A 143,667-nucleotide genomic window follows, 5' to 3' on the forward strand; every position below is an offset into this window, starting at 1 on the left:
TAATAAACCTGAATAGGATATCTTCAGAGAGCACATTCACTCATGGCAGATATTTTTAGCCCCTTTTCCCACATTTGATTCCAGCATCTGTGAAGCACATGAAAGTGCCTCTGAACTCAAAGAACACTTTAATGTTGAGAGAATGACAGATTCACTCTAACCCTTTGGAGAACAGATGAGGCAGATTGATAGCGTTCACTATACAGTTGATTATCACCTCTGACTGTAAGGCGTCGCAGTCAGAGGTAAGTCCTTGTTAAAGTGCAACAGCAGAATGTGTTTTTCTGCCTCACATAAAAAAAACCTGACATCTAAATATCCAGACAGAAGTGGAACACAGGGCGGCACTGCCACCTAGTGTTAGAATATTAAATACATTCGTCCCTCACATTGAATCCAACCTTGACATGTAATGAATGTGCAGCTGCAATATGTTCATGCAGTCAACACACTGCAAAAAGAGGCAGGTAGGAAAAGAACACTGTTTTTTTTTTTAATCTAGAAAGTGGTAAATTTATCTGTTCAAACAGCAAGTCAATTTTACTTCATAAAAGATCTTGGAATAAAGTATCCTAATTTAAAACAAAGGAGTCCCACACAAGCTTTCAAAAAGGGAAAATTATGTAAGTGTTAGGCAGAATAACTTCAAATTGAATGTTGCCCAATAATAAGAATTCTTGCTGGTTCTAAGCAAATGGTTTGCATTTTTTGAGTTTTTGTGAACCTAATTGTTGTTCATTTTGATGACAGTGACAAAAACTAATACAATAAGAAATACATGCCTCATTTTAAAACAAAATGTGAACAAAAGGAACTACAAGCTTTTGTTTCAATAAATCCTTATAAAATCTAAAACTAGCTCTTAATGTTAGGACATAAATCTAAATTTCTGCTTACAAAATAATGAGAATGAATGCCATTCTAACTTGTCAGCATCTATTGAACTTTAAAATAATATACTTAAAATTGAACTGAAAAGTACAGAGCAAAAATTATAGTTTCTTTGAGTCTTCAATCAAGTTTTTCTATTGTCAAGATTTTGAAACAAAAGGATTTGAACTCATTTTAACATCCATCCATGCATCCATTCATCCATTTATTTCCCAACCCTTGTAATCCCTTATAGGGTTTTGGGTTGCTGGAGCCTATCCCAGCTACTGTTGGATTAAGGCGGGGTGCATCCTGGACAGGTCACCAGTCCAACAAAGGGCTACATAGATACCTTAAAATCAAAGCAGATGTTTTATTAACAAAATGGTAGTGAAGTCAAAAGTACAATATTTATCTTACATTTTACTTAAGTAGGGTTCTTCTGACAGGTAAAGAAAACTCTCCTCTTTTTAGCAGATTTATTTTCTACTTTTGTGGAAGTCGTCTGCTGATTATGAACTCATTAAGAGCTACTATTTTAAATTCTTGGCAGGTTTATATTCTCCTCATTCTCAGAGCTTTAAAGACCAAAGGATTTATTCTTTGTGGAGCTGTCCATTATGTCGTAATCTCACAATCATTTTAAAAAGCTTGTCTCTCTCTTTCCAGTCTGCTTTCTCTGACTTGTGTAGGTGTGACAAAACAACCTCAGCTCCAGCACACGTCCTTGCTGTGTTTCTATGGTTGCCACGGTCACAGGACCAATGCTGCTGTAATTAATGGCAGCTACAAAAGTCGTGGTTGCATCCAGCAGCACCTCTCCAAACCGCCACCGCCGCTCCTGCTGCCAAATATGGCAGCATTCATGTTTACCCCGCAGGGCTGTAAATAATGGAGCTGCTTTGTGTCTGAATTCTACCTGACTTTGTATTCTGATTTTTAGAGCAAAACTATGTTGTTTAGAAGAAGTTCAAAGAACAAATCCAAAGGTTGAAGGAAGGAGTGAAGACTGATAGTTTAAAACTCCAAAAACACATTTACTTCAGTGGGAAAAAAAACAAATTCGTTATTTAACTGAGCCTGAAGTTTCAGCACTATACAGGCTTTTTCCCTTTGAACATCTCCCGCTACGAACACACCTGCGACACGCATTCAGTAACAAGAGTAAAGTCCATGGTGTTCACACTGAACAAACAGGGAGGGGCTTCTTTTTTTTCTACTGTTTAGTAGCGCATGCCCTCCACCAGTTAGAAGAGGTTTGGTGCTCAATTTCAAAGCAGTGCAAATCTGGTGAATCTTGCTCCAGGCTTCATCTTTCCCAGCTCTATTTTTATATATGAAAGACTTGGTGTCATAGAATTCCAGCCAGGCACAAACCGCATTATTCATTTCTCCTTCATGATCAATTTTTCAACAATCAGTAATTCTGTGAATTGAAAAGGACCCTATCCATATATCACCATGCGCATATAATGGTTTTGTACGTAGAGCCCAAAAATGGTCTTAAAATGTTATTTATTATTTATAGCTCGTGCTGGTTTGCGGCACCTTCTGTCCATGAAACCAGGGTTTGAATCCGGGCTGCTCCCTATTCCCTTCTCTACTTCTGTGCTGGTCCCAAGCCCGGATAAATTGAGAGGGTTGCGTCAGGAAGGGCATCCGGCTTAAAACATTGCCAAGGTAACCCTTGTGCTATCCTAGGCACTTTAACATTGGGAGTGGGGTCCTCTAGACCAGTGGTTCTCAAATGGGGGTACGTGTACCCCTGGGGGTACGTGGAGGTACTGCAGGGGGTACGTGACGCTTTTCAATATATCTATCTAAATCAGTAGGCTACGGTGGCCCTGAAGTGCAAACCATTCAACAAATCACTCGATACAAAAACATTTTTAAGATCACAGCAACAATTTAAAAAGCAGTATTACATTTTAGAAAACAAAACAAAATTTCAGAAACCAAAACATAAAAAAGAAAAAAAGATTTCAGAAAACAAAACTAATTTCCAGGAAAAAAAAAGAAATATTACAAAATGAAAACATTTCAGAAAAAAAATAATTTCCAGAAAACAAAATGAAATACAAAAAAATGAAAACATTTCAGAAAAACAAAATGAAATATTAAAAAATGAAAAACATTTCAGAAAAAATGAAATATTAAAAAATGAAAAACATTTCAGAAAAAATGAAATATTAAAAAATGAAAAACATTTCATAAAAAAAATGAAATATTAAAAATGAAAAACATTTCAGAACACAGAATGAATTTCCAGAAAACAAAACGAAATCTTCAAAAATGAAAAACATTTCCAAACCGGAAGAAGCAGGTACTATGGGACAACGCTGATTGGATGATGATGTTTGTCAATCATTTGAACTGAAAAGTATTTTAAATGAAGCGATGCCGGATTTTATCGTCCAAACAACAATGTACCATAATAATCCACGTATTTCCCATTTACATATTAAATCAAAAATGCAGCAAACAGATAATGAAGGTTTAAATTATTTTTTGAATATTTCGTCTGAAGCAGAACGGTCACCCGGAAGTAGTTTGTGTGGATGACGTCCGTTCTGCAGGTAAACAAAGAAAGGGACGGTAAAACGTTAACATAAACGTTAATCTTTGAATATTTAGCGGATGTGATGACAGAACGCACGCAGAAATATCAACACCAACCAGGTTTACAAATGTTTCGAAATGTCGTGAGAGGATTCTGTCTAAAGCAGCAGCTGCGAAGAAACGGGTGTTAAAGACGGCGCACATCAGGAAATGCAGTCCCGCCATCCACAGATAAGGTATGGAGGCACATTTGTTTGATCTAATAAATGTAGCGTTAAACGTGATTTCTAGGTGGGTGTTTACAGACAGATCCAAGATCCTTCAGTCATACGTTAATGACAGGTTACCTCATCAGCTGGAGAGGGGGGTCACGTGGGCAGGATTCTCAGACAGGTGTACCAGCCGCATAAATCAGCAAAGCTGTCAGGTAAACTGCAGCAGTTTGTGTCTCAGAATAACATTTATGAATGCTTCTTATTCACACTATTAAGATCTGTGACTTTAGAGTGTGTCAGTGCACAGAAACATGACAGTAAATGACTGGATGTGCACATCAGACACGTCCAGGTGTGTAACTAAAGGTGGCAAAGTCTGTATGGTAAAAAAAATCTTTAAAAAAAAAGTTTTAGTCTTTCAGGCAGAGGAGGAATACCAAATTGTTTTAGAATGTATTTTTTATAAGACTGAAATAATGTATTTTATTCTGAGTTTGGTGTTTTGACCCCTCCCTAATGAATTTCGGGTTTAACCCATTGTCTCCTCATTTTGATGAACTCAACTTTTTCCTGAATGAAAGATGAACGGCAGCTAATGTTTTTCTGTCAGGGATTTTTAATTTATTTCTGTCAGGGATTTCAATGGAGCTGGAGTCCAGTGCAGAGGAAGCTGCAAGCATGTACGAGCAGGAACTGGGGTCCCTTACCTGTGCATCTTCCTCTGGATGTGATGCTGAGCAGCAATGTGGACAAAACTTCCCTGACATGACTCTTTGATATAGTTGTTAAGCACAAACAGACTTTTCCCAGATGCATTTTTTCCTCTAATAAATGTGACTGACAGGTACGCTGAGTAAATGCTGATTGTAAGCGCAACATTTGATTGACTGCATGAAGAAGCCCATAAAGGAAAATCCACAACCGTTTCTTTGTTTCTGTTACTGAGTAACGTTTTCATGTTAAGTTTTCAATAAATAAACTGCATTGCTATTAAACAAATTTGTTTATTTTCATATCCATTATTACAATCCTCACGTCAGCATTCAGTTTTTTCATTGACAAAAAAAACATTTCTAAACAACAGCTTTGAAAATCAAACATCATCTTTGTTAATAAAGCTTTAAAACCTAAAATGGTAAACATGGAAAAACTCCTAAATGAAGCAAGCCTAATATGAACATTTTAAACTGGAGTTTTGCTTAAAGGAACATTAAGTTGTTCGGAGTTGTACAAGTGTTTGATGTGATTCCTCATAGATGTGATTTCCAGATCATCAGCCCGACGCTAAAGCCAGGAATTGTGCTTCGTTTTTCACTCCCCACTGCATCATTTACAACTAATCAGGCTTATGCAGCAGGTTAAAGACTTTTTTTTAAAGGACCTGCAATTTAAAAAAAAAATTAGATATTAAGGTTAAATAATATTTATTGATTACATTGCACATAAATCATGGTGACTTGCCTTTACACTGCACAATGATATGAATGACTTTAGTCTTTTTGTATTCCCATGTAGAGCTGCCATCTGTTCTTCTGCAGCACAAACCTTTCTGGAACTTCGCTTTGAGAAACTTCACCTGCAGAAATATCACATGTTAATTCAATTAAGTATTTTATAAACTTTTAAAGTTCATTTTTAAGTTTCAGTATATGTGTATATGCATGGTTCAAAAATATACAATGCACTTAAATATTATTTCCCATAAGAACTTGTTTACTGATTTCAGTCTTAAAGTCGATTTTTAGCAACACTGATGCCATATAATTACTGTAATTACTGTATAAATCCCAGAATCAGGCTGGCTCGGAGCTTTTTCTCTCATGTCACCGAAAACGGGAACGGCTATCATGTGAAGACGGTTCGTCTCCATCGGGTTCCTTTTGCGCATGCGCAAGATAAAAAGAAATTATCTTTTCAAAGCAGCACTTTAATTAACATCCTAAAATTAACATCCTTAGAGACATGTGACTGACAAAAGAAAAGATCACAGAATTGATTCTTACCTGAAGATGATTGACAGCGTGAACCTCGCAGCCGTAGACATTAGCGCACAGCGTTCAAAGTAAAAGTGCTCACAAACTACTTCCGGGTGACCGTGTGTCAGGCGAAATGTTAAAAAAATAATTTTAAAGTTCATTAACAGTTTAATGCATTTTTTATTTGATATATAAATGGGAAATACGTGGATTATTATGGTACATTGTTGTTTGTACGATAAAATCCGGCATCGCTTCATTTAAAATACTTTTCAGTTCAAATGATTGACAAACATCATCATCCAATCAGCGTTGTCCCATAGTACCTGCTTCTTCCGGTTTGGAAATGTTTTTCATTTTTGAAGATTTCGTTTTGTTTTCTGGAAATTCATTCTGTGTTCTGAAATGTTTTTCATTTTTTAATATTTCATTTTTTTTCTGAAATGTTTTTCATTTTTTAATATTTCATTTTTTCTGAAATGTTTTTCATTTTTTAATATTTCATTTTGTTTTTCTGAAATGTTTTCATTTTTTTGTATTTCATTTTGTTTTCTGGAAATTATTTTTTTTCTGAAATGTTTTCATTTTGTAATATTTCTTTTTTTTCTGGAAATTAGTTTTGTTTTCTGAAATCTTTTTTTCTTTTTTCTGTTTTGGTTTCTGAAATTTTGTTTTGTTTTCTAAAATGTAATACTGCTTTTTAAATTGTTGCTGTGATCTTAAAAATGTTTTTGTATCGAGTGATTTGTTGAATGGTTTGCACTTCAGGGCCACCGTAGTAGGCTCATCCTAATAATAAATCTTGAGAAAAATTATTTTGTAAAAAGTTCGATAAAATATAAATATGCGTTCATGCACTGAATTTTATATTCAGTCATTAGTTTCAATATCCTTTGAAATAAAACTGCGCCCCCCCCCCCAACACACACACACACCAAGTTAGTTTGACCCACTGACGGCACGCACTCATCAACGACCTGTCGTGACCATAACGCTGTAACTATGGAGGCGTGGTTAAAGTGCAGCAGCCATGCTGCTGAAAGTACAGATGGACAAGTGAAAAAGAAAACAAAACAAGAGGCGACGAAGTCTAGAAAGTACAATGAAGATTATGTTTTAATGGGATTTACGTCCACGAGCTCTGACCCACCCCAGGCACTGTGTTTTTTTGAGGGGAAAAGTCAGCAAACGCTAGCATGAAGCCGGCACACCTCCAGCGGCATCTCACCACAAAACATGGATGTCACGTTGGTAAGGCACCAGAGTTCTTCAGGAGAAAACTTTCTGAGTTCAAGTCATCCCAAGCCACAATGCGAAAAGTCTCCACTACATCAGCCAAAGCCCTGGAGGCTTCTTACGCGGTGTCTTTGCTTGTTGCTAAAGCCAAAAAACCCTTCACCATAGCAGAAGACCTACTGCTCCCCGCCGCTGTGGTATTGGCCGAAACTATGCTGGACAAAAAATCAGCGGATACATTAAAAACGTTGCCTCTGTCCAATGACACCGTTTGCCGCAGAATAGATACCATGGGCACAGACATTATCGGACAAGTTGTGGGGAAACTTGGAGACTCATTTTCACTGCAGCTGGATGAATCCACCGATGTGAGTGGACATGCGCAACTTGTTGCATTTGTGAGATACATCGACACGGACGACATCTGTGAACACATTCTATTCTGCAAAGAAATGGAGGGGCGAACAACCGGAGAGGACATTTTTAATGTCGTTAACATGTTTTTCACCAGAAACGCTATCAGCTGGAAATCCTGCAGCAGCGTCTGCACAGATGCGGCTGCATCAATGACGGGCAGCGCGAAAGGCCTCATAGCACGGATTAAAAAAGAAAATCCCGACATCAAGTGGACGCACTGTGTGATACACAGGGCAGCGCTAGCGTCCAAGAAAATGAGCCCTGTATTGCACGATGTTTTGAACGACAGCATTAAAGTTATAAACTTTATCAGGTCAAGGCCACTCAATGTACGTTTGTTCCGCAGCCTCTATGAAAATACGGGAGCTGAACACACAGAACTGCTCCTGCATACTGAAGTTCGCTGGCTGTCCCGTGGAAGAGTACTGAGCAGGCTGTTTGAGTTGCGAGCTGAAGTTCACACCTTCCTGACAGAGCACGGATCTCCCCATGCCACCATGTTTGAGAACACGGACTGGCTTGCAAAGCTTTGCTATCTGGCAGATATATTCAGGAAACTGAATGAACTGAACATGTCCCTGCAGGGCAAGGACACCAGCATCCTGAACCTGTATGACAAGGTGGGTGGTTTCCTGAAGAAAGCAGAGATGTGGAAAAGGGCGTGTGATCAGGAGGATTTCACCTGCTTTCCTCAGTTGGATGTGTTTCTCTCTAATGAGGATGTGGCGACAGCTCCGGTGAAGTTAGTCATAGTGGGACATTTGGCTAACTTGATCAGTGGTTTTCACTCCTACTTTCCTGACATGGATGAGAAATCTGTGCAGCTGGATTGAGTGAGAAACCCATTTCTCTTGTCTGAAGCAAACAGAAGCAAGCTTCCTGTCACTCATCAGGAAAAACTGATGGAAGTATCATCTGACCGTGGCCTGCAGATGAAGTTTGGTGCATCCATTCTCACACAGTTTTGGCTGTGTGTGAGGCAGGAGCACCCTGAGCTGGGACAGAAAGCTTTGGAGCAGCTGCTACCGTTTGCATCCACATATTTATGTGAGGCCTCCTTCTCAGCAATGATGCTGATCAAAACGAAGCAAAGAAACAGACTGTGACTGGAGAAGAGCTTGATCACTGCAGTTGCCTCCTTGCCACCAAGAATGACAAAGATCCTCAGTGAGGTGCAAGCTCATATTTGTCATTGAATTGTATTGAGTACATTTTTTTCCTGTTCATAAATCAATGCCTGTTACATGTGGTTCAATTCAAGTCAAATGTTCAATGCAAAGTGATTCAAATGCAATCTTCTTTTTTTTATCCTTAAAGAGTTAACATTAATTATTATTTGTGAGCAAATCTTTATTTATTAAGTTAATTTATTTTGTAAACTAAATATTGTTTATTTATTATTAAGTTATAGATTTATTTCTGTGAACAGATTTTTGTTATTCATGTATATTTTTTATTTTATTTATTATTAGCAGCATTTTGCACATTTGAGTTTTAACTGGTTTTATGCCTTCTGGTGGTCAACGTCTTCTGTTTTTCTTTTTTGTTTGTACATGCAATGTTTGCCATATGAATGTTTTTGTCAGGTTCACTGTTGTTTGGCTTGAATAAATCTGACTTTACAGCACTGTACCTCTTTTTTCTTCCAAAAATGTTTTGCCCGTGTCAGGGGGTGCTTGACTAAAAATATATTTCTAAGGGGGTACATCACTGAAGAAAGTTTGAGAACCACTGATCTAAGATAGCACAAGGGTTAACCATGCGACTAATCCTCGCTGTGGCGACCCCTGATGGGTAAAGCCGAAAGTGAAAGAAAATGTACATTGTTTATGTTGCGTACATTTAATGAATTTTATGTACATTCAGTGCCTTTTACGTGATTTAACTCTGATGACAACAAATGCATAAGTGCCTTGTTATGAATTTTGGAGGACAGGGGGGTATTCCAGAAAGCAGGATATGCTGGTTACCCCGGTAAATTTGAGGCTAAGGAAGCGGGTAACCTCAGCTTTCGGTTCCAGAAATGGAGGTATGTTTCAGGGTATGTCAAGTTGCCATAGCAACTCATGCTCTGAACATAATTTGGTCTGGAGCAGGTTTAGTTGAAGGTTAGTTTGGTTTCAGAGAGGTGAAGCAGCATGGCATGTCCATTTGAAGATGATTTAGTGGATGAAGAAGCTCAGATAATATTTTTTTCCACCATGAGAGGGTGATAAGACCACGTATGGATGTTGGAAGGATGAACTTTTTTTACATTGATCTAACTTAATTATTTGCTTTAGTTAAGATAAATCATTTTTTTTTAGTTTGGTCAGCTTAAAAATAACATGTAGTTACCAGACAGTTATTTTACTTTCATTCAAATTAATTCAATTAAGTGGGTGTAACTTTGGTGCTGCTGTTAGATCGGCACCGCAAGGAATTGTGGGATACCATTCCCTTTGTCTGTCTGGACGGATTTGGGCTTAAGTGTGGGTTTTTGACCAAAGGTTTTTAGTTGTTTAGCTGTTTTACTGCGTTTTGCCTAGTTATTTGTCCTGTTATGTTTAATTCTTTCTGCACCATGAGTGAGAGGGAGGGAGAGGATAATGAGTTTATTCAGCACCCCTACTGCTTAATAGTGTAGGGGTGCTGAATAAGGGAGATGGTAAATGATACTATGCTTCATGTAGACAATGCAATTTAAGTACAATAAATTAAAATGGAAAAACATTTAATTGAATTGGAGTAATATGACATTTGGTTGGATAAACATGTAAATTTATTGAATTGGATAGACATAAGAAATTAGATTGAATAAATTTAACTTAATTACTTGTTACCAACTGAATCAATTCATTTAAGTTTTATAAGTTGTATCTATATATACATCACAATGTAACTGGAAATAAGATCAAAAACTTGTGTGTTTACTTTGTCAGTTATTTTTCTCCAAACAGAAACCCTTTCTTTTGCTGATGCAGCCGTATTACTTTTTTCGATTGGCGGATAATCTTTATACGCCGTCATAAAAATCTTAAACTCCGTCTCATTGAAATATAGCGCTCTTTTTTTCTCCACGCGTTTCCATGGTGACTCCAGAAATCGGCGTTCCATTGAGGATGTATTTATGTACTAGGTCTTTTGGAACCGACATACCCAGTGTAAGCAAGTACAGGCGGATTTCAGCCAGAGTTCAGGGTTAAAGTCAGGGTAGTTTAACTCTTGTGCTTTCCTAGGCACTTAGACATTGGCAGTTGGGTCATCTAGACCCACTAGAGAGTGCACTGAACCTTTTTTCTTCGAAGATGAGTGATCTTCACTGGTTTACATGGATTACATGAAATCCTCTCCAATTTTATCCATCTTTGTCATGGTAGGGACCATGAACACGTCAGTGATCATCTTGACCCCATAGGATAGCACAAGGGTTAAACATGCTTTCTGGACTTTTTGAAGTCATAAAACCGATGGGGGGGGGGGGGGGGGGGGCACTATTGGTACGGGACATGGGGAGTTGACGGGTCGGGGTCTCCGCTGAGGGGCGGGCGACGCTTTCTGGCTCCTCTCTCTCTGTGTGGGGTGGGCGGTGCTGCGCCTGGGGTGGACCTGGCCCCTATGCTTGGGGGGGGGGGGGGGGGGGGGGGGCTGGGGGACAGCTGTTTGACCAACGGGGGACAGTCTACTAGCTGTCCCCAACTTACCCCCTTCCTCATATAACCTCATATTAGGGTGAGGGGGTGGGGGTTTAGCCTGCGATGCGCCTTGGGGGGGGGGGGGGGGGGTACTTGGCAGTGGCCCCCCTCCTATGGTTGCTGTATGGAGTGGGCCCCCCCCTCTTTCGGTTTTATTTGCACCTTAGACATGTAGGGGCATCACTGCCAGCAAGCATCAGATGTTCTCCTTACACCCTACCCGCCAATTTTAACCGCACTTTAGACATTTAGGGTCCCTTGGTGGGGAGGGTGAGGGGACATCACTGTGAGTAATCAGGAGATGTCCCCTTAGTGCCCTACCCGCCAATTTTAACTGCACCCCCCATAGTACACACACCCCTCCCCCCTTAATATATACATTCCAACATAAACACACACACATGCACACACACACCCTCTCAAACACACATACACGCACACACATTTTGCAAGGAAGGTAGGACCTAGGACCATCTGTCCTATAACCATTCCCTGGTGGGGGGTACGGGGCCCTTAGCAACGGCGGCCGTGTCCCCTGGGTGCCGGCTTCCTGGGCCCGGCGGTGCTCTCTCCACGCGGGGAGGGGGTTCATATTACACCTGAGCCAGGGGTTTTCGTGTCCCTGGGGCGTGGGTTTTGGTCCTTGCCACTGAGCGCTGGGCCCCGCCAAATTTCCAACTGTGGCCGAGCCTTGTGGGCCCCCCTTTTTCCCCGGGGTGCCCCCCTCCTGGGCGGGGGCGGCAGGCCCCTGCCTTGCTCCTCCCTGGACCAACCGTTGGCCGGGTGGGTGGCTGCCTGGAGTGCGGAGCGGGTCTCCCTTGGGGGTCCTGGCTCGTACCTGGGGTTGGGGCGGGGGGATGCCCGGAACTCCTGGGTGGTGATGGGGTGCTCGTCTGGGGCTGTGGGCGTCCTTCTCCGGTGGGGCCCTGCGTTGGGCTCTCCCGGCACGGCGGGGGGGCTGCTCTCCTGGTTGGGCTGGGGCGGTGCTCTCTTTCCCCCTGTGCCTCCCTGCTCTCTGGCTCTGGGGGCCTCGCGGCGGTCCTGCTGGCCCTGGCCTGGGTGGCGGATTTGGTTGCCCGGGGGGCGGTTGTTCCCTGCCTGCTCCCGTGTGGCGTTGGGGGGGCTCCGGCTGCGGCGGGGGTCTTGGTGTGGGGATGGCTGGGCACTCTCCCTCCTTCTTTTCACATTCAACCATCCATTTTAGAAGAACATAAACACTCACCTGAGCACAGGTGTTAGTTCACCTTTGCACTAATAGTTTGCGTCATAGAATGAATGAAATATTTCACACTAGTTGGTTTTAAGGCATAAGCATGCGTGTGAACACTATCTGTTTTGTGTACATGTTGACTTGTTGACATGTGGACATTTTTGCAGCTAGCAGGTGTGTTGATAACATTTTAGTGTGTGTGTGGACAGGCCCCACCTTTTTTGTACTACATTTGAACCTTACCGCAATGATAAACAACCAGTAAACTTGTTGCTTTATGCTGCTTCATGGTCTTATCCCCCCTCCCCTCCTATTATCACCCTCCTACCCCCCCCCCCCCCCCCCTCTAACATCCCTCTCTCTTCTTCCCTTCTTTCCTTTTCCATCCGGTCCAACACCAAAGATTTTCAAACATGGTTGAAATTAATAAAGTTTGGCCTCAATTACAAAAGGGGTTTATTCAGACATACCTTTGGTTTGTCTGAAGATTAATAGCCCCTATTGTTAAAGTAAAATATGTCCAACACAAGAGGCCCTCAGTTCTCATCTGCCTGCCCAGCTGTTGGACAGGACAAGTTAAAAAATAAATAAATAAAAAAAATAAAAAAAACGATGTTGCTATGTATTGTCTGAGCACTGGAGGCTATGTGCTAATGTAGAGGACCATCGACTATTCATGATGTCATTAAGTGGCAGTAACGTCCAGATTTAAAGACACTGTTTTTCCATAAATCTCTGCTTGGATGGCTAAATGACTTTGAATTTGGCCCTTGTCTAGGTATCTTTCCACTGTGCAGCAGGGTGACCTCGTTTGGCCTCATAACAGGAGCCAGGAGGAGAGAGCAGACATCATTGATTGGACAACACACCAGTTATAACATGAGCCACACCTCTATGACTAAGCCATAAAGTGATCGGCATACTCCTCCTCTCCTGACATGGGGCTGGGCTGGGAATCAGTTGTTCACTCCTTTTACTACTTGTGTGAATGCAGACAGGGAATGCCCCTGCTGTCATATAATTTGCCTATTTTTACTGCTCATCAGTTGATGACCAATGCATGCTGATTGACACCTGGAGCTCTGTACAACTTGATCTAACATGTAATAGCTTCAGAATAAATGGATTAATTTTCTAACCAAGTTTTTGTCAATTCCTTATCAACCAACTCAGGGAGGCTAGCAGTGATGGCAATCTCAAGCGGCGAGTGTTTTGAAAGTGAAAGCCCAAAAACACGTGTTTACATAGACTTTTCATTGGAAGGGGCCTCTTCAGCGCTCATTGCAGAGCGCTGTGTGAACGTAGCAAGAAAACGAGGAATAACTTTCTTTCTTTTTAATTTTTTATTCATTATTTCATTTCTGCATTGTTGTTTTTTCTTACATCACCATCCATGGGATTTGACACTTTTTCCATAACAAGCAAACATCCCAGGAACCCCACAGCCACCGAGACAAACACCGTCACACAGTTTCACTTTCACAAAAAGGGAAAGACTCATAGAGGGGCGACTAAAGAAGGTGTTCAACAGCATCGACTACCTCAGTCGGCAGCAGATTGTGTACATACATTTCACTCATATATCATTAGCATATTATGGGATAAGGAAAGCACTCAAGCAGACAGAGCATCAGGAGTATAGGTCTGTGCGCGCGTATGTCGGATGAGGAGGCATGGGACTCGGCAGGGATGCCAGCGAGTGCTGACAGGTGGCTTTTTAGTCAGTTCTTTCCACGTATGTGTGTGTGTGTGTGTGTGTGATCCGCCACTGCAACAGTTGTAATGTGCACAACAAATTCAGCTCTAGTGGATTCTTGTTGAGTCTTACGGAGTAGCATGATGCTGACAGAATAATTTGAAAAATATGGGGCCAGAGCTGCAATAACAGCACCAGGTCTGGATGGGTTGCTAGTGGCAACCTGTGATCCGTCAAACGTTGCCACGACAAACAGAAAATAAAAGGAATTACTCTGAGAGAGGAGGGATTGGTCACCATGGCAACAGGCAGAAACAATCAAAGATGCCTGGTGGGGAGGGGTAGTGGAGAAAAGGGGAGAGGATGAAGCGGTTATTGCCAAACTGTCCTAGTGTTGGTGACAATGTGCCACACTGCCCCTTAAAAAACACAGTAAGGAAAACTGGAAAATATTAAACAACTTCTAAAACTAAAAACCTTGTGCCGAGCAGTTTGATTCACAGTTGAGGTGGAGTTCTGATCTCCGCTGGCCACTTCTCAGTACATCTGCAGATTCATTATTCATCATTGCGCTACATTCACTTTGCCTGGGATTCTTTGAAGATATGTCCCTTTTATAACACTGACAGGCTTCGCCATCTACAGATTTCCAGTTAACTTTAAGAGAAGGGGGGCCTGAGGTTTACAGCAGAAGCATAGGTCTTGCATGTCACCACAGCTACTTTACTGTATTTGTGTATACATGTGAATGAGTCATGGACCAAACTCACAAAGAAACTCCCGCTTTGACACTGAAAGCAGAGCTGCGACTTTGGTCTCTTCAAACCGATGTACCGCTGAAATCTAGCCAGAACTCCATAAAGGAGACACTGGTGGTCAGCACCATGTTCGCATCAACAGGAATGCAGGAAGTTGGTTTGATGACTAATCAAAACTAAGAGGTGTAATCTGAGATCCAACACTGTTCAAAGTGTTGTGCAGGAGCTTGCTGTCCCATCCCTCACACATCAACACTGCACACGAGTCAAAAAGTACAATAGCTCATGAATGTCTACTTTCAAGCATAAATGAATAGTGCGCAGCCCTTAGGCATCTAATTACAGAATGACACTAAAAAGCAGTTTGACATCAAGGTAAAAACTCAAATATTAGAACATTTCAAGATACTGAGCATTTTTCGTCTTTACACGGGCTTTAACTGCAGTGCAGGCCCTACGAAAGCACAACATCTGGCACCTTTGAATCGGTTAATCCTGGCTATTTTACAACTTTTTATCTTACAACCTTCACTTACCCTTAAAAGAATAACAAAGTTAGAATAACAGCTGCATACAGCTCCTGTAGGTTCAGGCACATTAAATAGTAGAAAGCAAAGGCGGACGTTGATGAGCATAAAAGTCACATTAATGTAAAATTAAAAAAAAAACAAGGTTGTGTTTCTAAATGCACTGTGTGGTGATGGACTGCCATCCCGTGGCTTTGGAAATGTAAAGTCTGCTCTACAGAAGGAAAAAGTGAAGTTTAAAAAAAAAATGCAAAAAGGATGTTATGATATTTATATGGTATAAAATATTTACCTCACAGTAATAACACACAATGTTGATGCTGCAGCATTTCAAATATTCGCGGTTTAAGCAGTTTATGTTTAGCAAAGATGAATTAGGGAAAATTAGGATGGTTTACCATAATTTGCCAGATTCAATCAGAAGTGCTGGAAGTTTCTAGAAGCAGCGGTTAACTTGTAGAGATAGCAGAAAAATGCTAACGTTACAGGATTTTCCATCTATAAGGATAAGAAAGAAAGAATGTTTGCCAATACATGCTAATTTACAGTTTTAATAAAATTGTTTAAAATGTTTTATCTCTGTATTAAGTTTAGTCAGATTCTACGTCTGTTGTTAGCTTTTGTTTACCACACGTGCTATTCTTGTTTAAATTATCATTGTCTTGCACTAAGGCTAGCATACATAGCTAATTTAATAAATAGAAAGAACTGAATTTTTTAACTCTGAAAAATAAAAAAGTTAATTATGCAAATCAACACGTACAGTGAAGTTTTAGAAATGTTCTATTTGTCCTGTTAACTCTTTTTAAACCCTGCTGCTAAGCTACTTTATTTATCAAAGCAAAGGGCAAGGGCTAAAGTTTATTCATCACCTTATGTCAGCAACATCTCAGTTTTATGTTTTTTTCATAAAACAGAGTAACTGAAATTGCTTTTTGACCTTTGAAAGGCTTTTACAATGAAGATGTGCAAAGCTAAAACGTGTCTTGTTTTTGTCTTGTAATTTTCCTTAATGGATTTGAATTCATCGTAAAATAAAGCTAACAAATTGAAGTATTCATTTACCAAAATATTACAAATATTATGCTCATTACCCTAAACTTAAAACTGAGAAATTAAACATTGAGTTCTCTTTAAGAATACTTAATCCATAACCAACATGAAGGAGTTTTAATAGCAAATAAATGATCTTTCATTTGTTAAACCTTAAGGCAGTCCTGACAGCAAATTACTGTAAAAGAGAGCAGATAAAATCAAGTGTTGGCTACTTTTACTAGCTTTCACTCAAATGCAAAACTGTTGGTGTTTTCTAAGCTATCACATCAGTCCTGGTTTTGTACCTAAGCTAAGTTTAGTTTCTTGCACAATAAAAAGGAATGGAAATACAATGGAACTCCTGCAGCCTTTTTTCAGTGTCAATTCTGCTTAATGCAAAGAGCAACATCAAAAGGAGGTGTGATAGGAGGAGAGTAAAATAAAAACAGTTTATAAAGTAATAGTGTCAAAAGTGCAGACATATTTTCACTTTTTACCAACAGACAAGGCAGGCATTTTTTTTCTTCAGTTTTTTTATGTGTGCATTTAACTGTGTCCCTTAGCATTAGGTTGTGTTTGGACAGAGATTGTGAATATGTGCAGGGGAAAAAACGCAAAGGAAGAATGTCAGAGTTGTTGAGGCTGAAGGATGACTCGCTCAGAAGCCGTGAAGGGTTTAGTGTTGAGACTTCCAAGCCCCCTTCACAGCCGCTGAAGGCCACTCTTCCACAAATCTGCTCCTTCTCTTCCTCTGCAGCCTGGGCGGAGCACTAACCCAAGCTGGTGATGTTAGCCCTGCCGCCCGGAGGCGCCACGATGCGCTGAGTGTTCCGGCGAGGGATGTTATCATCAACCTGAGCACCTGGAAGACAAAAATTCTTTAAAGACCCAGTTAAATAAAAATTGTGTCTTTGGTATTTTTAACATGTTCTTGTGGCATTTTTCTCATGATAGTTGTGGTTGTCAGAGCCTGTAAGCTAACGGGAGAGCATGTTAACAGATGGGTGACGGTGTAGGTTCCGTAACCATTCGGCGTGCAATAACCGTTCGGGGTCCTTTCGACTGAGGATAACGTCACACTACGGTAACCCCACTTGGACAAACTACGTAGCGTGGAAATCTGCTTGGCCTCTACATATTTTCATTTCACGTTTCCTTTTGTAACCCAAAGTTCTTTTCCCTCATAAGTTGTGACTGACATTATTCTTGGTAATGTTTATAGAGAGATTTTGCCACAACCCACTTTGTAAAAAGATCTGTGGCTGTTAGAATGAACCTGCTGCTCCACACAAGCGAACCGTGTCTCTAAGCAGAGCAGCTGGAGTCTCGTAGCTTCGTGTTCACAGGCAGGGGAGGGTGCTTTGTTATAGTGTGCAGTCTGGAGAAGGGTTTGGACCGCAAATGCACTTAATAATAATCCTAACAATAATAAAAGCACGTTTAGAAGATAATCTCGCTCCATGTCGGAGCTCTGTTTGTTTACAACGGGCCGCATATCTTCTTCCATGGTAGTATCATAATTTGTCCAGACCAATCCCTATGTGATACGTCATCGGACCAACGGACAGCCAATCACATAATGTGATGTCAGCACTTGTCCAAGGAACCCGAATGGTTGTTGCAGGCCGTATGGTTATGGTACCTACAACGGGAGGTGGGGCGGAGTTGCCCTACACCAATAGTCCGACCCACAACTAAAATACTGCAGCTCCGCAAAAATTATGTTCTAAAAAATGACATAGGTTTTATGATTTTTGGCTAAAATCTGCATGATCACATAGTTGAAAGACCACTAGGAACGCTTTGAAAATAGATCAAAAGATGATCAGAGTGGGATTTTAAAAAGGTTGTAATATAAGGAATAAATCCATTATTTTGTTACAAAAAGGAAGATGTGTTTTTTTTATTGAGAGGACACAAGGTTTCCGTGAAAGTTTTTGCATGGAGAAACCTTCAAAAGTAGAAATTCTTTGATTTTACTTTGATGCCAGAGACCTTGAATCATATGAACCAAGGGACGTTTTGTCTGAAGTAAAAGGTAAAAATAATAAAAAGCAGTCAACTGGAGTTTTCTATTTTGGAGTGGAGGTGAAATGTTTTCAATAAATGACAAACAAAATTTATCCATTACTTTCATGTTGCTCAAAACTGTAACGAATAAGAAAAGAACACCAAAAGGCCACACTTGAGTCAACCTCTAAAGCCTAAATGATTTCATTTTTATTTCATTTGTTTTACTGCTGGATTAGTGAAACCTATCACAGTTGCACCAGATGACAAAAGTAAAGCAATAGAAGCTCTTATCTTACCAGATAAACTGAAGCCAGACTGGTGCAGGTTACGGACTGGCTGGCTGGGCTGCTTGGCAGGTGAGGTTTTGGCAGAGGAAACAGGAGTCATTGTTTTGGGAGTGACTGACACCTCACAGACTGGACCATCGTAGAGTCCTCGAGGTACACCTCTCAGCTCAGCCAGCTGTTTATGGGAAACGATAAATCGGTCAGCAAAAGCAAAGAGTCATTATCGCCCCTAAAGCTGCTGTAAACAACGAGGTCATGTACCCTGCTGCGAGCCTTTATCCTCTTGTAGACGTAGTCAGGAAACGGTTTGCGGGCCACAAAACGTCCGGAACCTTCGGTGACATGAAGGTTCCCTTCCTCCAAGATGATCTTTCCCTGGCTGATGACCACCAGAGGCCCGCCGCGCACCTCTGTGCCCTCAAAGATGTTGTACTCCACAGTCTGGGAGGAGAAAGAGAGGTCATACCAGATTATTATTTAACAAAAAACTCTAAAGACTCACATGAAATTGCTTTCATTTGCAGCTAAGTGTTATAGCTCTACAGAAGAACTAAATTCTTAATTTCACAATGCAAAAACTGCATCTAGAGTACTTAAAGACTTATTTCTAGGGCCCTGTTTTTGCAATGCCGAAGGTAAATAAGTGCTGTTAACTCAGACATTTTGGGGATAAGTAAAACTAAGATTGAATCCACACTTCAGATGAACTCCAGTTTTACTGGGAGGTTTCCTGTATTGACTTGAGTGAAGGAGTCCTGGATTAACTGGTATGTTGCATATTAGCAATATAAAATGCAAAAGGGTTAAACAACGAGTTCTACAATGACAATACTTCTTCAGACTACATTGAGACATTTTAAATTTACCATACACATAGTATATGAATAAAGTAAACTTCATGTATACTGCCTCACTTTTCTCATAGACCAAGTATAGTTGTAGTCCACTTAAATAGACTACTTTTTGCAAAGGGAGGTAGCTCCAACTCTGACGGCTCAAAAAATAACTAAAAAGAAGAAAAATGTTTTTCAAATATTGTTGAATCCATCAGTTAAGTATGGAGGGCTAAATGATTGTCACTTTTCTTAAGAAGTGTAAAAAAAAAACGACATTTCCTCGTGGGAGCAACATGTTGTGCTTTTACTGATTGTACTGAGTTTGGGCTTCAAGTTGCTGAGCATTAAACGACCTGTAATGGTTTAACTTTGGCAGAACCCAAGTGAACCTTCCGGCTCCAACTTATCAGCACTGCTTGTATTGATCACTTCGAAAGATTAACTGCTGTGGAACCAAAGCGATTTTCTCAGTACCGCTCTGTCAATATCTGAGCGGCCTGACCAGAATGAACCCAGCCTGTGGAGAAAAGCCAGAACATTGGGATTCCAAGAACAGCGTGTTTCCATGCATGTTTGAGAGCACACAGCTCATTGCTTCTGTCGCATGTTCAAAGATGCATTTAATGTTTATGAGTCCTTCAAAATAAAACTAGGATTACACTGTGCACACAAGGAGTCACGCTCCTTCTTATATTTAGACTTGTTACTCTGATCATTTTAAATTTTGATCATATTACCTCCTATAATGAAAATGTTTTTAGTGTTAATATTGACATAAAATGTATGAGCACAAAGGCGTTCAGCTGAAACCCCCAAAGATCTTAAAAACCTTTTCTGCAGCGTGTTGACAGATGAATGCAGCTCAGCAGTTTATTGTGCTGCACTTGTGCACTTTTCCTCCACCCCAGATGGCATGCGTGGATCTGGGTAAAATCTGCAGACTAAGCACATCTTCTAGCTGTCAAAGGAGCAATGGCGCCCTGTAATTGGGACATGACATCTGACTGTGCACTAGCTTTGATCGGGGTGGGGATACTGTGGTAGCGTCTTCTGTGAATGTGAGGGGGGGGGGGGGGGGGGGGGGTCGCTGGTGTGGACAGGTCCCCAAAATATCATTTCCCTCACCTTAGCCAGATTTCTGATTCACAGGGAGATTGTGGTAAAAGTTCCATGTACTCATGACGTACAGGTGATGCTGTCGTATGTTGACCTAACGCCACACTCTAGCCCAGTGGTGTCAAAGTCCAGGCCTTGAGGACCGGCCTCCTGATGAATTCCACAAACCCTGCCTTATCTGCTGTTGATTACCTAAATCAGGTATCCAATAAGAAAATGGCAGGTTGGTTAGAAAACATTTAGGCCTTCAAAGCCTGGAGTTTGACACCCCTGTACAATCTTGTTATGGTCACCTGTGTGCCCCGTACAGATTTGCCCATTTTCACCGACAGACAGCCCATATCCACCCATAAGGGCAGTTGGGACTAACACCCTTGTGTTACATAATTTGATTTGATTTAATTTGAATGACCAAAACAGGCTGGCTTTATCCTGGCTTTATTTTGGTGCGTATCCATGTGTTTACTTATTGATCATTATCTCAAAGATTCCATGTTACTGTGATCCTAGTCATCTCTGTTTTTTTAAAACATCTCTGGTTTTCTGCAGAAATCTGGTTATAAATCTTTCTTTTAGTTTCCTAAATCAAGTTTTGAACTCATGTTTTACACTTTTTAAACGTTCCCACTGATTTCAGCAAATAACACATTTTAGTTTGAACTCAATCTAAGTGTGATGATGAAAAATATCAAAAAATGGATAATAACATTCACCTTTCTTAATAGTTTTTTCCTTATATATATGGTTGACCTAAGTTTTGATCTCAGCAGAATAATGAAAGAAGCTAACCTTCATTCATCTAATGTTGATTTTAAATGGGGGGGGGGATAAGGAAGGTGGAAAGAAGGTGAGCTGATGTTGCTAAGAGAAATCTGTTTTAATGGCTGAATTAGGAAAGAAAGCTGGTTGGTTGCAGAGATCTGTGTGGTTTAGAGGTTCCTCTGTTACCGCAACCAAAGCTGAGCTCATGGCAATGTGGCAAACTCTGAAATCCCAAAATGAGATCACTAGGGCTATCTCCTAGCACACACACACACACACACACACCTAAAGTGCGCCATTCCTCCCTTGGTGTGTCCTCTGCATTGGGAGGGAAGGATGTGATGGGTTAAAGGAACTGAGTTCAGGAGCAAACAGAGCTTAATGCAGATGTGTGTTTCTGTTTTCTGGCAGAGTTTTAGGATGACATCAGTCCCTCGACAGTGAGAGGCCCACACCCTGTTCGGTGCTCACACAGCAGAAAGTGGGTCCAAGCGGGTTAACCAACCTCATGCTAGTCAGAGAACATGTACTATGGTTCAACTGACCGCCCTCTGTGGACGTGCAGAAAAAGAACTACACGGTGAGAGGAAGACGTACCGAGTTGTGGCTCTTGGCAGAGATTATCTTTGTGACGTCTGGGTCCCACAGCACCAGATCAGCGTCTGAGCCCACAGCGATGCGGCCCTTACGGGGGTACAGGTTGAAGATCTTGGCGGCATTGGTGCTGGTCACAGCCACAAACTGGTTTTCGTCCATCTTCCCGGTCACCTGGAATGGACCAGAACTGAGAGTGAGAACAGCCCAAAGCAATCAGACAGAAGTCCAGGAGGCTTTTTTATTGCAAATACATGCCCCTGGGGGGCAGTTATTCCCTTTTATCAGTGAGTGAATGAGCTGAGGTAATACTATATTAAATGATTTTCCTCACTAAGCAGGACTGCAGCAGACAAACATCAGATGGTAATTTCATCTCCGCTGGATGTCACACATCATTATAAAAGGGGACCAGCAGATCCTCTGTTGACATGGGAATGTGGTCAAAGCTCTACTGTTTCCACAACTGCAGACTTCCGTTTAAAGAAAAAGGAAAAAAAACTCTTCTCCCAGTTTTTATGCTTTTATTAATGATCTTGTAGTTTGGTCCTGGTGAGACTAGATGGGGTCACAACATATGGTCCCTCTTAACTAGTCTGGCTCTGCTGGACATTTTCCCTATTAAGGGAATTTTTTTCCAACAGTTGCCCAAAAGCAGACTCAGAGCATGAGATAATTCTAAAAATCATTAGTTTAATGTCTTCCACACTTCTTTAAGGGCACGTAAAATCTTGTCACCTTATACTTTGAGGCATTAAAACCAAACCTACACACTTCTTTGTTGAAACTGACAGTGGAAGACAGTTTTTCTACAGTATAACTGCACTTTAACGGTCACATTAGGACAGTAAAAACATGGCTGGATCCATCTATTTTGGATAACTTTCAGATCCATTACTCACCCATGGATCAGAGTTATAGTCCTACTGCATACCGATCATCCTTTGAACTGATTTCAAAGCGTTGCCAGTGGCCTTTGAATTATGATTAAGCCATTTTTAGCCTAAATCCAAAAACTTGTATCACAACCTCAACCTAACATTACCAGTGCAACAAAAATATTGGAGCTATCCAGCCGTAAAGTTTGGTTCTAGATGCCAGCTCAGGTCTTACATCCATCTATTTGTCTGTAGGGGGATGCATCAGAATGGAGCGGAGGAGGGAGCTTGTGAGTCGCCAACTGTAGCTTCTATGTCAGAAGTACAATCTCTTTCCAAGTGCATTTTTTTGTCTGCTCCTGCTTTACAATCTTCTTCCTCTTTCGGCTTCTCCCATCAGGGGTCGCCACAGCGAACAAGTCGCATGGTAAACTTGGCAATGTTTTACGCCGGATGCCCTTCCTGATGCAACCTTCTCAAACCGGGCTTGGGACCGGCACAGAGGTAGAGAAGGGAACAGGGAACAGCCGGAGTCGAACCCTGGTTTCACGGACGGAAGGCGCCGCAAACCAGCACGAGCTAAACCGGCTCCCCTCTGCTCCTGCTTTACAATGATTTGAATAAAGAAATACTCAAAAATGCCATTTTAATCTGGATTTCCTTTCAAAAACACAAATATCATCGGAGCGGGTCTTTAAGACTGCAAGCCAGGCTTTCCTGTTAACAATGGGCACCTGAACTTATAAACTCAAAGTTGGCATACATTTTCAAAGTCAAATTTCAATTAAGTAGGAAAATGTACGTACCACACACTTGTCCCAGATAATGGACATTCTCTCCTCTGTGCCATTGACGCCTTCAGGAATCAAGGTGAAGTCATCTTTCCCAACGGCGCGCTGAGCCGTGTTAAAAGGACAGTGCGCGCTTCCCGTCACCTGCAGATCACCGCTGCAGAGACAGAACTTTATGATCATCTTTGTGTTGTGGTCACACCCAAAAAAAAAAAAACTGCTTCAAGTGAGGCAGTCCTACCATGAAAGAAGAGAATTCAGATAGTCTGGGGTGGTGGGGTCGGGGCTCAGGGGCGGGGAGGTGACGTAGGCTGCTGCCTTGGCCCAGTTCTTACTCCAATAGTGGGAACCGTCCGTTCCCAGGCTGGCAGTTATTGGTTCTCCATAGACCACAGTGCCTGATCATCAAACATGACAGGAAATGAAGGGAGTTTCAGCCAAACTTCTGCTTCTTAACCTTCAGACTTTTCGTTTCCATTGAAATATTTTAGAAATTGATTGACTGTTTGAAATGTTCAGGATTCCATAAAAACAAAAAGAGTAAATAGTTCTGGTTTCTTACCCTTCTTCCTTGCCTGAGCAATGACATCAGCGGCACTCTTGCTCATCACCTTGGTGACGTAGAGGGGGCAGTTCGTCTGATTGGCCACAGTCACAGAACGGTTTACAGCTTCCGCCTCCACCTGACAACAAAAACAGAATATGTTTGGTTCTGATTCTAAACCCTAATTTCACCTGCTTTGGTATATTTGTTATATGATAAATTTTTTTGATCTGATGCAACAAAAGGTATTTTTGTGGTAAAGTTGGACATGGACTTATGACTTTGACCTGTCTGGTTGTATGTCTTTTCTAAGCTTTCTTCTGGTTTGCTTTGATAAAAGAAGCAAAAACCTTTATTTATAGTCTGTATTTGAATAATCTGACCAAATATTATAGTAGTAGGGCAACGTAAACATTTTTTCTCCCATTTGGAAATCAGTAATTAGATTTGAACAGACTTTTCTTGTACAGTTGAACACATTCAGTGTTTATCTTCTAAAAGGGAATCCTAAGAGGAAATTGTTTTGCATAGGCAGAGAAGTGTCCACTGCTTTGCACAAGTCTTATGGGGCCAAATCAGGATCCGCCTACAGAGACCCAGACTGGAAATTAAAAAAAAAAAAAAGAAAGTTGAAAACAGTTTAAAACTTGTAAACTTGAAGGAAAAATGGAAACTCTGAAAAGTGAACATTTAAATTGGAAATAAACATTTAAATAAAGTAAAAAATAAAATAACAAAAATAATTTAAATAAATAAATAAAATAACAAAAATATATATATATATATATATACACATGTAATTGAAACTTGAGTGCAAACGTATAAACCTAAAGCTGTGAAAGGTAAGTATTGTTTGTTTGTCATCAAACTTAAACGAGCATTACTGTGCGACATTTCACGACACCAACAACAGACGCTGATGACAATCATGTCCTGTTAGCCAATGGGCTCAAACCCCCGCCCCCATGTAACTTTGAAAACAGACAATCTCAATTAAAACTGTATATTGAGAACTGAAAGCAAAGACAGAGAGAAACAAAAAACAAAAGTTAAAAATACAAAAAAGCAGCAATTATAAATAAACATAATTTTTCATTCGATAACAATTTTACGTTTGTCTTTTTAATTCAAGTATCAAGTTTACAAAAATACTTTTTAATTTTCATATTTCTTTCATGTTTACCTTTTTTATTTTTAATTTTCCTTCAAGTTTTAACTGTTTTTTCCTCACTTTTTCTTTTGCTGTTTTTTTCCCCTTAAATTTACAATCAGGTTTTTTTAATCCACGTTAAACTGATCCTGTTTGACCCCCTAGAATCTAGAGGTGCTGACTGCGTCTCACCTCCTCGGGGTGACTCAAGACGTGCCCTTCAGGCCCGGTGATTCCTTGCTCCAAGATGCGGCGTTGCTCCTAAACAGACAAATGCACAAACAGCACAGACAATAATGTAGGAAAATTGAGTGGTTGTGCCGGTGCTCACATGTTCCTCATGAGCAGCTTTGTTAGGGCTGTGAAGACAGAGTTTGTGGTCATAAAATCACTTCAGTTTCATCTTAATACCGATCTCAATTTTGGAGTGACACGACCGTACCTCAGCAACGATGTCTCCGTTCTCAGCGTGAACCTGAGCGATGGCTCCCAGATCGCGGATGACGCTAAACACCTCATACACCTGTAACCCAGAACATGGCTATCATTTTCAACTATTCCTTCCTGGTACGTTTTTTATTGACGACAAAAATGATAAATTATTAACATTTTTAATTGAACTTTTAATTTTTGCAAATTCATTTAAAAAAGTTCCCTGAAACTTTCATAAAGTTCAAAAATCATTTTAGGGCCAACATACACCTAAGCTAAACCTGATAATGGTTATTTCAAGTTCCCAAAAGTCGTCTGTGACAAAAAGCAGGAATAATAGAAACAAACTATTGTTGTGATTTAACTTCACATCTCTGCCTACAGTGCAAACTCTCACTCTGGGGTGGGGGAGACAGAAAAATAAGACTTACAGACCGTTAATCCACTGTTTGATTCACAATTAACAATTGTGATAATTGTAAGGAAAAGGTGGTTGTTTTGGTTCAGTTGTTCCACTCCGAGCACGGATTCTATTTAAAACATGAGTCCGAGAGCGGTTCCTGGTCCCAGACCGGGGTCTGCTTGACTGAAAATGTGTTCTGGATTATCGGAGGAAAGAACTCCGCTTCACTTTCAGCAAACCAAATGTTTGTCTGAATACACCCTTAGATCGTGCATGTACAGCCCGCCTGTACTGTATATGCAGAGACATTACTGCCAGATTTGAGGGATTTCCAGGCTGCTGAACATGCAACCAGAAAAGAGCCATTAGGGTGACAGAAGAGAAGAATGATCAACAATGATCGTCCTGCCGGCATTCCTCACGCAGGTGCGAAGACCAAAGCTGATCTGTTTGAAAAACGTTTCAATGTGGGATTCATTTATTCTGATCATGAGTCACAGTGTTGATGCAAGGGACAAACAATAACACATGCTGTGAGACACGCAGAAAACTCATTCACCGCTGACAGTTTTATCAAATACAAACCAGAGCAAGGGGATATGTTTGCAGAAGGGCAAAAAGACACTTTTCTTGTTTTATTTCGGGAAACATTCACAATTTTTTAATGATAAAAAAAAAATGTTTTTTAATGTCAGAACTTTTTTTTGAATTAGGATGTGAGGCCCCTCAGCATTTGCTGCAGCAAAAACACCACTAACAGAAAATAAACCATAATCCTCCCAAAGTTTATCCCATTATCAGACAAATTAAGGCTTCATTTGTTAACTTGTGTCTGTGATGTTTTAAACTGCAGAAAAGAAATTAAGACAAAAGAAAAGTGGAACAAAATAATTGTTGTTGTTTTTTTAAGTGTATTTGTAGCATTCTCTATTATTTATCTGCTGTTCTTAATGGAGCTATGGTAACAAGTTCATTTCCCCTTTGTGGGATCAATAAAATTCTATTCTATTCTATTCCAAGAGGTATAGTTGTACCTGAGCATCAGTGAGCTGGAAAATGTCCTTATAAGCCAGGTAGACGAGGAACGAGTTGACTCCTAAAGAACAGGATGGGAAAGTTTTTAATCAGCTGTTGGATAACTTCTTACAACAACAAATGTTTTTTACATAAAGTTATGTTTAAAAATCACATATTATATTTAAATAAACTTATCCTACAATTTTTATTTTGAAAAATGCAAACTTAAAGATGCTGAAACCAATTCCCTTCTTGCTTCTGTGGTTTTTGTCAAAGCATATAAAGTATACATTTCACTTTTTTGTGTTTTCATGTTGTGATACAAGTATACAAGTGCCAAAGTATACATTATTCTGTCAATTACTCCTCAGATATCCTTGTTAAACTTATATTTGTTTGAATTTTTTTTTTTTTTTTTTTGCCATTCGGTCCTAATGAAATTGACCAATCACAGACCAGACTTTTTACAAGAATTGCAAAAATATAATTCTGATAAATATTCAATGTATTCGTCTGTTTGTACCATGATCCTTCACAAGCGTCTCCATTTCCTCCTGGATGCCCTTGTGCCACTCGGTGATGTCGATGTGCAGCGAGTAGTCGCAGCACGCCTTACTGTCAGCCCATTCCCGCCACTGCTCGAAGGCAGACAGGAGGCTGACTCCAGGCTCAGGTAGCACATGGTCGACTGAGAAAACAGACCCAGAGACACCATCAGACTCACAGAGTCTCTAGATTCTGCTGTCAGCTTGTCCATTTATTTTGCAAATATAAGAATACAAAAATCTTAAATATAACATCTCTTTTCTAGCTTCCAGAGTATCCTACTTTTACTTATTTCTTGCGGTTTTCAATTCATGCAGAGCAAAAGAAAAGCAACTTAAGAAAATCTAATAAACTTCTCTTCATGTTTAAAAGTTAAATTACAACATTAAGCTTCAAAATTCTTGATTACGTATACCAGTGATTACAAAAAGACCATTGTTTAGCAGTTTTTTACAGCATGTTATTTTATTTTGATTATATATTTTATTTTTTTGTTCATTCATTCAACTACTTCCGTTTTTAAAGTCTACTTCCCTTTCGGGGTCACAGGGCTGCTGGAGCCTATCCCAGCCACTTGTAGGCGAAGGCAGGGGGCATCCTGGACAGGTGGCCATTCTGTCGCAGGGTAGAGTGTCACAATCACACACTCACATTCACACCCAGGGACAATTTCGATTAACCAATGAACCTCTGAAGCATGTTTTTGGACGGTGGGAGGAAGCCGGAGAAAACCCACGCATGCCCAGGGAGAACATGCAACCTCCACACAGAAAGGCCCCCCATTGATGTTCTGGTTAAGGTCCCCCAGCCGGGTCTTGAACTGGGGACCTTCATAACCACTGCCCCACCGTGCAGCCTTTATCTATCTATTTATTTATTTTTGTATATTTTATATTTTACTTTGAAATTTAAAATTGTTAACCCATTAAAAAATTCAAAGCAACTATAAGGGGTGATATGATAATTAGAAATAAGAAAGTCAATCAAATTCACTGATCTGTGCTTTTTTCTAAAAACTTCACAATTGATTTAATTGATTATTTTCACTGTTTATTTCTTGTAATTCTATAAAAAATTGTTTCTATGAGTTTAGGATTTGGATCATTATTCATTGTACTTCTGTTTATGACAAATACTTTTCACTTTATTTAATCAAAATAAATGTAAAAAGAAGTATAATACGTTTTTGCTTTTTTAAAAGGGAAAGTGTTAAAGTCTAAATCAAACGTATTCGTTTTCATCGTATTCTTCCGCTTTCTTTGAAAAAAAGGTTTTTATTAGTTGCATGATAAAGTAGTGGCGCATTTATATGTGATTTCTCATCGATGCTTTGGAAATTGGACCTTCACATTTATGATCTCTAAGCAAATGGAACAAAGGTGAGAAGTCAGAGTAGTTTTAAAGGCATTTTAACATCAGGATTAACTGCTGTATATTTTATCTGTTGTCGAGGTATTGTCCGCCCCCAGTTTGCTCTGCAGCGCTAATCTTCAGCCTGAAGTGACGATGATGAGCAGGGAGGGTTTGTTTTTCAGCCACACAGAAGAAAGTGGAACTGCTGAGCCAGCACAACACAGAGGGAGGGAAGGGGGCGGTGTGGCCTCTAGTTCAAGCTTCACTGTAAATAACTGCTTTTACTGCTACTGTCTTTAACATAGCCATATTTATAGTACATTTCCAAAGACTACATCACAAAATAAAAACGGAATATTATTAACGTAAATTAAGACGTGTTTCCTGCCGTAGTTCCTATGAAGGGTCAGGCAAAAGCTTTAATTCTGAAACCAGATTCAGCCTTACGGATCATAGTGGTGCCACCAGCCAGAGCCGCCTTGGTTCCTTGGTAGAAGTCGTCAGCGGCAGTCATGCCCCGGTCGGGCATCTGGAAGCGTGTGTGCACATCTATGCCGCCGGGCATCAGCATGCGACCATGAGCGTCAATGGTTTTCACGCCACCGGGAACAATCAGGTTCTCCCCAATTTGTCTGAGAAGATCAGGATTTGCAAAAGGAGAGATTACACTTCTTCCTGGAGCAGCAGACACTCTTGATCAGTGGACAAAGATGTATCATTGGTACATTAGTAGACTACTAATAGTAGACTAATAGTAGACTTAGTAGGCCTACATCTGTGCATGAATGATCCCTGTGATGGTCAGAGGGGCCGTAGGCGCGAACTGGCAGCCACGCCTCTGTCAGTCTGCCCCAGGGCACCTGTGGCTACAACCGTAGCTTATCATCACCAAGTATGAATGAGGAGTGAATGAATAATGGACACAATGTAAGCACTTTGGGTGTCTTGAAAAGCCCAGATAAATCCAATCCATTATTATTATTATCTCAAAATGGCAGGTGAGGATCATGACAGGTGAGTTACTGCCTTCCCTGTCTGAACGTCCCTGGTTGAAATGTATCTCAATAGGGAACTAAAAACTGCCAAACCCAACCCTCTACCCACCCAAATTATGTCCATCTACCCCAAAGCAATTTTTGCCCGCAAAATTAGAATCAAAACCACCCAATCAACAGCAACACGGTATTTTGACTCATCCTGGGGATTTAAAAGCATTATCATGAACAACCAGAGTATCAGAAAGTTGCACAAACGTCTGGTGAAGTTTTAACAAATATTGAATTTATAAACGTGTAGTTTCATGCTGAGATTCTATTCTCATTTGTTTATCCAATAATTTTCCTTTACGAGCTGCTGACTCCTTTACAGAAATCTGTATCTCACTTTCAGAACTCACTTTCCATGAGTCTTTAAAATGAAAATGACACTTTTGATGGGATTACTTAGTGACAAAATGAAACCCTGACAATCTAGACACACACATCAGCAGTTGGTGCAGTCCTCATTCAGAGTGAATCCAAATAAAATTATGGCTAATTACAATTTTTTGAATTCTTTTTACACATTTCAGTGTCTAAAGTCAAAACACATGCCGGCAAGCTAAAAGTTGCTTCTTTGTGACTAATCTAACCTAATTCCAAACATTATGGCCCTTAGCCTCCCCCTCTGTGGAGTTTGGAAGCTTTGTTCCAAGTCTCTTTCTGATGTAAGACGAGGGAGAGCCAAGGGCTAGGATGTGGACGATGGCTCACTCCAAACAACATCATATCCCAGAATCCTTCTCAATGTGTGACACCCCCCCACCACCTGCACCTGTGTTCCAAACAGGAAGTACCCGCTGGTTCCAAGAAGCCACATCCTATAGATTTCTATTGAGAAATAAACAGCTATTACTCTTTCCATTTTCCAGGATAACATTCTCGATCTGCTACCTTTTTTTTTAACATTGTCTTGATAATCCAATTTTTTATTTTCATGATTTCTTTTTTATGTAGTACTAGCTATTTAAGTTGTAAACTGACCAATCTAAACGTTTGACAGATTTTCCTGAGCCCACTTTCAAGTGGTCCAACAAGCACACACCTGATTGGTGAGAGTGGTTGCCATAGAAACGATGAATCAGACCGACTCGGACCAATGACTGCTAACTGAGGTTGTGTTGTTCCAGCATGGTAGCATCCGTATCGCAAAAAAAGGATGACAGAATTGATTTTATTTGGTTGGAGCCAAAACTAAGTAGTTTTCAATGGAATAAGTCACCCTCACTCAGTCCAGTTCTCCTATACAATTAATGGTCTAAGCAGGGGTGGGCAAACTAAGGCCCAGGGATCCCAAGATATTTTACATGGCCCACCAAACTGGAATAACTTATATTTCCCTGTATGTCTGGTGTCTCCCCATAGATGGCACACTACAAATACGTTGACCTTCGTTGTGGTGCAGAAGAATAGTCTGCATTTACGTGGTTTTGGAAGATTTGTTGTTTGTCTGACGTCAAACAGTCATTTTTCCGATCATTCCAACACCACATGAACGCAGCATTTCTCTAAGTTTGCATTTGGCTCTAAAATGAGTCACAGTTTTGAAATAAATACTCCAACATGTTCTGTTTTAAAATATACATTTTCATTTTCAATCAAAATTAAAGCATGATTCTAAGTTGTTTCTTTTTTTTATATGAGATGGATAACCAACGGTCCATGCATCGGCTCCTCGTCCAGCCCTTCTGTCAAATTAGACACAAATTAGAACCCACGAGTCAAAAAGTCGACCATTCCCTGGATTATATTGTGTGACAGCTTTGAGAGAAATGTTTTCAACCACCACCTAAATTCAACTGATATGAGCGAGGTTTTTATGAGTTAAAAGGAGACAGATAATCCCAAATTAGAAAATATCTGAAAACCACTTCCTGGATCTGAATCTGTCTTCTTCTCTCACAGATCAGGGAGATCCGACAATCACAGAACATCAGTGCATTGAGTGAGACAAACACTGCCTTCACTCTCGAGTGGGATGGTCTTCTCTGTCCACCAGGAGGTTCACACACTGGTGCATTTTTATTTACTAATCTCTTCATGGACATTTACCTTCCTACATATGCAGCTTGATCAAGCTGAGGACTGTGGAATCATACGGACTGCGTTCCAATGACCAGCTGTTGCTTGCTGTTCCATTTGCCCGTACAGACCTGGGGAAAAAGGCTTTTGTCTTTTCTGCCCCCTCCACATGCAACACTCTACAAAAAAGCTATTCAAGGCAATTAAAAGAACTCATTCCTCAGATTCTTTTTTAATCCAGGCTGAGATTGGGGGAGAAAGTCACTTTTAACTGTACCTGTTTTACATAAGCTCTCATATTTATTTATTTTATGTTTTAAACGTTTACATTTTTATTGTAAATGTAATTTATTGTTTCCTCCTAGCCAGGACTCCTTTGAAAAGGAGATTCTTAATCTCAATGGGACATTTGCTGGGTATATTAAGGTTAAATGAAACAAAGAGATGTTTTTGTTTGAAGGACGCTAAAATTGGTTCCACAGAAAAATACTTCATTTTTAGGTGATGCAAAAAGTGACTAGAACAAATTCTAACGCAGGGGAAGTTTATTTAGTGTATTTAATGCCAAGAAATGTATTTCATATCAGATCAAGCATCTGGATATCTGTATTTCTACTATGGTTTGAGTTGCAACAATAAAAGTGAGAGAAACCAGATGCTTCTTTGTTGAGATAAGTAGAGTTTATTTTTTGCTTTGAGTTGGCAGCAGCTCAAAGAAACAGCAGTGAACTCACTTAATGACTCCGTCCTCCATGTAGACGTCGGCGCAGAAGGACTGGTCATCGTTCACGATCTTGGCTCCTCTAATCAGGAGACGGTCGCTCTGGAAAAGAATGAAGATCAGTTGCAGCATCTGTGGAGAATCTGGGAGACTCAGTCACTTCACTGCTTTCTGGGATTTCACAGACAGCCATGAACACACATTTATGGAGGTTCCGATGCGGGATTGGGAGCACTTGTGGGAAGTATTTCATAAAATAGAGGCTTGGCACTCACAGTAAAACAATAACAATCCAAAAGCAGCTAAATTTACACATCTTGGCTTTCTCAGGCTGATAAGAGGCACATGTCTGTGCGCTGCCTTTTGCTGAATCCATTCTTCTGCAAACACACTCAGATACCTTTACAGGCCACACACACTCAGTACTCCGAAGAGGCGCTGACACAGAAAACTGTAATGTTTGGAACAGGAGCCAGTTTCTCAAGGATGTTTTGGCATTGGCTCAGTTAAAGAGGAACAAAAATGGAAATAAAAGGGTTCGATTTCATTTGAAGACCCACTCCGATGAAATTGTGTTTTCACCTGTTTGTGTGGCAATTTTCTAGTGCTGGAGGACAAATATGAAGAAAGTTAAGCTTCAATACGCATTTCTGAGTATTTCTTTATCTAAAGCACTGTAAATCAGAAGCAAACGCAAAAATCCCGTTGGAAAAGCTTGTAGATGTGACTTACAAACTATCATGGCAAGACACAAGCTCCCTGCTCCGCTCCATTCTGATGCATCCACTTGTTGACAAGTAGATCCATGAACGTCTCTGTTTTCCTCGTCTGAGCTGGAATCTGGATCTAAACTGTACGGCTGGGAGCTCCAACATTGCTCGCCATTTTTAGCGGTGATGTCAGTTTGGGGTTGTGAGGGGCTGTTAGCTAGCAAGAGAGTATGTAAACAGAGAAAGTTGGGCGGGGTTGCTCTATAAAAGCAGTTCTACCCACATCACAAGCAAATTTCTAATAAACTCCTGCCGCTCTGTAGAAACTATGTCCTAGAAAACGACACAGGTTTTTGGAATTGGGGTAAAAACGGCATAATTGTAATTAAAAGACCACTGGGAAGGCTTTTACAATGAAAAGAAGGTCAGAGTGGGACTTTAAAGATCCAGCTGGAGGATTCTGACTCTAAAATGAGAAGAGCAGATCTTGTATGGGTTCATTTTTTCAGAGGCAGCTTGTTTCCATCAGCCCTTTCTTAAACCAGCACCTGTGACTGTTGGATCACTTCTGCTCTGCTGCAACATTTGGGAATGTATTCACTGTAGGAACAACAAAGGCAGCCCCCCCATCCCCTAATTTACCATGCACCCACCCCTCCTGTTTCCATGGACTGGATTTGTTGTCAGTAAGAAACACAAGAGCGAACCAATGGCAGGGCCGCCCAGGAAATCAATCACGCCTGTGGCTGCAACACTTGTTTCTATGAGTAAGGAGGGGGGGGGGGGGGTGTCCACCACTTCCACTAATGCACCCTACACCCCACACCCCCCGTGCTCCAGTCTCCCAGGGGACCGGGCCCTCTCCCCAAAAGAAAGGGAGTGGCATCTCTGCTCACAAGGACTCCAGCGTGCCCGGCAAACAAAAGCTGCTCTGTGAGAGCTGCTGCCCGGCAGCCCCGGCCCCGAGCACAACTGCTGTGGGGCCCCCCTCCCCGCACCGTACACAGCGCTTCCTTTATGGACCTACAGTAACATTTAGGTTTGGTAGAGTTTATGTCAGACATCATCAAACTTTATCTGCTTTAGTAATCTGCAAAAAAAAGGGCTCAAATATATACATTGTTTGCCATTTGTTTTCTATTTGTTTTAAACTGTCTTAAAACAACTGATATAACTTAGCTTTTGCACTAATTCTGGCACATTTTCTGCTCTAGCTAAAATGTGACATTGAGTAAAATGCATTATACTAATCCAGGCATGTCCAAAGTCCAGCCCGTGGACCATATGTGGCCTGCGTCCAGATTTTTATCAGCCTCCCTTGATAAAAATCAATGTTCATTTTTCCCACAGCACTTTCTAAAAACTAAGAGTACAATTTCTTGCTTGTGGTAGGCTAAACTATGTTTTAAGACATTATAAACCTGTAGTGATGCTGTCATGTGACCCTTCTTTCCAGCTCATTTCCAAAATGTCGACTGGAAATAAATAAAGCTAACAGCGAAGGCCAATGCTTTCAGGACAAGTGGAAATTGGCAAAATGAAAAATACTTCAGACAAACAAGAAACAACTGTGTTGCCATTGTGTCAAGAGACTGTGGTTGTTTTAAAGTCTATTATCAAGAAGGACTACCAGACAAGACATGCTAACTAATAAAGAATGAGATGAAAAATTGACAAATTCACAGTAATTTGGACAAAAACATGTTTAGATATATTTGTCCTGTAGGTTAAAATGTTAAAAAGTAAGCTATTGCAATAAAATGCTTATAAAATTTGTATCAGATTTTATATCAAATAGCTCAAAGAATGTCAGACTTGCATTAACACATACATGTGTGCTGGCCCTCACAAATTTTCACCTCACCAAATCTGGCCCTCTTTGCAAAAGGTTTAGATAACCTTGGCCTTGATCTAAATATCTTGTTTAAATGAAGAAAAATATAAAAAATATATAAGTTACTCTCACCACACCAAAAAGTTTCAAAAATTAGCAAAACTTTTCTGAAATTTCAGCAGCTATTTTGAAATGAGCATGAAAACACCTTCTACTGCCCCTAGTGGAATGATGATGAACTACAGGGCAGAAAACACGGAAAAGGTTGTTCACAACGGGGTTTTAAGGAAGGTTTGGATCATACTACTGAGATAGGGGTCTCAGAAATGTGTGCATCCAATATGAAAAAAATGGTTATATAAAGTTAATCATACCCGTTTGTCAGTGATTTGAAATGACTTTATATTCTCTGTATGCATCACTTTTTTGATTATGTTTTCCTGTAGGACAAAGCTATTCTTTTTGTTTTTCATCCTATTAATTTTTCTTACACAAACTTGTTTGGTTCAGCAGAAATGTGCTGTCATGCTCACAGTGACACATTAAATAATTTTGATTGCAGAGGGAAGAATGTGACAGCGCAGTCAGCAGAAATCTGCGTCCTGTTGTCCCTTGAAGGTGTGGCTCCGCCCTCACTGCGGTGATGAACCTCTTCCAGCTCGAACCTCTCTGTAATTAGTGTCAGGATGAGTCGGTCCTGTTCCGGTCCTTTCTTTTTTCTGCCTTGAAACATGCCGCCCCCTTCATGCATCCCTTCATAACTGCCATTATCTCATTAGCTGCTGGAGCGCAGCAGGAAATTGCGTCTGCGACTAGAGCCATCTCCCGAAGACGTCTTAACTTCAGCTGTTTTCCACAGCTGTCACAGTGCACCATCCTGTGCCCACAGCTACTATGTAAAGTTCATTAGCACAGTGTGTCCTGGACTACCGCCAAACAGGACAGTGACCTGACCTGCATGGGAATTTTATCGGGAGCCCACAAACAGGATATTAGCAAACACTCAATGGATCCTCTGTTAACAAAGTACCAGGCCTTCATTCCACACTCAGAAGTGTGACCTCATGGATTCGCCATGCTGGGAAATGTTCTGCTAGATTGCAACACCAGAATAAAAAAAATCCCCTTCAGAAGTGCTCAGTTTTATGTCGGATCCCTCAGTTGTTCCAAAACTGACTGCTATCCTGCATGGGAACTATTTTTCATGAAAAAAAAGGACCCACTTTTGTGTCTTCCAGAGAGGTTGCTTCGAATGTAACCTGGTGCAGAAATCCCCAACCGTTTTAAGGCCACGGACTTAAAGGTAAACAGATCGACCTGTATGAGAATGGATTGGGTGTCCTTTCATTTTTATTTTTATCTACTAGCTTCAGCCTCATCTCATTTTTCCAAGTGTGCCGCATATATATAAAAAAATTCCAGTTTTCTTTTATTTTGAAGTTGAATGCTCTTCTTTTTCCTCACTAAATCATTTCAGTGAAAACAAACTTTCCAAATCTGTTCGTTTTTTTTCTTAACTTTGTTAGTTTGGGGGTTTAGTAACGGACGTATTTTAATATGCGTCAAGAATGAGTCGGATGTGGCAGAGAGAATCCACTCGTTTTCCAAAATAAGACTTCCTACATAATCCGATTGTAAATAAAACTGAAAAAAAGTTGGCCTTGTGTTTGTTCTCTGCAGCCCGGCACCAGCTGTCCCACTGAACCAGTACCGGTAAGTGGCCCAGGAGTCAAGGACCACTAACCTAGGGTATCCATAAGGATCTACTGGTTTGCATCTTAACTGAGAGAAGGGAGACTGAAAAGGACCTTTTACTATGTTTCCATGACAACAGCGCTAAACAACCAAAGATGTGCCTGCCTCTGCCTGTTAGTCACTCTGGTGTTCAAGCCAATTCAAACTATTTCAAATTTGGTAAATATTGGTCTCCCAGACTAATGAAAGTCTGAATAAAATAATTTAGACACTTCCTAACTTTTTTCACCCCCTTTCCTGTCCACTGCCTTCAGGTGTCTTGGCTCCCTTCTCTGCTCTCCTGCAGAACAGCTTCCCTGTTCTTCAGTCAGTTTGGGTAGCCCAGCAACATGGTTTGTTGTTGTTTGAGCCAAACACATCCAGGGAATGTCGCTGAAGTTAGGTGGAGACCAACGCCAGGTCTGACAGCCAGCACAGGGATTTATGAGAGTCCTGGATCAGGAGAAAACCTTCGAGCTACCAAAACCGCCTCCGTAGATGTTCTAACAGATGTTAGTGTGGAACTTTACACCACTAGCAGCAAAAGTTGAGTCCAGAAGAACAGTACAACTCAGACAAAGTTTAACCTATGAAACAAAAACATGGAGGAAGTTTTCCATCAAAGTGAAACAGTGATCTTCACTTTAAAGCTCAAAGTTTCTTCCAAACTTCATTTAGGAGATGAGTACTTCACTTCACTTACATTTGACACTTTAGACTTAAGATTTACATCTTAGTTATTGTTGTAGATTAATTACTTATTTTGGTAGCAATTACTTTAACCTTCACTTTTATTCTTTGTAACAACCAGGCTGTCTTTTCTGAGTTTTTACTGCAGACGTGAGATTGAGAGCTTCCTTTGTCTGTCACTTTTTTGTGGCTTCATTTAACCAGCACATGTACTCTGCATGTCCACATGTACAAACTGAACTGATAATCTCTGACGTCAAGAATTGAAGCCTGAAGCGGCGCTGCCATACTCACAATGACTATCTGGGAGAATGATCAGGATTGTGAATGTGCTTTAAGTTCTGTTAGGTTAATCTAACTGTCAATCCAAAAAAAAAAAAGTCCCACCCCCAAAAATGCCCATGGAGGTCACTTAAAGAACTACAACCCTTAATACTCCAAAATATTAACAGACCTTGGTTGGTATTCTATATGAGTCTGAAGCCTTGAAGCTTCAAACGCTCGATTTCAAAATCCCACACAACAGGCCGTCCTAAAGGCTAAACATTAGCATCGTCAGTCCCAGTTTCCATAGCACAGCTGGTAGTTGTAACTTCTCTTACTTCTTCTTTTTTTGCTCCAAACTGCATAAATAGCAAGAGAGGCATGTAAACAAGAATCCAACTGAGCAATCATCTCAGTATTTGTTATGTCACATCAACAACAACAAAAATGTGTCACTTTCCTGGATCTTTAAAGATCTTTTAGTCCACAAAAAGGGAGAAAAGATGTTTAGAGTTTTACAGCTTCATTCAGAGGCTTTTTGTAGGGGGTTTCAGGTCGTATCGATCCACAGCATCACTCAAGTTAAAACCTCTCTAGGTTCTTTTTCAACAATGTCTAACTCTAAAGTTAATCCACAATAATGCATCCATCCTTCTTCTAAAACCCTATAGTTAGGGGCTGCAAGCTAGCAGGAGAGGGTGTAAACAGATAGCTGATGGGAAGGGAGTTGCTCTGTGCCGGTGGTCCCGCCCAAAACTCAGTGGCAAATTTCGAATAAATTCATGCCGCTTTGCAGAAACTGTCATAGAAAACAGTTTTTTGGCTAAAAAAGCCACAATCATAATTTAAAAAATCCACTGGGAACACTTTTACAACCGGAGTGAGACTGTAAGTATAAAACTGACACTGTATTTGCCCTACTTTATAATAAGCTCGAACCTTTGAGTTTCAACTCTGGTTCTGACCCTTTCTTGACCTCTGCCTCTCTCCTTTACTCAGATGCTGATGGCAGCAGAGTTCATGCAGGCCGAGACACAAACGCTCGCTTATGCTGAGCATAAAATAAGAGGTGAAACCCGGGTGTGTGTCCGTGTGTGTGTTATTGGGATGAACAGAGCCTCCTGTGTTGATTTACACTGTGAGATAACAGTGTAAGCAGCGTGCTGCAGCACAACAACTGCACACACATGGACCTGTCACCAGGGACTGATGCTCACCTGCAGTTAAACCACTTAATGACCCCCCCCCCACAGAGGATTGTCAGCCATAGACTCCTTAATCCACCGCTGACTTTTAATAGCAGAACTCTATTTATAATTCTTATTACTCTCTTATTTTTCCCTTCATCTATATTTGTAACCTTCTTTTGGAGCTATAAATAACTGACAAATAGCAGAACAAACTCCCAGAATAATTTTATGTAACTGTTTCCTCATTTAATCTGATTGATTCACAGCCGACTTTTGATTATTACGAGACACAGCCTTCTTTTGAGTCTTTTATTTTATTCTAAACTCATTTTAAATGTATCTTTTATTTGTTTTTAAGGTATAAAACAGTCAGTAAACTTATGTGAATTTTTCTCTTCATTAACTTTGGGAAATTCCTGCATATTTTACATTTACTGAGCAATGACTGATCCGTTCTTGCACCCTGGCCTGAACACCGACATCAGCTGCTTTTCTCCGAGCTCCTGCTGCTCAGCGGGAGCTTCAGTTCCAGGTGGTGAACTTGCAGCAGTTCATTCATATTTAATGCAAGCAGCAAGAACTAGTTCCGCCTGCAGAGCTGACCTGACTCCACACGGCTCAGTGTCCGGTCTCTGGTTCTGCCATCATTCAGGTTGTTCACAGAAATCTATCAATCTAAATAATTTTAGCCAGTCAAATAAAACACTGAGTTGCTATCATCCTTCATGCTTGGGTTTTAAACTTAAAGTCCCACTCCGATCATCTTTTGATGTAACCCCGCCCCCACTTCCCATCATTCATCTGTTTACGCTATCTCCCGTTAGCTCACACCTCAAACCTAACATTAGCAGTGCAACAACAATGGGGAGCAATATCAGAGCCATCCAGTCGTATATTTTGATCCAGATTCTAGCTCAGACAAAGAAAACAAAGAAGTCCATGGAACTAATCGTCTACAAGTGGATGCATCAGAATGGAGCAGAGCAGGGAGCTTGTGGTTTGCTGCAGTATCTTCCATGTCACACCTACAAGCTTTGTCTAACGGCATTTTGTCATCTGCTTATGATTCACAACTATCTGAACAAAGAAATACTCCGAAATACAATTTTAAGCTTACTTTTCTTTATAAATGTCCTCCACCATCAGAAAAATTTTCATCAGAGCGGGTCTTTAGGCACTTCCATCCCACTCTTTCCAAACAAGGACAGCAGATACTCCAATGATAAGTAGGGGGTTTGGGAGAAATCCGCCGTGTTTGACCTACTTTTTCCCTTTTCTTTTGAAGACGGAGCAGTCTATCCACTTAGGCCTGCCTGCAATACCTCCTAATCCTCTGATCTCTCCACCAACCAGCTGTCACTGCTAAAGTCCTTGAGAGTGAAGAAGAAGAAACCCCCCAGAGATGTTCCTATCTTCACCATGTCCATGACATCAGCTCCGAATGATTCTAATTAGGTTGAGATCCACTCAATGCAACTCTGACACACGCACGGAAATAAAACAACCTCCTGGGGGGAAAAAATTTGAGTCAAATGGAATGTGAGTCCTTCGTTTTGCAGATAAGTGGCCTTCCATCTGCAAACATGCAACCTTCTGCTAAAAGCATCTTTGAGATACATTTTAGTGTGCATTCTGGCATCAGCAGAGACACTTTTTTGACCTGTCTGATTCCCAAAATACAATTTTTTTGACTAAAACAAAAAAATGGCCCCAATTCTGTCTAGGATCTATCCAATAACCCAACACTGGTGTCCGATGTCAGCCTCTTTGTTCGTTACATCATTCAGCCTCTTGCTTTCCTGACCTCTGGGCCCCCACACTGCTCCCCAGAGGCCCCCCTGGATAATGATGGTCAACATAATGTAGCTTTGGTTCCGCCTGTTCCGGCCAACTCTGGAAATGCCACTTTTTTCCCGCCTCACTGGCACTGCGGCGTAGAAGACAGTGGCCTCCTTCCTGCCCACATACATCCTCCCCTCATTACACAGCTGAGGAGGAAACATGGGAGGAACTCACTGCCCCCCTCCCTGTCCTCTACTTTCCATTCAAGCTCCATCCTCGCTGTGAACTCAGGGTAATCAACTTCACTGTGTCCAAATATAGCTCTCATTTATTAAAGATGGCTCTTCTGGAAGGAAGGTCTGGGTGAAAGGAGGCATTTGCTCCAGCAGCTGGTGAGCGCTGAGACTCCAAACAAAGACCCCCGGCGTGGACTCTCAGCTGCCGCAGACAGCAGGGACAAAAGAGCGCGTGGAAGGGTGTCACAAAAACTGATCCACTTGTCGCAGAGATGCTGGAAAAAACCAGACGTTTGGTGCAACTGCAAGTCCTTGGGGGTTGTGGGGTCCACTCTGGAGGGGTTGGATTACGCAAAAAAATGCCCCTCCAAACCGGTTTTAGGGAAAATGCGTAAAGCTGAGGCGGCTGCCTGGAGCACCACTGCGTTCCAGGCAGCCGCCCAGCTTTACGCATTTTCTGGAAGCCGCGTGAAAGCCCACTGCGCCGCCACGGTCACGTCCTGCGCCTGCAGGCCCACTCCCCAAAGCTACGTTGGCACCGACCCCAGCCCAACACTCACAGTGATGCGGGGAATGTTCTTCTTGCCCTGGTAGCCAGACATGTTTTCCGGTGCCGCGCTGCGCCCTGGACGCTGTCAGTGCAGGATGTGCGGTTCTCCGCCTGCCGCCGGGTCAGACTGATGATGAAGAGGATGGCGATGAAGAGGCTCAACTGAGGAGGGTCACGAGAGTTTAAAATAAAATAAAAAATCTTTTCCAAACCGCCTCCCGGTCTCCGCCGATGCGCCGAACCGCTCCTTCCCAGACGGAGTCAGACAGGAGGGAGGGACCGATCAGAGCCTCTTTCCCATAAAGGAGCTCCACGGAGCATGCGCAGAGCCTCGCCCTGCTCTATTGACAGGACAGAGCCGCTAATGCCATCAATTGCTTTCATGGATTAGTGGGGGGAGGCCTGCACACACACACACACCCCTCCACCCCCCACACCCCCGCAAAGAAACGCCATCTTATCTGAAGACGTTTGATCCAATGCCAGAAGATCCAGAGCTGTCCTTAGAACTGGTTCTGAGGGGGGGTTGAACAAAGATGTCTGATAGATCCACCTGATCATGGTTTAAACAGGTTTAAATGGAGCATCCACAGTTTTTTTTTTGTGGATTTTCAGTCAGTTATTGGAAAATATTCTAATTTTTACATTTCCTCTGAAGATCAGTGTGACGAAAGAACTGACAAGAACATCCCGTTAAGGACCCATTCCATCATCTTTTGATCTATTTTGAAAGTGTTCCAATTCAATTCCCAAATCAAACATGATTCTTGTTATTTATTCTAACAATGTCTGAGTATTTGCTACACTGACCAAAAATATAAACGCAACACTTTTGTTATTGCTCCCATTTTTTTGGGATGTTTGGGATGCTCTGGATCGGCATATACGACAGCGTGTTCCAGTTCCTGCCAATATCCAGCAACTTCGCACAGCCATTGAAGAAAAGTGGACCATCATTCCACAGGCCACAATAGACAACCTGATCAACTCTATGCGAAGGAGATGTGTCGCACTTCATGAGGCAAATGGTGGTCACACCAGATACTGACTGGTTGTCTGAGTCCCCTGACCCCCTCAATAAAACAAAACTGAAGATTTCAGAGTGGCCTTTTCTTGTTGCCAGTCTAAGGCACACCTGTGCAATAATCACGCTGTCTAATCAGCATCTTGATATGGCACACCTGTGAGGTGGGATGGATTGTCTTGGCAAAGGAGAAGTGCTCATTGATAGTGCCTCCCGCCAATAAAATCACAAGAAGAAGAAGAAGAAGAAGTGCTCACTATCACAGATTTAGACAGATTTGTGAACAATATTTCAGAGAACTGTTTATTTTGTGTATGTGGAAAATTTTTCACATCTTTGAATTCATACCATAAAAAATGGGAGCAATAACAAAAGTGTTGCGTTTGTATTTTTGGTCAGTGTATATGTGTGTCTTTTTACTGGATGAATGAAAATGAAAGTGAAGTGGATTTAATCACCATCATTTATACCTTTATCAGAGGAGATCAGAATCATCTAAACATAAAAATTAAAACGTAAAGATTTAGAAAGAAAGAAAAGATATTTGCCACTTAATGTCACACTTGAGTTTTTTGTCCACTTACAGTGGTGGATAAAATTGTTGGTACCCCTCAGTTAAAGATAGAAAGTCCACAATGCTCACCGAAATAACTTGAAGCGCTCAAAAGTAACAATTAATTAAAATTTATTGAAAATTAAATAATCAAAATCAGCCATTACTTTTGAGTTGTTGATTAACAGAAATATAAAAAAAAAAAAAAGAAAAAGTAATGAAATAGGGCTGGACAAAAATGATGGTACCTCCATAAAAGACTGTGGACTAATTGCCCAGGGGTCATGATAAACTCAGGTATGTCCATTAATTGACATCACATCTGTTTTTAACCCATAATCAGTCAGTCTGCCTATTTAAAGGGAGACAAATAGTCACGTTGCTGTTTGGTGAAAAGGTGTGTACCACACTGAACATGGACAAGATAAAGTGAAGGAGAAAATTGTCCCAGGACATTAGAAACACAATTATAGACAAACATGGTAAAGGTAAAGGCTATAAAACCATCTCTAAGCAGCTTGAAGTTCCTGTGACGACAGTGGCACATATTATTCAGAAGTTTAAGACTCACGGGACAGTAGCCAACCTCCCTGGACGTGGCCGGAAAGAGGAAAATTGATGACAAATTGAGGAGACGGATAGTTGGAACTGTCTCCAGAGAGCCCAGAACAACCTCCAAAGACATTAAAGGTGAACTCCTAGATCAAGGTACATCAGTGTCAGATCGCACCATTCGTCATTGTTTGAGCCAGAGTGGACTTCATGGGAGACGACCAAGGAGGACACCACTGTTGAAAGGAAATCATAAAAAAGCCCGACTGGAATTTGCAAAAATGCATGTTGACAAGTCACAGAGCTTCTGGGAAAATGTCCTTTGGACAGAGGAGACAAAACTGGAGCTTTTTAGTAAGGCACATCAGCTCTATGTTCGTAGACGCAAAAATGAAGCATACAATGAAAAGAACACTGTCCCTACTGTGAAACATGGAGGAGGCTCAGTTCTGTTTAGGGCTGCTTTGCTGCATCTGGCACAGGGTGTCTTGAAGTTGTACAAGGTAAAATGAAATCTCCAGATTATAAAGGCATTCTGGATAGAAATGCGTTGCCTAGTGTCAGAAAGCATGGTCTCAGTCGCAGGTCATGGGTCTTCCAACAGGACAACGATCCAAAACACACAGCCAAAAAACCCCAAGAATGGCTCAGAGAAAAGCGTTGGACTATTCTGAAGTGGCCTTCTATGAGGCCAGATCTGACTCCCATTGAACATCTGTGGAATGAGCAGAAACATGCCATTTGGAGAAGACACCCGTCAAACCTGAGACAACTGAAGCAGTTTGCTCACGAGGAGTGGGCTAAAATACCTGTGGACGGCTGCAGAAGACTCATTGACAAATACAGAAACCATTTAATTGCAGTAATAGCATTAAAAGGTTGTGCAACAAAATATTAAGTTATGGGTACCATCATTTTTGTCCAGCCCTATTTCATTAGTTTTTTTTTTAAATAATTCTTTTAATCAACAACTCAAAAGTAATGGCTGATTTGGATTATTTAATTTTCAATACATTTTAATTTATTGTTACTTTTGAACATTTCAAGTAATTTCAGTGAGCATTGTGGACTTTCTTTCTTTAACTGAGGGGTACCAACAATTTTGTCCACCGCTGTAACTTCAGCAGTAAACTAAACATAAATGTTACTGATACTTTAAATGATTTATCCTGAACATGTTCCCCACAGTTTTTCCATCCTCCTGAGTTTACCTGACAATAGTTCCAGTAGATCGATGACAAGAAGATAGTAACGAAAGACACAGCATAATAATAATAATCTGAAAAACCTAGAAAACATTCACAGGCCTTTGATCTAAACCGACATCACTGATTCCAATAGAAAAGTTTTATAAAATGACTTTTTTCATCTTTGTAGAAAATTGATTAAACGATTTTTGTAATAATATTTATCTTTTAATTCTATTCTATTTTATTCTAATCTTTTTATTATTTTTTATATATTTTAAACAAGTTCATTTTTAACAATGTCTTTGTTTGATAAACTGAACATCAGACTATTTTCTTTAATCTACTTTAATGAGAAAGAAAACTTGATAGTCTTACTTTGAAAATGAGAAATATCCCCAACACTACTCTGAAATTTTGTTTACTTCCAATGGCAGTAGCACATTCAGTTTGTTTAATTTATTTACTTAAATTTCAACATACTTTTTACTTTTAGAGCATTAATTAAATCATCTGAAGTGCATTGTTACTACACCACTATACTTATAATGATTGTTAATCAAAATTTTTGGATGCTGCAAATATTTGCACTACATTTTTTGGGAAGAGATTGCACATGTCTGGCCATTCGGATACTTGTTGTAGCCCTATTTGTTTTTTTAATTATAATTATCCCGTTTTAATGCAAAATGAGAAAACGTGTGATGTGTTCTTGGACATAGTTTAGTTAACTAGAAATCTGGTTTGTGGGCAGGGCCATTGGCACTGTGCAAGCACGCTCCACTTCCCGTCACCCATAACTGAGGGCTCTGATTACATGCCCTACTGCTAGCTTACTGCCTTTAATCCCAACTCACACTGGCAGTGCAACAAAAATGGTGAGCAATATCAAAGCCATCCAGCCGTACAGTTTTGATCCAGATTCTAGCTCAGACAAGGAAAATGAAGCCGTACATGGATCTGTTTGTCTGCAAGTGCATCAGAATGGAGCGGAGCAGAGACCTGGTGTCACACTCACCGTATTTTTAGCTTCACAAAGCTTGTTTTTGGACTTTGGGAGGAAACCCGAGTGCCCCGAGAAAAGCCACACACGGAGAACAGGCAAACTCCACACAGAAAGAACCCAGCAGGGATTTGAACCAGGAGCTCCTCACTGTGTGGGGAAAAAGCACCAGCCACTACACCACCATGACACCCTGGCACAAAGTTTTGTCATTTACTCAAAATTAATTTTTGCAAAGTACCGTGAATCTTTTTGACCCTGAAAACGTTCAGAATTTCATGTGCAACAACTGTGAAAGAAGCTCTTCAGCTGATACTGGAACAGCAGTGGACATTGGTTGGTTCATATCTACTTAGATTTGAGGAAATATCTTAATATTTCATCTTGTTTCATCTTGCAGAACTTTACAAACAGAATTGTTTTCTGTCTTTTACATTAGAACAAACTTTATTCGCACACAGCTAACTTACTTTGGCATCCGTTGTTCCCACAGTGCTGTAACATAATCAGTGATGTACCATGCAAATCAAACTAGCTAAAACCATCTCATACAATCGATGCATTTTATGAGGAAGATATTATCATTTAATTCCACATAGAGAACAGATGGGCCAATGAAACTGACAAGACAAGATGGAAGAGTAAAGAGACGACTGATCAATAGTTAATATGACACCAAAGGTTTTAACAATACTCGAAGTGCTTAACTATTTGGTGAAGGAAGTAACCATGGGTGCGGCTAGTGCCATGCAACCACCAAAATATGATTACAGGGGTGTAAGGGGGCAAAAGAAAAATGGATATGGTTTCCTGCAAGTCATGCATGCAGAGTCCTGCAGCAGCAGCTCCATCCACGCCCTGAAACCTGCTGCAAGAGGCAAACAATCGGAGAGAATCTGAAGAAATGAAGCAACTTTTTTTCTCTAAAATTGCTTCTGACTGGTTTTGGCCATAGCCCCTTGATGCCTATCAACGCAAATATACATCAAACCACTTCTGCTCCAAATTTACCTTAATTTAGCATTAATATGAAAGCAAGGACAGAAGTGACTTTTTTTTCATAAGTGGAAATAAATTCCGTGAGGAGTCAAGGTGTTAAGTTCATCCTTTGTTGAGGAAACTATTGGGTTCATGCAGGTGTTTGCTTCTTCAGAACAGCTGACAATGGTCAGCAGAACACCATAAAGCAGCATTGTGAGCTTTGCATGACAGGCCCTTTCTGTTAAATCCCAGTGCTTTCTGGGAAATGTAGGCATTTGCGTTGAATGGGTTACTGAGGCGCTTCTCTAACTCAAGAAAGTGGATCCAACTGACATCAATTTAAATGATGGATGCTCAGAACCAATGAGAGAGGGGTAAATAATTGAAAGAGTCAAACAAAAAAATTACCCGTTTGTCATCCAGGTTCTGGAGGGCTTCCTTCCCCGTGCTCTCCCGGATCTCCACCTTCCTGCGCTGAGAGATATCCGTCTGCCGGTCGATGACTCTCCCGCCGCCCCGGCACGCCGACAGCGCGTCCAGGTCCAGCGTCTTACCGTCTGCAGAGCCCTCCACCGGGCAGAACACGCCGCAGAATTTCTGCCGGGGCCTGGGGGGGCTGTCGGAGCTGACGCTCTGGAAGAAGGCTCCAGCGGTGGACATGCTGTCTGTCAGTTGGAGGGAGTCTCAGCTTCTGCTTCTTCTTGTCGGCTCAGCGCGTCTGGTCAGCCACCGCCTTTTTTTTTTTTTTTTTTTTTGAAGGTGCGCCCACTGTGACAAAAGAAACCAACCTGCGAGAAACCCCCCCACAGCAGAGAGGCAGACGGCTGTTTGATCTGCTAACTCTGACTGAGAAAAGCCCCCACAGGACTAAAATATCCGGCTGGCTTTGTCACAGTAATGATCCAATAAGAACGTCAGTTGATCTGAGTGTGTGGGAATGACTGCCTCCCCCGCCCCCCTGCCCCCCCCAACCACACACACAGCGCAGGTCCTCAAGCTGCAGGTGTTCAGGTGTTCCTGTCTGCGGGGAGCATCCCTGAGGTCCACAAGGGATCAGCACCAAGGAGAGCTCCTGAAAGTCACACCCTGTCCAACCAGGAGGGCGCTGAAAAGACAGCGCCCAGCACACACCCTCTGAATCTCTATTCACTTCAAACACACCCTATTTAGATTTCCAAAGCCCCCCCACCCCCGACAAAAAAAGACAACAGCATGTATTTATGTCTTGAAGCGTTTGACCTGCTGTGAAATCCTTAAGTCTTTTATTTACATTAGTTTTTCTTCCACTTTTTAGTATTCATTATACTCTAAAAATCTAGAATTAACAATAAAACAGTAATTTATGTCTTTGATCAGATTTCAAAGACATCAGTAAAATGTTCATTTAAGACCCACTTGACTAAAAAAAAATTATCCGAGTGGGACATTAAACAGCTTTGACGTTTTGTATTATCTGCAGCAAATGGTGGATTAAGTAAAACTAAGACATAATTAAAAGTTTGGAGGAGCACCAGATAAGTTTACTTAAATGTTTTTCATCATATTTCTAAGATGTCTAACTTAAAAAAAATCAATGTCCAAATGGAGAAACCTTCTCTCGTCAGAGGTGAGTCTGAGACATTTCCTGTGTCTCATGTTCAATCCATGTTCCACCCATTTCCCCCAGAGACCAGGATCCCACCGATGATGAACACTAATGACTGCCCCCACCTTTGAGACACACCAAGACCCCCAACTAAGAAACAGGACATCAGTCGACTATTCTGACAATCACCGGATTATAATAATCTGCTAACATTGTATTTAGTAAATCAACTTTATGCCACGCCTCCAAAGCAGTCAAAGCATAAAGGACCTGATTTCTTCATCAACCGTCAGAACTGAATGAAGAAGCTCCTGAAAAAAAGAGCAAAGCAGCTTCTGAATCAGGCCACAACCCCTTCATGTCATTTGTTGCTAATTTGGAATGTACCATCAAATCCAGGACTCAACTTAATTTAGCATCACCTTGAACGGGAAAAACACTGAAGAATATTTTTATACATTTACAAATAAAGCCCGGCATGACGGGGTTAAAGTCCACTGTCTCAGTAGAACAGAACTCAGATTTAAAAAACAAACCTGGCTCTTATCGAGAGAAAACTATCATTTTTCAGGTGGAATTTTCTGCAGATCCTGCAGTTGAAAGCAAATAAAAAATGTTTAAATTCTTTTTTATGTTCTGCAATCATGTACCATAATTGCAGCAAAAGCCTAAGTTATCACTGTTTTGTAGACAAGCACTACACTTGGGAAATCCTCTGAGTTTCTGAGAATTTGTTCCAGTTTAATTATGTGCCCCATAATTAAAACAAACAATGGTGGAGCTTTCTTGCCTCACAGCAAGAAGGCCCCCGATTCAAGTCCCGGCTGGGGGACCTGAACCAGAACACCAATGGGTGACCTTTCTGTGTGGAGTTTGCATGTTCTCCCCGTGCATGCGTGGGTTTTCTCTGGGGAGTCCGACTTCCTCCCATCATCCAAAAACATGCTTCATAGGTTCATTGGTCATTCTAAATTGTCCAAAGGTGTGAACGTGAGTGTGCATGAGTGTGTGATTTGTGGCCTGCGACAGACTGGTGACCTGCCTTCACCCACGAGTGGCTGGGATAGGCTCCAGCAGCCCTGTGACCCCGAAAGGGACAAAACCGGTTTAGAATATGAATTAATATAATAAATACATTTCCTTTCCGGAACAACCCCCGCATGGATGTGGAGAGGTCTGAGTGCCTGAATGATCTCTGTTGTCCACAGGGGTCTCAGACCCATTACATACTAGGGGGAGGGGAGTCAATAAAACCTCATGAGAAAAAAAATGACTTTATGAAAATTTTTGTTCCAACTGTTCAAGAAAGTCAATTAGAGGATTTTACCTTTTTTTCATTGTGATTTTGTCTTGTGCAACATTTCAAGTAGCTGGGGAGAAGTTGGCGAAAACAAAAAAACTAAAACTTTTCTTTGTCAGAGGCAAATTTTTGGAAGGAGCTTTCTGACCCGTAGGTTCAAACTCAGTCTGATATGAAGGGCTGTACATGACATACAGTATTTGGTTCTGAAGCACTCATATACACGCATTCTTATTTAAGCATACATATATACATATTTCCTAAAGGCAATATTTTTTAATGTGCGAGTGAGAATGTATTGATGCAGGTGGTTCAGAATAAAATACGTCTTGTACGGTTCCTCGTAGTCTGAAGTAGCAGCACGTTTTCCACCGTTGGTGGTTAAAACATAAAGATGAGGCAGAAATAATCTAAACTAGATGTTGGATCATCGGGGCGTTGCTGCTTTTTCACAAAAAGACTCCCAGCATGTGTGTGAGATTGAAGGGGGAGGGGGGGGGGGGGGGGCTTCACCCAAGTTCTGCCACCATACTTTTGGAGAAGGTTTGAACTGCCCTTAGCAAAAAGTAGTAACTGGAAGTTTATTTTATTAGGTATACTAAAGTACAAGCAAGTATAGTATAGATTGTGTATGTGTAGCTCAGGAAGTATACTAACTAAATACTTCTTCAGACTAAATTGGAACATGTTAAGTATATATAGTATATATAAAATGTAAATTTCAATTATTACCTCAATTTTAGGATATACTAAGTATACTTGTAGTACATTCAATGAGCCGGTTTAGCTCGTGCTGGTTTGCGGCGCCTTCCATCCGTGGAACCAGGGTTCGACTCCGGCTCCCTGTTCCCTTCTCTACCTCTGTGCCGGTCCCAAGCCCGGTTGCTTTGAGAGGGTTGCGTCAGGAAGGGCAACCGGCGTAAAACATTGCCAAGTTTACCATGCGACTCGTTCGCTGTGGCGACCCCTGATGGGAAAAGCCGAAAGGGAACACACACTTGTAGTACATTCAATGGGCTACTTTTTACTAAAGGTAGAGAGCCTGAATCAGGATACATCCCTACAAAAGTTGGAGAAATTCTGTGTTCTTCAGGAAGCGGTGAAGTTCACCAGCTTCACACTGTTTGGTTTGACCTCCAGCTCCTGCAGCTAATTCTTCCTTTCTTCTTTCCTTTGGGCTTTTCCCTTCAGGGGTCGCCACAGTGAATCAGCTTCCACCATTTAACCCGGTCTTCTGCATCCTCTTCTCTATCACCAGCTATCTTCACGTCTTCATTCACTATGTTAAATCCTGCAGAAAAGGCTGACTCAGCATTGTGTGCATTCCAAATGTTTCTTAAAAATGTGGCTCCATTTATATAAAAAAAAAAATAAATAGACTTTTTAACAATACTGGAAAAAGATCATTCTAACCATCTAACATTCCGGATTCCCAATTGGGTTTTAGGCCACTAAGATTCATTTTAATTGATTTTATTTAAAAACCTATTTTGAAAAGTTAATTTATTATTTTCTTGTGTGACATAATTTCTTAATTTTGATCAAATAAGATGCATTTTTTTTGTAAACTCACTCTAACATTCTCTCTGCCTGACTTGCATTAAGGCAAACAAAAGCTCTCCTGCACAACAGGCCTTGGATAAGCAGTTAGTGCCGAGTCCGGTTACCATAACAACCCTTTACAATTCCAGAAGGACCTTTTAGGGCCCCTGAGAGTGTGTCATCTCTTCAGAAGAGGACAGGAAAGTCTGCAGAGGAGATGTTTCTGCATGTAAACTCTGAATCAAATGTTTGAAAAATCACCCCACCCTCAGGGGGGTTTCTTGGTGTCCTCTGGCTGCCTTCTTTTTGCAGCCTACGGCTGAACTGTTGTCCCACTTAACAAAACACGCGTTCAGATCTCAGGCAGGGGAATGTATTGGATAATTAGAGGGGAAAGCTGGCAGCGTTTCTGACAAACAGTTGGACGAGGCCGAGCATGATCTGTGGGCAGGAAGGGCACTGATCAGAGCAGATGCAGAGAAGCAGAGAGATCAGCAACATGTGAGGAGATCCTCGTCCTGTGTCTAAACCCAGGCTTTCTGTTTTCTGCATCTTTTTGATGCATTACACACGAGGGTTTTGAGTTTGTCTTTTAATTATGTCTTTGGAGGAATATGTCATCTTCTGCTTTGAATTGATTTCTGTTGTCTCCATGATGATGTACCCATCTTCTTGCTTTGTTTCCTTTTTTTTTGTTCACTACAAAAAACAACAGACTCCTCATCTTTTTCTGTGAATTCTGCACTTCATCTGACTGAATGCTAAGGAGGTGAAGTCTCCTGAAGCAGAAGGCTAGAGAAGGAGCCAGCCACCACCCTGAAACCACCAGAAAACGACATCAGCTGCAGTGGGAGGAGCCAGAGCCTCCAAGCGTGGGGATTGGACAGGAACAGGTGTTCTGAGCTTCCATAAAGGGAAGACGAGAGAAGAGAGCAGGAAGTGCTGCTGTGGAGAGAGCACTGAGGTAATTCAGGAAGTCATAATGAAGAATAGAGACATTTACAGACAAATGCTAGTATTTAGAATGTGTCCTTTACTGCACCGATGCTGTTTGGTGTTGGTGGAACTGCTCGGCCATGAATGGATCATGTAAAAAAACAAAAATGCTGTTACCAAATGCTTAATTCTTACTGACAACAAAAAGGATAACTGTCATTATCTCGCTTTCTCCAATACAAAATTATCAAGATCAATAATCCTGATATTCACATTCATAGCAACTTCTTCCATCTTCTCTGATGATTTCATTGTGTTATTTTATATTCAAACTCACTGTAGAGTTTTTGAAGTCTCTGATTTGTTTCAATAACTGATTCCTTCTCGATTATCTCAATTTCTACCAAAAGTGTAGAACTCAAACCTTGAAACACCTACACCAGGGCGGACCAAGTCACCCTTCCTGTTTTCCATCCCTATCTGCACTCCTTGCTGCTGATTACCTGGATCCGGTGTTCAGTCAACCAGAAAGAGGAGACGCCTGAGTCCGCAGAAAGCAGAGAAAACAGGAAGATGATCTACATTCTCTAAACACTATGCAGATTTAAACAGAGGGAACTGAACAGAGCAATAAAGTTTTCAAAATTGTAACATCATCTTTTTATGTTAGTTAGAGAAAATTAAAGATTTCAGGTGTTGGACACATTTGAATTCCTTTTAATCGATAAAAAGGATAAATTCAACATTGTGGTCCTGATGGTGTGAGGTACTTCCCAGCTGTAAACCATTCCTGATAACTTTATTGTTATAGAATCTCAGACCTTGAATATGTCAAAGGATTAATGAAAGTAATAACCTCTATAAAATAAAAAACATCAAAGTACAAAAAAACAATCTAGACAGTTTTGAGAAAGACCATTATTAGATCCCATAGCAAAAAGTAGTACACTTGACGTCTATTTGACCAAGTATACTTGTACAAGTATACCAAGGACCATATGTAATGTAGTAAATACTTGTCAAAAAGTACACTTTAGGTGTATTTTATTAAGTATATTTGAGTGTAAATATAGCAAGTACACCAAACACCATGTATGTGTCATGTGGGAAGTAAACTAACTGAATACATCTTCAGACTAAATTGGAACATTATAATTTACAATATAGAATATAGTAAGTAAACTTAAAGTACAAAGCTTGACTTTAGGATAGACCAAGTTTATTGTTGTACACTTACATAGACTACTTTTTTTACTGAAGGATCATAGTGATTGTGGTACAACAACGACTACAAACAGTATCCAGTAGTTAATAGCTGTAAACCCGCCTGTTAAAAGTGTGATATATGCAAATTTCAAGGTAACTGCCTGATTTTATTCAGGTTCAACATATCTGAAAGTAAAATTATGATCATGTTTTTGAAATTATCTTGGTAGTTGTTCATATGTTTTACTAGAGTCTGCTGTACTGCTCAACTGCTCCCATGAACTGAAGAAACCTTTCTGATCATATTATTGTCCTTCATTTCTTTCGACTCGACTATGGATGTTCCCATCACTACACGACCTGTCTTCTCTACATCACACAACAGCTCAGCTTTACAGAAACAGAGCACGAAAAAGCTGGAAACATGGAAAAATCATCTTCTCAAAACAGCTGTAAAATTCCAGAATGTTCTGAAAAAGGATCCCATCTTTCTGTCTATACGTCCTAAAAATGATTTGGTCTTATTTAAGTATGAAGGTGTTTTTAGCTTAGAGTCAAGATTTTACCTTTCTAGAAGCAAAATTAACAAAAAGTTCAAAGTATTACAACCATGCAGGAAATAGGATAGGCTCCAGCAACTTTGCCACCCCAAAAGGGGTTAGGAAGAACAAAAAGTAGATTGAGAGTTTTGACCAAATATCCAAATGATAAAAAAAAATTGGAAGACTAACGAGGTAATTGGGCATGAAAATGTGTTAACAGATGCAGTAATGTTTTTGACAGAACAAACTGAAAATTTTTTTTGCTCATGTAAAACCGCTTCTCTCAGCTTGTGATATTTGCCAGTTCCAACAGGATTCTGTTGTTCACTTTTGGTGTAAAAAATTATTATTTTATATTCTAATAATTTCCTCTTTATCTAAAAAAATATCATTATTTTCTTGTACGTGAGCTCAAATGTCCCAAAAAACGACGAGGATTCAGATTTGTGCTTTTCCATGTCATGAGTGTAAATCAAAATCCCTTTAAATGAACACAGAAAAAACACGTCGTCTTTCAGGTCGTTTTTAATGACAGTCTTTATCCGTTTCTCCAATGTAGGGGGACAAAATAAAGCAAATACATTATTATAATAATGCAGATCAGCTGATCAGAGTCTGAGGGAACTCTTCCTACCAGTCATCAGGCACTGAAATCAACAAAGAGCTTCTGTGAATTTAGTCAAACTTGACTTTAAATCTGTGTGTTCGGTCTCACCAGGGGAGAAAAATGTTTTCAAAACACATGAAACACGACAGGAAAGATCCCAAATACACTTTCAAACTCTGCGTGTACAAAGACAAACGGAAAGCTCCTTTATGAAGAGGATCGTTTTACTGTTTCAGACGGAAATTTTCTATCAATCTGTGTTCAAAGTTTGACAAAGTCAAGGAAACAAGGCAAAGCCAGGATTTATTTGGATCACATGACACAGTTTAAAAATGATTCGTTCTCCTACCTAGAAAATGCAGCAACGTCCGCGTCACAACTAACGAATCTGTCAACACTGACCACTTGGATTTTCCTGCAGCTGGTGTGCAGGGCGCTCTCCAGGGGTCACTCGGACGTGCTGGATGCGGCTGAGCTTCTCCACAGCAAACCTCACTAATGGTGGGCCGGCTCACAATGAAACCCACCACACCTCTGCATTGGCAGATGCCACAACTCCCAAAAAAGTTGTCTCGCATCATCAACTCTCCCCTTCTCCTTCCAGAAGAAGCTGCAGTGAAAGTCCCACTCCCACTGGAGAATCATGGAGCTCTTGTCTTGGTGTTGAACACATTTTTGGCAAACATTCTGGGGTGAGGATTGGCTAAATGTAGATTTTAATCTTCAGAACTGAGGTTTCAAAAGCTTTTTCTTGTAAAAAAAACAAAAAGAAAATGTCCTTCCATCTGAGTTGTATTGCCTCAATTTTTACCAAAACATCTGACTTTTGGAAAACCACACACTGCAGATTTCCTGGACACGCATGAAACTCTGATGTATCAGAAGAAAACACAAAGGTTGATTGGTTTGGGTGAATTATGGACTCACGAGCGACACAAACGAACAGAGGACACCGCCCGCCTGCACACCTGCCACCTTTCCACCACCCGTTTGGGGGCTCTTGTGCGGGTGATGTCTCGGAGGCGGTTGGCCACTGAATAAAAACGGCTTAATAAACAAATAAACAACAATCCAGAACGGACGACAACAACAGAAGAAAACAAAAAAAAAAAGGCATGAGGACATTTTTAGTCGTTTGGATTCGGTGGAAGTCTCTGCAGGTGGAGTGCCGGGGCACAGCAGTACAGGAGTTTGGTTCAATGCTTTAACCCACCCACTAAACCCCCCATTCCGAAGGTTGAAACTCTGGAGAATTTGACCTCAATACTGTTTGTGAAAGATATAAGAAAGAATCAAGAAAATCGGAAGGAGGAAGAAAGACGAAGGAAAAGGCAGATGCGTTTCTCCTGAGAACATGTCATATCTCAGGCTGGGGGGGGGGGGGGGGGGGTGCAGGCAGGACTGAGGGGGGAGAGGAGGGCATACTCAGAACAGCAAAACTTTTCTCCAACATCTCATGGTCACCTCCCAGGCACTTCTCTTCATTTTGGGGCTCAGAAGGAGCTGGTGGGGGGCGTGGTCAGCCTCTTTCCGATGTAGACGCTGAGAGGAGACAAGAAGATGTTAAAGCTAGAGAACTGCAGTCGATCAAAAAGGAGACAGACAGAATGACCCCCCCTCTCCTCCCGCCTTATTCAACTCCCAAAGAACTGTAGTTGGAGCTGGGGGGGCTTTGGAGTCCAGGACTGAGAAGTTCTGGTTCATGTGTTCCTCGCTCTGCTGAAAGGTACTGCGTCTCTGGTTGCACAGCTCCCCCTGCTGGCCTCTATCAACAACTGCTGAAGCATTAAAATAGAAATCTGGACCCAAGAGAGTTCCAAACCACACTTGTGCTGCAGACTAAACTCCGCCCGTCTGTCCTGCATCACTGTGACCCACAGTTGTCCCCACTCTCTGTCATTGTTCTGCAGGGATCAGGAGGAGACTCTGGGTAAGAGGAACTCAGGGTTGTGTTGCAGCAACAGTTTAAATTTTTCAGAGTATTTTTAGAAACATTTTAAGCCATTTGCATCATGTTCAGCAAACCATTCAGGGCCAGACCCTCCACGGGAGTTTGGATGGAAGTTCACATACTAGAGAGAATGTCAACTGATTAAAAAGGCAAATAAAATGTCAAAATACGAGGACAGTTTTCTGCCTGACATACTAGAAGGTTCTTAGAGGGATTCCTGAAAACCACAAAAGGGAAAATTTGTTACATTTTTAAATGCAAGCATTCATTAAGCTGCATTTTAAGGCAGAAATGGCCCAAAACTTCTCCTTTCCTTCTAGGTTTTTATTGATTCACAACTTTTTTTTGTTTTTTTGTGTGTGTGTGGGGGGGGGGGCAAAGCTTTCTGAAAGCATCGATCTGCAAGCTGATGTCTAAAGAAAACTTTTGTCCAAATATTCTTGATCAAATCCGTTTAGGTTTCATATTTTCATTGTTACCTAACCCTTTGTCCTGTCCCGCCCTCTCACATTCATTGGCTGCTGCATGTGTCCAGTTGGGTCGGTAAATATGTCGACGAAGCGACTGCATCTACCTTCAATGTTTGGGATTTCCGTTCCCACCCAGAGCAAACTCTCAGCTTTAGAGTTTGATCCGATTGTAAAAAACCAGAATAGAATGGACAGCGTGTGCTTTTGTCAAAACATCACCAGCGTTCTGGTTTTGTTCCTTATCTATGTTTACAGAGCAATTGTGGAGTCTGACAACTGCTGAGCACGGAAAATGAGGCAATCAGCAGCTGCTGCATAGACAAGGAAAGTACAGGAAAATAAAAATAAAAAAATATCAAAGATTTAGGAGGCATTTACACAAATAACTGGGCTGTTACTGTCGAGTTAAAATAAAAAAAAACATTTTGTGTAGATATTTCTCCTGATTTAGTTCTCATGCACAAATGTTGAAGGCTTTTGAGTCTCTGGGAGCAACCGAAAATAAATCAAGTCAAAAGCAAGATTTAAACCCAAATGGTTTCAAAAAAGGCAAAAAAAATGTGTTTTAAACACAGCCAGAAACCCTTTCCAAGAGGGGAGGAAACTCACCCGAGCCCCAGAGCGATTACGTGCGATAGCAGCAGCGAGGGGATGAAGACCTTGAGAAACTCCGCGGAGAAGATTCCTCCTTTCTTCATGACGCCAGTCTTCCTCATGCTGAGAGTTACGGAGCGCCGAGGGTGACGGAAGTGAAATTCCCTACAGAAAAAGAGAAGCACAGCTGAGTCTGCAGGTCAAATGAAAAACCCCAACAGCTCAAATCCTGTCAGACCATAAAAGACATCAGTTAAAAACCCAATCTGATAAAGATTGTGTGAAAAAATAGGTATCAAAGCAAGAACAGCCGCTGATTTATCTATAGACGTCTATGGGATTTTGGCTTCTTGGAGCAAGTGGGTACTTCCTGTTTGGTAAACTGGGGAGGGGTAAGTCAGTCCATCGCTTATATACAGTCAATGTCGATAACTGAACACAAAGCGCAACAACAAAGCATTATGGGTCACTTTTTTTATTCATTATTTCATGGTATTTTAGCCCCTCCTGATAGTTTTTTGTTTTTTTTTGTTTTATTTTAGTACTTTGGTTTTATTTTAGAAGACGTTTAACCAGGTTAAAAAATAAAATAAAAACAACTCCAGTTGAATGCCAAATGGGAAAATCTGTCCATCGGCTGTTCATTTCACCAAAAAGTCTCTTCTTTGCTGATGACTAACCCATTATCAGTTTCTTTCCAGTGCTGCTCTGTCAGGACAGATGGCTCCATCCTACTCATCCAAACATCTTCCCGACAACTAACCCCTTTCTTTTTTTTCCTGTTCAAACAAACTGAGAGTGTTCCGCTGACCTGGACAGAGAAGGCTCATGTTTACACACCACATACTCACTTGGGGGGAATGTTTTCCGGTCGACTGGACCAGTCGGCAACCCAATCTGCATCCTTCATAAGGATGTCCATGTCCCTCTCTTTGTCCGAGACTTCCTCTTCAGACTAAAGGGGAATAAAAACGGATAGAAAGTGTTCGATCGTAAAAACACCAAAATTGATGCATGTCGGAGTTATTTCTGACAAGGAAACAGTTTTTGTGTCTTGTAAGCGCCAGGTTTGACAAAAATAAGCAAAGAAAATTCCCCTTAAGAGGCAGCCGTCTCCATAGAAACTACAGGCGGGAAGCTGCTCATGCGGCTGCCATGGCAACAGGCGGATGGAGAAGCTGAGGGGACACGCGAGCGCTTACCTGACTGTCTCTTCTGGCGGCCATGTCCACGTCGAAGATGATCTGTCCCTCGTCCTGGGGGGAGTGTGGCCGTGGGGGGCTGGAAAGGAGCACAGACTTCTTTACACATCAGCCTTCTTTTTTTAAGGAGTCTGTTCACACCAAAGCCTAAAGTCCCACTCCAGTAATCTCCTGATCTATTGTAAAAGCATCTCCGGTGGTGTTTTAATTGCGGTTATGACGTTTTTAGCCTAAATCAAAAACCTGTCGTTTACTAGGACATAGTTTCTAGGACAAGAAAGCTAATCAAAAGCAAGTTTCAGAAAAAAAGAAAAAAAAATTGCCTCTGAGTTGTGGGCGGGACCGTTGGCATGGAGCAACCCCATCCCCACATGAAAACTCCCTGCTTACATGCTCTCCTGCTAACTTAGAGCCCCAACCTAACATTATGGGGGCAACAAAAATGGTGAGCAATCTCAGAGCTATCCTGCCATTTACAGTTGGGAGCCAGATGCCAGCTCGAATGTGGAAAATAAAGACGTACGCGGATCTAGACGCCCACAAGTGGATGCATCAGAGTGGAGCTTGTGACCCGTCCGTTGTACTTTTACGTCACATCTAGAATCTTTTTCATACAACAGTTTTTGTCTGCTCTTGATTTCCAACTATTTTAAATAAAGAAATACTCAATCATGCAACTTTAAGTTTAATTGCCAAAAGAGCCATCTTCATTTAGTCTTTAAACCACGAGATCAATATCCTGATCGGAAGCTTGGGATGGACTTCCGCTCCTGGTTATAAAAATGTATTTTAAAAAAGTGCAAAAACTGCTTCCTTTTTTCTGCTAAAGCCCGTCCTGTGATAGTGAAACTAAAACTGCTGCACTGAAACAGTAGTAGGTGTAGAAAAAAACAACAAAATCAGGTTTCTGATGAGAAAATGATCTACGGTCTTTTGCTGACAGATATCTTAGGAAAAAGTAGTCCAAGTATACTACATGTATATAGCCTATACTAAAAGTGAGGCAGTATCCTTGAAGTTTACTTTTTACAAACTTTCTATGTATAGTAAACCTAAAATGTTCCAATTTATTCTGAAGAAGTATTCAGTTAGTTTACTTCCTACACTACAAATGTATGGTCTAGAGTGTTTTTTACTATGCTTGTACTTATACTCAAGTATGCTTCATAAAATAAACTTCAAGTGTATTAGCAAAGGGATTACCAAAAGGTCAATAAAAAGCCTCCAGCTGTAATTCTTTTCCATGTTTGTGTCCAGAGATCCCGGCGGTTTGGTGGCTGGGATGTTTGGAAACATCTTGAGGCTCACCGGCGGCTGACAGGACAGCAGCTTATGAGATGTACTTTATCACAAAGATATGATGTGGCGACCGGAGAACGGGTCAGGGTCTTTCTGTCAGTTGAACGGTGATGTAAGCAGTTACTTCAGGAGCTATCTGCTCGGATTCAGATGAAACTGTGACTCGTCCTGAAAAAACAGGAGAAGCGAGTCTTCCTGGGCTCCAAAACAAACAAACTAAATCCACTAAAACTATTAATGCGATTTTCTAAACCAACTTCTTAAATGTGTTAGTATACACGTTTTAAATATGTTGTTTTCTGATCTCACACTTCTGTTTAAACTGGTGTTTTCAACGTGTTTTTTCTGATGAAGGACATACAGTATGTATTAAGGAAATTAAGCTTAAAGTTGCATTTCTGAGTATTTCTTTATTCAAATTGTTGTGAATCAGGAGCAGATGAAAAAATGCCATTGGCAAAAGAGATCATTTGTGAAATAAATATGTCACTCAGCAGCGGGAGGGCTAAATGTAGGGGTAGGGGAGGAATTTTAATTCGGCCTAAATGAATCGAGAGTTCTTCTGTACAAAGGCATGATGGGAAGTTGTTTCTCCACCTGTCACAGGAAGAGTTACTGCGACTCGACTCATGCTGGGCGTCCAACAGAATCTTCTCCATGTCTCCGTTGTGAATTGAGGAAGAGGACGGGACGTGTTCGAGCCCCCCCACTATGGCCTCTTCTTCCTCCACCTGAGGGAGTGGCAGTAGGCCGGGGGCCAGACCCCCCGTCAAGGATGCCTGAGCCTGATGAGCTCGGTTCATCTCCAACTCCACCCAGGACCCTGTGGACAAACAAGCACACAAAACAAAGTTCTTTTCAGGCCAGTTTGAATGGATTAAACTTGTACAATCAAGCCCGAAAATATCTGTCATCCATAGTAAGACGATGCACAAAAGACATCGTCGTGGAAACAAATGGTTCCACTTTTATTTTGAACACAATGTTAAAAGAATATTTGAGGTTTACAAACACATCATGGATTTATAATATTAAAGTTCGTTTATATAAGAAAGTTAATGAATAGAGAGAAATTAAGAAGACTTGTTTCATAAAAGATACCAACTATTTCCAATACACGACCCACTAAGTTCTCGAATGTGTAACAACTGTGATATTTCAGAGAGGTCAACAGAAATCCCTGTAGAAACCACGTCAGATGTTGGATCCATGGACATTACTATTGTGTGTTTCAATGCAGTAAAACAAAAAGGATATGCAGATGGTATGTTCACACCGCTACTCAAGTTTCTACTACCATTTTCCGGCTCTAAGTACAAGTCCATTGAACGCGCGTTGAAAGTTAAGCCAGTTCAAACTTTGACTACTCAGGAACTCGTGACGTATGGATGTCGTCCCTTTTAATTTATTGAAGTGCCAAATGTCTGAAAATTTATCACGAGAATGAAAAACTTCTGTTTTTTACCTAACTGGAATAATACGACACCAAGTCTTTCATATATCGGAATAGAGCCGTGAAAGAAAAACTCTGGAGCAAGATTTACGAAAATTGTACCCCTTCAACATTTCACACCAAGCCTCTTCCAACTCTAGGTGACATGCGCTAGGAAATAGTCACAAAAGAAGACGAGGAAGAAGCCCCTCGCTACACGTCCAGTGTGAACACAATGGGCTAAAAGTGCGTTCCTTAATGTGCGTCAAATGACCAGAGTGAACATAGCAAGAGATGTTTTAGGATTATGGTCACCTAAAATCCAACTCCAATCATTTTGATGTATTTTAAAACAGTTTTCAGCCAAAAAAAAAACAGTTGTTCTTTTAGGACATAGTTTTTGCAGAGTAACAGCAGTTATTTTCAAATTTGTGTCAGAACTGTGGACAACATTTCCCATCACCCATCTGTTTACATGCCCCTACCGCTGGCTTACAGCCTGTTACAACTTGAACCTAACATTACCAGTGAAACAAAAAAGGTGAGCAACGTTGGAGCTACCCGGCCAAACGGTTTAGATCCAGATTTCGGCTCAGACGAGGAAAACAGAGACGTACGTGGATCTATTCGCCTGCGACTGGATGCATCAGAATGGAGCAGAGCAGGGAGCTTGTGGCTTGCCCAGCGTGTTTTCTACATCACAAATACAATATTTTCACAACATCATGAAAAAAAATGCCACAAGAATGTGTTAAAAACACCAAGTGTGGCAATCATCAGTATACTAATTATAGTTATAGCAGTACTATAGTAGTATAGCAGTGACATGCAGTCCGGGGAGGCAGGTGAGGCCTTAAAAAAACCCACACAAATTAAATAAGATAAATATACGTTTTTATTTAAAAATAAAAATCTAATATTTTTTAAGAAAAAAAGTGTGTTTTTTTATTTCTCGCCAGCTGTCTGATTACATTGGTGCCAGCTTGTGGCCCATGTAGCCTTTTTATCCGCTAAAAATGCGCATTAGAAATACATTAGGTGAGGCCTGTAGTACACATGCCTCAAGACAGAGGGCGCCGGTGATCCCAGAGAATGAGACACCACTACTAGAAGATAATAGAATTAGTGGTAGAAAGTCAAGTGCAGCCATCCAGTTATCCATTTTGGGTGCTTTTTCTTAATGGTACAGTTTGTAAACAGAATAAAAATGTTGAAATGAAATTTTAAACAACACAGACTACCTGTTGCAAATCAAATGGTGAATAAGCTACTCTGTACAGTTCATTTGTTTGTGAATCTGACAGATGATGTCAGTGCCTCACCAGCATGAACATAGTAGTACTAGAAGATAAAAAAATATGCATAATTACAATAACATACAAGGTTAAAGCTCACTTTAATCACAAAGATCGAGGAAAATCTCCAAAATCAGAACAAGACGGAGTTTTTTAGAGCAACAGGTGGATAAAATCATCTGTGCGCAAAAAACAAATATTATTTTAATCAGGTTGTTCTCATTAGATGATTTGAAACAGCTGCTCTGATGAGCCAAATCTTCTTTAATGACATTTCAAAAAGTCTCCATGTCAGTCCCCTGGCAGGCGTCACGCAGACTCCAGGGACCTCACATCACGACCTGTCAGCTCATCCTAAACTGTGAGGAGACATAAATGAAAGTGTTTGTCAAAGAACCTGCAGAGTAAAGTTCTATTTATTGCTGTGTGATGTAATACACGCTCCACTGCGAGCGTGACCAGACGCTAGACCTCGTCTGAGAAATGTAACGCGGTCCCAGCTGGTACGTGAGCTCGAGCATCGCAACGCAAAAAGGTACACAGTGTCAAGAGCTAGCTTACATGAAGGGTGGGGGAAATTATGTTACTATCCCGATCATCCACAATCAAAACACTTGCCTCACCAAAATACACATACACCCCCCGATCCATGTCAGGCTAAGCAAACAGCACGTACACATCAACAGGCCGGTTAAAAGCTAACCCGAAAAGCGAATCCCACCCTCCACTAAACAGGCATGGACTCAGCATCCTGTGGATTACACAGCAGACTGCAGGCCAAGCCGCCTGTTTGCAGGCCTTTGTCTCCTCTGGCCGGACTAAAACCACGTTGCCATAGCGCCGGAGCTTCTGGCGGCACAGAGATGATCAGCTGTTGCGTGAGTTTAGGAAAAAGTGTTGCCACAAGAATGCTGATCAGACTGAGCCAGGGGTTAAAGTGGAGCTCCAGGACATATAAAGTGATATGTTCCAGAAATAAACTCTTTCTATGCAGATCTGTATGTTTTTAGCCCTGAACAAGGATTTGATAAAACTGCCTCACATAGAAAAACACTGAAATCTGTTTACAGTGAATAGTAATTAATGTAATCAGCCAATGAGTGGGTTAAAGTCGTAAAACAAATCCTCCAATAAAAGGCAATGTTTATAAATCGTCTCCCAGCAACAAATGAATTCAAAGTCTGTTAGACGAAATACATATCTATTGTATTAAATATGCAGAAAGAGAAGGCCTAACGTTCAGTTGGATGGCAGCAAACCTGTTGTTTTTGTTTTCAAACTGTCAGTAACTCAATACATGGATTATTCAGAGTCATGACTACATTTAAAGAGCTCCTCTTTGTTTTAACTGATGTGCTGTCATGGTTGAATGCTGGAACTTTACTCGTGTCCGTGTCCTTGTGGCTCTGCCATAAATAGACTGTAGTTGAACCCCCCACCTCTGCTCCCACCACGCCTGCATGCCATGAGCATGGCAGCTCTGTGCCCAGCAGCGTCATAAACGCCTCTTTGTTTACTTTTTCAATAGGGAGCGCAAATTAACTGCGTTTGAGTCAATTGGAGTTATTTTTCCCTGTATTTTTCTTTTTAGGAAAATGAAAAAAAAAAAAATCGATAAATAGTACAGTAAAATTACATAACGTAAGAAATAAATCAACCATGAAATCCTGTTAAATTTGGCAACTAGGTTGTTCTTATTACAAACAAAAAGTTTAAAAGCCTATGACCCACAATTTAAAAGTTAATCCGTAGCTATCGGGGGCAAAATAGTTCTTAATTTCGTCTAAATTAATGTTAAAAATAAATAGTTGATGCTTTGGTGAGGCATAGTTATGGTCATAGTTTTTAAAATGTCGTTTAACCTATTTTATCACTTCTTCAATCGGTCATTGTTGACAGCTCTTTCATCCCGCCTCCCTTCCTGGTAAACACTCACTGATTGGACCACGTGCCCGTCATTCAGAAAAGTCTCAATCTTATTGGTCCAAACGTTGTCAATAAACAGATAACGCTCTAATAACTCCCGCCTTATTTGCTGACGTGAGCTTTAAGAAAAACGACGAGGGATTTAGACTTGTATTATAGATAAACCATAGTTTTTAAATGTTTGTCAACATCAACTAAGACACAATTTAAGCGCGTAAACACCAAACTGCAGTAGTTGGCTAGGCTTGAGTTTACCGTTTAGCCCCGAGTCCCCGCCGTTGTTGTCTGTGGAGGCAGTGTTAGCAGCGTCAGACATGGTGGTTTGTGTTGAGCAGGGTGGGTTGCATTCAGGACTCGGATCAGTGCAAAGCGCTCGTGCCCTGTTCGGCATACATCCGGACGTGGACACTACAAGAGTCCGCTGCTCTAGTCCGGGTCTCGGCAGAAGGAGGGAGCAGCCGATCTGAAGTCCCGCTGCCGTTTGTTTTCCCACCAGCAGCAGCAGCAGCAGCAGCAGCGAGGGCACGCCTGCTCACGGCTAGGTGATGACGTAACATCGTTCGTTAAATACTCAATCGGAGGGGGGGGGGGGGGGGCGTACTTACGTAACACTTTTTTCATACTGATGGAGTCTTTACGAAATATAGGTAACAGCTCACCTTACATCATTAGATATAGAATTAAATAAACAAATTCCCCTTAATTCTCAAAGTAAATGAAGTATCACCCAATATAGGTTAGATCTGAGGAATCAAAACAATCAAAAGGATGCAAAAGTAGTTCCTTTATTTTTTTATTCCTCTTCCGTCAGTAAAATTATAATTACACATTATCAGAGGCATCAATATCCCTAGTTTACAGGTAAATGTGGTGTTCTGGAGAACCGAGTGCCATCACAAAGCAGCAGCGACTGCAGTTCATCCTCACTGAAGACGCCTTAATGCCTCAAATAACGTTTTCTCTTTAAGTTGCAGTCATTCAACACAAATATCCAAGTACTTCCGTTGGTGCAGCAATAAAAGTCCAGTGTCAAATTCCAAGTTCCTGTTCAGAAGGGCTGCTTTAGAGAAATGGTTCACTATGGGAAGACAAACCCCCCCCCAAAACAAAAGATCTGTTTAAGGTCAGCTTAATATCCCAAAGAGGGACGGAAAGCCTCTTAGTCAAATTCTCTTTTCTTTGTATATAAATATGACAATCATAGTTATCTTTGTATAGGCTCTCTCTCATACCTGCCTATTGTTGAACACACACAACAAAATCAGAACTAAACCACAATGATTTTAAGACAGAGCCAACCTCAAAACAAAATAAATCTCTTGTGGAGCTTGGGAACGTCGCCCACCCCGAAGCCTGAGGCACAGAAACAGTGAGCAGGACGAGAACCTCAGTGGACCAGTCTGGACTCACTGTATTTAAAATCAACCGTCAGGTGATGCTGTGGAGTAGGAACAACCAGGAAGTGAAAGGAAATTTAAAAAAAAAAGGAGGACACAACTGTTAACTGCTGGATCCTCAAAGGAACAGACTAAAACAGTATTCGCATAGAGTCAAAAACTCCACATTTCCTTAGAAAAATAAACATCACAATGGCACAGGGCAATAAAGGGACACACTAAAGTGTTTATTTCTTTGTTTTACTACAGAACCATTTAGGGGAAGGTATAAAAATGAGCGTGCCTGTAGTCAGAAATGAAACTATTGCCCACAGTGGAGAAGCAAATTGTCTGAACAAAACAAAAACATTGAAGAGAAGAAAAAAAAAAAAAAATTGGCACATCACTTAAATAACAAGGCAGATGTGACTACACCCCCCAGACTGACTGATGATGGGCCAGAGCGTCTTCCTCTGTCCACATCCAAAACAAAGTGGCAAAGTCTGGTCACCTGGAGGTGACAGAGGGATGCTGGGAGTCTGCACCCCCACAGGTCATCCTGGGTGAGGCTGCCAGTGGTAAAGATGAGAATCTCTCCACCTCATCTCTCACAAACCTGCCTTCGTCTTAGTTTACTTTGTCTTGGAATATGTAGAGGTTGTTAGTCGTCGCCACAGCGATGATGTTGTCCTGGGGGTGCCAAGCAGTGTGCAGGATTTTTTTATTGAAGTCCAAGCTATCCACACTGATTTCATCCTTCTTGCGTTTGCCTCCGGCGCAGACCTTCCGCGGTTTTAGGACCTGCATGGGCTTGCTGTTTTCACGGGATGCTTCCAGCATGACATCCCGCCGCTGGCTGCGGTCAAACATCCGGAAGAAGTTGTTGTACGAGCCGGTCATGACCACGCTGGAAAAGGGGGGGTGACAACAAATGCAGGTGAGATCTCAACAAGAACAATCCAGGTCTAAATACAAAACCATTCTATGCTGTGCTGGTACCTGTCGTTGCCGTTCCAACAGCACTCAAACTTGTCGAAGATGCAGTCGTTCTCATAGAGCGAGCACAGCTTGCTCCTCAGGTATTCATGAACCTGTGCAGGTAAAGAGGGAGGTGTGACATCAATGCAAAGCCAAAACTCAACGGCACCACCATGTTGTCACAAAAGAACAAACATCAAGAGAAAATCTGGGACAAATTCATATTTTAGCCAAGATAATGTAAAGCCCTGGTCCAAATGATGAAGTTGTATTTCAGTGCAGTGTTCCCCCATCCCAGGCTATTGGGAACAATTGGTACCGGGCCACTGAGGCAAAACATCCCATAAACTTCATTTTTTACCCCTTTTATTTACAATCTGATTCTGAATCTGACTTATTGAAAAACTACTGGACTCTCAACCACATCCAACTCAGTCTTGACGCGCGTCAAGTCGCTCGGTCACATGTTGAAAATCCATCCGTCACTTTCTTAAAGCGGCTAAATTGAGACCCCCAAGCCAGCAAAAAAAAAAAAGAATAATAAATAAACTTATTTGAAAAGTTTGTTTAGGCAAAAAAGATCCAGTGAAGAAACAGAAGAGCCCTTGACTTCAAAATAAAAGATATCTGCATCTAACAGACAGGAGTCTTTTCTCAACATGTGGATTTATTGTGACAGTTGCTCCCACAGACCATAATGTTAATAATAATGCAGAATATTCAGCAACTGTCTAACATTGCTCAAACAGGGGATTCACGTTTACAAATATAGTGTGAAAATACTAGTTTAAGGGACTGTTTTTTTTTTTTTAAATCCGTTGCACCCCAAAAGTCTGACGAGGCTCCACTTTGACGGTTGTGGTCAAGGGAAAATCTGTTCATGTTGAATGGTTTCAACATGAAATCTATTGCACAGATGAAGCAGAAAACAGTTGCAGATATTTTACAAAGAATGAATACAACTTTACACTCAAAAGTTGAGGGAAACTGAAAAAGATAAAAAAATTGATAATTTGACGCCTGTAAAAATATTGTCCAACATTAAACTGATCCGTGGCCTGAAAACGTTTGGGGACCTCTGCCTTGGAGAGCCGACAGCAGACTGAAGACAAAAGGCGAGTCCATCGCTGGAGTTTGCAGAAAAACTGACAACGCCTTTTTGTTTTGGATTTACTTTCAGTATGGACACACCTGAACGATCAACTTTCAGTTGTTTGGATTTGGTTTTGTTGTGGATGCAGACGATATCTGGAGTCGGAGTGACTGATCTCTGAGGTGAAGAAGCGCAGTGCAGACTAACAGGTTTTGGTTGATGGAAAAAAACTTTTACATTTTTGTATCTTTGTTTTTTGTTATGGAATAACAAGCATTGAGTCAACCGGAGTTTGTTGTAAATGTATGAATTTAAAGAATCTAAGAAGCTTTACAAGCCTGGAGTCATCAGTGCTTTCTTCAAAACAGCGTCTCCTAGTGGCCATCATGGTATTTAATTCAACACTGGAATTACATACAACAATCATACTTCACACATGAGCGGACATACCGATGTGAGAATTTGTAAGTGAATTTAAGGAGGAGCTCCTGAGGTGGAATACTAAAATTATGACAAGACCGTTTTGTTTTATTGTTGTGCATAAATGACCAGAATTACGACTAAGTATTTGGGCCTCCATAAAAAACGAGAAATCCAACATTTTACAAGTAACATCACACTATATTGAGGGGAAGAAGTCAAAATTTTACCAAGGTAAAATGTATTCTTCAAAAAAATTGCCATTTTACAAGGTAAAAGTAATGCCATTTAAAACATAAAATGTCTGGTTATACAAGTTTATTATCAGAAAATTTGACTTTTTTCCTCATAAATGTACAACTTTATTCTCTGATTTTTTTATTTTACGGTGGCGCTAATACTCTGTTGTCCTGACTAAACTGAAACTACTTTTGTCAGTGTTGATCATCAGAGCTTATGAAGCTCTGTTCACATTTATGTAACCATCTCACTCAGACTCCTCACCTGATAGGTCTCCACCGGCCTGTTTTCCATGTTTAGGTCCCAAATCTTCACAGACAAATAGTCTCTGGTCATCATGTAGCGTCCGCTATGACTAAACTTGACGTCTGAGATGGAGGAGATGATCTCAGAGAAGAAGGAGCGGTTACTCGGATCTTCTGGCTCCTCGAACACTTTGAAAGCAGAAAAAAATTCAGAACTTTCTGACGGTCTGGAGTCAGAAAACATGAAATCTGCCATCATGGATGCTCACGCTTGGTGTGCCTGTCACACAGAGCTGACTCCCTCATGTCGCACAGACGGATGATGCCTTTGCTGCTGCTGTAGACGAAAGTGTTGCACTGATGAGGATGGAATTCTGCTGCTGTGATCACTTCTGTCAGCTCCTCCATGTTGGCTGGCTTAATATCAACAATATCTGAGAGGAAACGGTCAAGGAGAGCAAAAACTACCGCCTGGATTGTACCCATGCTGCTTAAACCGCTACTAACAAGATTTGACAGGAAGTGCCAGCACGTGTTTGAGGATACTGAAGCTGCGGTCGGTAATCTCCAGGTGCCAGAGGTTGACGCGCAGGTCGTCTGCAGACAGGTAGGTCTCGTGGTCGCTGTTCACCGAAACAGAGTTGATGTGGTAGGTGTGAGCATTGGCAAACACCCTCCGTGGGCTGGCTTCCACCATCAGGTCCATGGGTATTAAAACAGGTACCTGAATGAAACAGTAAAAAATTAAAATGTATTAAAAAGAATGAGGTCTAGAGATTCTCACATACACACTGGTTACGCAGCTTTATCCGCACTGGACTTTCTTTAAAACATGGATCCAAACTCGCGCATATATTTTTTACCATTCTTTTAATTTGCGAGGTCACACTTATGTTAAGCAGCTAAAAACTTTAAAACCCAAAATCCAATGTTTTGTTTACTCTGATTTGTGCCAACAGTAAACACAAACGTGACTCAAAGGCTTTCTTAAATTCTCATTCAGGTGTCTCTGACGCCTTTGACTCACCCGCAGTGATGTGATGGAATTGGGATCTTTGTATCTTCCATCATCTTCTTTCAGGTTATAACCATCAGGTCTCTTGTCTCGTTCACTGATTTTCCATAACTTAATGGTCTTATCTGAAATCAAAAACAAACAACTTTTTTAATCTACAAACAGTGTGAAAGAGACTCATGTTGAAAACTTTTTCTAAAATTGACAATATGTTTTTCAGAAATGTAAAAAAAATTTTTATTGACACTGCTAATATTTCCGACAAACTACTCAGACAATTTCCATTTGTTGCTTCTGAGATCGCCGATTCCTCCTATGTTTCATGAAGCTAAATAAGCACCATTGTGTTACGGTAGTGAAGCGTGCAGATGTTCCGTCTATTATTGTTGTCTATTGCATTGTTATGATTTGCCTTTCAAGATGAAAAATGTTTGTCTTTGTTCCCATTTTCTTAAATTTCTCCCAAAAGTGCTTCTTATACTGTGACTAACAGTCCAAAAAACAGAGTGAGCTTATTTGTACCAAGGGTATAACTCCCTATGTAATCACAGCTGTTTGGAGTCAATAAGTGACAGATTTACCATTTGTTGACAACAAAAACTGTGCAGCATTCTTCTGAGGAAGCCAGCGGATCTTGTTGATTTTCTCTTCGATCTCCAAACTCTTCAGGTAGTCGAACTCTGGCTCGTGGCTTTGGAAGGTGCTGTAAACATTGTACTCACTCCGGAACTGAGGCAGGCTTTTATTCTGTTGAAATTGACAAAAAAAAATGAACTTCAGCCTCAGATCATGTAATTATTCCCCTTGTTTCCTAAAAACAAAAAGAGGAGATTGCTTTCCTCTAAAGCAGATGCCCGTTGCACACATGTAGCTGTACCTCTATTTCCTGCTGAAAAATCACCACCCGCCCTCCTTTGTCTCCAGTAGCCAGCAGCTCTCCTGTATGGTTAAACTCAACTGTAGATATTATGTCCGCTAAAAAAAAAAAGAAAGACAGACAGGAGGAAAATGGATTAGTCTTTCATTTGAAAGTACTTTCAAAGTATTTGTTACTTTTTTGGTAACAAGTACAAATCAAATCAGCATGTTAATCCAAACTCCTCCAGGATTTCTGTCGGCTTGTGGGCCAGACAGAAAATGATCTGTAACCTAGTTTTCCCTTTTCACGCCCCCCCCAACCCCACTAACATCCAATTATCCTCTCTTCCCCACACACACAGCTGAACGATACTTAAAGTGCTGGAGCACAATCCCATACAGATGCGGAGTGGCTCAACCTTTTGTTGCCCATTGGAGCAGAAAGACAATGTCCAACATGGGGGGGGGGTTGTGTGTTGTGCTGCTGGAGGACACTGGCATGTTGTTGATGGTCTTCATGTCAGGTGAAGGCATAAGCCTGAGCATACTTTCCCTTTAGCCCAGAGCATTGATGAACATAGATTATAACACAAGAAAACAGTGATAGATTTAAGACAACAAAAACGGATTCATCAGGACTTAAAAAAACAAACAAACAGCAACTAGACTTAAGATGTTTGAAGGCAACAAGACAGAAAGCTTGGAGTCTGGACCTATTTTTAACTGTTTCAGACATTGACTAACTGGAGTGTACATGGCGTCATCCAAAGAAAATGGCTTACTTCTGGCTCCAATCACATGAAGACAACTCAGTGGCGCAATACGGACACCACCATGCAAGTATCGTTTAGTCTGAGTCATCGTTTCTATGGCAACAACTCTTGCCATTCAGGAGTGAGCTTGTTGAAAGTCCACACCCCTACCACTTGAAATCAGGCAGCACAAAATCTGTCAAATGTTTTAAATAGTTAACATGAGACCACATACTTTTATTGAGGCATCTGACTGGTCAGTTTTAGAACTTGAAGAACTTGTGATAAACAAAAAATATCCTAATTAGGAATAACAAGAACTTATTAAAAAGGTATCAAAGCAAGAGTGGTTATTGTTACCAATAGGATGACTGAGTAACAGCTGTTTATTTCTCTATAGACATCTATGGGATTTTAGCTCCTAAGAACCAGTGAGGGGGGAGGAGTGACTCAGTCCAGTTCTCCTGTACAGTCAGGTTCAGTATTTGAACTGCAGACGGCCTTCGACATTTTATCCAATGAATAGCACACAGCTGCTGACAGTAAAAGCCATCATTACATGTGAAGTGAATGGATTTCGTACACAAAACATTGAAAGGATTTAATTTCAATATGTAGCTTTTTGGTTTACCGGTATATTTGTCAAATGACGAAAGTGTCTCTTCTCTAAACACAACACAAAAAGCCACAAAACAATGCTTGTATGTTCAGTTTTGCCACTAGAAATGAATTCAGAGAACATCTGGACATTTGTTTCTTGGTTTTACATTCTGTGCTGCTACTTAAGGTCTGGGTCATGGACTGTCTTTGGGCTGTGCCCTGTTGATCAAGCACAGATCACGGGTTCTGCTTTGTTTCAGTCTCCATCTTCAAGAGTTGTGTTTTAGCATAAAGGAAGCAGCATGAAGAGACAAATCAGGAAGCTTCTCATCTCTGACAGCTTTGGTCCGTCATAATAAAGACATTACAACGTCTACCTAAATTATAGTTGTCCAGAAATAAATAGGCACAGCTTCTGAGCAGAAAAAAAAAAAAAAAAAAAAAAAAAAAATAGTACAAAAGACGCTAAAATTCCTCATCAGTGCCTACGGGTATATGTAACAAATACATTTCAAATAAAAGAAGAATTTAGCCGTTTTGCTTTTTGTGGTCGTCAGCAGCATCATGAGGACAAAACAGGACGCAAAAGAATCCATTTCACTGGATCATCAGTCTGAAAGCCTACAGCCCACACCCATTAGCCTTATAATGACTACCCACGTGTTTAAAATGCATTAACTATTTATGGCTATTGAAAGTCACAATCCACCTGCATGGGATTGCTGCATAAATCAAGTCCAATGAAAAATTAGGGAGAACATTGCGTCACTTTCACAGGCATGCACAGAAAAAAGAAAGTTTAAGTAAAATACACCAGAGCACTGAAAATGTGACATTACACAAGGACACGCCCTAAACTGTCATTCTTCTGATGCCTCACACGTTCATTCCCAATCCATTTAAAAATACATTTGTTCCCGACTTTTTGTTGTGCAATTTTAAAATGACTTCTTCCTGATGAGGAAACATTGTCATAGAAAGCCAGAATGCTCCTTTTTCACAAGATCCAACATGGCTTATATTTAGTATTTCTTTAAAATCTCATTAGGGTAAGAATAGTCACTCAGCTAAAATCCTCAACTTCCCCTGTTCAAATACCAACACCACATTGGACTAAACACTCATGTTGCTTCTGGTTTCTAGATACAGTAGCTTTGAAATGATTATTTCTTATTAGAGTAACTGATACTGAATGTGTAACCTAAAGCCTGTGTTTTCCTTAAGGTGTGAACAAATTCTTCCGTTATATTTTTATGATAAATTAATTCTATCAACTAGGGCTGCACGATCTGAGGAAAACTAGCGAAATGCGATATTAGAGATTAATAGTGCGATAACGATATAACTTGCGGTATATAAACCAAGAGCAAAACAACCAAAAACATCATTCCCGTTTCATTACAACAGTTAAAAAATTATACTCCAAATGACCCTTGTCGACATAGGAGGCAAACATCTAACATAATAGGGCTCCATCTGATTGGTCAACAACGTGAAGGGCTCCATCCCATTGGTCAAAAGCATAAAGGGATTTGTTTTGGCACATTTAAAGCAACCATTTATTGCAAATTTCGCCATCTTTTGCGATATGCATATTGCACAGCTTGATAATATGCGGTATATTGTGCAGGCCTACTATCAACTATGAAAACAGATACAAAAGCAAAACCAATCTGTCACATAACTTAAAGGCCCACAACTAGTGGTCTTTTAGTATATTATGATTATGCCACCGAGCCAAAAACTGGAGAATAGTTACAAGGACAGTTTCTGCAGGGCGGCAGGAGTTCATTAGATAGTTGTGGGCAGGATTGTTGGCTTGGAATAAGCCCACCCCTATTTTCCATTACCCATCTGTTTACAGTCCCCCGCTAGCTTACAGCCCGTCACACTCCCAATCTAACATTAGCGGTGCAATAAAAATGGCGAGCAATTTTGAAGCTGCCCAGCCGTACAGTTTTGATCCAGATTCCAGCTCAGACGAGGAAAACAAAGACGTACATGGATGTATTTGTTAGGGATGGGTACCGAACCCCGGGGCGACATTCTTCAAGACCGCAGTATCGTTAAGATCTGACCTCAACGGTTCTGCTATCGGTACTGGAGAAGTCGCTTTTTTTTGTGACCCACAAAATATAAACGTTATCTGCCATATTTGAACCCACCAAGTCAGTCAATTTTATGTTAATTAATGATGATATTTATTTTGCTATTCTCACTGAAGAGGAGAGGTCTGTCTGGCTATTTGTAGGAAAAAACGACTCGCTGCTGCAGAGGATGTGAACAGGTGAACAGTTAGAGAAGAAAAGCAGGTAGAGAGGCGGGGGAGGCGCTTTGGCTTCAAACTCTGTCAGATGGAAACACGGCATCAGATTCACACGTAGCTTTCACTGCCGGAGTTGAAGCAGAGACTCTCTCTGGGATGATTTTATGAACTCAAACATTTAATTTGTTTTATATTTACATCATGACAGCAATATGTCAAAACATTGCTGTTTATTTTTCTTTTTTTCTTATTTTTCATGTATTTTACTTTTCAAGTTGGAAAATGTATAAAGTAAAATGTTTTGTTAAAAAAACATTGTTCCATAATGAGGAAATAAAACACTTTATGTTCTTAATTTGTTATTTATTTTCCGTCCTCAAAAAGTATCGATAAGAGTACCGTTATGATACCGGATCGATAAGCAGTATCAATAAGAGTAGTAAAACCGTGACGATACCCATCCCTACTATTTGTCTACAAGTGGATGCATCAGAATGGAGTGGACCAGAGCTTTTGGCCCGCCCGGCGTGTTTTCAACGTGACAAGTGCATTCTTTTCTTTTTTAAATCGGCTTTTTTCCGTCTGCTCCTGATGATATGCGATTTGAATAAATACTCAGGAACAGCAAACAACTCTCAGAGATCTGCCACCATAGAAATATACCTTCCCAACTTTTGCTCAAGCATCGGGTCACGCTGAAAAGCGCATCAGGTTCAAAACAGTCACCTAGAACTTGTTCAGATTAAGCCTGTAATTAACTGAAATGAGTCAGTTTTTTTGTTAAAGCAGTTAAAGGCTGCAGTTAGATTTCAGGTTTGACAAGTACTGAGCAACTGATTTATGTTGCATAATGAAAAGCATCCAATTCTTACATGAAGGAAACTACATTAAATCAACAACAGACAGGCGTGACAAAATAGCATTAAAACTAGGTGACTTTCAAATAATCTCAAACTGCCTTTAGAGCAGAGGATTAATGCATCGTCACCTATTCCCTACATTTGCTTGATAACGTGTTGCAACAGTCTTGCGCTATGTTGTTAAAAGAGGTGTGTTTGATTTTTTTTGTTTGCTGTTTGAATAATTTAGCGAAACTGTACAAAGAGATGATAGACGGCATAAGCAAAACAGTGTGTGGACACATTCCTTTTATCCATCGCCTATATATGATATAATTCCATAATCAATATTGGAAAAGACCATTTGGATTGAGCCATGATAAGTTTGTGCATTACAGCAGACAGTACACATGTGATGCAGCAAAAAATGATCAGTCCATCATTCTAGTCCAACGTGTGGAAACAGAGTTCTGCAAAGACATGTGACCACTCAGTGTGGTAGAATGTTCTAATCGTGTTCCTTTTTTATTATTTTGATGTTGAAAACAACTTTATGACAATGTGAATGAATTTGCCATTAATTCTTGATCAAATCGGATCATTTAAATTGAACAAATATACACTATGACTCGTATCGCAACTACAAATGATATGAATCAAATAATTGTTGAAAATAAATTGTTATACCTGTATTTTTAATTTTTCTAAACAAAACTGTATTTCAAATGGTTCTTCGTACCTTCAGCGACATCATCATCGATGGCTCCTTTCACCTGAGAGAAGCACCACTGCATGTCACCTCCAGGTGCTGTGAGAAGAGAAAAATGAGTGGATTATCTTCAGTGACTCTTCTTGCCGTCTGCTTCAAACACCAGAATGACTTAACTGAAGAAGATTTTATTGACTTAATATTGCTCTAAACCTAGTGAAAAATGCTTTTTAAGAATGACACACTTCGTTGTCATCTGCCAAGGAGCAAGACAGAATTGAAAGTGGCCAACATGCCAAAGTGCAAGAAAATCATATTAAAAACCAAAAAAGTACAAATCCATACATAAAGGGTGACTGGGTGTTGACAGTATCATTAAGGAGCCTGATGGAGCATGGGTAAAAACTTTTTCAAGTCTGTTGGTCCTGGCTCTGAAGGACCTGCATCTCTTCCCTGGTGGCAGCAGTTAGAACTTGTGCTCAATAATATTCATGAATTACTTCAGAAAAGATCAGTGTTGGGACCTGTCTGAGATCCAGGGTCTAACAATGATTCCACTGACCATTACCGCAATATTTTAATGATCATACGTGCACACATGCACCACCACTTAGGTAGAAAACTGTGCAGCATCTTTTTTAAGAAAGTGATCATTCACACAGAATTTTCAAAATACACGCAGCCAGAGCTGACTTTTTCTTTGGTTGCACGGACCCGGATGAAGGGTTAGGATTAGGTTAATACACGCGACCAACCACAACATTTAGACTTGGCCGTACTTAAAATTTGTGCCGGTAATGCAGGAATGTGCATCTGTCCGCTAAACATGCAGCCAACATGAATTTCCATCAGTTTTTTGTGTTTGGTCCCACATAAATATGTGCAAATAACATAAGCTATATCTTAAAACATTAAGATACACCACTATTACTCGAGACAGTCTACACCTGCAAAACCAGTTCTGTTCCAGTGAGTCAACTCACAGCTATAAAACTACATGATCTTTTAATTACAATAAAAGTGGGTGCAGTCAGTAACTGCTAGACTGTTCTCTTCATCTTAGGTCTTGTAGCTGGTTAACAGCGGTCATGCTGAGGCCTGGTTTAAGAGGAACTCAACATACATGAACAATTCTGGCACTGCAATCATTGTGGCCACTTACAAAACTGAAACCGAATGTTTCCAACAGTCACCTTAAAGCAGGTTGACGTAGCAGCACATACTTTAACAGAGTACATTTTGTAGGATAAACAAGCCCAAAGGAAGCAGGTACAATCATTTCTGTGCATACACACCAGAAAGAGTCAAAACACTCACTGGAGGAACAAAATATCTCAAATGTTTTATTGGGGAGTCTTGTGCAATGCATTTGTCTAAAAATGTGAGTCACTCAAAAAATGGACGACGTGCAAGCATTCCACACTTTCCATGATTGACGTTTCTGCTATGCCTTTAAAACCAAATTTAAAATCAAAGTCTGCTATAGGGGTGGGGGGTGAGGCCCCCCCACCCACTGGAATCACAATACTTCGCTACTAAAGTAAAGCTAACAAATGAATGAAAAACATCGCAGAGAAAGTCTGAGCATTCTCTACAGATGAAATGGTCGTTATCCCGCGCCTCTTGTAGCCTTTGAAGCAGAAACTGCGTGAACATTTCCCTCAGAGCTCAGTGGGCCCGCCTGCTAGCCTGCATGTGAGCAATGTCAAAGTTTGCGCTAAAGCTAGCAATGACGGCTTGCCAAGCTAGCCGATGCATGTTTGAGAACTGTGGCGCTACTTTGAGCTTGCCCTAACGTTTGGGTTAATAACTCGCAGCCTTGTGTGTTGTTATTCCATTAAGAGGTTTGCACAGAAGTATACCAAAAGAAAACCTCCGTGTACGAGCGAAATACTCGGCCATTAGCTACAAAAACTTAACACTATTTCATGCCGGTGCCACAAAATTATTAACAGATTTGGCTAAACTGCCATGCATATCATTATCAGGTTAGTAATGCAACCTATTTGTGTAGATAACAGCAAAACAGCTGTAACGGTAACTGGTAAGCTAGCTTTAACCGGCAAATGTTTCTGTTGTTGCGCGAGGACAGTCGAGTTCTGTGAATAGCTTAGGTTAGCACTAGCCAAGTTCGGCTAACTAGCTATCGTTAGCTAAAACAGAAATGAACTGGTGGGTGAATAAAACCTGACTCCCGGAACGCAGAGACGACCAAGAAACGACGTTTTAACAATGAAAAAAAACATTTTTTTTCAGAACGTTTAACACAGTCCAGACGAATTACCTGCCATGGCGAGACAGACAGTGGAGCTTGCCTCAGTCAGTTGGTCACGATCCTGCTTCCCACTCCCACGCGCTGATTCGTGGGATCTTAACTTTTTTTTCCTCCCTCCCCCCCCTCCTCCACTCAGCCTCTGTTCACCGAGCAAAGCAGAACAATGTGTGTGTTTAAGTCAAACTGCGCGGTTCGGAGTTCCCGCTCGTCTCTTTGCTGCTCCTGGAAACATTCACTCCCCCGCGGTGGTGCTGGTGTCTCGCGCTCTCTTGCCGCCGGCTGCTCCGCATCCCAGAAGTCAATTCTTCAAACTCCCCTCGAGTCTCTTCCGCACGTGAACCAAACCCTCTTTATAATGTGCACGCGCATGACGGATGTTTTGTCAAAGATTAGAAAGGCCTAAAAGCAGGGCTCTGCAACCTTTAATACTTAAACAGAACCAAAAAATATGACTTCATCGTTTAGAAAAAATAGGACACCGATATGTATTTATGTTATTGTTATGATAAACATAATTTTTTTTTGCATACAAAAAGATTAACATACAGAGAAAATATATATTTTTCAAAATATGAAATAGTTTATAACTTTTGACAGAGGTTGACATGACATCCTTTCAAAATAAAAGACACCCTGAGGCCTCATAATCCGGTGCACCTTAATTTTGGTTTTGCTCACTGACCTCCAGTTGATTTTCTGTGGTACATGGCGCACAAAAATCTGGCATAACGTTTTCGTTCAACCTGTTAATGCGTACTGTTCTTCAACTGTTTGTGTATGAGGTCATTTAAGTCAGTTTGCTTTTTTTCTTTTTACTTTACAGTTACTTATTTAAATTAAAAACGTTTTATTTTTCTGTAACCAGAGAGCCAAATTCGTTTTGGAGCTTCAGTCAGCAGACATCTGGATTAAACCAATGGTCACACTGACCTGTTTGATACTTTTACTGCTCCGTTATACTTTAGCATGTTCATGCTTAACATTAGAAAAACTAAGTTTACTGCAAAAACGTCTTTGATTGCATTTAATTAACCTGCAAGATATTTAACAGCTAAGTTTAAAAGTTTAAGATAAATTAGCAGAAAAAAGTAAGTTTTTAAAAATTAGAACTGGTCTGATGGTATAAAATATAATATGCTAGCTGAGCAAATTAAATACTTTAAATAAAATATATAATAGAAAAATTTAAAACCTAAAAAAGGTTTAGCCTTGACCACACAGCTACATTTTTCTGGTCTCAAAAGTCAGATTTTTGTTGTTGGTAATGTTGGCTTTGTTGCCCCTCCAGATGGTTCTACTAAAAATGTGAAGGTGGTTCACAAAATCTGCAAAATCGAATTTGTTTTTAAGGTGAAGTCGTTACCCCCAGAAACCCCCCACAATTATTAATTATTTTTCAAATATAAATATACCCATCACAAACCTTTTTACCCATTTTCTTTGTGAAATTGCAAAGTAGGATGAATCAATTAAAAACTCAAAAGGAATTTATAGGTTTAAAAACTTGGAACCCATTTGAAAAATACAATCTGCTGATGCTCTTACTTTTTCCTCCCCATGTTTTTAAGTTTCTAATTAATAGGAATATGCTTTGTATTTTTCTTTTTTTATACGTGATTTCTTACTGTGGGTCCTTTTTTCTTTTTAATTTTTTTTTTATTCATAAACATCATACAGTATGCAACAAAAGTGTGAATGTCAAGGGGGGAAAAAAAGTACATTTTCAAAAATTACATTGGTTGAAATTGCATTTTTGTGTTTTTTTCTTTTTGTTTGATGATTACCATGTTGCATTCATTCGTGCAAAAAAGGTTTACAATGAAGTTTGAAGTTTTCCTTTTATGAACATGCAATTTCCCCCAAAAACGAAATGATTGTGTTATTAAAAAAACTCCAAAATGATGTATTTTCTTTGACTGCTATTTGTGCCCTTTGTGTTGCAAAACTATGTTTTGATTCCCAAATTGTTAATAAAGATTATTTTGAGGAGAAAAAAAGTAGAACATTAAACTGAATAATGACATCTAGTAACAGTTAAAGTGTATTGAAGTAAATTATAATAAGGAGTGACGTCTTTGAACTGATTAAAAGATAAAACACACATAATCCTATAGACAGAAAACCAAAACAATCACATGGAACATTGATTAACACACCAAATTAATTTAATCTGAATTAATAAATGAAAATACCAATAGAAGACAGACCAAAGACGATTTGATCTGTTGACCTCAGACTATATGTTTACTTTATAACAAAAAGTGTGTTTTCTACATGCTTGTTAGAGGATCATTGTTAAAAATGAACTGAGTTCGTTTATGGATTTAGCAAAGACGGAGGAACTTCCAAATATTCTGAGCAGCAAAAGAATGCAAGCCTTGACTTGGGCAGGCAGGAGCCTCAATTTCAAGGAGAACATGTCAGAACCTTCATCTTCCTCAAAGAAAGCACTCACATTGAACATGGGGGGGGGGGGGATTGCTGCACATCACCTGAGACACAGGAATGTGAGGAATGCTGTTGGGTTTGGAAAAAGAGGCAATCATAGTCATTAGCCCTCTTGGCATGTTGATCAAAGAGCTTTCTTTTTTTTCTTTTTTTTTTTTTTTAGCAAACACGGCTCATATTCAAACAAGCACTCTCACTAAACGTTAACGTGATGACATCACACACGTCCCTGACCTCCAAACCTGCAGAGAAAAACAAGTATTACATTACAACTGGCAGTGATGACATTTCAAATTTGACTAAACAATCACATTTGTCAGGATTTGCAGTCCTTAAAGCAGCTGAGGGTGAAACGTTTTTCAGCAGAAACTGCCATCTGCAGCATTTTACTGTCAAATGGCATTCCCTTCTAAAGCATTGCTTTCTTATTCCCTCCATGTATCACCGAGGTCATATGTACAGTGGGGATTGAAATTTTGGACACCTCAGGTAAAAAGCTGTATTCATGTTCTTAAAGACGCCAAGAAAAGATGGAGAAATCTCCAAAAGGCTTCAGATTAGATACAGAAAAAAAAGTAGGCTTTATTTCCATCATTTACCCTTTCAAAATAACAGAAAACAAAATAATGGCGTGTGCAAAAGTTTAGGCACCCTGCAGAGTTAGTACGGTACCCTGTAGCCTACACATTATAAGAATGTCTGATCTGTAATCCGATGCTTTTTGGAGATTGTTCCATCTTTCCTTGGCTTCTTTGAGCACATGAATACAATTTTTTACCTGGGGTGCCCAAACTTTGGATCCCCACCATGAGATCCAAACCCGCGTTTCACAGGGCAATGACTCATTAGAAACCCTCTGGATGGAGTGGTGGAGATCCCTCCGAGTTAGCAGTTGGCAGTGTTATGTAAGACTATCTCCAAGCTCAATCCACCATTCCCCATCTTCAACTGTTGGGTCTGTGTCTGAAATGCTTCCCTGTCAGCTGTTTCCATGTGGGTCTTTGGAGAGAAACCAGGAGGCCGTTTCTATAAATGATCTCAGATCAGATTCCAATTTACATGCAGGCTTTGAAAATGCGGATGTTTCTGTTTTTGGTAGCGTGTGTCAGTAGGTCAGTCATACTGATGACGGTAGAGCCGGTTGTGCAGCAGATGAGTCTTCATTTATTGGAAATATTCGACTCCGACCACGTTGTTGTGCCATGTTGGAACTAGCTCCCCTGGAAAAAGAGCTCAGTGTCTTCAGCTCTCTGTTGTCTTGGCAAAACCTTAACATTCATCCTGTGAATTGCAGAAGGTAGTTTGGGAAAAGGGTTTGCATGGTATGACAGAGGGATTCATCCAATTCACATCCAAAAACCTTTTAGAAACTAAAACATTAAGTAAAGGGTCATTTGTTTTACACTGAGTGAAAATGACCACTTGTTGGATGTACTTGAGAAAATGTTGCTTTGTTAATACCAGGGCCCATCAACTGTCCAGAAAAATGTCAAGACTTGAAGTTTTTCACCTAAAATGTAAAAAAATATGTATAAATATAATGAAAACTGTAATTATATAACGATTTTGCACAACCATGAATCAGTCCATCCAAAACCAAATGAGATACGTGCTTGCAATCAAAAATCATTTTAGAAAGACTAGCTGTTTGAGGAATGACTTTACGGCGATAGCACAACATCAGATATCACATTAGCGCCGTTGGTTAGAGTTATTGGATTCTGCAGGAAGCGAATATGCCACAATCCAAGAAAAAAATATATAATTTTTCTGTTTGTTGTCTTTCATGACTCAATTCCTTTGTTATGTTCATGAAATCAGCTACAGGCTTACAAAATACAAGAAAAACCTCTTTTGTCAATTACCTCCAACAACTTGGGTTTTCCAAATTTGAGAACTTGTATCTGATTATTGAATAAAAAACAGAATTTAAAAGAAAAATTTCCAATCTCTTCTGTGTTTAATCTTGGTTCATGTTAAAAGGAAAGTTATTAAAAGTGCTTTGTTGTTATTTTCTGCTTCCGTCAGTCTGTCACACCCCCTGTTGTTCTCCCTTATGGCCACTAGAGGGCCACCAACTACAGAAGACTTGCAAAACTGTGAAGTAGATTGTCAAAATGGGACATTTTTTGATATATATTTTGCATCTATTCATCTCATTTCAAAAACTGACAAAAATGCATTAATGCTTAATACTTAATCGATTCAATAATTTTTGAAAATGACCGTTTTTACCATGTGCACAGTGCATTTTTGACATTATTTCATTTTGTGGAAAGATCTAAAGACCACTGGTGAATTCTGAAAATGTCCTAGATACATTAGAATATTCTCACTATTTAAAAAAATGTACCTTTTTACTTAAATAGATAATTTAGATAGATTGCAGCTGTTTCTGCAATGAGTTGTTAGTTCAATTTATTTAAACCTTTTTAGTTGTTGACGTAACCCATTCAAGCTACTGGTAGACGTATTCTGGCCAAATTAATATGAAGATTCAATAGATACATACAGAATAAGTGTTCATAACAGCAGATGCTTGAGGATTCACATTAAGATACCAGAAGAGTTTTTTAGACAAATTATTATCACTTTTATCAAAGTCAAAAGTGAACACACGCTAAGATCACCATGCCTTTAAACAATTTTGGAAACTCCAGGTGATGATGTCATCTCTTTGGAAGCTTCTGATACGTTTATTGACAGCATTTTGACTTTGATAAAAGTAGTACAAACTTGTACAAAAACTACCCTAGTTTCATTATTCTGACATTTAGCAAATAGAAATAATTTTGTTTATTGTAATTAACCTAAATCTGCAAAGTTTACTTTTACTTCATGTGTGACGGTGAGAGAGAAAAAATACGTGTGTTTTTGAGTGGTGTATTATCTGAAAAAAGTTACCCATTAAAATCAGAATAATTCATGTTAGCACTGACTATTGCTCCATTTTCAGGGACTATGCTGGCTGCTGTTTTGCAATCATTTGAAACACAATGCAAGGATGAGGAAGTCTATAATGTGGTCTAGTCTCAAGTCTTTGCCTGCATAGTTGCAATAGTCTCTGGCCAGAACCTGTCATGTTTTTAAATATTTGTTGCTACTGTGCTATATCACCATCCTTCTTTGTGTTCCAGTCAACTCTATCCTACATGCTGCTGATTATCTGGATCAACATGCTAAGTCAATCAGATCCTGGAATCACCTTATCCAGGTAATCAGCTGCATGTGGGACAGAGATGTCTGGAAATTGTCGGGTTGGAGGACCACAATTCTTAGCGCTGCTATGAGTAACTGCTGAAAAACAGAAGAGTGATGAAGCAGTCATTCACACACAACACAGCTTTTCTCATCAACCAGTTTTCTTTAAATGTCTCACTGATCACAGCAGTTTCTGGTTTTAGACCAAAAACCACAAATGCTCCTCAGCAAGTCTATTTAGAATCAAACAGGGCAGGCCTTGATGAAAATCTGTTTTTATCATGTTCTTGTTGCATTTTTCTAATGATGGAGGTTAAAGTATAAATCAAGAAAATGCAGTTTAAAATAGCTTTTGTGAGTATTACTTTATTCGAATCGTTGTGAATCAGGAGCAGACAAACAAGCTGTTTGAAAAAAGATTGTATTTGTGATATAGAAACTAAAATGGGAAGGCCACAAGCGCCCTGCTCAGCTCAAATCTGATGCATCCACTTGCAGATGACTAGATCCTGTCACGTCTTTGTTGTCCTTGTCTGAGCTGGCATCGGGCTCAAAACTTCAATATTGCTCACCATTTTTGCTGCACCTTGGGTTATGAGGAGGTTTAAAGTCCCACTCTGTTCATCTTTTGTAAAAGTGTTCACATGATATTTTAATTACGACTATTTCCTTTCTATGCAAACTTAAAAAAAAAAACTGAGTTGTTTTCTCAGACATATTTTCTGGAGAGCAGCAGTAGTTCATTACAAATTCACCTCCAAGATTTGGGTGCAGCTGTTGCTGTGGCGCAAGCCTGCCCCCACTTCCTGTCATCCAACTGTTAAAACTCTCTCCCGCTAGCTTTGAGCTCCCTAAACCCCCATCCTAACATTAGCGGTGCATCACAAATGTGAGCTCTGGTGGATGAAATCAGACAAAACATATACAGAGCTTTTTCCAACTGCATTTTTACGTCTGTTCCTGATTCACAACTATTTGAATGAAGAAATACTCAGAAATACTATTTTATTTGTCCTCCATCATGAGAAAAATGCAACAAAAACATGTTAGAAACATTAAAAAACAGGATTTTTATTGCAGTGGGTCTTTTAGGGAGAATGTGTAAACAGAGAGCTCTCGCCACAGGGGAGGGGAAGGAGGGGAGGGGTTGTCAAAGTCCCGCCCACAACTGAGAGACAAATTGACTAATGAACTCCTGCCGCTCTGCAGAAACTATGTCCAAGAAAACAACACAGGTTTTGGCTAACAATGGCTCAATCATGACTAAAAGACCTCTGGGAACGTTTTTACAACTGATCAAAATGTGATCAGAGTGAGAATTTAAGATTGAAAAAACAAACTCGACATGAAACCATCTTCTGCAGGTTAGATGCATCCACAGAAATTAATGTTGCAAATCTGCATTTCTTTCATGCAGAGACTGCAGAAAGTGCTGCTATGTGGAGATTGCAGCGTCGGCCGCCCCCTCCCTGTGCAGGCGGTGCTGCTCCAGGTCGGGAAGGGAGTGTCCCGGACGCACGGCCCCCCCAGCCACACTGCGGCTCTTCTCTCCACCGAGTTGACGCCTCTCCGGTCCCGCTGCAGCTCGGAAGCCTTAGCGCTCAGGTCCAGACCCGTCCACCCAGCTGTCCCACCACCACCTCCACCTCCAGGTAGGCTGGGGGGTCCGTTACTCGGCTCCGTCCGTCCGTGTGCTGCGATTGAATCTCGGCTAACGGCTCATCCAGAAGCCGCTAGTCTATTCCGGAGCTGCGGATCCGGGCCTGACTCACACAACCGGGTCCCGAGAGAGATCTTTGGACCTCTGTGTTTTCTGAAATGGTTTAAACCGCGATTTCGTATGTTTTCGTGTGACGTAGCCTCTGTGGAAATCCTGACGTGACGTCAGATGTGGATCTTCTTCAAACGTTTTTTTTTAACGTAAAGCTGCATTCGCAGATGACTGCAGCTCTCTGTGGAGATCAGCTCCTCACAGACGTCATGTGTGGTTGTCATGGAGACTGTTTTGAGGACGTTCAGTCATAACATCCTTTAGGTTGTTTACTGCAGCTTTCATCAGATGAAGTGTCAGATTATCCCCATAATGCATAGACTGCATGCATTGTCTGTTGGCATGAACTCACCACAGATCCCAGACTCTTCAAACCAGATCCTTCTTTATATTCATCCTCCCTTTAATTGATTTCACAGCCAATGCAGGAAAAAAACAAAGTATTTTGTTCACCTCAAACATTTTTCTGTTTACCAAACAGTGACCAATGAGTGGCGTGTTGACCCCTCACCCTTTAAAACCTTTTCCATGACGCTTTTCATGGAAAAAACTTATTGAGGGTTTTGAGTTTTCAGTTTGCGCTCTGATTTGATTTAGAAATTAGTGAGTCAGATGATTTAGTTCAACAAGGACAAGCCGATGCATAAAAAAAGAATCTGTCCATATTTGGAGACACAGCAACAGCACTTTTTAAAATAGCAGTTTATGTAGAATAAATGAGTAATTACCATTGACTGTAAATGAGAACTGGAGGAAGTGAGTGTGATGTCAATCATAGAAATTGACTTACTTCCAGCGATAATAAAATGTCAATTCAGTCTCCATTTTTATGCGATTCATATGCCACCATGTTGGATTTAGACAACATCACTGAGCAGTGATTGGTCCGAGTCGGTCTAAGTCATAATTTCTATGGCAACTGCTCTCAATCAGGCAACCAATCAGGAGTGAGCTTGTTGGATGGCCACACCCCTACCACTTAAAAACATGCTACACGAAATCTTTCTGGGGGCGTGCGGGCACCACCCACGTTTATTGAGGTGGCGGATTGGCCAGTTCATAACTTGAATATCTTGCAATAAACAAAAAAGTAGGTCTATGGGAATTTGGGTTCCTGAACTGAAGTAAATTCAAAATCCAGAATTTATTAATCATAATTTTGTTTAGGGAATTAGAAGAACAGTTTAAACCTGTCTGAACTAGATAAATAGTATTTGCTAAATCTTGAGTGACCTGTAATGAACCGTGTTCTTGGAAAGCTAAATTCAGTTAAACTTGCCACACCCAGGGCTGCTCCTTCCCTCACCTGTTTACCTGTCTGACAGCGTAAAGCACACAATATGATTCTTGAAAGCAGACATTATTGTGGTCTTCTAATGAAAGTCAAAAACTTCTGTCAAGAAGTTACAAATCCATTCACAAAGGGGTCCAGGGGTCCATAGTTTTGAAAACCTGCAACAGTGGTGCACCATAAGTATCCTCAGAAGATCCACCCAGACGGTCATAAAAGTACCAGAAGGACATGTGAAGATAATAGGTAATAATACAAAAAAAGGAAATTTTCCACAGAAATCCCAGACATGCACGCTCTGAGTTTGGGTCACAGTTCAGCAGGATTACTCTCCATATTGTCTGTTACATCCACAGCAAACTTTTGTTCAGAGCAGCTGGTTTTGGCAAGGTGTGCTAAAGCTATTATTGCTGCAAAGCATTGCTTTCGGTTTGAGGCACAGCTAAATCATCTTCTCATGATTGACATTTTTAGTTTTTATTTGAATCCTGTTCTATCCCTGTGGGTTTAAACTGTATTTTAATTCTCAGGAAGCAATCGAAACTTTTTGACACTAAAGTTATGATCTTATGGGTGTCCCTTCAGACAACCACAAATCTAAACCATGAAGAACTGCTTTATTTTAATGACTTTCTAAAGAGCCACTCCAACAAAAGTCATGTTTTTGATGCTTTAACATGTATTCTCATGATGGAGAACAATTATAAAGAAAACTAAGCTTAAAATTGCATTTTTGAGTATTTGTTTATTGAAATTGTGAATGAGGAGCAGACAAAAAATATTTGTGATCTAGAAAATATGCTGAGTGGGCCACAAGCTCCGTGCTCCGCTCCATTCTGATGCATCCGCTTTTCGACGTCAAGACACATGTTCGTCTTCCTCATCCTCATCCCAGCTGGCATCTGGCTCAAAACTGTTTGGCTGGATAGCTCCAATGTTGCTCATAATTTTTGTTGCACTTGTAATGTTAGGTTTGGGCTGTACGCTAGCAGGAGCGCATGTAAACAGAGAACTCTCAGCAATGGTGAAGGGAAGGAGGGCGGGTTTGCCCTACACCAACGGTCCCACCCACAAAACAGAGTCTGATTTCTAATAAACTACTTATCTCTTTCTGTTCCAGAAAAAAACAACACAAAAATATTACATAATCATAATGAAAGATCACTGGGGAAAGTTTTTAAAAGGTGATCGGAGTGGGAGTTTAAAAGAATCAAAACCACTGATGCTTTGCAGTGAAGCTTGGAACTTTTACAGTTGACTGGATCATTGTCTGTGTTTCGTCAGCTGTGGAAATCTAAAGCCACACCCTAGGATTTAGATGGCTTTTACCCAGGACAGGGGAGAACTTCAAATTCCATTTACTATTTTTAGTGTCTGAGCAAGATTCTTTATTAATTTAAGCAATGGCTTGTTTTTCCTCGAGTTTTCAGATACATACTTTCTGAATTAACCGTCTCCTTAGATATCTATTCATCAGTAACTCTGTTTGCAAAGCCGTGCAGTTTGCTGCTCCTTCTTCTAGTTGTCAGGGAGGCTGTTAAATAGTCTGTGCAGACGTCGGATGTTTCCTGGCCCAGCAGCCCACCAGAGGCCAAGAGTGGCATGCATGGAGAAAATGACTCATCAGAAAGTTGCTGTCTTCCTCAAAAAGGGATGTTCTTCTAAAAATGAGTGTGGGTGGTAAGAACGAGAAGATCTCTGCAGACGGTAGTTCAGGTTTGCTTTGGAAAGCTGAGGCGTTACAGTTGTTACACAGCAGATCACGTTTGGGTTTGGGCCTCAAGTGAAGCTAACAAAACAGAGCAACTGGTAAAAGTGGGGGAGGGGGCCGCATATCTGAGGCTGGAATGGCACCCTCACTTTGTTTGTTTGGAATGGAAGGGGTGGCAGGTGTGCCCACTGATGGAGGGAGCCCAAAGACCACCATTGGCTGTGCAGAGCAAGGGAGGGAGCAGACGGCAGCCTCCATCTGCTTTCCCAGCATGTCTGTGAATAAGCAGTAACCAATCATCATGTGACATGTTCTATTTACGCCCGCTGCTGCATGAATGTTGAGTCAGAGTCAGAGCCCCCCCCCCACCTGAGTCACTTTAACCATCTCTGACAGCCCAGGATGTGGTTTATGCCTAAGACAGTCTGCTGTCATTTTTTTTACTTCCTTTTGTTTAAAATGCATAATTGCATTCAAACATACTCTGTTCTCTCTCTGTGTTAACTTAAAGAAAAGATAAGAAAATGACAGTCACAAATGGTTTAGAGCCTGTTGATTATAAACCAGAGAGACACTTACATCACACTGTCTGGATTACTTTTAACAGATGATACTGATAACTTTTGTTTTGCATTTTGTGTTAGTGGTGCTTCTTTAGTTTTTTCCCCTTTCAAGATGTCTAAAAGCTAACTGTTAGGCATCTTTTTAGCAAAATAGCTTTCTTGAAGTTTGTATAAGACTGTGCTGCCTACTAAAAAGGCAAAGTTATGCTAAAATAGTATCTTCATTTGCATAAGAGCGTGTTCTGAGTACACTCTTCTGTACTGGTAATGATACATTTTTAATATGTTACCAAAATGCAGAAATAATAAATTGTGGTTTATCAAGGTTTATTGTATGTTGAGTGATAATGGTTATGGTAGGCTGGTCAGGGAACAGGAAGTCAGTTGTTTGATGATGAATAAAAGCAAAGCAAACACTGCATCACATTAAAGTAGTTGAGCTTTGAAATGAAACAGACATGTTTTACTAGACAACAACTACTTTGCACTGACAGAAAGAAAGCTGTTATATTTTAGCAAAGCAAAATAAAAATCTGACTGTTTTGTATTATATATTATGTTAGGGTTGAAATCTATTGCGATATAGTCTCACAATAAGCATTTTGCTTATCATGCCTTGAGCACAATCTATCCATCAATCTATCTTCCATTCTGTCTTATCGTGTGTAGTCCATTGGCCCTGCAGCTCGCGTGACTAGTGGGTGGTAGTCAGTAACAGAAGCTTCTGATACCTTCAGTTTCAACGCAGCTTCAAACTGGATACCCCATAGTCAAAACCACTGACTGTATATGAGAACTGGACAGAGTGAGTGTGACATTATCCATAGAAAATGCCACACTTAAAAGCTCCAACCAAATGTCGCCTCTGCTGGAGTTTGTATTTTGTTTTTGAAGAGTTTACTTAGAAAAAAAATGTCGCCCTTTTTTTCGGTATGGACATCGCCGTGTTCAAACCAGAATTTATCAGTAAGCAGTGATTGGTCAGTTAGTTTGAGTCATTATTTTTATGGTAATCACTCTTGTCAATCAGGAGTGAGCTTATTAAAGGGCCACGCCCTTACCACTTGAAAGCAGGCTCTGGAAAATTTGGCAATTAACTTTTTTTTAGACGTGAGACCACAATACTTTTATTACAAGATGCTTTTTGTGGCGCATCAATAGATTAATCTATGCTAGGAGGAATGACATATTTTCTGGTCATCAAATAATTTAGCAATTTGTTTGACAGAATTTCTGAACCTAGTTGTATTTGTTTCCAATTTTGGACAAATTTTCATGTTGGGTTTAGGCTAAAACGGACTAATGCTGGGCTAAGTAGCTAACCATAGAAACAAGCTAGGATGTTTCTACTTAAATAATTATTTTAGAGCTCGAAAAAAAACTTCTCTGTACTGGTAATAATATGTTTAATTTGTTACCACAATGCAGAAATAACAATTTATACTTAATCAAGGTTTATTGTGGGTTCAGTGAACATGGTTATTGTGGGCTAATCAGCGAACAGGAAGTCTCTGTTGTTTGATGATAAATAGAAGTAAAACGGACTCTGGATCACATTAATGTAGTTGAGTTTAGAAATGAAACAGACAAATTTTAACAGACAACAACTTCTTTGCACTTACAGTTGAAAAGAAAATGTCTATTTTGTGTTATACTCTAGGTTTGAAATCCAATATGTTGATGTAGTCACATGTTAAATTTTTTTAGAGCTTTGTCATTGGAAAACTATTGTTTTGACTCAACCTAACTCTTAAGTATATTTCATAATTCTAAAAACAATTCTAAGGGCCTTGTTGCCCTTAAAGTTTACACCCCTGCAGCTGGTGACTCCAAATTATCATCTTAACAGGTACACAGTGAGATTTGAACCGTGTAGGACTACTTTGCATTTGACATTTTTTAGCTCAACCACCTTAAGGTGCACCTACAAACTTTGTTAAACCAATTTTCTGTCCCAGTTTTGTCTTTTTCCATTAGCATTCACAGAACTAACATGCTCCATGGTGTGCAGACGGTTTGTCCTCTTACCAGTCCTTGTTAACTTTATTATTTGTGTAGATACTCAACCTTTAACCATTTATACTTAAAAGATATTGGTCACCGTAGAGGCTTGTAAGATCATTACAGTATACAGATGCTTGTGGATGATCACAGGTCTTAACAGGAACTGATCTGGTGCTTTTCCTGATTTTATATTATGACTTGTGTCCAGACAGGAACTTTGGAAAACCTATACAATACAACTTGTCTGTGATTATTTAATCCATGTGAAGAACTGAAAAAAGTATATATAATTGCACCAATATTTAAAGCTTCTCAATTCATTTGTGTTCATGCATTACATTAACTTTCAATACAGCACTAAATCTGTTTATTTGTTACTAAATGATCATTACACATAATAGAAGGCCTTGTTTGCATTTTGGATGCTTCTTCAAAATAGAAAACAAGTTTGATGGTTGTCAGAACTTGCTCTGTGAAAGTATTTTGCTTATCATGCCTTGAGCATAATCCATCCTGTGCAGTTCATTGGCCCGGCAGCTCACCTGGCTAGTGGGTGCTGGTAACAGACAGTTACAGAAGCTTCTGATACCTTCAGTTTCAACGCAGCTTCAAGCTATAAGTAAAAGTGTCTAAGTCAAAACCATTGACTGTACCGGTATTTGAGATCTGGACAGAATGAGTGTGACATTATCCGTAGCAAATGGCTTACTTCCAGCTCCAACCAAATGAAGTCAATTCAGTTGCTTTTTTTTTTTTTTGGCGGTACAGACATCACCGTGTTGGAACCAGAAATCATCAGTGAGCAGTAATTGGTCTGAGTCATCATTTCTATGCTAACCACTTTTACCATTCAGAAGTGGGCTTGTTGAAAGGCCACACCCCTACCACTTGAAAGCAGGCTCTGGATAATCTGTCAACAAAATCTTTTGAACGTTGCAAACTTTTACTGAGACATCTGATTGGACAGTTTATAACTTGAATAAATTGTGATGAAGAAAACTGTAAAAAAAGAGGATTATCAAGGACATGTTTAAAAAGGTAGTGGATCAAGAATGGGAATTCTGACAAATGGAATGAGTGAGTTATAGCTGTTTTTTTCTCAATAGAAGCCAAAGGGATTTTGGCTTTTTGGTACCTGACTTCCTGTTTGGAATGCTGGTGGGGAGGGGACACTCAGTCCAGTTTTTTTATATGGTCAATGGTCAAAACAATGGTTGCGTTTACTTGTGCAGACTATAATTACATTTCCTGACTGCATGGTAGAGTAGTGGTTAGCACTCTTGCCTCACAGCAACAAGGCCCCTGGTTCAAGTCTCTCGGCTAGGGGAGTTAAACCAGAATACCAATGGGGGGCCTTTCTGTGTGGAGTTTGCATGTTCTCCCTGTGCATGCATGGGTTTTCTCTGGGGACCCTGACTTCCTGCCACAGTCCAGAAACATGCTTCATAGATTAATTGGTTGCTCTTAATTGTCCCTAGGTGTGAAGGTTAGTGTGCATGGGCGTGGGATTTGTGGCCCTGCGACAGACTGGCAACCTGTCCAGGATGTCCCCTGCCTTTGCCTCCAAGTGGCTGAGATAGACTCCAGCAGCCCCGTGACCCCGAAAGGGACAAAACGGGTTTAGAAGATGTTTCTTTTTATGTCATAGCAACCTTTTTGTTGTGGTATCAGGGAAACATGGTCTAAAAACAGATTCCTGCTGCAGAAATCATTTGACAAACCTAATTTTCTAAAGAAAAGGGCAGCTGGATAAAAGTTGCAGTACTGTAAATGGGTTACAGGTGTTTAACTAACCTGCTTTCTGAGGGAAACCGGACTACTTGACCACTTATCTGTTTAGATATACAATACATATACTTGCATATTAAAAACCTGGTTTTCACAGCTCCACTGTATTACATATTACACTTCTGATCTTTTGTCAATGCATTAAAAAGCAGCCAATGTTTATTTTCCCTATTCAGCTGATATAACACCATTGGAGTTGAAGACCAACTCCAATGGAAATGGTATCTTTTGTGTTTTTAACATTTTCTTGTTGCACTTTATAAAATAGTATAAGATTAAAACTGTGTTTTTGAGTACTGTATTTCTTTTTTCAAATTATTGTGAATCAGGACAGACAAAAAATGTAATTTCTACGTGACTGAAATGGGAGGGCTAAAGTATCTCTGCTCCGCTCCTTTCTAATGCGTCCACTTAAAAAAAAATAAATCCATGTACGTCTTTCTTTTCCTCGTCTGAGCTGGCATCTGGCTCAAAACTGTACGGCTGAATGGCTTCAATATTGATCGCTATTTTTGTTGCACCGCTAATGTTAGGTCGGGGGTGTGAGGGACTGAAGACTAGTGGGAGAAAGTGTAAACAAAGGGAAGATGGGATGTCAGCATAGGCTTAATTCTGCACCAACGTTCGCACCCAAAACTCTGAGGCCAGTTTCTGATGAACTATTGCTGCTCTGCTCATGATGATGTTCTAAACGACACCGATTTTCTTTTGCCTGAAAACTGCATAATCATAATTAAAAGACCACTGGAAAGGCTTTGAAAAAAGATCAAAAGATGATTGGAGTGAGACTTCAAGGAATAAGGTTACTCTTGTGTATGTACACGTGTTAGCTGGTTTCTCTGGAAAATAGATTACTTAAGTGCATGTAAAAACACACTCATTGGGGTTAAAGGGGTGGCTTTGGTGCAGAGGAAACCAAATTGACTGAGCTCATGTGCCTAAGTGTCCTTGGGCAAGACAGTCAACTCCACATTGTTCTTGGTGGTTATAGGTTGGCGCCAGTGTTCTGCAGCACTGCCGCCATATGTGTGTGAATGGGTGTGTGTACAGGACTGGGACTGTAAAGTGCTTTGGGCCTTCTAAAAGGTAAAGCACTAAATACATATACACCATTTAACATTTAAAGAGTAAATGAGCATTTTGTCGCTGAATCTTCTGGTCTTAACATGAGACGCTGGTGTTCGTTTTCCCAAAAGGAGAGCACACAGAGAAAAGACATCCCAACGCTGTTCGCATCTTTCCTTTTCCAGAGTGAGGAACAGACTCCTGCCGTGTTTGTGGGTCGACACAGGCCGAGAAAGAATGGCCGCCTCTCGTTGAAGCGGGGATGTTAGTCATGCAAACTGGAGGGCAGCCGCTCCAAGAAGCCTTCCTGTGGAAAACCCAAACTGTTCATGTTTTGAACTGCATGACCTCCAGTTTAACTAGCTAATAATAAGTCTTCAGAGCTCAGTCTCAAAGAGTTTTCCATGTTTGAAGGCCTTTTCAACCCGCGTGTAAGCAAACACAATTTAAACCATTGTTGAAAGAAAAACATTGTTTACAGACTCTGTTTACCGTCCAAACTCACAGTTAATGTGGTTTGTGTGGGCAGGATTCTATATGCAAAAGCAGAGGAGGAAAAAATAAATATTTAGGAAAAAATTTCTGGAACAAATAGTTATAACTTACCTGTTTGCTGTGCCCTCCATGAAAAGTGGAGTGAACAATAACGCTGACTCTGTGCCGCAAATCCTCATTATGCATCCGTATAACCCGTCCTTAGAAGATAAACATCTCCAACATGTCAGCATCAGCTGACGTCCCACTTTTGTTGCTCGTTATAGAATTACAGTCTCCTCAGACACATGACAAAAAAGATAAATCAGATAAATCTGAGGCTCTTAAGGTGGTGATTCACAGACACCTACTTGAAGCCCCTTGACTTGGCGCCAGCTGTCTTCCTTGCTGTCAGATATGGTTGAAGGGTGTTGTGGTTCATACATTTATCAGGGCGTTTGTTATACAGGTTAATAATTAGCAAAATTTCTTGGAATTTCGTGGAAGACAGACAACAGCATAAAGCTTACATTAGTATTTCTAGTTGACTGTAGGTTTAATGCCTAAAAGTCCCAAACTAACTCACCATCACCATGGTCTTTTGTCCTTTGCCATTAAAGACAAGGATTTAGCCAAATGACAAAATGCAGAAACATCTGTTTGAAATCTTTTTATATTTATTTGCATGTTTTATCTGCCAACACAGGATTTCCTTGTGCTGCCCTACAGGGGAAATGCCCTTTGCATAGGGAATTGGTGAATCACTCTCATGTATTAATATCTAACTTCCACCCAAAGGTTTATCATTGTATCCATGACAACAGATGACTACTGAGAGGAGTGGCTTTGCTTTTCATGCCAAACAGTTCCGCAAATATTACATCCCGGTCTCACTTTCTCGCTGCTCTTCCACCCATGTGCTGCTCAGCTCTGTGACTTCTCCACAGGCAGGATGGCAGCACAGCACCCAGAGTTTGAGCGGGCCGGTAAGAACCCAGGCCTCCAGGTGTGGCGGGTGGAGAAATTCAACCTGGTGCCCGTTCCAGAGAACCTGTACGGTGGATTTTACACCGGAGATGCCTATCTGGTTCTTAACACCATCAAACAGCGCTCTGGCCAGCTGCAGTACGACCTCCACTTCTGGCTGGGTGAGTTCAGTGAGACACAGAGAAGTGCATTCTGGGATAAATGTTTTGCATTTTTGTTTGTTGGAACAAACTTTTTGACTTGCAAAGCAGCTCTGGAACCGTTTCCTTATGAACTGCATCTATGAGACAAACAACAGGAAAGACTTATGAACTATGAGATGAAATATATGAGTGCTGAGGACAAGCCTTAACCCTTGTGCTGTCTTAGATGACCCCACCCTTACATTCACATGTTATTCCTACCATGACAAAGGTGGATAAAGGTGGAAAGGATTTCATGTAATCCAGTGAAACCAGTGAAGATCACAAATCATTGAAGAAAAAAGATTCAGCGCACTGTCTTGTGGGGTCTAGATGACCCAACTCCCAATGTTAAAGTGCCTAGGATAGGACAAGCTTTAAGTAGACTTGCCGGAGGTCTTACAAAAAGAAAAAACACCAAAACGTTTTAGGTCACATCTACAAAGCCTCAGGTCATAGGGTAAAAACCCAGTGCACTCAGTCGGTCATGGCTTCATCTTCATCTTTCATTTATCAACATGCAGATGGTATAATGCCTATTTTCCAAGAATTCATTTAGTGACAAATAGTTTTTCATTAATTTTAAATTCATTATTTCTTCTGAAACCAAACATCTGAGCTGTGTTCACTAAGCTGCACAGCAAGCAGGCTCCTGGTTTTCCTGGTGTCAGTGACTTTGATGGTTCTGTCCAAGCCCGGTGTCACCTGGTCTGAGTCCAAGTCCTGCAGTGAAGTGCTGATCAACTCGAATTGGGATCTATCAGTGAAGCATTGTGCAGATAAGCTGTTCACGCAAAAAAGGTTCACACAGCAAAAGCAGAAGTCAGTCAACTGTCATCATTCAATTCTTTAGAAGTGTCCATACAGTCGACTCTAGATTGACTTAAAACTGCACTTTTCAAAGGTTTAAATGTTTTACACATGGAAAGAGGTGTTGGAACAACACAGTCTGTAGTTAAATTTCAACACAAAAGTGTGACTTTTATCACAGTAGTGTTTAGTGTCAACAATAAACACAACCAGGGATTTTCTTACCGGTCTGAATAAAGTTTAAATAATTTTAACACTATAAAAAGGGTTATATCTAATCCCACAGAATAATGCTTGACAGTTGATTTAAAATTAAAATGCTACTATAAGTTATAAATTAATAAACACATAACATCAGCCTCATAAAACCACGCAAAAATGGTAAAATAAGGTGTTCTTAAATATGCTTACATAGCGCTTTGCCACCTGCTCTAAGCCCAAGGTGCTATACAGTCTCGGTCCCATTCACCCACACACACTCACATTCTCACACAGATGGCGCCAACCTGTGACCACCAGGAGCAACATGGAGTTCAGTGTCTTGCTCTAGGATTCTGACATATGGGCAGGCAGGGCAGGAGGTTAGCTGCTTTACCTCTGCACCACGGCTGCATCCAAAACTTGGAGCTTGACCTGAAGTGTAGTGGTAACTGTATTTTTGGACTTTGAGCCACATAGATAGTTTCTTAAGCAATGTTTTCTGGGATTGTTTGCGATGCTAAATGCAATGCTAGCAATAGAAGCTATATTATCTTTTTTTTAAATTTTTTGTAACAAGTGAGGTGAAGCGGTTACTAAGTCATTGAAGGCGAGTAAAAAGGTTTTGCTTTGGGATGGTGAGGGCAGGAGCGGGTATAGAGGAGGCCGCAAGCAGGGGTGGGTAGAACCTCCAACACCGCCCGCGGCTTTAATTGTCTTTATTCCTGAACAAAAATACCCACTTCATCATTATTTGTGAGGGGATAGATGAATCTCTGATGCACCTTCAATAGCTAAGCTATGAACTTCTAATAGTTTTTCAATTCTGTTGTAGTTTGTCTTTAGCATGCTATCTAACATAGTTCGATTTAAATCGACTAGTGTTGATTTGATTCTAAGCTCTTACCACACAACACCAACAAGAAAATTCTAATTCTTACATGTATCAAATCAAACATTTAAATGGTGGTCAGCAAGGACATGGTTCAGATCCTTTCAGGTGGTGGATTTGTTGTTGAACATTTTCATTTATTTAATTTATTTAACCTTTATTATCAGATTTAAAAAAAAAACATGCTGCTTCCTGTCACCTTTCAGGTGACTCCTGCTCTCAGGATGAGAGCGGCTCGGCGGCCATCTTTACCGTCCAGATGGACGACTTCCTGGGGGGGAAACCCATCCAGTACCGCGAGGTGCAAGGACACGAATCCAAGACTTTCCTGGGCTACTTCAAGTCAGGAATCAAATACATGGTGACACGATTCATTCTGAACCAAAGGAGAGGATTCCTACTTTTAAACATTTGAACTCAAAGGTAAAATGAACCGTCTGTGTTCCAGCAAGGAGGCGTGGCATCTGGGTTCAAGCACGTGGTCACCAACGAGGTGTCGGTGCAGCGATTGCTCCAGATCAAAGGTCGTCGTGTTGTCAGGGCAACAGAGGTGGCCGTCGGCTGGGACAGCTTTAACCAAGACGACTGCTTCATCTTGGACCTGGGAGATGTGAGTTCAATTCCCCTTCGTTCAGTGTGTTTTGCAGCAGGGAGTGTGGCTGATGCATCAAATAGGAAAAGAGCAACACTGATTGTTTGTCGGATGTTCTCTCCTCAGGAGATTTATCAGTGGTGCGGCTCGCAAAGCAACCGCTTCGAAAAGCTGAAGGCAACTCAGGTTGCCAAGGACATCCGTGACAACGAGCGCAGCGGGAGGGCCCGCGTGTACGTCTGTGATGAGGGGATGGAGAGGGAGCAGATGCTGAAGGTGACAACACAAAAACAAACCTTTGCAAACTGAGGACTGGGATCGTTTTGTTCCAATTGAGGCTTATGTTTGCAGGTTTTGGGACCCAAACCAGACCTGCCCGCTGGTGCCTCCGATGACATCCATGCTGATGTTTCCAACAGGAAGAGCGCCAAACTGTACAAGGTGAGAACGTAACGCTCTTTATCAAGAACTCTAATGCGACTTTCACTCGGGGCTTGGAACCCCGCATTCGAGCGACCACTTCCAGAGAAAAGTCTGTGTAAACGCGTGAATCTGCACATTTCAGACCATGTTCAAAACTCTTTCGTTCGCAATGCAAGTTCTTACGGTCGTTTGCTTGCTACATACAAAATGTGCAGTTGAGCAAGCGATGCAAGTTAAAGCAGTTGAACTTCTTCCTGTACCAGTCCCCAGCCTGGATAAAATACAGGGTTGTGTCAGGAAGGGCATCTCTACCAAACCACCCATGCAAATCAGTAACTGTGCGAAACTTCAAAATTCTAGAAATGTCAAAAAATAACAATTTCTTTATGACACGGTTTCTATTACACCATAATTACACGAATAAACACAAACCAACTCAAGCAACAAGTCATCCAAAAACATGGTGATGGATGTGAACAATACTTTCATTTACAGCAGATATGTTTACATTTAGTGCTCATCATCATCTATCAAAGGAGACGTTGGCGTCTTGTAAAGGCCATGGAGCGGCGAGCCCCTTACACGTGGGAGCGGCTACGGATTTCCGTTAGGCAAAGTTATTGTCTAAATCTAATTTGCGCTATTTCATACTCAATGGAAACGCAGGCAGTGAAAACTGATTTCCTGTGCCGATTCCTGAAGGGATATGCCAAAAAGTGGACAACAGATTTTTACCAGCGCTAGCGTGGCGAGCTCGCAAAAGTGGTGTTCCTTTCTTACTTGCTCATTTTACCGGAATATCGTGAAAATATAACAAACGAATTCCTGGCTCAAGCTGAACGAAACGAGATATCATAGGATATGAACCCATCAGGAATGTGGGCGTGGCTAACAAAAAACCACGTTGCCAAGGAAAACCAAGAATTTACTTTTGCCGATTCTTTTAAAAATGACATAGACCTATTCGTCACCCCCAGGAAACCAAAAAATAAAATCGTTGCCATGGAGATAAAACCAACAAAAAGCTGCCATTTTGAAAAAGAATGTGCAGCTCTGATCCGGGTGGCTGGGAAAGAAGGGGGAGAATATGGACTGTGTAGCACAGCTACTTTTTTTTGTATTTGGTTTAGTTAAGAATATTTTAAAATATAAATCAATGCTTTTGTTCATTTTGTTCATTCAGGCATTTATAGAGAAGGCATTTATAGAGAAGTGAACTAATGTAAATCCAGGCTGTGACACACAGTATTTTTATGGAAAAGTTATTTATGTTTTTGTAAGGGTAAAATATGAAATCATAAAGCTCACTGTTAAATTGTTGTAAATCACAAGTGAAATCCAGCTGTTCCCTGCTGCAGGTGTCCAATGCCAGTGGAGGCATGACCATCGCCCTGGTGGCAGCAGAGAACCCGTTTGCCCAGAGTGCCCTGGAGTCCGGAGACTGCTTCATCCTGGATTACGGCTCAGATGGGAAAATCTTCGTCTGGAAGGGTAAGTTCAAGGTGGTTCAGGCTAGCAGCAAACCCCCAAGGAACTGAAAAAAAAGTACTTTACTCTCCATCTTTCAGGCAAAGATGCCAACATGGACGAGCGGAAGGCGGCACTGAAGGCTGCAGATGAGTTCATCAAAAAGATGGGTTACCCCAAGCACACTCAGGTCCAGATCCTGCCGGAGTCCGGAGAGACGCCTCTCTTTAAGCAGTTCTTCAAAAACTGGCGGGACAAAGACCAGACGGAGGGCATGGGTGTGGCCTACATCGCCAACAGCATCGCCAAGATCGAGAAAGTGGCTTTCGATGCTGCCACCCTTCATGAGTCCCCCGGCATGGCAGCCCAGCACGGCATGGTGGATGACGGCAGCGGGGACAAACAGGTGTGAGAACCTCAGGCCTTTTATTCTAATCTGAGGACAGAAAACGCTGTTGGTGGGGAGAAAGGGAGGGGCTGGTTAACCTATTATATTTGACACCCAACATGGATCTCTTCCTGTCCTTTTCAATAGATCTGGCGGGTTGAGGGATCTGACAAAGCTCCGGTGGATCCGTCCACGTATGGACAGTTCTACGGCGGAGACAGCTACATCATCCTGTACAACTACAGGCATGGAGGGCGTCAGGGACACATCATCTACCTGTGGTGAGACAGCCTTTAGGAATTCAGACTGCAATGAGCCTCTTATTGTTTGTTTCTTTAAACAGAAAAATTACAAAAACTCTGTGAACTGCAGGCAGGGCATGGACTCCAGTCAGGACGAGAAAGGCGCCTGTGCCATCCTCGGCGCACAGCTGGACGAAGAGCTGGGCGGCGGTCCCGTGCAGGTGGGTGTAATCTGCTTGCCCTGCTCATTTTCTCATCTGGTTTAATCATTTGTGGTGTCCGGGCTCGCTCAGCTCCGCCCCACTTCAGTCGCCTTACATCCTGTCCCTCTCTTTATCCTCCCCCTCATGGTTTCCTCGCTGCTGCTGCTTCCTCCCTCCTCCAGTTTTCTCAGGTGGTTGGTGCTCCTATAACCACTCAGGTATTCTCCTTCAGTCCTGTCCAGGCTTACTGAGGGACTCCTATGACTTGTGCAGAGCTGCAGAGAAATGCACAAAGCTGTTCCTGCTGCTTTTTTAACCATCACAAATGACTCGGCTCCGTCAAACAGGGCATTCCTGGCTGATGTTAACAGGACACTTCCTGCTTCTCTGATACAGAATTCTGTACTCTCGACATCAAATGAGGTCTGAGCCACAATGACACCATGATGTAAAACATGAAGCAAGCTCTGCAGTTATGAGAGTCTTTCATACTAAGTTCTCCTCTTGCATGTGCGGCTTCCGTGTTCTTGTCACATCCATTAACATGTCTGCATGCTTGAGTCCATCAACTCATGTAGAGACTTTAACAACTCTCACATTAAGACCCACTACAATAAAAACAGTGTTTTTGGTATTTTTAACATGTTCTTGTGGCCTCTTTCTGATGATGGTGGACATTTTTGAATATAATGAATCTCAAAATGAAGACGTTCATGGATCTATTCGTCTAGTCATCATCTTTTTCAAACAGCATTTTTTCATCTGGAAGTTGAATAAAGAAATACTCAGAAATGCAATTTAAGCCTGATATATGTCCTCTATCATGATAGAAATCCCGAAGAAACATGTTAAAAACACCAAAAACTTCATTTAAGGTGGTCTTTACGTTCCAGTTTAACATCTTTCCTACACGTCACACGAGTTCTTACAGTAAGAACCATTTGATTTCACATTGTTAGACCAAAGCACTGTCACAGCCAGTGTGAGCTATAGCAGCGTATCATTGTATACTTAAATGTGCAATTATTAGATTGATGTTGTTTTTTATTACAAACACTGCTTTTCATCTGTCAAGACAAGATATCTATGTACCGGTGGATTTTAATACTCCCACTTAGATTCCATCAGGGTAGTGGGTAAAAACTGAGAAAATTAAACTGTTGACTGCTAATGATAACTGGAATGTCCAACATAATGAACAGAAATCCAGCAGAATTTTGCTTGGAATTGATTAGTCATATAAAAATACCCCAATAATCAAAATCTCATTTTCATTTAGGGGAGTAAATTGTGTCAACAAACTATCTGTTGTTTTTCCTTTTAGTTTGCGCAGAAGTGCAACGTTTAGGATTTCAGACTAAAACCGAGTTCAGCATAACTTACATTTTCTGTAGCGATCGAAAAAAGTTGCATAGCCCTCTGCTGCCACCGTGTGTCGGAAAAGTAGATTGCAGTTGAAACATGTGTTTTTGGTGTATTTAACATGTTCTTGTACCATTTTTCTGATGATGGAGGATATATATTAAGAAAATTATGCTTGAAACTGCATTTCTGAGTATTTTTTATTCAAATTGTTGGGAATCAGGAGCAGCCAAAAATATTTGAAACAATCCTATTTGTTACGTAGAAAACAAGGATTTTGGCTTAAAACGGTATAATCATACTTAAAAGACCACTGGGAAGGCTTTTAAAATAGATCCAGAGGGATGCATTTTATACCCATTTGATGGCGCCACGCTGGATTATCCACAACATCAGTGTTTGTGCTTCAGGTGAGAGTGATCCAGGGAAAGGAGCCTGCTCACTTGATGAGTCTGTTTGGAGGAAAGCCCATGGTGGTGTACAAAGGAGGAACCTCCAGGGAAGGAGGTCAGTCCGCCCCTGCAGAGACCCGGCTCTTCCAGGTGCGCTCCAACTCTACAGGCCACACCAGAGCTGTGGAGGTAAGAGAAGGTCTCCTTTACATATTTGGGTCCACATCTGCTGTTGAATCACCGGAACCTTTTCTGCCGTCATGCAGCTTGATGCAGCAGCGTCCAACCTGAACTCCAACGACGCTTTTCTCCTTGTTACACCTAACGGCACCTCCTTGTGGATGGGAGCAGGCGCCAGCGAAGCGGAGAAGCAGGGAGCGCAGCAGCTGTGTGACATTCTGGGCGTGTCAGCCTCAGAGCTGTCAGAAGGAGGCGAGACAGGTGGGTGGACAGCTGTTTATCAAATGTGTTTGTCCTTTATGAATCTAAAATCAAATTCAACCAATCACTACCGCTCATCTGCACAACTGTATGCAGTTTGGAGAGGATAGCAGCTTATGTGGTTGTATAAGCCGTGGCAGACTTAGCAGTTTGGGGGCAACAGGTGAAGAGTGACATGTGACCCAGCAGTTGTATTAAATCCTTACCAATGAGGTAAAACGTCCATGAAATGACTTCTTCAGTGGTCCACTTTTAGACAGCTTCACTGCCAAGAATCTAAATAATAAGAATTTATAGAGTGAAATCCCATTTACATGTTAAAGAATTGTATCTTATTCTAGTGTTTGACTAATTATCAGCAAGGACAGATTATTCAGCCAAAATGTGTTATTTTGAAGTATATTGGGCTCTACCTTTATTTTATCTGACGGGCCGTTATTGAACTGGTTATTGTGGCTCCAACATTGACTGGTGAGGGAGGGGTCCCATCTGTGTGTGATTGTCCTGTATTTTTCTGTTTTTAATAATTTTCATTTTTTATGATTATTTTATCTGCTTTTATGTGAAGCGCTTTGTGTTTTTAACTGAAATGAAAGGCGCTATGTAAATAAATAACGTTTGAGTTTGATTGTATAGAAATGATGCAACCTGAATGCTTATGCAGCTATGGCTGTTAGTCATTTTTACCTTGTTAATGTAAGTGTTTGTTAAAAAAATGAACAAAAAGAATTTGTTCTATTTTTTATAGTTAGATTTTGTGTTTAAACTAATTAATTGATATTTATTGTTATCTGTCATATTTTCTCTTTTAAAGAAAAGATACGTGTAAAAAAAGAGCACCAACGGCTTCATTAATGAAGTAAAAGGGGCAAAAATAATAAGTTTCTTTTTTTTTTGTTTCTCTCTCATTGACACAAAAAAGGTTTTTGTATCGTTTTGTTTTTTAATTGTTTTGTGGAAATAAATAAATAAAATGAATTAATAAATTAATAAGCTTGAATCTTCTTTTGGAAGATTTAAATATGAACTTTCCTTGACTTTGTTTTTCCAGCTCAGTTCTGGGGGGCTCTGGGTGGAAAGGCAGATTACCGCACGTCCACCAGGCTTAAAGACAAGATGGACGCCCATCCACCTCGACTCTTCGCCTGCTCCAATAAGACGGGAAACTTCGTCGTGAGTCTTCATTTGATCTGAACGAGTCTTTCAGTTGGAAAATACCACAAAGGATCCATTAGGAGTGTGTCATAAATGCGATGCTCAATCCTTCTCCTCTCGTCAGATCGAAGAGGTTCCTGGGGAGTTGACCCAGGACGATCTCGCCACCGATGATGTCATGATCCTAGACACCTGGGATCAGGTAAAGAACATTCCTGGGAGGGCGGGGATATTTCCGACCTCAGAGCAGAACCGAGTGAACGCTTCTTTCCTCTGCAGGTGTTTGTCTGGATCGGGAATGAAGCTCAGGAGGAGGAGAAGACTGAAGCCATGGCATCCGGTAAGAAAACAGGAAGAGGAGCACCAGGTTGTCTTGTTGCTCTTTTAGGCGGATATGGGCCTTCTGCCAGGCATGCAGGTGGCCAGCAGGAAACATCAAGCTTAATGAGCCCGTAGAGAAAAAATATCCATGCACATTTTTCTACGGGCATGCTGCAGGTGTCAGGTTGTATCAAACACTTAAACAACACATATGGATGGGTAAGTTAGGGTGAGACACAGATTTGTTTGTTTTTCAACCCTCCAAATTCTGCTCAAAGAGCGGGATAGTTCTGTTCAAGTGCAGCCTGACTGTTAGAATTTAAGAAATTAGACAGTCAGTGTAGTTTGGTGAGACATTTTACAGGCACTTATGGACCACCTGCACACAGCATGCATGCAGCCTTTACACGTGATCAGTAAAGAGTTGTTGCCTGCGCCTTACTAAGGACCAGAGTGCGTTGTTAGGGGGAGCATACGACAGCATCATCTGTACGTCACACGTCATGATGCACAATGCTCCATTTTCATGACGTCCCTTAAAGACCCACTCCATTGAAAATAGTGTGTTTAACGTCTTCTTGCGTGACCTTCAGTCACAACAGCCTGTGATGTCATGGTTATGCTCCTCCTCTTCCTCAGCGGTTCGTTACGTCGAAACCGACCCAGCCAACAGAGACCCCAGAACGCCCATCGTCAAAATCAAGCAGGGTTTCGAGCCGCCCACCTTCACCGGCTGGTTCCTGGGTTGGGACCACGATTATTGGGCCAGCGACCCTCTGGAGCGCGCCATGGCGGAACTGGCCCTGTGATCGGCCCCCGCCACCGCTCAGCCTCTTATCTTTGCTTTTGATCTACTGCTCTGCACTGTGATTTCAGACCTTGAAGACATCGATCCACCATTTGAAACACAAATTACAATTTTTAGTTGCTTGCTGCAATAGTGCCTTCACAGCCACAAACAGGGCTTTGACTAACATTAGTGTTTGAAGTGTTTCTTATTCAACTTCTTTATTTTATATATTTTGTAAAGTCTGCGCAAACTTGCAGCAAGATAATTTTTAAAAAATAATGCACTATTACTAAAGTCGCTGCCAAGAATCTGTGGCTCACAAGGCATGTCCTTCAGGGTACAGACAGCCTTCCTTCTAGAGGCTTTTTTAAGTCTAAGAAAGCTTTAAGACTTGAAACATCACTTATTACTCACATATTTATTTTGCCCCACAACTCTACTTAGAAGGTTTTTCTATTCTGCTGTTACTTTTTCCTCAGAGGATGATGCTATGCTGCTTTAAAAACCTGTTCTTTCAATAAAAATACACAAAACGGCTTTCTTTTCTGTGATTGAAGAAAAAAAATACAAGACGGGATCAAAACACATTAAGGTATCCACTTTATTTGAGGTCTTTCAACATTTATAAATAAGTACGAGGTGGTGTTAGGACAAAGTCGAGAGTACAAAACCATACTGTTAGCTGCAAAAGCAAACTAGCATTAGCCCTGAAAACATTTAGATAGTGCTTTGCTCTAAGCTGCTGCCGCTCATGCCACCGACAGTTTTAACAGTCAACATGTAACAAAAAGGAAGTGACATCATCAACGGAACATTGGCGAACCGTTGTTGAGGAAACACAGACTTGGCATCAGCAGAACAAAAAGTGCAGGTTTCACAATGACTTTTTTTGTTGCCAAGGTTTTATTTAAAAAAAAAAAGTAGTGTTTAATTCACAAATACTGCATTTTGTAACATAAAATACCAGAAAAGTTGGGTCCGCTACTGATCTACAGCAAACTACTATAATTGTCAAATGGCTACACTGTAGTAAAGCTATGAACTCCAACACTACTAACACTCTGTTTTAACAAAGATTACTACAAATGGAGTATATATTAGTATCATATATATGTTACTGCTTTATATTTGGCTTGTTACTCAGAAATAGCAAATAATTAAAAAACCTGGTAAAATTTTAAAAAGAATGAATTTTTGAAGATCCAATCTAAGGACAATTGTGTTTTTAACATGCTTAGAGGAAATTAGGCTCAAAAATGGGTTTCTGAATATTTTTTTTCCAAATTGTTGTGAACCAGGAACAGATTAGAAAAAGCTTCTAGTCGTGTCCAAACTACAATCAGGAGCCCTCAAGCTTCCTGCTCTGCTCCATTCTGATTCATCCACATGTAGACAAATAGATCCATATTCGTCTTCATTTTCCTCGTCTGAGCTGGAATCAATCAATCATCAATCAAACTTTACGGTGGACAGCTCAGATATTGCTCACTACTTTTGTGGCACCGGTAATGTTAGGTTGAGGTCGCGAGGGGCCGTAAGCTAGCAGGAGAAAGTGTAAACAAAGGGTTGATGGGATATCTGCGCAGGCTTACTTATGTCCAACAAAACTACACCGTTTTTTTTATTTTGGCTAAAAACGGCATAATCATCATCAAAAGACCACTGCGTGGATCAAAAGCTGATCGGAGCGGGACTTTCTTCTGAGTAAAGATGCAAAGATGGCAGAAAGTTAAGGCTTTTGGCTGTCAACCTCTGAGGCCCCTGAAAGGGGATGAAACAAAAGGCACGACCAGACCGATATTCACCTCTGCTGCTGCTTGGAGGGAACTCGGAATGCGTCACGTGATTGAGGTGTTGAGAGGTCATACAAACTGTTGACTGAAGCTAGAATTTGATCGTAAACGAGTAGAAAGCTGACTAAAGCCGGCGTCTCAAAAGGTCGTTCACTGCTGCATCGTCCTGATGCCCAAATTTACGAAGCAGTCCTTGAAACCAGCATTTATTTGGAAGGAGCAACGAGTCAGCAGCTTATGGACACTAAGGAAGAACTAAAAAAAGCTGGATTTCAGTCAAAAACACAAAAAACAGTGAAAATAATGCATCCAGTGAAGTTTCAGGGATTCCTGATAAGATATCTGCAGCAGAGTGAAATAAAAGAATCTGTTTGCAGCACTATGATCCCAGCTGTGTGACATTAGGAAATCTCACATACACAGAGATAGGTAAAAGATGTGTGTGCATGGGAGTGTGTGTGTGACTGCATGCGGGCCACTCATCCAGCAGCCACTTTAGTTTGAAAATACTTTGAAAACTGAAGGATAAATGAGAGCCTTGCTAATTTCTGGTTCTGTAAAACAAGTGTGTGATGCTTCATGGCTGCTCCAGCTGAAGAGAGCGGCAGGAAGCGGCGCCGCTCGTAAAAAGAACAGGAAGCGGCCAGATTCTGCGCCATTGACACAAATTGTTTCGGTAAACCGGCCTGCTGTGAACGCACCGGTGGTGCTAAGTGGCAGATGTTGGGTGAGTGTGTGAACAAGGTGGAGGTTTCTGCAGGATCCTCAGTTCTTGATGAATCCTTGCATCATCTCCAGCGGCAGAGGGAAGATGATGGTAGAGTTCTTCTCTGCTGCGATGGTGTTGAGCGTCTGCAGGTAGCGCAGCTGCAGGGCTGAGGGGGACTCTGCGATCACCAGGGAGGCCTCCTTCAGCGCCCGTGATGCGTTCATCTCCCCCTCTGCTGCGATCACCTGAGAACAGGAACAAAGACGGCCTTGAACTCACACAGCAAAGGAAGAGAAGCTCACAGCAAGTGTCAGATCTACTTTATCTCCATAGTTCCATCTATGCTGCTACCTTCAGGTTGATTTATGTGTTTCATATTTGGTATGAAGTATTCACTGGATTAAACAAGTAAAATATGACTTGTCCAAAGAAAACTGGGCTTTACAAATACTCCAAAAGTCAAGTCCGATAATGAGTGTCTTTGTTGGACAAACAGGGTCAGAGGATTCCTGTCTGCGCAGTTTCTGCTTCCCGACCCAACCTGGACCCTCACTTAGAGGGTCAGAAACTGTTCTGCTGAGTGAGGCTCATCGCTCTCATCGCCCTCGGCAACGTGCCTTCAAGCGTTCAGTGCCAATGAAGAGTCTAAGTAAATGTGTGGTACGGGCTTCTCGTGTTCGCACGAAGCCAGGCAGGTTTCTACGACTTTTTCTGGTTTCAACGCTTGCCGGTTGAAAGCTCGTTGAAAGTTAAAAGAAGTGGAACTTTGACCAATCAGGGACTTGCATCAGGTAGTCGTGTATGGAAGGCGTCCCGTTGAATTCACAGGAGTAGCAAATGAATAATTGCTGTTTGTGTCAGGTCATAAATTACGTAACACAAAGTCTTTTATTTATCGGAATAGAGCTGTGAAAGAAAAAAGCCTGGAGCACGGGGCCCAAAAGATTTGGAGGTGGACGTTTGCTAGCAAACATTTAAAAACTAGGAAGACGCCCCTCCCTGCTTGTCCAGTGTGAACACGAGGGGTTAAACGCACGTTCAAGAATGCAGATCACATGCCTGGTGTGAACGTATCATGACAAAAAAACTCTCCATACTTTTGTCACTGAAACCAGTGCCTTTGTCCCTGAGGAGGAAACTGTCTGCAGACGGGTTTAGAAACATCTGTTTCCTTTTGAAATAAATAAAAACCGGTACAGAAATGTGCAGGTGAGTGCCAGTTATACTGAATGTCTGTGTTAGTTTGAATGAAAATAGAGCAGTCCTTTTAAATGAAGGACATATCTGGGGGTCTTCGGCATAAAGTGGGCGTGGACGGCTGTCTGACCTTGGCTCTGGCCTCACGGGTGGCTTCAGCCTCGGCCGCCATCGCCCTCTGGAGCTGAAGGGGAAGCTTCACGTCTTTGATCTCCACCCGCTCCACCTTAATCCCCCAGGCATCCGTGGCATCGTCCAGAGAAGACTGCGGGGACAAAACACACCGTCTGGACCTGCTGCTCCACATTCAGCAAAAAAGTGGGATAAAAGGAAAACACGCGTGACTGTGCAGCAACGTGGAAGAAAACCCGAGAAATGCAAACACTTGGAACAAAATGAGGCAAAACTCCCACAAATAGATCACACAGTGAACAACTGTTGTTGACGTTTAGAACAGAAGCTGTTGAATCCCTTATTTTATGTATGAAACACATGGAATTCCTGCTTTATTCCTGTAGGCTTTTATAAATTATAACCTGTAAGCTTTGTTGTTGCCTCCCAGAGCAGGCAGGAAGTTTGGAGATTTGGAACATACTAGGCCTGCACAATATACCGCAAATTTATCGTTATCGCAATATCCAGCTCTGCAATATGCATATCGCAAAAGACGGCAAATATCGCAATAAATCGCAAACCCAAAATGTGTTAAAACAATCTTCTAGCAGCTTGAAGCATTTAACGAATCAAATAAATCCCTTTATGCTTTGACCAATCAGATGGACGCCTTCCCTTTGTTGACCAATCAGATGGAGGCCTATTATGTTAACCCTGGTCCTGAAGAGTCTCAACCCTGCCTGTTTTCCAGCTCTCCTTAACCAGCTTGCTGTTGATTGGCTGACTCAAGTGATTTCACATCCTGATTGACTGAACACACCTGATTTTGGTTATCATTATCGAGCAGTCTAGGGAGAATTGGAAAACAGACAGGGTTGAGGCTCTTGAGGACCAGGGTTAGCCACCCTGACGTTTGTCCCCCATGTCGATGAGGGTCATTTGGAGGATAATTTTTAAACTGTTGCAATGAAATGGGAATGATGTTTTTGTTTATTTTTCTATTTGTTTATTTACCGCAAATTTATCGTTATCGCAATATTGATCACTAATATCGCATATCGCAAGTTTTCCTCATATCGTGCAGCCCTAGAACATACCAAACCGTGTGAATGTGGCAGACGTTTGCGTGTATCGGTCCAATTCCTGTTTATGCGTGAGGAGGGGCGTGTGCCCGTCACGGCTGTGTGTGTGAGCATTGCTCAGAGATCTGCGTATACATCTGTCTGCGCACGCCGGATCACATTTCCCACCAACATTTGCTATTTTTGCCTCGGCTGACTCTGACCAAACACAGGACACGGGTGTGGTTTTGAAGCAACGCGCCGCTTCGCTAGTCCTACTTTAAGTCCAATTCACGCTCACACGGTTAACGCAAAGAGGGAGGGTTTTCCCCTCCAAATGAAGGGACGTGTGTCATCTGCCGCTCTGAACGCTGACACTGACCTGGCCTGTTCTGCATCTCCACGGGGACCCAGCTCTGTGTAAAAATAGACGATGACCTTCTAACCTCGTCTTCTCTCTTTCTGAAAGAATCCGTGTAAACACACCTGTGACAGTTCTGCTTTGACGTGCCACTTAAAAACTTGAAATAGAATAAGTTTCTATAATCGGCACATTTCCCCCCCATCGTTATTCTCGGCCCGGCAGCTGCAAACGCATGCCGTGGCGGGAACACAGGCCGAGAAAGGGTTTCTTTGAGATTCACAAACAGAAGTTATCAGGATGCATCATCTCTTATCAGCCTTTGGGCAATTTCTAGGATTGCAGCCATCTCTTGATCAGTTACAAACCTTTAGATAATCTATTAATATTTCATCTTGTACAGCGGCTCAGCATAAACTGAAAGCAAAACATTAATGGGGGGGGGGGGGGGGGGACTCAATAATTAAAGGCAAAAGCAGTGTGAAAGGAACGCAGAATTTCAAGCAGCCGCGTCAGCCTCGACACACATTTGAAAACAGGTACGATGCTGACAGCTGACTTTAGCCTGCAGCGAACCCAGTCAGATGAAAGTGCAGACGTCCAGCTTCTGCATGAGCCAGACGGCTTCAACAGGAGCTTTCACACATGCAAACACTTTGGCTGGAGAGAGCTCTTATTTCAATTTCTGCTGCTCTTCTTCCTCTTAAATCACGCCGGTTGTTCAGCTCTGATCTGTTGTTAACCCTAAATTCACTGCATGTCTATTTTCTGTGAGGTTTGAAAAAAAAAAATCTTTCCACTGCTTCTGTAGGAAAAGGAAAACGTATTAGCAGAATCTGAAATGTAACCAATACAGACTCCATCTCCTCTGATAAACAACTCCAGCTAACATTTGAAAGCAAGATGCTGTGTTTTTGTATACTTTTCTGTTTTCCAAGTGTTCCCATGGGTCTATAATTATGATTATGTCCTTTTTAGTCAAAATCAAAAAACCTGTGCTGTTTTCTAAAACAGTTTCTGCAGAGTGGCATAAGTTCATTAGAAATTCACCTCTGAGTTGTGGGCGGGACCATTGGTGTGGAGTAGCCCGGCCCTTCTTCCCGACATCCATATGTTAGACTCTCTCCCTCTAGCTTACAGTCCCTCACTCCCCCATCGTAACATTCACAGCACAACAAAAATGCTGAGCAACACTGGAGCGATCCAGCTGTCCAGCTTAGATCCAGATTCCAGGAAAACAAAGACATTCGTTCAGTTTTAATCTTAATTTTCTTAATATTTGTCCTCCATCATGAGAAAAAGGCCACAGAACAAGTTAAAAACCCCATTTTCATCAGACCCGGTCTTTTTTTTAATTTATTTCTCTAACTTGTTCTGTCCAACAACTGAGCGAACAGATAAGAGCTGAAGGCCTTTTGTGTTGGACAGGTTTTCCTTTTACAAAAAGAGGTCATGTATCTTCAGATAACCAGGGTGTAGATTTGTATAAACCCCCTTAAAGGGTCTTTAAAGATGCGCATTGTCCTGCATTTTTCAAGTCCGGTCAGTAAGTTACTGAATCAGACGGAGGGACAGTCAGAAAGTGAAGATGTTCCACGTCAGAAACCCTTCACACGTGACCAGAGGCTGAGCTGGACCCGCACAGCTGCACTGCAGGGGGAACACGCCGAGGTGGAACCTTATGGAATACCAGCTTCTTCTCTGGTGTGAGAAAAGTCGAAGTAATCCAAAGTTTCATCGCCATATTGCGATTCCCCTTTTAACAGTCGCTGTTTCAATAACTTCTTCTGAACCCTTTTTTCTGCATAGACCTTCAATCCCCTCCATGCTGAGGTGTGAAAATGTTCATTTCTGTCTGAGAAAGTGTGCGATGAGGAATTTTACAGCCCTAAAACATCTGTAATCCCAGATTTCACCTACTGCAGGTCGTTTTTAAAACATAATCCCTGCTGTAATGGAGGGAATTCTATAGCAAACCCCACTGCACTCTACCTGCATGCTGTGTGCGATCTCCTCACGGTCAGACAGGATCTCCGCCAGGTTCTTGGTGCCCAGAACGTTCCGCAGGGTGGTCTGGGCCAGCAGCCGGGTCGCAGCATCGGCATTAGTGATGTTCGCCACGGCCAGCGTCGCATTCTGGACCCGGTAATACACCACTCCGTCCACGCTCACCGTCACCGAGTCTTTGGTCAAAATCTTAGCAAAGGAGAAGCATCACTCTAATTACACAACAAAAGCCCGTGTGGCGGGAGCAGAAGAAGGCGGAGTTTCACACACACCTCTTGTGGCGGGATGTCGAAGGTGATGGTGCGCATGTCCACGTTGATGAAGCTGTCGGTGCACGGCAAGATGAAGAACAACCCTGCAGAAGCACAGGAGCGCAAGCCGCTTCAATAAAGACTAAAGCCCGAGTAAACACAATAATGAGGAGGCTTCGCGCGAATGTTTGAAAACGCCAGGATGAATGAAAGGATGGAAGCAGGCCAAGTCAAACTCTGCTCAGACGCTGCAGCTGTGCAAAGCTGCGGATCTGTGCAGCTTTCATTAGCTGCTTCCCAGTCGCTGTAATTGAATTAGAGCGTCAAACAAGAACAGGCATGTGCCTGAGTGAAACAGACATGTGCTAGGTGTGCAAGCATTTAGCAAACATTAATGCCAGCGCAGCTAGAGAGGAGTTGGCCGCATTTCCTGCCCGGATGTTGTGAATTTAAACGGTGAGATTCAAACCATCTGTTCAGGAGGAGGAATGAAGACGACGGCGCTCGTCCTGCTACAGAGATGTCACATCTGGTCACCAGAAACCACAACACCCAAACTCCGCTCCGAAACCCCCTCACTCCACGAAAACCCTCCTTACAAAGCACAATCAGATCAAACAAATGTAAACACGCTGAGGATTGCAAACAGCGAGTGTGTACTCAGCGAGCCGAGTATTACAAGTATTTCAGCTTTGGCAAACAGCTCGTCGAGAATGTAAGGAACGTCTATAATTAACCCTGTGGGGTCCCGGGGGTCTGCTAAAAGATAACGCCGAAAAATCAGACAAAGAAAGTGTTGAATTGGGATGTGAATGGAAAAGATGCCTCCTGAGGGGATTTGTTTTCTGTAAACTGGTTTGCCTTTTTGCCTTTTCTGACATTAAAAAATAAAAAGTCCAAGCCAAGAACAGGAGACCTAAGGCGAACCTCCACTGGAGCATCTAGAACTCCAACACATATCTAAACATCTACGTTCTACTGGGGTTTCTAAGTGTGACTGAGTTGAATAGAACTGTTTCTCCGTATTGTTCCTTCACGCAGTGACCGGGATTCTGTTGGACTTTCTCTGGCAGGAAGAGAACGGCTGGGAAAAGAAAGACTTGCTTGACTTAAACAACTTTTTTCCCAGGGTCCTCTCTGTTCTCTTCAATGCCGTTGGCTCAGCTCTTGGGAAAATCCTGCTGGACTTTCGGGCAATTGGCTCATGACATTAGTGCGGACTGAAATATCTCAATAGTTTATAATATGGGGTTAAAAAATGTTACTTGTAAACTTTAGGACCCGTTAGGGTCCCATAAGAACTTCATTTATTAAAGTATTGGTCTTTTTATTGCTATCAAATCCTCATTAACTCCTCTGAAGTTAAGTGAATCGTTTTTTATATTTTAGTTCAATTTGAAAGAAAGTCTGTGGATGAACTCACTGAAACAAACCTTTTTTTGGTCCGGGTGAAGACTCCATTTTGATTGGCTGCAGGGTGTCCATTCAGTAAAGGAAAATCCATAATCCATTTTCAGATATTATGGACGACGCTGAAGCGTGAACCTTCTCATGAGAAGCGGGAAACGGTTGTTTCCGCAAAGTCCAGTCATTTTTGCCAATGGACACTTTGAAGGGTATTATCCTCTTATACAATGGACACATACAAAAGAATAACTACTAAATCAAATATTAGTACTTTAGGATTATTTCATAGAGGTTGTGAGGGGGATAATGCCATTTGAAGTGTATATTATCAGAAATTAAGGGACACCTCGTTACTTAGAACAATACAAAATTAACCAAAAATATTAACTATATACTAAATAAGTAAACCCCCAATTATTATAAGTATATACACAAAATAATGTTTGAAATAAAAAGCTAGCGCCTCAAAATGGGTTTTGATTTAAACAGCTGCGTTTTTTTTTTTTTTAGACATGGAGTTAAAGTGATTGGGAAAGCATTCTGGTGAACATTTAGCACAGAGTTCATGAGGAACAGAGTTTCAGATACACACAAGTGCAGCTCAGCTCTGTGTGACTGTTTACATTTGGGCTGTTTGGCACAGCAATCCAGTTGATCACATTGAAAAAGTACACAGTGACTCTGATGCTAACACTGATCAGACCCTTAGAGTCATATGAAGGCAGACATATCAAGAATGAATGATAGCAAACGACTTTCAGAGAAGACTGATGGCTTAAGCTGAATCCAATTACCATGGCAACACATTTAAAAGTTGCTCATTTAACCTTTGAAAGCACAGAAATATGAAGGCAAGGCAGTATTTCAGTTTCTACTCACATCAACTGAAGTGACTTGGAGCAGGACTCTAATCCACTAATATCATTGCATAGCATGTCTGCTGCAGGGCAAAGGCAGAGAAGCAAACCAGACGGCTCTGTTCAGACCATTATTGTCCAAAACTCCTTTCTGAGCCCTCCAGTTGCCGTGGCAACTGATGTCATTAAGCATGCTAAGAAAATAAGCCTTCAAGTCTGAGTAAATGGACTGCATCAGTTCCATCTCCAGATGAAGATCAATGCCGGCTTTCCTCCGCATCCTTTGTAGGAGCTGCTCACTAAATACCAGTCAGTGTATCACAGCTGCAGTAATGTAGTACTTATGTCAGAAAAATAAGTTCTACAGTCACAAAGAAGTCTGAAAATCAAATTACACTGCCGTTTTCTTTGACGAACGAAAGCTGCTGTTAAATCAGAGATTCTGGTTTTGTTACAACAACTGTGATCCCCACATCAGCTGACCTTTCAGGCAGCTCAGGAATGTTGCACTAGCTCAAGTCAAGCTCTCCAGTGTTGCTCCTTCTATCATGTTTTTTCCTAAAGAGGCTGTACCTGCTCAGCAAGTTGTGGACAGCTTTGTTTTCTAGCCTGCCAACAGTTAGCCATCTCTGCTGCTTTTTCTTACTTCTTTTGATTGAAATTTTTATTTAAATTTAGTGATAATTTCTTGCTATCAACCATTTTTTAAATAGCATGTAGTATTTCTGCTGATAAGATTACGTATAATAGTTGTAATCACTATAAAATATATTTGTGTCATTTTGAAACAATTCAAGCTTTAGATACATCAAATTTGTCAATAATATAATAGTCAATAATAAAAAAACAAGGTCCAGGTCTTAATAAAGAGCCCTGAGGGACACCAAAAGTAATGTTTAGTTTACTAGATATAAATTGACCAATGTTAACAAGCTGAACCCTTCCAGTTAGATAGCTTTTTAACCAGTTCTATGCCACTCCTCTAATTCCATATCAATCTAGTATATTGAGTAAAATTGTATGATTTATTGTAACAAATGCTTTTTTAAAGTCAAGAAATATACCAGCTGTGAGTTATTCAATATCTAAAGCCTTTGTTTTGCTTAAATGGCAACGATTACAGCCATAACTGTGTTTCTTTTTGTTCTAAAACCAGTCTGTCCATTCTGTCATTTAGTCTTGATTATTTGCCAGTTAGTTTTTCTAAACCTATATTGAACAGCTTTCAAGAGTTTTGGAAAACTGAGGTAGCAGTGAAATTGTTCTATCGTTTGAGAGCTTGTTTTTAATCGCAGTCTTTGTACATTTTCAGAGTAAAAGACACTCCACTTTAAAGCAGTTGTCAATCAAATCAAATCTGTTATCATGTCTGCAGAATAGGAGCAGATTTAGGGTCAATCAAGCAGACTTTAAACCCCCTCGGTGGTCCAAATAACACAGTATAGCAGCAGACAATATATCTTCAACTACCGGTACTCATCTAAATTTGTTAGTAACCAACATCTCTGCTGTCTAAACACTAGTGTTTGTTTTGAAAAGATTAATGGAGATATAGTCTTATCTGTTTCTTTAAGGAAAGTTTGGTAAGGACCAACAGTCAGCACTTTTAAAGCACAATTTGTGCAGGTTAACAGCCAGAAAAGGTTTTGGTTACACTTTAATTTGCATTTCAAATAATGTCAACAAGTAATGAATTGAAATGATAAAACCACTTGTTAACCATTTTTATTTAGTTATTTCTATTATCTGTCTATCTATCTATCTATCCATCTATCTATCTATCCTACATCTGTCCTAATCAGTTCATGTCTGCTTTGATAGTTGGATTATAATGCGAAACTTCTCTTTATGAATGTAAATACTAATTAAGTTCATGTTTTTGTTAAAGTTAGACCTCAATGTCCTCAAAAAAGGTTAAAAGTCTCCCACCTGGTCCTTTGGCTCCACCTTTCACAATGCGCCCAAGGCGAAAGATGATGGCGCGCTCATACTCCTTCACGATCTGCAGACAGAAAATACTGAGAGGTTTGCAGAAGCCTTGACATCTTTGTGTCATTGCCACTGATTTCCTCTGATCTTTGCTTGTAAAGAGGTGAACAAAAACTGAATGTGACAGGAGGCTGACCTTGATGCACATCCATACTGAGAGGGGCAGCGTCAACAGCATGAGGAGGATGGACAAGGCCACCAGCAAACAGCCACACAAGCCGATGCTGACGTCCTCATCCTCATACGCTGTGGGCCAGAAAACAGACATGGAAGGAAATAAAGATATTTTTAATGAGACTGGAATAAAACAATTCACTGTATATGACAACTGGACTGAGTGACACCCCCTCCTAGGGGTGTGACGATAACCGCATCACCTGATCACCGCACTCTTTTTTTTTTAAGTTTTTCTTTTTTTTGAAAGTTCTGCATATGGTGCGTGATTGAAACTGTAATAAACACATTAAACACATTTATCTTTGCTGATGATTTACTTTTTCTGCTAGTCCTGTGTTCAGACTCAAGGGTTTCTGGGGGAAACCTTATATTACTGTTCTCCTTCACTCCCTGCGCCGCGCCTCTCTCTCCCTCTTGCGCTGAGCGCTCCCTTTTCTTACACACACGTGCACGGTTTCAGAAGTACACACATATCCTCATTCTACAACAGAAGTTTCCGTCTCGCGAGGAAATACGACAAATTTACTGCGTTCTAATTATTAATTTCCATTGTATTCATTTCCATTACAAGCTGCGCTCTTGAGTGTGCGACACGGCCGCCCGTCGGAGGATTTTGTGTGTGTGTGTATGTGTGTGTGTGTGTGTGTGGGGGGGGGGGTTATTACTGTTCTCCTTCACTCCTTAACACCAAACATGAACACGCACTGTTAGATTTCAGTGATTATCACTACATGTTTTGTTTGGGAACTATTTTGTGCAGCGCAAAGTTGCGTGTCTGTATAAACAAAGGCTGAGCCTCCTGCCCCGCGTTCTTCATGGATGTCAGGCTCATGGCTACCGGAAAGGTGACAAAGTGTCTGCAGTCTCGTTTATTACTGGATAATATATAACATTCTGAGAAGATGTCTGTACCAGAGAGCACAGGTGAAACTCGCGTGCAGCTAGAGAGCGGTCCGCTACAGAATCAACACACATCCCCAACACACTTGTGCACGCTCCTTCCTCCTACACACACAGCGCGCTGACACACACACACATAGTCTTTGTACAACACCTATATAGTTACTTCATTAGTTAGATAGATAGTAGTTAGTTGTTAAAGTTATTTGTTAATAAAGAATACAGCGTTGTAGTTGTACTCATTTGCGAAGTGGCCGCCGTGGGATTTTGTGTTGGGGGGAGCTTAACCGCGACAACGCGCCCCGTGCTAGTTCATCACCGCGTGATCAAAAATCCCACACCGTCACAGCTCTACCCCCTCCTATTCTAAGGGTCCAAGAAGCCAAAATCCCATAGGCGTCTATAGAGAAGTAAACAGCTGTTACTCAGTCAATATATTTGTCAGAATAACCATTCTTGCTCTGCTACCTTTAATTATCATGTTATTAAAATCAGATGCTTCAATAAAGGTATGTGGTCTCACGTCAAACGATCAAAATGTTTGACAAGTTCACCCAACCTGCTTTCAAGTGGTAGGGGCGTGGCCTTCTAAAAGAGCTCACTCCTGATTGGTGAGAGAGGTTGCCATAGAACTGTTAACTCAGACCGACTAAGACCAATCAATACATCAACGTTTGTTGATTGGGTGAGATAAGATTGAGTGACATAAGATTTGTGCATGCGTGGAACCGATCGGGTAGCTGTTAATGCTGCATTCACACCGGACACGATTTGAGCGTCAAATTTGCGTGTGCAGCTTCTCTTGACACGTCTCAAATTTACTGCTCAACGCCTTGACTGTGGAGCAACCGCCAAGGTTTTTCTGGACTGCATTTGTTGCCACATCATTGAAAACACTGATGATGTGGCGTGAGTAGCTTGGGTTTAAGTGTTTTAGAGAGCTCTACAGAGGCAACGGCAAGCACATCGCCGTGTCTTGGTTCACCATATCCTACAGTCTCTCCTGCTGCAATGCACTTCCCTCTCGCAGCGAGAGCTGCGCTAAAAGGCCATTTTAAACATTACTTGTGTCTGATTGTGGCCCAGTTTGAGCAATTACCCGAGAGGGGAAAATAAAAATAAAACTGGGGGATCTTTTTTATTAATGTTTTGAAGAAAATAAGAATAATATCATAAACCAATGGAGCTGGAGTGATTGCGCCTGGTAGGACGGCAAGGAACCCTGCCGAACCCTGAGTGGCAATGCTTGCTTGCTCTGCTGGACCCTGGGCAGCGGAGCTCGCTATGCTGTCCGCTGTAGCGGGCTCGATGGCTCCAGTTCCATGGGCCCTATGACAGGCTGGCGACCTGTCCAGGGTGTATCCCGCCTTCACCCAACAGTGACCGCGGCAGTCTCCGGCAACCCAGCAGCCCGAGCGGGGGGTAAATCCTTGCGTTGAGCGGCCATATTGTATTTTTTGTTTTACCCTTTGATTAAGCCAAAGTGCATACAGACCTCGCGTTTAAGTGGCCACTTTCAATGAAAAGTTTATGAAAAAGCGTGTAGAGCAGAATTTCCGGCATGCACGTGATCGCGCTTTGATACACAAGTTTTTAAGTCAAGTCGCTCATACAGTCAATGAATACAACCAATAGATATGGCAGATATTAACACCAAAAACCAAGTATAAAACATTTGTTCACCCATCATACATCAAATATAGTTTAGACTTTAGTAAGACTTTAATTTTTGGTGTTTATCATTTTATCCAGCTGTGATCGTAAAGGATTTCAGAGGTATGGCTGCTCTACAGCTCTAACATTGATTGAAAGCAACCAATCCATGGATCAGATCAATACCTTCAACATCTTGAAAACTATCATGGCTGCTTGGACCAACACACAAAGTCAAAACGCCATTAAACAGGAAAACCATCTCACAGACAGCAGACATACATGTCGTCAATGCTTTGTTTGTTTGTTTTTTATCCAGAACTTATTAAAACTATCATGGCGTAATGAACGTTTAAGATGAACAAGGGCTGTGTGACGTCCTTCTTCTCGCCCCAGGACTAAAGGTGTGTCCACAACATTATCTTCAAGAAAGACTCATAAAAAATAAAAATTAAGTCCTCTTTAAGGCTTTGTCGCCTCGGTTGAAGTTACAACGCATTTTTTCGGTATCCGCAGAAAATGAAATGCCGTGTTTTCCAGACTAGTTCATTCATAGCAAACACAACTTCTTGCCCGTAAAACAGTAAAAACATTCTGTTGCACTTAAGTTTTACAAGTCTTTGCTTTTTTATATTATCGTTACTTTAACGCTTTTAGCTCTAATATGAGAAACGTGTTTGGTCTTGAAGGCCGCTCGTGTTAGCTCAGCATCCTCGACCGTTAGTTAGCCTGCCGCGAGGAAACAATGAGCTCTTCACTCACTCCGATATCAAAAACTCCACAAAAACAATGTTATCGCGTTTATTCTTTATTTTCCTATCTTTCTTATTAGCCATTTTGCACATAATTCAACAGCATCGTGATTGTCTATGTGATTTTGCCTCTTAAAAGACGGCATAGCTTGCATCTATTATAATTAAACTAGATTTAAAAACAGAAAGAAGACAGAGAGAAAAAGGTTGACCTGCTTTTTGCTCCCGCTTTTGGGATTCCTTCATCGGAACAACTTCGTTCTCTCGATCCATGCAGGCGGACAGAATTGGTGACAGTGACTGACTGAGTTTAACGTGAGGGGGTCGCACCGTAAACAACTGCACGATGCCTGCGACATCCCCTAAGCCCTGAATTTTACCTTGCAGGCGTTATGACGTAGAAGAAGGGGGCGCGTCACATGAGCGGGAAGCAAAACGGAAGTACATATTTTCAAAACAAAGGGACGTAAAACGTTTTCTGTATGAGGACTGTGTAGTTTTCAAATATTTTTGGAAAAATGGCATGGAATGTGTGTTATGCTATGTAGTACTATATAGTATAGCCCCGTGTTGTTGAACCACCAGTTTTGACTAACAGTCTATTAGAGTCAGTATGACATCAACATTTACTCTTTTTTAAGCTCAATTGCTAACTTGCATGAACTAAAATAGCTTTTAGTCCTGTTCTGCTGTAATGATTGTGTCAGTAAACAGATCCCGAAACCCACTCCCATGAAAATGGTGTTTTTGCTGTTTTTAACGTGTTATTTTGATATTTTCCCGATGATTGAGGACACATATAAAGAAAGCTAAGCTCAAATTTGCATCTCTGAGTATTTGAACAGTAAAGTACAGTTTGAAAAAGATCTTATTTGTGGTTTACAACAAATGCAAGGCAGGCCACAAGCTCCCGAAGGCGAAGAAGTGAGGTTGTTATGTACCAACGGTCCAACCCACAACTCCGAAGAGGATTTCTAATTAACTGTTGCCGCTCTACAGAAACTATGTCCTAGAAAATGAAACAATTTTTTTTTTAATTTTATCTAAAAATTGTATCATCATAATTAAAAGACCACTGGGAAAACTTTTACGATAGATTAAAGAAATTATCACTGTGTCTTTAATTAGTATAAATTATAAACAACAGTTAGTGTCTCACCCACCCTTAACCACCAAGGTCAGAAGTGCAGGGTATATTTATAACCTGTCCCTATGCTGATTTTGCAGTGGGGATTGCTAAAATTCCTTTTGAGTGTTCAATGACCAAAGGAGAAAGTAGGTCAAGATTTTATAATAAACTAATCTCCAAGGGTTATTGGGAAATAACACAGGGTTGAATGTCAGTGGCTCACATCGGCTTTCAAAATGTCTTTAATGTGGCAAGATATCAAAAATGTAGATTGAAGTTCATTACACAAACACTACTTTACTTTAGTAGGGATGCAACGATTTACTTTCCTGACAATTTGGTTCAAACTTCAATTTTTGGGTTATGGTTCTGTTTCAAAACAAAAATGTAAAAAAAAAAATTCAGATAAATCCGTTTTATTTAATTTGTTAATAAGCAAGTACCAAAAAAGAAAAAAACCTTTCAGCTTGCTTTAACTAAACAATATAAAATAGATTAATTTGGCACAATGTGTGTTTCACACTTTCAATGTAAACACGTTCAAATGTCTGCAGCAGGGGATGCAACAATTCAGCGTATGACATCATCCATAGAATGTGACTTACCTCCGGCTCCAATGAAAGGTCAAATCCGTCTGGATTTATTTTTTATTTTTTTGCCATACAGACACTGCCATGTTGGAGCTAAACGATGTCCGTAAGTGACTGGTCCCAGTTGGTCTAAGTCCTCGTTTCTGTGGCAACCAGTCTGACCAATCAGGAGTGAGCTTGTTGGAAGTACACACCCCTACCACTTTAATCCAGGCTTGGGAGAATCTGTTAATCAAACATTTAGAATGTAGTTTGTAAACTAAATATATGATTATATATTTTTTTCTGTAAATTAAATATTTTGCTTGCTAACTAAATATTTCGTTGGTATGTAACATTTATCAATAAATGAATTAAGAGTGGAAAATTTGCATTTGCAAAATGAAACCAGTTTTTTTCCCCCTAAAAAAGTCTAAATAAAGAAAAATAATGCTGTTAATATTTGACCTAGTCACGTTACAAACGGCACCCCATAGTCGAGAGACCAAATACTTTTATTGAAGCATCTGATTGGTCAGTCTACAACGCAAATGACTTGCGCCACAGAAAAAAATATTAGGATTAGCAAGAACATGTAAAAATAGGCATCAGAGCAAGAATTGTGATTCTGACAAATATATTGACGGAGTAACAGCTGTTTATTTCTCTATAGAAGTCTATGGGATTTTGGCTTCTTGGAATCAGCGGGTACTTACTGTTTGGAACACCAGGGAGAGGAGTCACTCAGTCCAGTTCTCTATTACAGTCAATGATGCTTTTTGTTTTGGTGTATTCCACACATCTAAATTGGTAAGACAAAATACAATTTCTGCAATTTTTTTTCTTTTGTTTACGTTTTTGAAATGACCACAAATACAATACTATAATTTAAAATTCTTTACAAACAATCTTCACTTCTTACTTTGAGGTAGAAAAGGCACTATAAGTGAACGTTAGAAAAGCATCTTGAATACAACATGTTACTCAAGCCTGCATATAACAAAGCGTAGAATCACACAGGATATGAGAATTTTTGTTGGACTTCAGCAGAAGGAGAAGCCCGTCTGAGCTGTCACAGAGGAGTTCTGCCTTCCCAGTGTATCCAGTCTGGTTTTATTGGTGGCCGGTGTGGGTACCGGATGTTCTCGGGTTGCCGGATGTTCTCGGGGTCCTTCAGGGTCCTTCCAATGAGTTATATCACTAGAGGAGACATCACGTGGTTCCTCATGGGAGGAGAGCACCGCCATCTTGGTGAGGTCAAGTTTTGAAGACCAAACCACTTTTTATAACATTTAACAGAAATACAAACTTCACGAGTACCCCTAACTTAACTAGTATTAGACTATTTAGATTTTTTCTATGTTCCTTTATTTTATTTTACTTATGTTTTTATTTATTTGTGTGTTATGTTCATTGTTTCTTTTTTCCCCTGTATTCTTTATTTTCTATGTTAATATGTTATGTTTGGCAATGGTGACTGATCTTCGAAGCAATATTCATTACATTGTTATTGTTCGTTGTTAACGTTAATGCCATTGTTAATGTATGATACCGCAAGTGTCAATAAAGTTTAAAAAAAAACTTAGCGTTAACTCACGTTAACTCCTTGGTCGTGGCAATTTACAGCCAATCAAATAGTGTGACGTCATCATTGGTCGAAGGACCCCGAAGGACCCCGAGAACATCCGGCAACCCGAGAACATCCGGTACCCACACCGGGATTTATAACATAAAAGTGGGTCATTCAATCAAGCAGTACAGGAACATCATATCTTGTATAATCCAAACTTTTCACGTCATTGTTTTCTTACTGAAAGATAGAACTGAGACAATCATATTATGGTGATAATAGCCTGTAAGCAAGTCATGATTACGTAACCCAAACACCAGCTAAATGTGATACAAGCATGTCAGCTGGCTGAAACAGCATATTGTGGCAACTTCTCCTCCTTTTTGGAAGATTACTTTAACATTTTCTTCTTCTTTTTCATTTTCTTATAAATTTTTTGTGGCCTTTCCGCTGAGCTGCCTTTAAGCCTAGAACCAACATTTAATTGTTTGTTTGTTTCACCACTGAAAGCTAACAAATACGTTTTTGAAACTGCCCAAGCAGTCCATTTCCTGTTATCTTTTTTTTCTCTTCTTGTTGATTCTTTTTCATTTTGTTTACAATTACTTACACTTTTAGTGCCTCCTTGGATCCTTTTCAAATCTCTTAAGTGAGCATGCAAATAAAGATTTGATTTCCATTTGGATTTGTTCTTCTACCCATGCTTTAAAATCAAATAATTATCTCACTGGTTTAGCTCTGCAAAGGATGACTCTTGAAGGGAAGCAGGCAGCACCGATGATGCACGGTTCAGTGGTGCATTACCAGCTCAGCCATCAAGCTGTTTGCTGGGTTAAGGGGCTGGCATGCACATAAACTGCAAACAATCTGAGTAAGTTTGGTTATCCTGGAGGAGGGGGAGGAGGATGATGGATCTGTGTGTTGGTCCAGAGCCTTGGTCCATCTCCTTTAATCCCCTTTTAATTAGGGTGAAAAAAATGTGGGAGCCCTGCTGGATTAGTCACAGCAAATTGACAAAGCACCATGGTGGGACCAGTTTATGATACTGGTGACCAGTGTGGCCAGTTAGGTAGAGCCAAGAGCCTGTGAAGCGTGAAGAAAATGCCCTCCCACCTCCCTCTGGCTACCTGGAGTCAGACCCTCCTGCAAATCAAACTGGAGCTGCAGAGCCGGTCCTCTTGGTCTCTGGTGAGCAGGCAGGATAAGTTACAGCATATGATTCGCCCATTTCCAGTCCTTGCCCCATTTTCACTCCCACTTGATGGGTTACTGTATTTGCAGTCACACTTGCTCCCCATTATCCACCCTTTTTGCTAATCCTACTTTGGTACTTTGGCCTCCTCGTTATCTTTCCTCATCCGCTATATCTCTTTAAGCTCTAGCTGCCCGTTTCTCCATCCCTGCTTTCCTCGGCTAATAATGTGGGTGCAGCTTCATGCTGATGGGGTTCAGGGTGAAACAAAAGAATCAATTAGGAGCCAGACAGTGTGTGCTGGCTGTGCAAAATTTCACCAAGGGCTGATGCAGTTTAGCGTTTACAGGATCTGCACATTTTATTGGTTACCTGCCTTTTATCTTATACTGAATCCTGAAGAATTTCAAAGACATTAAAAGTGTCTGCAGTGTTCCAGCTTTGAACAGAAAGACGTGCATCCATCATGTAAACAACATTTAAAAAGTCAGAGCTTCTTCCTTCCATTTTTTGGTTCAATACAGCTGATATTCTCCAGTCTTGTGGCACTCACAAGACTTTAATGTGGCTGTCAGATTTGTGATTTATACTTGAAGTTATATTTTTGTCTTGAACAGAATGAAACTATTTTACATCTAAATGCTCAAATTTCTTAAAATAATCCCACTAATAGTAACTTTCTGCAAGTTTGCATCTAAATAAAAATGTTTAACTTATTTCTTTATGATTTCTCCAGTTTTTTTTTCTTCTGGTTTTGCTGAAATGATTATTTAGAATAACAGAGAAGATGTCTAAAGTGAAAATCTGACACCCAAAATAAACCTTTAAAACGGCCTTTTTGAGAGCAGCTGTTTGTTCAGCGGTTGACCACTAGAGGTCATTGAGGTGGTTCCACTGAGACTCATGGTGTCACTGTCTGCACTGGGGCTGAATGTTCTGGCTGATGAACGAAGACAGTCAATATCAGACATCAAGTTACCTGATAAATCAATGCCTTTAGGGCTAACACCCTCTTTTTCTTGATAACATATAAACTGATCAAAATTCTTTCCTAAGCAACAGATGGCAGATTAAATCCTCATCTCTGTTTGTAACTGTTTCACCATAAAAATAACAAGGTGCCACCGTTTTTGCAACATCAGCTCAGTCCTGTCAGACGTATGGAAAGTATGTGAGGCAGCACAAAGCTGTGATACTGATGTGGAATGAGGCACACCCCAGGGTAGATATGAATTTGGTCTGAAACTGACTGATAACATGAAAGCAAAAACACATCTTATGGTGGTGCTTCTCGCTGTAGTTTGAACAAAATGAGGCGCATACGACCTTAGAAAAACTCTGAAAACATGGCTTTTCTTAAATGATAACTTCTGTCTTATTGCATTTCAGGCAAATTAGCAATTAGATTACAAAAGCAGACGTACTCTCACTTTTGCCTCAGAGAGCGTGTTTTCCTTCTGTTTGGAAGAAAGAAAAATCCCGCATACTTCCCTTCTCATTCCTTTAAAAAATCAAGAATGTTTCTTTTTTGTTGGTTAAATTTATCTTAAAAATGAATGACTGAACAGATGAACATAAAGCTGTTGTCATTGAGTTAAGTCCAGAGAAAGCGGAATAGTTGGTTCTTGCCTCTGGTTGTGCATGTCCTCACATCAGACTGACAAATTATTCTCTCCTAACCAGTCTGTACGCTGTCGTTTCAAGCTGCTGCTCTGGAACTGCTTTTTCACCAAAAGAAATTCAAAATAAGAAATTCCAAATAATTTTTATTGTATAATTTCCTTTATATACTAGAATAATCACCTTTGTTGTTACCTTTTCATTCTTCACTGTCGTTTCCTTTGTTTTTTTCTCTTTCTTCTGGCTGTGGAAGCTTGTGGGCTGCATTGATATCTATTGGGGTGTTTTTGGAAATCTCATAAAAATGAAAACATTGAGGTCAAATGTAGGACTTGGGATGATTGTACATGATTTCATGAATTTCTTGTAAAGATAATAAAAAAGGACATTTTACTTCTTTTGGGTCCAAAAAAACACAAACACCCCCTCATGCCGCAAAACAAAAGATAAAATCAAATCCGTTGCTACTTTTTTGAATTGATTTAAAGCAGGCATCGTTTAAGTTCTTCCTATTATTTTTTTAACTGACAGGTGATTTTGCCCAAGACTGTTTGTGTTTTTATTTTACATCTTTAGTGTTCTTTGTATTAAGTTCACAAATAAAAAGCAGAAGAACGCTTGTGTTGCTCACACAGATGTTGCAATGGTATATATTTTTAATATTATTTTCTTTTAATGATGTTTGTGACTTCTTTTGCTTTGTTTTTTTCCCTGCATGTTTTTGTTCTTTCATGCTTTAAGCGTTTATTCATTTATAAAGTCGGAAATATATTCACAGCGAGGATTCCTTAGGCTTGTATCTGCGGGAGAGTATAGAAAAACAATCAGTTTGCGCTAGTGAGAAAGATGGGATCTGTGAATGGGAGAGAAACAGAAGAAGTTGCTGCTGGCTCCAATGGACAGTCACCAGTGGACTTGCCCTGCCTTGGAGCTGGAACACTGGGTGGCAGTGTGTCCCCCTGAATAAAAGCAGATTTCACCATCTGTCCTCAGCAGAGCGGCTCAGTCTGTGAGAGCAAAGACCCACTGAGGTCTGACCAGCCTGCAGCTTAGGAGGCCTAAAATATCCTGCATCATGTGGTCTCATCCACGCTCCAACCAGACAATAAACTACATATTACTCTTTTATTTTCCCTTCATCTATACCGATTATTTGAACCAGATGTAGCTTAATTAGTTGTAGATTTTTAAAGTTCCCTCTTCACTTACATATCTTGATTTAAACATTTTCTAGAAACAAGTTCTAGAAATGTGTTCTTTGACCCATTTGGGAGTTTTTATTTTATTTTCTCCATGTTTTTGTTTTTGCAGTTTCTGCATTAGCAGCATATAAAAAGAGAAACTTCTCTTCACTTTGTCGGTAAAAATAAACCTTAAGAGGATTAAATCTCTGCATCACACAGCAAGTCGGGTCAATTATAAAATCACACTGTGTATTGGTTCTCTTGTGTTTCAGTCTGGGCACATTTCAGCAGATTCAAATGCACCTGCAAAGGAAATCAATTTCCATGATTAAAGGTAATTCCAGATGATCTTGGAACAGTTTGCAACAACTGAGAATAGAATAAGCCTCCGACGACTGATTTTATTCCAAAAGTTAACAGGGAAAATGGGGGTCAGGGGGGTCAGAGCGAATGAAAGCTGAGAACTTGCAAATCCAGTCAATCTGATTTGAAATTACTGCAGCGGCAGCGGCGTGCGAGGTGTTGTTTCTGTGTATTATGGTAATGTAATAGCTGCGGCAGGCCGCGGTCTGTTTGTTTGCAGGTACTGTTCCTGCCGTGTTTGGCATTCTGCTCCACTTCCTCCCACTGAAATGAGTTCTCTCCCTCAAACTTACAGAGGATGCAGCAGCACCCACACAGCTGTTCTCCCCCGAGCAGGCGTACATAAAACATAAAAAGCCAGCCTATATGAAAAATGCACAGAGTGCTGGAATATAATGTGCCTGATACCCCGCTGCTGTCGGGCAGGAGAGAGATAAAGACAGAGGCCTGCCCTGGATAGATTCCTTTTCCACAGAATTCGTTTGACTGAGGGCTTGGATGGATGCCTGTGCAAACATTTACTCACCGTGCTCACTCCGTGGATCACATTACAAAGATTGATTGTTCACTTGCTCTCACCCTCCACTGTTTCATTGGCCAATATGAAATCAAAGGCTTGTTTTTTTTGCAAGAGGAAAGTCTGAGAGGTAAAGTTGTCATGCACGGAAAAAGACAAATTCTTCCCACTGCTCCACTGATGAGCAGAAATGCTGCGAGCCAAGCAGAGAGAACAAGTCAAAATGATTGTTAGAGTGGAAACAGTGGCACACTGCGCCGTCTTCCCTTCTTCACAAATTAGCCGCACTGCCTTGTGAAGGCAAATAATTTGCAGATGCCTTGCTACCTGCTGGGGTGTGATTGCAAAGTTCAGAAAAGTGGAATTAAACAAAAGGGAACACAAGATTGCGTGTGATCCCTTTGGAGAATGTGCAGCTCAATTAAAGCTCGGTAGGTTTGCGCGCAGACACGGCGTGCTTTGGTCATGCCAAACCTTGGCTCATCATCATGGTTTCAAGCAAATATTTACTCAGTTGTTTTGGGGCCTCTGGGAATGATATCAAGAAGCCTAACTAAGAAAACAATTGTTCAGGAGGAAGAGCGAGGAGCAAAAATAATCTGCAAATGCCTCTGTTCTCGTGTTGCAGGAAACCAGTAAAACAGGGATTAGTTTGGTTTCAAGGTGATCCACAGCAGCCCCCGTATATTCAAACCCCCCCTGAGTTTTAATCAAATGGAACAAGTGATAGTGAGTAAAACATGTACTGAAGCAAGATGAGACATCACCGTCTTGTCTTCTAAACAGCTCAAGTGGAAGTAAAGAGCAAAGATCAGGTGGTTTGACCTCAGGCGACGAAGGTCAGCTTACAGAGCCCTGTGCTTTCTCCTCAGCTAACCTGCTTTCAAAATAACCAAACTGCTCCTGCAGACCTTGAGCTGCAGCAGATTAGCCCCCCTCTGCTGCGTCTTGTCCTCTCCTTCCAACATGTCCTCTTTTTCATTTCCCATCTTCCTCCCATCTTCATTTTCCTACCTTCCCCTTCGTCGCCCCCTCACATCGTTAGCATTTAGATAGTTGAGAGCAGAGGAGCTTGGGTAATAGGCTTTTCCCTTCCCTCCATCCCTCTTTCTGCTCCTGCTCAAATCAGCTGAAGTAAGAGGGATTAAATCAAAAGAACAACAATGATGATGAGAGCAACAGTGAGGGAGAGGAAGGGGAGAATCAGGGGGTGGTACGGGGCGGCGGCGCATAACGCTCCATCGGCTGTGAGCTCATTAACCCAAGCCTTGACAGAACTGATGTTAGAGGTGATTGGAGATTATCACATTTAGGAGATACTTCATCCCCTTATCTCTCAGCTTTCCCCCAACAGTCCTCCTCCTCCCCTTCCTCGTCTTTTTTTCTTTTCATTTTATCCCTCACAGTTCCCTTTCTCTCAATTTCATTCAGGTCAGCTGTCCACACTTGGATTCTCCTGAGAGAGGCGAAGGGGCCTCGCAGATGCCATCAACACCGGTTCCCCTGTCCGCTTGATCTGCTAATTCTGCTTCATTTAAACTTCATCAACTGTTCCACTGGACCGGAAGCAGAGAAGAATGAAAACAGCTTGCGTGGAAGGAGCTTTTTCTCGCTTGCGCCTCTTTTGTTCTTCGATCGGGTCTGATATCCCCAAAGCAGCAGCTGTAGTAACCCCAGCAAATGCAGGCAGCTGATTCCTTCACTTCAGACAATGTCTGGTAAATCTATAATGAGTTTTAGCCTCTAGAAAAAAGCACTCTTGATGGAGAACGTCAATATTAGGTGAAACATTTGATACTACTTTTGAGTTTCTGAAAGCAAAATTCACATGGAAAGTCTTTAAAAGTTAAACCAGCCTTTTTTTAAGAGTTAGAGGAGACTCGAGAAAATGAAAATACAATATATGGTTGTATGCGTGATGGAAGGGAAACGGATTTGACAGCTGATCGGTCTCTTCGGCCCCATTGGAAATAGCCTAAAAAGTAGCATAAGAAGACTAATTTGAGAAGAAAATCACTACAAAGTAGTCAACTGATCCGTCCATGCAACAAGAAATCTGATTTGAAAAAAAATACAAATAGAAACAAAGAGTTCCACATGAGCATTCAAAAAGGGAAAATAAGCTAAAAAATGTAACTGTAAAGATTTGTTCAGTTATCCAGCCCAATAATGAGTTTTTTGTTGTTGTTGCCACTTCTACATAAAAAGTTTGTGTTTTTTGAGTTTTATGTAGTTCATTTTGATGCTGGTGATGAAAAACCAAGTGTAAGAAGTAGAAATGACTCATTTTAGAACAAAATGTGAACAAAAGGACAAAGTACAAGTTAATCTTCATAAAACTCATAAATTGTAAAACTAGCATTTATTCTTAGAACATAAATCAAAATTTTTATTTCCAAAATAATAACAATGAATGTCAGTTTAACCCATCAACACTTTAACATAACATGCTTACAGTAAAATTACAGTAAAAATTGAAATTTTTTTTAGTCTTAACTAAAGTTTTCTTTGGTTAAGAGTATGGAGCAAAAGAACTTTGAACTCATTTTAATAATAAATTCCTTTTTCTAGAACACAGTTCTTAATGTGACAAAAGTGAGCTGACTTTAAGACCAGCTAGGAAAGGTGTGGAGCGAAGAACAACTTAAAAGCTGGTCCAATGTCCTAGATATCTTTAACCCTTGTGCTATCTTAGATGACCCCACCCTCACAATGACGTTCTCTCCCTACCATGACAAAGGTGGATAAAGGTGGAAAGATTTCACATATACCATGGACACCAGTGAAGATCACAAATCATTGAAGAAAAAAGGTTCAGAGCACTGTCTAGTGGGTCTAGATGACCCAACTCCCAATGTTAAAGTGCCTAGGATAGCACAAGGGCTAAACAAGGTTTTATATCTTTGCAAATAGTTCAAAGTGTAGTCAAACGACACACAATGTGAGGATTGCGAAACATCTGGACAACACAGAAAGTGATCAGCAGCATGGCTTTCATTTGGTTGGCTTTTCTTTCACTTTTTTTCTTTTATCTGTTCAAAATGTGGACAGTACTGTCCTCCAAATCCTTCAGAGACAGGCTGGACGGAAACAGCTCCACTGTGCTGAGCCAAAGTCAATGCTGGATTTCATGAAAGCACCATGGTCACATCCTGTCACAGAGCATGACCTTCTGTCTAAATAGGATACTCCAGTGACCCCAACATTGAAATATCTGAGTTGAATGCTCTTCCACATCCTGCTTTTTAGTAACTTTAATGCTTGTGATCATTGATGTTCAGGATTCTGACACAAAAAACAGTTTTTCTCTTCAACATTTAACGCTGTGCAACATGCAGGTTTAAAATTAAGTGACTAAAATATCAATTTTAACCAACAATCTCTGAAAATTGCACTGCAAGTCAAAGATTCTTAACATTAAAAAATCTATCTTTAAAAAAGCAAAGAAATCTGCTAATGGGGTAAGAAAACTGGCCTTCCTAGGAATTCTTATTTTAAGAAAAAAATTTTTAGTTACCGTTATCTGAAATAAGATTATTTTGCTGTTCAATCTTAATTAGATTATTATTCTTGCAAGACAGAAAATAAAACTTTTTTTCTTGAAAGTTTTTTTTAAGAATCAGTTTTTATAGTGTAGAATTCTTGAGAAATATCACAAGGAAAAGCTTTTTAAACTTAAAAGAAACTGACTGATCATTAGTGCCGTACTTGATAGTTCCTTAAAAAAAGATTTTAGTAAAAAAAGTCAAATTTGCTCACAGTTCGGTTTGCTTCTCCAAAGTTTGGTCTGCTTCCCAATCGACAGAAAATCACAAAACTTCTGGAACTTTACCGCTAATTAACTGAAATGAGTGTTGAAACTCCTGAAGGAGCTGTGATTGTACAGTGGGTCATATTTGAATAGAAATATGACAAACTTTTCTGCTGATAACTGTAAGTCTTTCTCACGCCGGCTGCATGAGTGACACAGTCATTTTTCTTTTGTATGTCGTGTTTTGAATGTCTCTGCACATTACCGTAAATAAGCACATTTCACTGAACCACAGAACAAATGTCAGAGCTCAAATGTATTTGCTCAACACTCCACAGAGCAGTGATTATTCCTGGTGAAGTAGAGTTTTGTCGAGTTCTGGTCGAACCCACCGACTAACAACAGACAGACACACACAGACTCACACAGGCGCTTTAGGGAATGTCTCTAATCCTGAACGTTATGCCCTCCCCACCAACCCCTTCCCTCATCCCAGGATATTTAGCATGCACCCTCGGCTGAGGCAGAAAATGAGATTACTGTATTTAAATGACTATGGTAATGGCGAGCATGAAGCCGGGCCCCAGTAGAATACGGGATTTCTCCTGCGCTCATTGTTAGCAGTTTTGCAAAGTGCCATCATCCTGGTCTGCCTCACAATGGGGATGTCATTTAAAAGACATTTTTCTTTCTTTCTCAGTCCACCCCCTCCATCTTGCTTCTTTTTAATGCCCCCCACCAGCACTGTGTAGCAGTCCCCAGGAGGGCCCGTTTCAGGCGGTGTGTGTGTTGTGTCGACCTTCCCAACCCACCGGTTCTGACATAAGGTGAATATTCTTCATTCAAAGTGCGTTAGAGTGATTGGACACGGTCAGTCTGTTTTGGAAGACATAATCCAATCCATGTTTGTAATGCAGTGTCGCCTCAGAGGACGCCGCCATGTGTGCGCCGTGGGTGCAGAGGCCAGGTGGACGGCAGGTCAGGTGTGTTTGTATGTGGCGCTGGGAGCTGTTGACAGGGAGGATTTTCGTCATTACATACCAACTGTTTACCCAGTTTAACACGATAAACACTGAAAGGAGGATTTATCAGAGAAAGTGGGACAGACACATTTGTTAGAGAAACGTTCTGCTGACCAGAATCCTGAAAGGCCTTGGCGGTTACCATGCCAACATCCAAATCTGCATCCATAAGAAATCTTGTCTGATTGTTTACTTGTGAAGATGCAAGGTAATGCAATTTAATTAGTAAATTAATCAAAAATATGACTATGTTGTTTAGTTGTTAAAAAACATCTGTGATCTACTGATGGTGACATTTAAAATGCTTCTTGTCCTTCTTAAGTCCAAGCAGGATGCACACTGCCAGATCATTTTTTTAGTCAGGGTTTCTGCTGCTAAGCCTGCTGATTTTAAAAGAGTGTGGTTTGATTTTGTTGACATGTCCTTGTGCAAGACGTCACATCTTCCTGCTGGACTTGCGGTCATGGGTCTGAAATCTGCTGCTTTATAGAGCACATAAAACAAAAGCATCTGGTTCATTGATAGAAACATGCAATGATTAAAAACCTGGTAATAAATTAGTAAAATGTTCAGCTGAAAAGGTTACCTGAGTGAAGTACTTTATTTTTTTTCGTATTTTATAAATGCATTTCTGAGACTCCTATCATGATCCAAACTTTCCTTGAAGGGCCTTTATCATGCAAAATTAAAAATTTTGAGATTTTCAGTGTATTAGAATGTTTATTCCTCACTAAACGACCCCAAAGAAGTATTTTGATCTATTCACGCATGTCTGAGTATTCCTCTAAAAACCTGCCTTTTAAAACACCAGCCCCTCACAATCCACAAAACAAGCGGGTCCTAATATTGTGATGTCACAAAGTGAGGAACAGCCCTTTCTAGGAAGAGTCTGTGCTGCCAGCTCCGCCCCCAGGCTAACACAAAGGCACACTTTCTCCACGGAGCTGGCGGTGGTCCGCAAAAACGCTTTCCTTTTATATGCACAAAATACACATTCATCTTTACTAAAGATTGGATGTTGTTTGTTTTTGTGGGCGAAACGCAGACACGCTACCGAGGAAAACTCTGGGTTGATGTTATGAAATGAGTGGCACCCACACGGAGTGAAAGGCGGTGCTTCAGAGACAGAGTTGTCTTACTTCTGGGTAGGAAAAAACATTGCGAAAATAATTAATATTTCATAAAAACGTTGTTATTTAGTGTGCCAAAAGTAATATATTATCACATATATAGAAATAGCTTCCTCTGACAGCCTTAAAAAGTATACTATTAGTCAATTTTAAAAATGACTACTTGCTGTATTGAAAGATTGCAAAATTTGTTGATAATTGTTTCTTTGTGTTACAGTTACACCATATTAAAAATGTGTGGATCACAGTTGAGACAGTGGGTCAATAGGCTGCTATTTTTCTGTACACTTCTGTCAATATTTTTGCATCTTAAACTGACTTTGCTGTGAACAAATGCTACCCAACGTATCATAATTGATACAATCTAAACCTCATGAAAAAATAATAATGCGAGTAAAATATGTCCAACACAAGAAGCCTTCAGCTCTCATCTGTTTGCCCAGCTGTTGGACAGGACAAGTTAAAAAAATAAATAAATAACTAAATAATGCTAATTTTTCATCAAAGGGTTTTTAAAAACATCCTAAATCCCCAAAAATGTAATTTTTTGTCAAGTCTTTGATGTAGAAGGCTATACAGGGTGAAGTACTTTCATTTTCTTAAAAAATAAAGTGTAGTAGACAAAATATACAAAAACTGTGTTCAAATTTAAGCTAAAAATCTCATAATGCAAAAAAAAACATAATTGAAACCAGTTTTTATAGGATTCTTGTAAAAAACAACAACATAAGTGTTGGGGGAGATTACTGTACATCCACTCACATAACAAACGGAGGCTCTCCTCCATGCGTTTAAGCTGCTGATCATTGCTAATTGTAGAAATTATCCCTTCACTAATATTGATATTCAGTCTTTATGGCGTACCAATGAGGGCTTTAATGAGGGGGGAGGTTTTTCACATGTGAAATAAAATGACCAGAGAGACGCAGGGGAGGACGGCACGGCTCAGAAATTGCTATGAAAGAAGAAAAAGAATGTGCTCAGGGGGATAGCAGGACGCCGACTGCGAGCTGTGATGTTTCTGTTGCATTTCCTCTGCATCATGAAGTACTTCATCAAAGGCGGGTTTTTTTCTTCCCGTCCACCCTGCTTCCCCTTCGTCTTCCTCCGTCCCCATCTCCTGTCCCTCCCTGCCTCCCGGGCCCCCTGCTGCAGGCCTGATCTATTGGTTTCCAGTAGCGCGTGGAGTGATAAATCACAAGAATGGGGCCTAGCGATGATTAGGTTGCAGGGTGCAGAGTTGGAGGGAAAAAGGAGAAAAAGATGGGATGGATGGATTGCAGGAGGAAGCGGAGGGTGAAGGTGGGCCTAGCAGCCTCGTGAACAGCAGACAGGTTATACGGATGGTGTTTGTTCCTCCAGACTCATACCTGTGCAGGCGGCCGATTCTCCTGGGGGTTACATAAAGGAGCTATGGGCCTGCCGGGGCCAGACGCAGCCTAGAGAAGACATAAAGTGAGCTGGAATTACCCACTGATGAGATATATGTGGGCACTGCAGCATCCCTTATTCTGGTCAAGCCGTTATAGCAAGGCTGCATGGAAAAGAAGGAGGGAGCAGGTAGGGACAGATGTGGGCCAAGGATAAATACTTCTGCATCTTTCATCACAATTAAAACTTCATCTTTCTAAATGCACCGACTTTAGCCTCATTTAAGCTTTAGATGCTCAGCAGTTTTTAAAAGAACAAACGAGGAGATGAAGCAGAAAATACCTGCAGCTCTGCTGAGATGAACACCTCAAGGGCTGTCTTTTATTTCTGTGACATTTTAAACCATTTTCTGCCCAACTCCTGGGATTTGAGCTCCCTGTCAATTAATGCTACCTGCTCTAAATCTGATTATATAAATACCGAGAGGGAATCCTGATGAGCAAAACTGGAGTTTGTTGCCTCATTGACAGAGATTTGCCAGTCAAGCATCACTTAGCTTGTCACCTTTTCCCAGGTAACAACCCCCGCCCCCCATCCATGCTGCCATGTCTGGGGCAGAGCAGGTGCAAAACAAACACAAGCAGGGATGATAATGAACAAGCTTGTGTGTGTGAGTGACAGCGTGATACACCAAAACAAGCCCCCCACACATTGTAAAAGTGGGTTTTTCCGCTCGCCCATTTAATGGCTGTTCTCTGTTACTGTATGTTTCATCAGCGGCGCAGGGTGGCAGGTGGGAGGGATCCCGCCTTTGGAGGAGAGGAGAGGGGCTTTGTTTGCTTTAGTTTACACGCTCGCGCGTTGTTTGTTGCATGTTGGTGCGCCAGCTTCTCGGCTGTCAGCCTCACTATCATCGAGTCTGACAACTCGGCGGCTGTGTTTTCGAGGGAAGGGAAGAAATTAAAAGATATCTGCGAGAGCAGAAGAAAGGATCCAGGTGTTGTGCTTTAACCTGCCAAGATCTTACAAAGTGATTTCCCTTTTAGGGTTGCTGGTTTGAGGTTCAGAGCATGGCTACAGAAGGCACCCTCAGAGCTAATGTGGGTGATTGTCTTCCTTTTCTTAGGGGCAGGGGGAGAGGAGGGAGGGCCTGGGATTACAGGGATGATCCTGCCATTCATCCTAGCTCTAAACAGAGCCCCGTCTTCCCTCCCCAAACCCTGCTAATTCCCTTTTGATGAGGCGTGCTAAATAAATCCTATTTCCACGCCTTTATTCTCCACCGACTCCTGGAGCGTAGATCAGGGACGCAGATTTTAGGGGCTTCTGCCACCGTTTGGGACCCACAATGGGGCCCGTCTGCATGGCGTCCCACTCGGTCCAGTCTGCCTCATTATGCTCTTACCTCCACACACACACACACACACACACAAAACACACACCCACACACACACCCACATACACATGCATGAAAATGTGCCACAATGGCTTTGTGCAATTCTTGGGACCAATGCTGGACCTCATGTCATGTACTTCACATTTGTGGTTGGGGTGTAATAAGATTCCCCAGCTGTCCAAGCTGATGTGTGAACATGTGTGTGTGTGTTTTGTACATCTTCCTCTTCCTCATCTTCCCCTTTTGCTCCTGCATGCTGAGCCCCTGCGCTCGGCTATGCGTCTAACAAGCTCCTCAGTCTCTCTGTGCCGTGGTCCTGTTATTAATGGGGACCAGCTGGGAGTGGTGAAGGTACACGCACAGCCAGACAAAGCCCCATATATAATCATAAAGTCATAACAAACGACCTAATGTAAATGAGGATGTGGGGGGGGTTCAAGGGAGAAACTAGGGCCACCGAAGCAAGGGTGCAGGAAGTGGATAACAGAGGTGTCATCGTTTCAAAAATGGGCCTGTGCCTCTCTGGACGGCTGGCAAAGTCCTGTCTATCTGACCTTTAACCTCACCCTGGACTCAGCAGAATGGGGGTCAATGCCTCCGATGGCTCATTTCTCTGCTGATGGGGCAGGTAAAACCCAAAAGGACAACAAAAGACAGCCTGTCCCGGCTTCTTCACTCCCTAAAACATATCAAAACCTGGATTTTTTACAGCTTCGCCAATCTTTATTTTGTTTTTAGTTAAAATAATAAATCTGACGTTACTTTAGTGGCGGTGACGTCACTCATTTATGGCATGCTCGCGCTGCTGAGACTTACCCAGACACATGCTTCCAATTAGCAGGGCTTCTTCATGTAAATGCTTCATAAATTATGGGTCCTGCCTTGGGATTAGGTGCTCATAAAGAGAGTTAGCATCTCAATAAACAGCAAAGCATGTGTTTGGAGAGCAAATTAGCGGTACAGTCGAAGGGCAGAAACATAAAGAGAAAGAGGCGGGGAGGCAATGGACAGTAGTGTAGCTGTAATCACAATGAGATTATCTACAAAGGAACTGAAAAAGTCATCCTTTTCGATCATCTGCTGCTCAGATTCAGGCCTGAAGAAGATGTCCATAAGTGTCATCTTACTAATGCATATTTATACAATCAATATTATTGAGCAAAGTCCCATTCCCAAGCCACAAATGAAGGCAAACATGTCCCCTCGGCACACTTTTGAATTACCTAAGATAAAATCATTTTCATTGTGATCATTAAAAGGGCATATTTGATTTAAAAGTGGATGTTTTTAAGAGAAAATCTTTTCTATTTTCTCAAACGGGCAGTGAGAAGGATGAAAAGAAATGAAAAGACTGTCAAGCTGAAGAGCTCAGGCAGCTCTGCAGGTCCACCTGTCTCTGTTGTGCAGCCTGGCTTCATGCTAAACCAAAGATCGGGTCAGATGTGAAAATTCAGTAAAGTCCAAATGTTCTACAGTCAGAAGAAAGGGATTCTGGTAATATTCCCATTTCACTCTTGGATGAAGCAAAATGGATGCACTGCAGAAACAGGCTCCTTAGAAATAAGTCAAAAATTCTTACCCCATTGGCAGATTTTCATTAAATAAGCAAATAAAATTTGCCAATGGGGTAAGAAAATGGTCTTGCCAAGAATCCTTATTTTAAGAAAAAATTCTAGTCACTGAGATGTGACAAGTCACCTTTGGCCAAACAAAAGATATTTTGATTTTGAAAGACTTTCTAAATATGATTATTCTTGCAAGACAGAAAATAACAAGGTTTTTTGCAGAGTAAAGATTAATTTATATAACATATTCTATCAAAAACTAGATTTCACTTCTTTTAATATTTGGTTTGTAATTCAGATATATTATTTTTTTAGATATAATTTTAAATAAAAGTTTTTTTAACAACAATCGAATACAAAAAATGAAATGAACCCTCAAATCCAATTTTTTGTTGCTGATGAGACCTAAGGTCAATTGTAGAGTCAAGGGTTGAAAAATGCGAGAGAGAGAAAACTATTTCCCAAAGGCAAATATCCTCACAAGCCGCAATGACTAGAATAAATGTTTGGAGTTTGTCTCATGAAAGAGAATCAATTATTGAAATCCCTGACAAACATTGATTAGCTGTTTGTCTGTTTTAGCCTCAGTCAGCTGAGGTCTCAGGATTGAGCAGAAGTCTCTGTTTCTGGGAACCAAACAATCTACAAAACTGCAACCTCTCCAACACAACTCCGACTGTCTGTGGGGGACACGCTGGGATGATTTAATAAAGCGGGGTGCCTGTGCTCAGTCTGACGCATAATAGCTGGGGCCTTTGGAGAACAGGCAAGTCTGATTTGTGCAAAAGTGTTGGGTGAGTGAGGGGCTCTTCAATTCTGCTGGGAACCCACTGCGTCTGCAAACACAAAAGCACGCAAGAGCATTAACGAACTAAACCTCAGGCCAACGGCCAAACAATGGACTGTTGAGAGTCATTTTTGGCAGGGAGGGGTCTGTTGAAAGACCCACTCTGATGAAAATTGTGTTTTAACTTGTTTTTGTAGCATTTTTCTGTTGATGGAGAACACACATATAAAGAAAATTAAGCAGAAACTTGCACATCTGAGTATTTATTTAAATTGCTGTGAATTAGGAACAGATGAAAAAATCCTGTTTGAAAAAGATTGTATTGGTGATGTAGAAAATATAGTGGGGGGCCATAAGCTCCCTGCTCTGCTCCATTCTGATGCATCCACTTGTAGAGAAATAGATCCATGTGCATCTTTTTATTACCTCATCTGAGCTGAAATAGGATGGCACCAATATTGCTCGCCATTTTTGTTGCACCACCGAGGTTACCTTGGTGTTGTGAGAGGCTTTAATCTATCAGGAGAGCATGTAAACAGACGGATGACGGAAAGTGGGCTTACTCTACAACAACAGTCCTGCCTACAATTCATACTGTTAACACCGCCCTCAGAAACGCTCGTTTAAGCGACCACATCCGATGAAAATTCTATGTAAACGCATGTAAATGTACGTTCTGGGCTTCATCTTGCTTTGGGGGAATCTTCATACTCCAAACTATGAGACAAAACTCTTGAGTTCAAGCGTTGCAACCCAAGTTTTAAAGTCCGTTTTCTGGCCCGATGTATAAAACGCACGGCCACTGAACACATGTTGAAAGTTAAATCAGTGGAGCTTTGACCAATTTGGGACATGAATTTGGTGGTGATGCATGGGCTATGCCTATTTCGAAACAATTGAAAAGTAAACATGAAAGAAAAAATAATATTTTAGGGTTTTTGACCAGCTGGAAATTTGTGACACTAAGTTTCTCATTTATCAGAAATGAAATTTGAAATCTGGAGAAAAAATCTGGAGCTAAATTAGCAACATTTTACCTTAACTGTACATGAGCTAGTATTAGGTCGTGTGAACACCGTATAAAAAGTGTGTTCAAGAATGCCACTTTAGTGAATGAGCATCACATGCCCAATGTGTCCTCAGCATCAGAGGTGAATTTCTGATGAACTACAGCCGCTCTGCAGAAACTGTCATAGAAAAACAACAGAAGTTTTTCATTATTTTCCAAAAAGGGTCTAATCCTAATTAAAAGACCACTGGGAAGGCTTTCAAAATAGATCAAAAGATGACTGGAGTGGCCCCGCGACAGACTGGCGACCTGTCCAGAGTGTCCCCAGCCTTCGCCCACAAGTGGCTGGGATAGGCTCCGGCAGCCCCGTGACCCTTGAAAGGGACAAAACGGAAGAAGATGAAAGAACGAATGGAGTGGGACTTTACGGAGTTGCAAGGAGGGAGTGAAAGATGGGAGAAGGAGCCCAGCATGACAGACACTTGTCCATGTAACAGCTCTGCAGAAACTCCCTCCACACTCTCAACAACACTCTGCTTCTCTGTCGATCACCAAGACTCTCAGCAACACCGGCTGTCACCCGCACATGTAATAAAATGCAATCTCACTTCTTTTCTCTGTGATGTATATCAACCAAACTCACAGGGCCAGACAGAGACTGACACACACTCTCACATTCGCTCAGTTTCGAACACAGCACCACACAAACAGTCAATAACAGAATGGGCTGTGAGATTAAGTCTAAGCCCACCTTCTTTTCATGTGGCAGAGCAGCCGCTGCCCTGAGATCTGGCACCAGATGGCGCTGTGCCGGTCGCTGCCAGGAGATAATCGGGACAGATCGGGCCGCATTACTACCCATTATCTTCTAATTATTCTTGTGTGGAGCGCTGATCCTGCCGTTTGTGTAAGTGGATGGCACGGAGAGCCTGTCGCCCCCGGCGTCACGAAAATCCTCCCCTCTTCCTTCGCTCCCTCTGGGGATGGAAGGAAGAGATTAGCCTGGGGAAGAAGGGAAGGAGAAGCAGGTGGGTAAGTTACCTGATAGACGGGTCTATGGCTTTGTGAAGTGAAAGACAGCAACCGCTTATGGGGAAGTGACACCAGAGAGGGTGGGAATAAGAGATCCCAGCAACTTTTGACCTCTGTCTTGGAGTCACTTTAAGCCCCGTCTCTGACAAAGCCGGAGCGAGAGGAACATATTTCTGCTCTGTTCAATAAAAACAGGACAAAGATACAGTTCAGGTCTCAAAGGCTCCATTTGCACTGTGCCTGAGCAGAAACAGCCCCCCCTCCTACCCCTAAGGATAGTGCTAACCATGCACAGGCATATGGCTTACCATGTGCTAGGTCCCACATGCACACTTTTAAGCACGATTCTACCCAGAACATCTTCGCTTAATTATCAGCATTTTGTTCAGCATCCTCCTGTTTTGCATATTAATATCTGTCAGCTCTGTCTGTAATATGAGGGGATAAAGATAAGGCTACGCTAAAATACACCCATCAACACGGGATTCACCAATCAACAGCGCTGCTGTTGAGCTGCACTTGGTCCCGCGGGGTGCAGAGTCGGGGTCGGTGTGTGCTTTTTCTTTACTTTGCTGGCGGGCCTCCGGTGTGATTTTTGGAGGTGAAATATGTGTTCCATGTATGTTTTATTTGCTAGAACGAACATGAAACGCCGCTTTCAGCCCCCTGAGAACATTTGCATGTGTGCCCATGGCGTGTTGTACCCATCTTTGCGACTGACATGTAATAAAACACGGCGTGGCGTTGTTGATCAATCTTCCCAGCCCACAGGCCGCACAGCGAGGGCATGTACATGCAAATGAGAATAACTAAATGCCACTGAGGGGGAAGAGGGGAGAGGCAATCACTTCAGCTGACAAACTGCACAGGAAGGGGTGATGCTGATGGAGGCAGGGGGTGAGGTTGCAATTGATAACTTATTTTTTGAATCCAAGGTGGTTCGAGAGAAGCAAACACAGCATAGGCTCAATTATAGAACACAATATGAGGTGTTGGTTCAACTCCAGTGACGCTGAAGAGATTATGACACTGCTCAAATGTTTTGTGTGCGTGTAGGTGTGTGTGGGTGTGGGTGTGTGTGTGTGTGTGTGTGGGTGGGTGGGTGGGGTGCAGCAGAAGCAAGGACTTCTGATTAAAATGTACAAGAGGCTTCCTTGAAGACCTCAACCATTCTTCCCCAGTCTTGGGTCAGGTCAGCTGATCTGGGGGCCACTTGGGCAAATCCCAAACACAAACACAGCGGAAGAAAGGCAGAGAAAGGACAAGGAGGCTGGTGTTAAAAAGAGTTATAGAACTGGTCCATGGGAAGATGAACAGCCTGGGATATCATGAAGGCAGAGCTGATTAACTCTCTTTTAGATCTCTGAGAAATGGCTGTAGGATTGTGCTCTGAGCTCCACAAATCCTGACCCTTAATGCTGAATCTATCAACCTTGTGCCCCCCGGAGCAACAATGAGAAGTCTATAAGCTGCTCCATTGATGGTTCATTAAGCAACAATAGGGAGAGATAACTAGTGCATTGCTGCGTTGACGCTTTTCGCTTTACACTCAG

General features: G+C 41.0%; 6 protein-coding genes and 1 long non-coding RNA gene across 11 annotated transcripts; 3 read left to right on the plus strand and 4 right to left on the minus strand.

Annotated features, from left to right (window-relative positions):
* The first annotated feature begins 6,930 nt into the window (after positions 1 to 6,930).
* On the plus strand, positions 6,931 to 8,106 carry LOC111948368 (zinc finger BED domain-containing protein 5-like). The gene has a single exon (XM_023961125.1). The coding sequence runs from the start codon at positions 6,931 to 6,933 to the stop codon at positions 8,104 to 8,106; it is 1,176 nt and encodes a 391-aa protein (XP_023816893.1).
* Positions 8,107 to 13,485: 5,379 nt separating this feature from the next.
* LOC101155946 (dihydropyrimidinase-related protein 2) lies at positions 13,486 to 47,890 on the minus strand. 3 transcript variants are annotated; one of them, XM_020707829.2, is made up of 14 exons: positions 47,374 to 47,890; positions 32,689 to 32,777; positions 29,343 to 29,527; positions 27,520 to 27,684; positions 27,014 to 27,075; positions 25,587 to 25,667; positions 25,337 to 25,405; positions 24,013 to 24,133; positions 23,692 to 23,848; positions 23,466 to 23,607; positions 21,785 to 21,955; positions 18,735 to 18,914; positions 18,483 to 18,648; positions 13,486 to 17,035 (listed from the first exon to the last, which is right to left on the minus strand). In XM_020707829.2, exons 1-14 carry the CDS (start codon positions 47,623 to 47,625, stop codon positions 16,944 to 16,946), a joined length of 1,932 nt encoding a protein of 643 aa, XP_020563488.2. In that variant the 5' UTR covers positions 47,626 to 47,890; the 3' UTR covers positions 13,486 to 16,943. The 3 variants fall into 3 exon arrangements, with proteins under 3 accessions (XP_020563488.2, XP_023816334.1, XP_023816335.1); XM_023960566.1 differs by lacking the exon at positions 47,374 to 47,890 and adding an exon at positions 41,676 to 41,977; XM_023960567.1 differs by lacking the exon at positions 47,374 to 47,890 and adding an exon at positions 35,594 to 35,597.
* On the plus strand, positions 35,599 to 38,023 carry LOC110016099. Its single transcript, XR_002291377.2, has 2 exons — positions 35,599 to 36,522; positions 36,900 to 38,023. It is a non-coding gene; the product is annotated as an uncharacterized LOC110016099 (long non-coding RNA).
* Positions 47,891 to 54,583: 6,693 nt separating the features above from the next.
* LOC101167221 (BCL2/adenovirus E1B 19 kDa protein-interacting protein 3-like) lies at positions 54,584 to 65,399 on the minus strand. Its single transcript, XM_004075020.4, has 6 exons — positions 65,108 to 65,399; positions 60,797 to 61,022; positions 58,901 to 58,979; positions 58,550 to 58,653; positions 57,714 to 57,863; positions 54,584 to 56,225 (listed from the first exon to the last, which is right to left on the minus strand). Exons 1-6 carry the CDS (start codon positions 65,241 to 65,243, stop codon positions 56,177 to 56,179), a joined length of 744 nt encoding a protein of 247 aa, XP_004075068.1. The 5' UTR covers positions 65,244 to 65,399; the 3' UTR covers positions 54,584 to 56,176.
* A 222-nt stretch (positions 65,400 to 65,621) lies between these two features.
* LOC101167467 (serine/threonine-protein phosphatase 2A 55 kDa regulatory subunit B alpha isoform) lies at positions 65,622 to 78,839 on the minus strand. The gene is made up of 10 exons (XM_004075021.4): positions 78,528 to 78,839; positions 76,274 to 76,342; positions 71,097 to 71,194; positions 70,801 to 70,966; positions 70,232 to 70,344; positions 69,751 to 69,928; positions 69,474 to 69,638; positions 69,224 to 69,393; positions 67,228 to 67,319; positions 65,622 to 67,135 (listed from the first exon to the last, which is right to left on the minus strand). The coding sequence occupies exons 1-10, from the start codon at positions 78,532 to 78,534 to the stop codon at positions 66,856 to 66,858; spliced, it is 1,338 nt and encodes a 445-aa protein (XP_004075069.1). The 5' UTR covers positions 78,535 to 78,839; the 3' UTR covers positions 65,622 to 66,855.
* A 6,724-nt stretch (positions 78,840 to 85,563) lies between these two features.
* gsn (gelsolin) lies at positions 85,564 to 106,216 on the plus strand. 3 transcript variants are annotated; one of them, XM_011482010.2, is made up of 17 exons: positions 85,564 to 85,819; positions 95,782 to 95,982; positions 98,110 to 98,264; positions 98,352 to 98,513; positions 98,622 to 98,771; positions 98,847 to 98,936; positions 100,277 to 100,409; positions 100,487 to 100,791; positions 100,921 to 101,054; positions 101,146 to 101,236; positions 101,401 to 101,436; positions 102,991 to 103,161; positions 103,239 to 103,413; positions 104,465 to 104,586; positions 104,693 to 104,770; positions 104,848 to 104,908; positions 105,529 to 106,216. In XM_011482010.2, the coding sequence occupies exons 1-17, from the start codon at positions 85,579 to 85,581 to the stop codon at positions 105,696 to 105,698; spliced, it is 2,475 nt and encodes an 824-aa protein (XP_011480312.2). In that variant the 5' UTR covers positions 85,564 to 85,578; the 3' UTR covers positions 105,699 to 106,216. The 3 variants fall into 3 exon arrangements, with proteins under 3 accessions (XP_011480312.2, XP_020563490.1, XP_004075070.3); XM_020707831.1 differs by having other exon boundaries at positions 85,564 to 85,810; positions 95,779 to 95,982; XM_004075022.3 differs by lacking the exon at positions 101,401 to 101,436.
* Positions 106,217 to 106,266: 50 nt separating this feature from the next.
* On the minus strand, positions 106,267 to 121,274 carry stom (stomatin). The gene is made up of 7 exons (XM_004075023.4): positions 121,120 to 121,274; positions 117,562 to 117,671; positions 117,366 to 117,438; positions 113,194 to 113,276; positions 112,907 to 113,110; positions 109,509 to 109,643; positions 106,267 to 108,426 (listed from the first exon to the last, which is right to left on the minus strand). Exons 1-7 carry the CDS (start codon positions 121,178 to 121,180, stop codon positions 108,238 to 108,240), a joined length of 855 nt encoding a protein of 284 aa, XP_004075071.1. The 5' UTR covers positions 121,181 to 121,274; the 3' UTR covers positions 106,267 to 108,237.
* Positions 121,275 to 143,667: the final 22,393 nt, after the last annotated feature.

The sequence above is a fragment of the Oryzias latipes genome, chromosome 12, assembly GCF_002234675.1.
Source record: "Oryzias latipes chromosome 12, ASM223467v1".
In the NCBI taxonomy this organism is placed as follows: domain Eukaryota; kingdom Metazoa; phylum Chordata; class Actinopteri; order Beloniformes; family Adrianichthyidae; genus Oryzias; species Oryzias latipes.

Bases quoted from the DNA above. Each gene is read 5' to 3' on its own strand.
- LOC111948368 (XM_023961125.1), top strand. From the start codon at position 6,931: ATGCGAAAAGTCTCCACTACATCAGCCAAAGCCCTGGAGGCTTCTTAC.
- LOC101155946 (XM_020707829.2), bottom strand. From the start codon at position 47,625: ATGTCCACCGCTGGAGCCTTCTTCCAGAGCGTCAGCTCCGACAGCCCC. The intron at 27,685-29,342 runs GTAAGGCTGAAT...CTGTTTTCTCAG, and splicing joins TGGTGGCACCACTATGATCC to TCGACCATGTGCTACCTGAG. The intron at 18,649-18,734 runs GTACATGACCTC...TCCCATAAACAG, and splicing joins GGATAAAGGCTCGCAGCAGG to CTGGCTGAGCTGAGAGGTGT.
- LOC101167221 (XM_004075020.4), bottom strand. From the start codon at position 65,243: ATGCCGAACAGGGCACGAGCGCTTTGCACTGATCCGAGTCCTGAATGC. The intron at 61,023-65,107 runs GTAAACTCAAGC...GTTTGTCCACAG, and splicing joins CGGGGACTCGGGGCTAAACG to GGTCCTGGGTGGAGTTGGAG. The intron at 58,980-60,796 runs GTGGAGAAACAA...GCTCCTTTCCAG, and splicing joins AGTAACTCTTCCTGTGACAG to CCCCCCACGGCCACACTCCC.
- LOC101167467 (XM_004075021.4), bottom strand. The intron at 69,639-69,750 runs GTATCCTCAAAC...GTTTCCTCTCAG, and splicing joins GATTACCGACCGCAGCTTCA to ATATTGTTGATATTAAGCCA. The intron at 67,136-67,227 runs GTACCAGCACAG...CCCCTTTTCCAG, and splicing joins TGTTGGAACGGCAACGACAG to CGTGGTCATGACCGGCTCGT.
- gsn (XM_011482010.2), top strand. From the start codon at position 85,579: ATGCAGAGACTGCAGAAAGTGCTGCTATGTGGAGATTGCAGCGTCGGC. The intron at 98,514-98,621 runs GTGAGTTCAATT...TTCTCTCCTCAG, and splicing joins TCATCTTGGACCTGGGAGAT to GAGATTTATCAGTGGTGCGG. The intron at 101,437-102,990 runs GTATTCTCCTTC...TTTGTGCTTCAG, and splicing joins GTGCTCCTATAACCACTCAG to GTGAGAGTGATCCAGGGAAA.
- stom (XM_004075023.4), bottom strand. From the start codon at position 121,180: ATGGATCGAGAGAACGAAGTTGTTCCGATGAAGGAATCCCAAAAGCGG. The intron at 117,672-121,119 runs GTCAACCTTTTT...TCTGGCCCACAG, and splicing joins AAAGCGGGAGCAAAAAGCAG to CGTATGAGGATGAGGACGTC. The intron at 113,111-113,193 runs GTGTGTGTGAAA...TCCTTTGCTAAG, and splicing joins TCGACATCCCGCCACAAGAG to ATTTTGACCAAAGACTCGGT.